At 35.8% G+C, this 144,179-nt stretch overlaps 3 protein-coding genes across 3 annotated transcripts; 1 reads left to right on the forward strand and 2 right to left on the reverse strand.

Annotated features, from left to right (window-relative positions):
* Positions 1 to 18,895: 18,895 nt before the first annotated feature.
* On the reverse strand, positions 18,896 to 20,019 carry LOC130679535 (uncharacterized). Its single transcript, XM_057488539.1, has 2 exons — positions 19,642 to 20,019; positions 18,896 to 19,525 (listed from the first exon to the last, which is right to left on the reverse strand). The coding sequence occupies exons 1-2, from the start codon at positions 20,017 to 20,019 to the stop codon at positions 19,226 to 19,228; spliced, it is 678 nt and encodes a 225-aa protein (XP_057344522.1). The 3' UTR covers positions 18,896 to 19,225.
* CHMP2B (charged multivesicular body protein 2B) lies at positions 19,781 to 76,373 on the forward strand. Its single transcript, XM_036898875.2, has 6 exons — positions 19,781 to 20,051; positions 47,626 to 47,717; positions 58,560 to 58,754; positions 62,200 to 62,302; positions 74,376 to 74,482; positions 74,674 to 76,373. The coding sequence occupies exons 1-6, from the start codon at positions 20,018 to 20,020 to the stop codon at positions 74,782 to 74,784; spliced, it is 642 nt and encodes a 213-aa protein (XP_036754770.1). The 5' UTR covers positions 19,781 to 20,017; the 3' UTR covers positions 74,785 to 76,373.
* Positions 76,374 to 76,763: 390 nt separating this feature from the next.
* On the reverse strand, positions 76,764 to 94,378 carry POU1F1 (POU class 1 homeobox 1). Its single transcript, XM_036898695.2, is given in 7 exon segments — positions 76,764 to 80,390; positions 81,259 to 81,319; positions 82,062 to 82,226; positions 84,223 to 84,447; positions 91,121 to 91,229; positions 91,232 to 91,272; positions 94,044 to 94,378. Coding segments are annotated over 7 exon segments (954 nt in total). The 5' UTR covers positions 94,186 to 94,378; the 3' UTR covers positions 76,764 to 80,179.
* Between the last annotated feature and the right edge of the window lie 49,801 nt (positions 94,379 to 144,179).

A 144,179-nucleotide genomic window follows, 5' to 3' on the forward strand; every position in this document is an offset into this window, starting at 1 on the left:
CATTTTAGGGGTTAATGCCCTATCCCCAATGGGATTTGGGCTTTCTTTACTTTAATTGCCTTACCCCCATAGCCATCTATCACAGCAGGGATCCCAGGAAAATGCTCAGGGTTGCCATAAATCAGAGAACATTCATCCCCTGTGTCTACCAGCACCAATGAACACATTGTTCATTCACAGGGGACCAATGAATTGCTAATTCTACAGGTGGCCTCCAGTTCCCACCATGTCCCCGAAGGTGGGGGACCTTGATCACCCCCCGTCAGTCAGATTGTGATGCTCAATCATCATTCCTGTGGGGTGAGGGCCCAGGTAGAGCCTGAGTACTGTCCCCAAGAAGTCTTGCAGGGACACAGGCCAGACATGAGGCTTTGCCTCTGGCTTCTGTGTCCTGGAACTCAGTGACTGGAACTGCTGCTCTGGCTTTAATTGGTGTCATAGTTCTAACATGATCCTATTGAGCTGCCCATCAAGTTTTCCTTTCACTATCCCAGCCTTTATCAAATCAACCCACATCTGGGTTCTCGAGACCTTCATGGGGCCTTTTGCACCTCTCCTTTCTATCATAGCCTGTACATCCTTCCATGCTATTATTTCAACCTCCCCCAGATCTGGTAAGGGATGAGTAGCCTCACTTACGGGTTGCCCTATAAGGACAGCAAGAATAGTCACTAGGGACCCAAAGAGAGATGGGGGAGCTGTATGCATAAGAATACGATTTCTTATTCCTGTGCTGAACAACTCCTTGTTGGGGCATTAAGGGTCCATATTATAGATGATATTTTTCATGCCTAATTTCCATAACACCTTTTGGAGCTCTGTATATGTTTTCCAGCTAGTGGGTAAGTATGGTAAATCACCCTGATTAGACCAAACTTCCCTGATGGCTGCTGTCAGCCAATCCAGAAGTGCCTGATTCCCTGAGGTGTGACAGGCACTTTGCAACTGCTGCCGGAGGAAATGATGAGTTTTGAGGGAAGCGTTTACCCATTTCAGAACCTGACATAACAGTGTTTTCCATCCCCATATCCCACAGATGCAAAAGCCATGTAGCCAGAGGTTCTGATGGCTCCTGCCAATATTGGACTCTCTGTCTACCAGCTCTTCCTGGGTATAGGAGCAGAGCATGGAGTGCTGCACAACGTGGGGTGGAGGTGGCTTCTACCCCTGAGGAGCCCACAGCTTTATGTTTTTATTTTCTTAATTACAACTGGACAGGCCTTTAATACAGGAGAAGCTCAGTAACAGATCTGCAATCAGTCCCACCTCCTCATCTTCTCCCAACATCTCCTCTACCACCTCCAGGACTGAAGGCACAGCTCTTTCTCTCCCCCAAGTTCGTCCCACCACCTCCTTCAGTGTGGCTTCTCCTGCTGCCTTCTCCCTCGCTGCTGCTAAGGAATCTTCCAGGAGCACTACCCGTCTTCTCAATAATTGTCTTTTTTCCTTAAGGTCATCCCCTAAGTTATCACCCAGCTCCTCCAAGCAATGCTAAAGTGTGTCTCTCTCCTGCCAAAGTCTCTCTTTGTCCTCAAAAACCCTTTCTCTCTCCTCAATAACACTTTCCACTATCTTGAAGAAAAGAGACCCCACAATCCAAGCTGTTATATGGCCACTCAGGGCCTGTAAGCAATCTTTTATATCATGAAGTGCTAATTCTGCAATTTCCGGTGTTTCCACCCTTCCCCAATTCTGGGAAAGGCCCCATCACTTTAGGAGGTGCTTTACCCTAAACCAATTCCTCACTAGGGGCTCCCCAGTTGGAAGCCTCACAGATAGGGGGCTCCTGGGTGAAAATGCACCCTCTACCACTGCAGCCACTGGGGTCTCCCCATTACCCACAGGGGTGATTCTGGGCATCTCCCCACCATCTCTAGGGGCAGTCCACCCAAGAGTCACACCCATGTAGACAGATTTTGGGTTCAGAGGTCCTGCTGACTACCACCAGATGTAGCTCTGGGATAAAATCCCAGGGTGAAATCCCGTTTGAAACCAAAATCAGTCAAAGAGAGAAATTAAGTGGGAGAAACTCATTTATTTCTTACAAGCAGTTGTCCTGCATCTCTAGTGACCCAGCTGCAGAAGAAGGGCTCCCACCCAACCTCTCCAATCCAGATAAGTCCTCATTCACCCTTGTAATTACCTACTGATATGGAGATGGACTACTTCTCTCCACCCCTTGGAAACAGTATGGAGATGCATTAAAGCCAGGCAAGAGATTCTGGAAATATTGCAATTTTACCCACATGGCTTCAAAGGTAATTTGCCCTGGACTTGGAACTTATTTCCTACCCCGCCCCCTGGAGTTACACTAGCTTATCCCTTTTCTTCCATATGTGGTCTCTATTAAAAGAATACTTAAACTTACTTTAGTATATGTGCTAAGTTTCCATTTACTCTTTGTCAACAATATATAGTGTAATGTAAAACTGCCTTTATCATTTATAAAAGGCTACAGAACCCTTTATGTTCTTGGGTATACTATATAAATTTTCTAAGTTATATAAAATTTTGATATCTATGCAAAAAGCTGGTAAGGGACTTAAGTGGCATAATATTCCATAAGAGTTGCACAATGCCTGGCGCTATGTAAATGCTCCATGAATATTGTCTATCATTATTCCTATTCTTTCATATTTTCCTTATAATTTCTACTGTTGTTCTTCACCCACTATAATCCACTTCTCCCCATAAGTTTATTCCCAACAATCCTATGGAATTGTCTTTGCTAGAGTCACCAATGACCTAACTGTCATAGCCAATTAACTATTTTAATAGCTTTAGCCTATTTAAATATTAATATTTGATGCTGATAGATGCTCTGACCATGACAGATACTTTTCTTACTTGACGTTTATGATGCCTGTCCCTCTTAGTTCTCTCTGCTATTCCATCAGTTATTGACTCCTTGTTCTTAGTGAGCAATTCAATGCTGTCTCATCAAAGTCCCATTTTATTTTTTTTACTACAATGCAGGTTTCTTAAGAGAATTCACTTCAACATGGCTAATGACTTTATCTCCACATCTTCCCCATGCTCTGAAATGTATTTCCAATTGTGTACTGGAGGGTTTCCCACAGATGTGTCGTATTCATATCAAACATGACATATGTACAATATAATTCAATTGTGTTCACTTCAAATAATCCTCCTCCTTCAAATTTTGTCTCTATCTGCTAGTCCCTAATTCTAATTTTGGTCCTTTCATATCTCCATTGAAATGTTCAATTCATCTTTTGTCTAGTGGTTTTGGGTTCCAGTTTATCTGCCATAGAATTATCTTCTCAAAAATCAAATATCAGCACAATATGTGAATGTTTTTAGTATTACTGAACTGTACATTTAAAAATGGTTATATGGTTAATTTTATGTCATGTGTATTTTAACACAATTTTTTATTTGTAAATATAAAAATCAAATGCATCAAAGGCTAGAAAAAACTCTTTAGTGGGTCTCATTACTACAATCTCCTCACTGTTAACAAGATACTTCAAAATCTGGTTCCAATTTACCCCTCTAATTTCCTCTGCTACCAGTGTTTCTGTCACACTATTTGTTGAATATTATAGAACACTTCACTACCACTGGGCCTTTCCATACATATACCATTCCCTCTTCTCAAAACATGGTCTTTCTTTGTCTAATGAACTCTAAGTCAGGATTCAATCCTTAATCTCTCTTCTGTTAAATTTTCTCAAAATTTCCCAGGCACAGCATGGGACTTCCTCTTAAAGCCCTCAGATAAGAGCATTTTTGTGTATAGCTTCACTACACTGCTTATCACCTTGCATTATAATTACTCATTTCTAGTTTTCTCCCCAACTAGACTGTGAACACATTAATCACAAAACTATAGTTTTTAGTGGAACTCATACAATAAAGTTGCTAGTCATTAAGGGTTGTACAAACTGATGAATGAGAAAGTACATAGAAGAAAAGTTGCATAAAACATTGTAAAATCTCCAGTCACAGTACTTTATTTAACCTAAATTGCCATCAATTTTCAGAAGTACTGTTTTTTCTTGTGCAACTGAGAAGGGAAAAATTGTGTCAATTAAACTGAAAATATCCTTGTGCCAGTGACACAAGGTTTTACTAAAACTTAGATTTTTAAGAAGTTAACTTACTGTAAGAGGTATTTTAGACCTACATAGATCTGCAAAAATTTTAAACTATAATATTATGCATACATTTAAAGAAAAATAGAAGCAAACTCTATCACTTTGGGTAGATTACATAACTTTCATTAAATCTCAATTTCCATTGGTCATGAGATTCCTAAAATATATTCACTTTCAGTGTCCACTCTTTTAAATCTCTTTTTGACTCATTCATCAATGACCATATTTTCACTCCTGTTATTATCCTCTGTGCTGTTAAGAATGTTATTGATGCACAGGTGCTTCTTACATCTTCAGTATTTTCTTCAGAATTTTCATCTGGATGCTTGGCTCTCATTTGGCAATTTTGATACCTGACACTATTAATCTTACTAGCTAGAGTCAATAGTTTTGTTTCAACAAGGACCCATGCCCTTCTTCAAAAGTGCTTAAAAGGTTGGTTGGTTGGAAATTATAAAGTTGCAATGTCTACTCACATTGGCAGCAATAACTAAATCATTATAGTTTTTGAAAAGCTTATTTTTAAACTAGTTCAATGCATGTCTGCTGACTGACTAAAATCAAGAAGTAAACTATTGACACCTATGAAGAATGCTTCCTAGGTATCTCAGAAATGATTTTTCCAGTTTTTCAGCTCAGCTCTTCTCCAGCCAACTTCATGTGTGTGTGTGCATACAGTGTGTATCTATGCATGTGCATGCAAATACAGAGTAACATTTTTGAGGGGATATTTTTCAGAAATATTCTGAAGTTAAAATTCAACATGGAAGAAACATATGGCCATGGGCAGTTATGCATAGCTACATGGTGATACATTAACTTTCTCCATGCCCACTCATGATCTTCATTTATTTAGTGCTTTGGTATTGATGCAATATCTTTGTGGCATGTCAAAGAGCTCCAGGATTTATTAGCTTATCTTATTTTATTAAAACTATACTTATTCACTTTTCTTCAGCTAAATCACATGTTTCTGGAAGTGAAAGTGCTACTATTCAGTTAGCTGGAAGTTTCTGACCAATGGATGTCAAACACCTTAACGATAATCCTTTGCTACAATGAATTGGTCATACCAACTCCTCATTGATTTGAAAATTCATTAATCTATTCTGAGGTATATGAACACTTTCCTTTCTTTCATTTGCATTGTTTCAGTGTGTGGTAGCCTATCTTTTTTCAAACAACTCAGTCATAAATATTTGTGTATCTTATATTCTTGGATCTTATTAAATCTGCTGGTTGTTCTTTACAAGAAATTGTACAACTGTGTTTATTCCCCCTGTAATGAATATTTGCTTCATTAATATCAAATTCATGCCCTGCTGCTCTGTTTCCATGCTTTTCTGAGTACAAAATAACTTATTTTTTCAATGCTGAATCACATAGTAATCTTTCTGATGACATTTTCAGCAATGCACATAATACAATTTAAGTGACAATATGAATAGCTATGATCGAGTTCTTTTATGTGTTGGAAATAGAAGTTACATAAAAACTGAGGCAGCAATGATTTTAAGCTGCCATCAGCTATTAAAATGTTAGAAAAAATACTGCCTTATAAACAACAAAATATTGTTGATTTCTAGGTAATTCAGCACAGTGGCCTTTTTTTCCTCTTCCACTTCTTTTCCTCTTCCACTCATTCCACCCATTTACATCTTTCTTAATAGATAACTTCACTCCCTGTATTATTTAGAGAATTGAGGTGTTACAGGTAATCTATTTATGTGCTCACTCTTCCACTTTTCCATAAAGCTCATCTAGCCCCTTTTCCTTTGCTTAAATCTCAGAGATAGTGTTCCTTTCCCTTTCTGAAGATAAACTCTTGTTTGCTCTTTGCCTAACAAATTTGTGATGTGCATAAGCACCCTAGGTGATTGTGATGTTGGTAGCCTTCAGATCAATTTCATAAACAAAGGTCACACGATCTTTCATCTCTATAACTCCATCAGGAGCTCTCATGTTGTTATAAATGCACATGTGGAGGAATGCTTTTCCCCTTTCCTTTTGTGCATATCCCTAAAGGTAGTTAATACTCACAGAGAAACATTTGACTTTTAGATGTTACACTCAGAAGAATCCAGATGCTCTAAATTATTCCAAACTGAGGACATATTGAAACCCCAAAACAACAGTATTAGTTGCTTTGACTGCAAAATACACTATTGGCTTTGGTCCTTTGAAGGTAAGGAAAATGAGAAGGATTGAAAAGAGAAAAATGATGAATGATTAAAAAAAAAAAGGAAAAGTACCTGTGGACATCCATTCAAGGATGACAGGGCATGGACTACAAGAAGCTCTTTACAAAACATGAAGACATTTCCACTTTTTTCTGCAAGCATGTTTGGGTCCACTAATTAGATGGATTTTCCTGGAGCTACAAATACATCACTGGATGCTGTGAGGTTAATTACAAGTGTCTTGCAAACAATCTACTTCCTTTTATTTAACTCTCAAAGTGTTGAAGTGTATTCTGTACTTGCCAACTCCACTTCCTTTCTCACCATCGCTTGCTCTTTCCCTCAGAGTATTTTGACCTTCCGCCCCTACAATAATGAAACTGCATTTATGAAGATCATCAATGATCCTTACAAAATAAAATGGCCTTTTACTCTGCCCCATAATTTTCATCCACTATGCATGATTTTAACAATTTTGACTAACCACCCTTGAAATTCTCTTTCCTTCTGACTTTCCTAACACTAAACCAGTACTCTTCAACTTACCATTTGTCTTGTTTATCTTATTGTTCTTGTAAAAAGCTCAAATTTCAGAAAAGGAAAAAGGAGGTTGGTTAAAAAAAAAAGTAGTAAGTTGAGAGTAAAATCCTCCCAGAAAGTCATATAAAGAAAGGAATTTTGGAAACACACAACTTCGAAATCTGGATTTCAAAACTGATTTTCTTCCATGGAGGATAAAGGGGTTAAGACAAAAAAGTGTTTATTGGGCAGTAGATAGTAGGAAATGTTCTCTCAAGTATAAAGAGAAGTGAGAATGTTATCTTTCTCCCTTATATCAAGATTACTAACATGTAGAACATGTTTTTGAAAGTCATTACCTGGGGTAATTTTTTGGTTCACAACAATTTTTCCTGTATCTGGGGATAGCATTAATAAACAAAAGTGGGAACTTAGTGACCATATGTATACTCTGACCTTTCTACTCTGCATGTACCTGAATACCCAGGGGAAGACATATGACCAAATTGGGTATATAGATTTGGCATCCTCGTATTTCAAAATTTAGAAGGGAGAGACACAAGGGCTTGCTGGGCATTTTACTATGTCATGTTGGTAAGTTTCAAAGCCTGGAGCAAAAAGGTATTCCTCCAACTCCTAACAGTTGCCATAATCCCTGCTCTTCAGATAAAGTATACTGTCCAATCCTTCAATGAACTTTGTAATTTAATATTAAAGACTGCATAGACTTACAGCATGAATCTACCATGAGCTGATCCCTCAAGCAAGAGATACAAAAACACTGTAGGGTCAGGATGTGTTTTCTCTTTTGTTGTCCTTCATAGACTTTGTCCCAAAGTCCACATCATGCATATTTTGTGGATAAAATTAAGTCATATGCATATTTTAGTAGATAAACATTGTTAGAAAATGTTTTGTTTTTAAACCAGGTTAAATATGATTCTCAGAGTTTTGTTAAAAAGTTCAGCCCATTGTTTTGAACCTCTTAATCATTTGTTTTCCTTATTGTCTGGATTCGGAGAATGGTTGTATGTTCAGTTACTTTTCATTGTCTGTTCTTTACAATTCACCTGTGATTTAGCGAAATATGATTATTCATACTGTACAGATGGTGGGACTAAGGTATAATGCCATCTAAAAGCTGAATAGCAGAGTTGGAACCAGAATTTATGATTCCCCAAACCTCACACAGAGCAGTATTTCCTGTGCTATACCTGCCCTCTCTTTAATGTTCATGAACAAAAGGCTGCATTAAATCGCAATCTCCACTCAAAACTCCAGCTACTTTTTCAGAATGGGTTTGGCTCTTTCATTTTAACAGGAATACAAAGTGTAGTAAAATATAGGTAATGGCTGTTAGTTGTACTCAAAGATCTTATCTGGCAGAGATGTTTCCATTTTCCAAGTTTGGTAACAAGCAGTGAACTCATCTTAATATCACCTTTTATTTTTTATTTGCCTTCTCTAAAGAGTGTGTCAAAAATAAGTTTTAGCTGACTTTGGAAAGCATTAACTTCTGTGTTATGCATTAGTTGAATTCCTTCCTCATATGATTTCTTGGATAGGGTATGTTTATGAAAACAGTGATCTCTGGTGGAAAAAAATGTGTTGCTGAAAATAGCATGGAGCTAACTAAGCATTTAAGCCTGTGTGCCATGTTTGGATACCTGCCACCTTAGTCACCCAGGGCAGTATGTGTGTGTGTGGGGGTGTGTGTGTGTCACATTTTGTGCCAAGAAATATAAAAATTCAGATTAAACTTATTTTACTACTGGTAAAGAAAGGAAGAATAGAGAGAGAAAAATAATTTGGACTGATACACTTTTGTTCTTATCTATAAGGCAGCTAGCTATACATCAATATTAATGAAAAGGATTTTTCCTCTCTAAAAACTAAGCACAAGAAGAAAAAATATCACCCTAACCTAGTATGTATTTCCCCCGTTCTTTTCTTCTGGGTCTAATTTTGGACTAACTAGATTAATTGAACATGTAGGAGAAATCACAACTGATTTTCCATAATGCAGAAATAAAAAGAAAATCTTTGCTATATTCATCATACACTTAATATCCAAATTAAGATTTCTTAAAGCATTTTCAAAGTTTAGTTTACCACCTATGTCATTCAGACTCCTTTTTTCAGTTAATGAAGCACAGGGGCTAACCTACTTCGTATGATTCCCATCTGTCATAGCAGCAGCAGTGGCGAGGCCCCAAATGAAATTCCATTCTTCATTTAATTCCTGTATCTTGATATTAGTCAGGTAATCAAGCACAGCTCCTGGGCTCTTGTGTTTTCAGATGAGAAAACCAAGATCAAGTGACTTGCCCTGGGTCACACAGCAAGACATCGTAAGACCCAGGAGTCTTGGACTTTCCCAGAAGTGCCCGAGACTACTGAGCCATACTACCTTCTCAGGTAATTGCCTTCTCTCATAGCAAGTGAGGCACATTTTATTACCTCTTTTTTTTTTCTTTTTAAATAGAATCCTGTTTTTTTTCCTTATTTTTCTTCTTACTTTAAACAGGCATTTAGAAATGCTGTTCTCTGTAGTGTTTCTGGTAATTATCTTCAAGGAAACCAGAATACAAATTTAAAGTACTCATTAACATGCTGATTAGAAATTTCTCTCAAAGACTCAAAAGGCTGGAAGAGACCCCCCAGAGATCATCTGATCCAGCCTCTGACTTCAGGCATGTTTCACCTAAGCAGTTTCCAGCAGATGGAAAACTATATTTATGACCCCAAAGGAGAGAGTCCCCAACCTCCCTTGGTAACACAACCTTGTACTTAGATCAGCTTTACTATGTAATGGGTTATGGGCAAAATGTAGAAATGAAACTGCCCTCCTTTGTAATGTCAGATATTATTAAAGTGACTAGGATTAATCATAATTTATATTTGTATTCATATGATTTATATGACCAACATTTCTGATTTTATTTTGGAAAAGCCTTCTTTGTCATTAGGCATTCTTTTGAGATAAAACCTGTTGTAACTTATTTTTCAGTTTAAAAACATATCCTAGAAGATACTGGATCTTTGCAATTTTAATTGAATTAAAATACTTGTCCTTTTTATTTTTATGCTTTTAGCTTTTGCAATGGAGGATGTGATCCACAGAAATATTAGTATTTTCTTTCAATTCCTACTCCACTCCTCCAATCAGAAACTTAGGCTGGGTTTGAGGGAGCTGTGAGAATTAAGAACTGCTGCTTCTGATGGTTCAGAGTCTGAATAATGATCTAGGCACATGTGTACTTCTTGACTTGTTCGTGGGAATTGACTTCACCATTTTTAATTTCTTTAGCAGATTATAGACAGGGCTTGGAAAAAAAATCCCATCTCCATAATCCCAGACCCATTTCTGCATCATTCTTTTCAGGGACTGATCTAACCTCTTCCTCTTTATGTTCTGACCTAAATAATTTTCTGTCTTTATTAAAATCAGAATATCTTTATAAAGATATTAATAAGTATGCTACTGAATGTCCATATTGGATGGCATAAGTAATTTGCTGAAAGAAAATATTTCCTAGCTCAAATGTACCTAAGAGAATGAGAAGCTTACCTCAGAGGGCTGGCCTCTCATATTTATACAACCAGCTTCAGTGAACTACATGAATTATATCCTGGGCACTGAGGTAGTGGGAATCTCCTGTTATTTATTCATAAGCCAAAATCCTTAAATACATTAACAATGACTTCAGATTTCTCAAACACTGCCTTCCAGATCTTCTCTCTCCTTCCTTATTCTCTGCTCTTTATTAAGACAGATGTTTAGGACAGGTCAAGCATGAGAATTGACCCGTCTGGATTCCCAGTTGTAGACCTTCTGCTGACCAATAATGAGGTTTAGCAGTTCTTTAGTATGGGTCTTGATATACCTGTTTTAAAAATGAAGAGTGTAATAGATGACCTTTAAATTCTCTTTTACCTCTAAAATTCTAGCATAAGAGAATGAACAGGTGAAGAAATGAATGACTGAATAAAATTATTAAGCATTTGATCTAGTTCTACCTAATGTGTCTTTCTTAAAATAAGATTGAGTAGTAGTGTTCACATATTCATTTTTGAAATACATTTAAATTATAAGCTATGTTTGAATATTGTGGACTTAAGATAACAAATAGTTGTTGGACCCTTATGTACCAGCTGTATGTGGAGGATAAAAGAAAGAAGGAGACAGTTATTTAAACATTCAAATATGTTGGTGGTCAGTACTATGAATGCTGTTTGACTCCAAAATTAAATAAAATTTTGATTAAGTACTAATGCAGTATATCCATAGGGCAGAATTTGGAACAAAGTATTAAAGCAAGTTTGGTTCAATGAAAAATTTCATGTCAGGATTTGTCCAAATATCTTTTACTGTCTTTCCTAGAAATCTGCTAGGGCTGATATGAGAAAGCATCAAGGATACTCCTGCCAAATGAAAGCTAGATAGGTTAACATTCTGAATATATCCATCCATGATGCACAGAAGTAGCAAAGCATAGCATATTCACTTCACTAAGGTCAACAGTACTCTTTTTAACTAGGTAACATTGGGAAACAATCTCCAATCAGATTAGTCTGAAGAACAAGTGTGTAGAGCCAATTATTTATGCCTTATTTAAAAAATCTCACCTGTGGTTGGCAGAATGCCAGCCCTCAAAGATGTCCATATCCTAATGCCTGCGACCTGTGAACATGTTATGTTACATGGCAAAGGGGAATAAAGGTTGCAGATGGAATTAAGGTTGCTAACTAGGTGACTTTAAAATAAAGAGAAATATCTGGGTGGGCCTTATGTAATAACAAGGGACCTTAAATGTAGAAGAAAGGCAAAAAGGTCAGAATCAGAGGTGGATTTGCAGATGCTACACTGTTGGCTTGGAAGATAGAGGAAGAGGCAAGGAGCCAGAGAATTCCGGCAACCTCTAAAAAATGGAGAGACAGGCAGCAGATTTACCCCTCTAGCTTCCAGAAAGAATGCAGCCTTTATGAAATCTTGATTTTAGCCCAGTGAGATCTGTTTCAGACTTCTGGCCTCCATAACTGTCAGAGAATTCATTTGAGTTATTTTAGACCACTTAGTTTGTGGTAATTTGTCACATTAACAATAGGAAATGCATACAACATCCCTCTGATGGTAAAACCAATGGTAGACATCCAAGAGAGACAGGGAGAAAATGACTTCTAAACAGGCTCCTTGATAAAACAATATTCTGTGCCAACTAATCTCAAAATTATATTTGAGATTGTGTACCTCCAAAGGCAGCAGCTATTGTTATAAAAACTGTTTTAACCTATAGAGTCTGTTCCGACATGACAAATCCACTTGCAGTTATGAACTATAAATTTAACTCTCATAATGCAAGTTACTTTGCTTGTGGGTTGTCATCATCCAAATAGATTCTTCTTAATCAGGCAGATATCCTATCTTAATACTTTTTTATATTTCCTTACACTATACATAGAATGGGCCACACTAAATATAATATTGATTGTGTCATCATGAAAACCTTGTAAAAGGTGGTCTCTGGTAGAGTGTAGTCCCCAAATGGGTCTAAATACATATTAACAAGACTCTGAGAAACTGAATGCCCAAGTCTTTGTTTATGAATGATTGCCTTAAAATTTTACCATATGAAAGAAAAATTTTTTTAATTTTAGGCTTTGAAATATGATTTGTAGCCTAAGTTGTAATTCTCACAAATAAAGTAGAAATAGAGGGAGTGAAGATAAACAGTTCTCATACTGAGCTGTGAAAATACAAAACAGTAATCTCCCAGAGTCTGAATATTATGTACATTCAGATATTATCTATCTTTACTGTTATGGTTATCAGTAAGTTCAGGCTTGTGTACTTTAGATATTCCTATATTTCATTGCATCAAAAATATGTAAAATTGTTCTCAAAATTGTTTTAATTTTTCATCTGCTCTTAGGCATCTTTGAATTTCTGAGTCACTTCCTTGCATGTAAAAGAAAGAGAAGACACTTTTAAAATGGGGATATATTTTTAAATACATGACATTAATTATAGTCTAACTAACTGAAAGATTTCCAACCATCAAATTTACAGTCATAAATTCAATTAATTATATAATTTTGTTAGTGGCCCCAAGTTTTACAGTCATATATTGGGGCTTGTCATTTAACTTCTGATGTACCTCTAATATTTTTACTGGACTTTTAACTTCTTTGGAACAAAATCCATGTCTGGTTCATTTTTAGATCCCTCAGTTACTAATATTACATATTTCATATAGTAGGTTCTGTATAAGTATTTGTTACATGACTGAAAATAATAATGGAGAGAAGCTCACTTTAAAGTAGCTTAAAATGTAAAAGGCCACCCTCTTTGTTTAGGAAATGCAATGCCATTGTTTTAGTAAATTATTCATACTAATTTACCAAGATCTAACATCCATAGCCTCTTCTAATTTCTATTCATTTGAAATAGAAAGGGAGAGAGCTATTACTGTTTATTTTATTGAAGAACCAGATCTATTACCCCCATATTGAAGTTCATTTCTATTTTGTATGGTAGTAGTTTTGCACTCTAGAGTCCTTACCGGATTGAAGAGCAAATATATATACATATGCTCTGTTGTGCCAGGGGGCACAAATTCTGTCTTGATCTACTCATGTGCAACTACTATTAAGTCTGTGAGGAATTCAGGGCAAAGTTTAGTTTATTTTTCAAGAAGGATCATGTTGTTACATATTCCAAATAACACATGAACTCTTTTAGACTATAAAACCAATGATGTGCAGCCGCACACATTTAGGATACTCATTTAGCTTTTTCATTGACTAAATGTCTGACTAGTCTGATTCAATCTTTATGGAATATATTTTTAAAAGCAAGATTTGGCAAAGAGAGAAATGAGGTGAATTTCTGGAGCTTTAAAGCATGGATACAGAAATCACAGGGAAAATTCCAGATTTTAACACTAAAACATGGTGAACATGCCAAAACAGAGGAAAACGTTGCATACATTATTTGGCTTGAAATGTACAAAAATTAACTGTGTGTTTGAAATAACCTCATTTGATACTTGCCCTTTCATCTCATAGAATGAGCACTGCTTTTCTCCTCTGAATTTGGAGATGCTGAGAGAGGGGGGATCCACGTGCAAATGCTGAGCACTGAGATGATACGGGAGCCACGAAGGGAAGATACACCAGGATATCCTTCTCTAGTTCTCTCTCCCCTGAAATCGTACCTTGTATTCATTCATTCCTCTTCAAGCGAATGTTGAAGGTAGAAACCCAAGCAGCCCACATTTTCTGCTGGTTGACAACCTACATGGGGGGTTGGCTCTGGTGTATAAACACATTAAAGGAATCTGTCTTCACATATTCTGGCTCCACACTTTCCTAACCATAGGACTTTGAGAAGCTGTTTCATTTCTCTGTGGTTTGCCTCTCATAAGAAATGATATTTTTAGACTTTGTCAATGACTCTTTCTGTCCTAAGCTTATGCCTTTAATTTTTAAATGCTATATGTCAATGTGTATTAGTTATAATTCTGTTTATAAAGTCATATTTTGTACTGTAGCATTACTGAATATAAAGCAGAATATAATGCAAAGATAGTAAAATAGCAAAACATCTTGCAGTGTATTCAAATTTAAGCCTAACAGACAACAAAAAAGGGAGTATCCATATTAATCCTTAACTAGCACTAAGATAGAATTATTCATTGACTTTGAGCCAGGATCTCAAAGATGGATAATGTTGGGCATCCTTCAGATATATGGAGACCTGAAACTGAGTCTGTCAAGTCAATACAAATGTTTTACATATATGCTGTCTTGGTATTAAAAATATTGAAAAATAGGTAATACAGAGAAGCTATTTCATTGTTAATTTATCATTCAGTAGGGAAATAATTGAAGAGTATGACAGGACATTCTCTCCCAAACCAAGGAGTTCAGGATCTGATCCTGGGATGAAAAACCCAACACAAAATACCTGTAATGAATCCTCCTAACATAATAAATACCAATGCTGGACATATATTCCTATAGCAAGTCAACTCCTATAAAAATAATAGAATCAAGGAGTATGAAAACGGAGTTTTTTTAATTAAGGAGAAAGAAATGGACTAATGCGGAGGGTTGGCTGATAGAGTGAAGGTAACAGATTGAGTGAATTTCAAAGTGAAGAAACTACTCAAGAAAACATAAAAAGGTAAGCAAGTTGGGAACAATAATAAAGATAGGTAATACCTTGTTAGTGCATATATGTCAGGCACTACTCTGGGTGTTTACATACATCAGCTTAGTTAATTCTTTCAACAGCCATAGGTAGTACTAATATTGCCCCTATTACATATCTGGTGAAATGGACATGGAGAGGTTCAGTGACCTGCCCCACGTGTAACAGCTAGAAAGTGGCAGAGTTGTTTACAGACCGGGGCAGTCTGCATCCAGAATCGGTACTCACAACCATGATGTGGAAGACCTTCAATAGTCAATAGAGTAGAAAAGAGGATCCATTCAAATTATAACCTAAGATACAAAAGAGTGAATAATGGCAAGTATTCTGATTTTCAAAGGGGATACAAAAGAGTGAAGAATGGCAAGTATTCTGATTGTCAAAGGGGACAAAACTGTTTTAAGAAACACTCTAGAAGACAACCTTAGATTATTAAATTATGTTTTACTTACACTTGGAAAAGAAATCATTTATCATGTGGAGTGAATATTGTTTCTGCAGGAATGAATTATGCAATACTCAACTCATTTCTTTTAGATTTATGGTTGCTATAACTTATAAAGTATGAATATAATAGAGGCATAACATACCTTGATTTCAGCAGAGAAGTCTCTTATTAAAGACTACAAAAATCTTAAAAATTGTCTTTAAAATGAGTTAAATATCTTGATGATTTAGTAGAATGGATTCATAAATAGCTATGATGCCTTCAAAGTGTTTTCAAAGTGTTTCCAAGTGCTTAAGAATGAATGTTTTTAGTGATGCGCAAGAACATCCATATTGGGTTAAAATCATCTTTCAATCAAGTATAGGATGGGGAATACTGAGTAGGAGTTTTTAATAAACATTGTAAAAGATTTACTTGGCTAAAATTTGATGAGATTCAAAGAATATGGTAGTTAAAAAAGCTTAAGCTATCAAAGAGTGTGATCACAAATAGAGTGCACAGAAGAAGGGAAAGGGGGATAATAGATGGCACAATTCTGAAATCACATCTAAAAATTATGTTCCACCTGAGTGACACATAGCAAAGGAAAATAATCAAAGGACAACCTGGATGGTAAAAATTTAGACATTTAATGAATGAACAGCAGAATTTTTATCTGTAGGACAGGTGTGTGTGTGAGAGTTGTATGTGCATACACATATGTGTGTGTGATTCAGACATAAATATTGAAAATACATTTATTTTTAACAAAAGAATAGTATGATCTTACTCACATTCACAAGGCCATTCTGTTTGCCATATTGAGACAAGAGTGAGGTTAAGGATGGAAGCAGGGAAATAAGATAGATGGAAAAGAGCCAGAGGAGAGATGAACGTTACCTGCCCTGGGATGATTCACAAAAAGTGCTGTATCATTTTGGCTTTACCATATCTTTAAAGGGGAAGCCAACAAGACTTGGTAGTATTTTCTGTAGAGTGTGGAACACTATACACCAAGGTGTTTGGTCTGAGCTATATTTTATTTATAACAAAATTCCAGATTTTAAAGGAACCTTGGAAACCTTCTAATCAAAACTTTTATTCTTTAAAGGAATGCTGGCTGCAACAACCTGCTGTTACTTGAATATTTCCTTCACAAGGAACTCCTATCTCACACAGTACCCATCCCATTTTGGAATAGCTCTGGTCTTAAGAGCTCTTTTTCTTATACCACAGCAAAGCCTGTTTCTCTGAGGTGACAAGTGTGACATTGTGGACAATAAGAAGAAATATATATTTGGTCTTCGTCTTGTTTCTGGCACAGAGCTGAAAGCGTTGGAGTTTCTTAAGTGATAAGAGCTACAAAAGGTTGAATATTCATAACAAACCCCTCTCAACCACATCAGATTTTATGTTAATAGCTGACTTGGGAACCACTTAATGATGCAGGCTGATCACCAGGGAAACCAATCTAACCAATGTGATTAGAGGATTGGAACTTTCAGTCCTATCACCTCAACCTCCGGGAAGGGGAGATGGGCAGGAGACTGAGTTCAGTCAACACTGGCCAATGATTTAATCAATCATGCCAATATAATGTAGCCTCCATGAAAACCCAAAAAGGTTGGGATCTGGGAGCTTCCAGGCTGGGGAACTAGATCGCACCCACATGCCACTGTGTGTGAGCCCAAAGCCACAAGGGTCAGAAGCTCCTGCATTCAGGACCTTGTGCTATGTATCTCTTCTTCTGGCTGTTGATTCTATCCTTTAATAAATTTTGCAAAATAAGCAATCTAGTGAGTAAACAGGTTTTCTGAGTTCTGTGAGCTGATCTAACTAATCAATCAACCTTTGAGGAACTCCTGGTCAGTCAGAAGCACAGGTAACAATCTGGATCTGGGATTGGCATCTGAAGTGGGGGAAATCTTGTGAGACTGAATCTTTAACCTGTGGAATCTGATGCTATTTTCAGGTAAATAGCATTGGGTTTGAATTAAATTATAGAGCATCCCACTGGGGTCTGACAATTGTTTGGTGTGAGGAATAAAACCCACCCATTGGAATGGGTGTCAGAATTGTAACAAGTGAATGAGAGAGGATGAAAAATCGGGTAGGAAGATGGGTGAAAGAAAATGGTAGAACCGTATGTATTTCTACACTGGTATGTTCATAGCACATAGCATGGTATGTGTCATAAGGTATGTAATATCTTTCACTGAGCAATTTGGAAGAAGAGTATCGGGTCATAATGATATTCCCATAGGATATTAGTTCATTATTTCTTTATTTTAAAAAGAATAAAATTAAAATATTCTCTACTATGCTTACACATGTGTCTGTCGATTCAGTGAGTTTGTATGTGTGATGGTGGTCGTAAACAGATGAAAGATACCACTGTATTCTAGTTTATGGTTTCTTGATGTCCTAAAGCTCAGCTATATTTGTGTACATGCCCTTGGAACAAGAAATGATATAAAAAATATGTAGTGGCATAGTTTGGTCACCAACTAATCAGAAAGGATACCAGTCAGTCTGGTGCATGTATCAGCTAAATTACCAGTCTGCTTCAAACTATACTATATATTTCTATTTGGGCTTTATTGTAATGAACAAGTCCTGTCTTTAGTTCCCGCTGTGCACTTTTGGAGGGTCTTCCATATGGTTGCTGCTAAGTATTTTGGCATTTTCCCAACTGTTCCAATTGGGTCAGTGGGGGGGATTGTGTAGGAGTAATAAAACCAGGGTGACTGCAGCAGGGAGGAGTGAGATTGCTACACACATAACAGCTTATTATCGTCTCTCATGCATTTACAGCTCAATGCTATTCATTACAACAGGCAGCCAGGGCAAACCGCCTTTTGCCATAAAGTTTACTCTAGGAAAGGCCAGGCTTTGAATGCAGTCTCTAAGTCTTCTCGTTTATATTTTTTTCCTGTTTCCCTACCTCCTCATCTTCTCATATTATCTAGAATAACTTGGGAAGACATTTATACCTTGCATATTACTGTGTCATTCTGAGAAAGTTTTCATGAGCATACTCTTAGCTCAATTTTAGCAGCAACGAAAGGTTATCGGTGGCCCTGAGGGCTTTGAAATCTTACAAGGGGGAAAAAAATGGAGAAGGAAAGTCTGACTATCACAAATACTCAAAAATCCTTGAGACATGATTCATACAGCCAGGGGTGACTAATAATACTGACGTTATTATTGGAGTGTCTTCCCTAGCAGAAATCACATCTCTGAAAAAAAGGCTACTATTATTTTTATCCTGTGGAAGGCAGTATTGCTTAAAGCACTAATAGATAGGGAGGAAAAAGTTCAAAGAAAAATTAAGATTCTAAATAGAGAAGTAATATATTAAACTGAGATGTGTCACACGCCCCTGCACGCGGGTGCAACTAAATGAAACAAACTTACAGTCTTGATCCAAAGATTGTTATTTTACATATTTATGCTTACATACACACAAGGATTCTTTAAATAATTCATATGCTTTTCTTTTAACATGGAGGCTTTTCTTTCACACTAAATATCAATATACAGCTATGTAGCATTCTAATAAGTTCATAGTAAAGCCGTGAGCTTTTTTTAAAAACAGTTGTAAGAAAGCGAGATTTTTAAAAAGGTAGTTTGGAGACATAAACCAGCAAACAAATATATGTGGATTTTTTTTTCATGTTTCATTAAAACATGTGCATTTTCATTAAAAGTGTTGCATTAATAAAGTTGCTCCCCATTCCCTTCCTCCCCCGCCATTCCCAGCCTAGAAACCGGATCCCAGGCGACGCCACACCGCGTTGCTGGAGCCGCGGCGGAGGGCGGCAGGTGAACGCCGGGCGTTCCGCAGGGGCTGCGCGGATGGGCGCCGGGAGATCGCGAGCGAGACAGGGAGGGAGAGCGAGAACTCCAGAGACAAACACCGCCGAGGCACGCAGCTCAGCATTACAGCCACCCCTGCACTTTTGAAAGTATTGGTACTGACAGCCACGGTCGGTCTCAAATTGGTTCCGGGACGTCCCACACTTGTCCTAGGATGCCGGGGCACCCCTACTTCCAGCTTCCCCTAGGGCAAAGAGGAAAGGGCTAAGCAAGGCTCGTCTGTCAGCACTCCGCACGGAATCCGCACGCAGAAGCGCCCCCGCCCACCCCAACCGCCTGCCGTCTCCCACGCTCTGCTACCACCGCCGCCGGTGTGAGAGCCGCAGCCCGGCAGCCCCGCAGGAAGAGGAATCGGGCAGCAGTTGATGTGAGGGCAGCGGCAGCGGCTTCAGGCGCCGCACTGCGCAAACGCAAGCGCAAAACGCGCAGGCGCCGCCTAGAAGTGACTTCTCCAAAAAGTGTCTTTAGTTCATGGTCACCTGAGCTCCTGGCGGCTCGGCAGCGGTAGGCTTCACGGATACCCGCCCTCAGCGGATCCTGCCTGGAGACACAGCCTTCTCCTGCCCATCCGCTCCGCAACCCCGTACCGTCCAAGGCCCTGTCCTCTTCCTCTTGCCCTTTACTAGTCGCGGGTCGGACCGGGCCGAGCCGGGCAGCCCGGGCGCGGTCCCTGACCATGGCGTCCCTCTTCAAGAAGAAAACCGTGGACGGTGAGTTCCAGGCCGGGCCGAGAGGGCCCCGCTCTGCGGTTTCCCGGCATATTTTGGGGGCTTCCGACCGCGATTCTCGCTGCTGCCCCTGAGGACGGGGCTAGATCCAGTGGCCCCACAGGTGACCGCCCTCGGCGCGTCACTACTCTGCTTCCCCAGCGTTCCTGACTCGCCTCACCTCAGCCTCTCTGGGGCGGTCTGGCTTCTTCCTTCGGGTAACAGCAGCTGCCCTCTCCCCTCTCCCACCCCCACCCTGGTTTTCCCTTCAGCCGCATCCTGAGCATTTCCAGGGGCAGGATGCGGCTGGCCCTGGAGTGTCGTTAGACTTCGCGATTTGATGAAAATTTCTTGTTGGTTACGTGTGCTGGGTTCTTTGCGCCTTCAGTGTGGAGCTGCACTACTTCTGGGTATCCAAACCGGAAACCTGTGTTCAGCTGGGGGTGGGGGTAACAAAATGAACCTGGGTCTGGGCCAGTCGTGCCCTAAGAACGCCCCATCAATAGAGATGTGAAACAGATGTTGCCTGACTGACTCCAGTAGAAAAATAAAGGAAAACCAAGGGACATTCCTGGATTTAGTTTTTATAGTGGATTTTCTCTCTAATGATTTATCTTTTGCTATCTAAAGTATGTATTATTTGCATAGAAATGTACATTTTAAGATACTTGGATTGTTTCAGACATTAGCTTAATGTCATCTAAAAGGAAAAAAGTGCATGTACAGGAATGTACAAATTGGTGTTTATAAGCAATGCCTGTAATGTTAGTCTTGTTATTTTCACTGACTCCTTCAAGGAATCAAATTTATGCAAGTTATTTAAAAATTGTTTTTCCCATTGCACGTTGAGTCTAGGTTGCTGCTGACTCAACCAAAGAATCACTTCTTTGTAAGGGTCTAACTGCCACAAAAGGAGCAATGGTAGCTAGACAGTGATTGGTACAAACAGGGTGCTCAGCCTAGACCTAGGGTAACTCCTTCATTCCTTTGTATTGACTATTCCAATGCCAGCAAAATTATTTTCGGGAGGATAACAAAAACAGCTTTTATCCCGCCACTCCACCCTTCACTTCACCATTTTACCCCTAATTTATTACAGTGTAACACATGTTTGTTTACCCTAAGTCAGTGAGAAAATTTTTTTCAATTTATTTTTATTAACTGAACACTACCATTTACAATACCTGGAATAACAACTCAGTTGGTATAGGATGTACTACAATTACATGAAATGGGTTTTATATGTGTTTTTCATGAGACTGCTGTTTGATCTTTCATGTGGCACTTTATTTTTTCATTGTTTCTCTACCAATATTGTGATTTGTTATTGTATAGTACTGGGGGCGGGGTACTGTTTCTGTTTCAGTTATATACAGTGAGAATGTACTAAGCAGAGGAAAAGGGTTGCATCTTTCTTACTGTGATGTTACAAATGAAATTTTAAAGAAAATTTAACACTGAAAGCAAAATATCCTAGTTTTCATTTCTAATATCGAAGATTTTCAGACATAAATATCAGTTCTGTATTCTCATTTTTGTGCTTCCTGGTGCTTTTGGCAATCTAGTGACTACTGTACTTGAAGTATAGAGCAGAATAAAAATTTTTTAAAGCACAGTGAAGATGTGAAGTGAGCATGCTTAACTGTATATTCATTTGCAGTTGGGTTAATTCATCCAAGAGAGAATGTTTTTGCTAAATAGACTTATTTGTGAGGGGGGAAAAAAAAGTCTTAAAGACTTTTGCTAGGAACTATGCTACTGACTTAAAGATACATGTATGAAATTTCTGAATGTAAATTTGGCCACCATGTGTGTTTACTGTAACTACCAAACTGCATATTTGATGTTTTCCTAAGTTGTTAGGTCAGTTTGAATCAATGACATCTTAATTATAATCCGTACTTTCATTATTTTGATATAGAGCTTTATTGATATTTACCCCTTGGTTTTTAAAGGGAAGGTGTTTTGATTAAAAGGTGACAGTGTTCTTCTTAGTAATAATGAGGCTACATTTATGAAATTTAATGTATTTATATGCATTTTTCCCAGATTCCTGGGCTCACTGATTATTGATCATAAGATCTTTTACTGTATACTGTCTTTTTAGCTGTTTCAACAGTAATGAAATTCTGATATATAAGGGAAATATGTAACTACTTACAGATCTGAGGAATAATTGAATCTTTTTGTCTGTTTGGATTGGCTGGTAGAGGTGCCTACTATATCATTAAAGATTACTGCACATGTACATTAAAAAGGGAGACAACATTACAGCACTTATTACTATTCAGAGTTATGTTTAATTCATTTTTGACACAAAGATGAACAAGTCTCTGCCGTATATATTTTGTTACAGAAATTAATGAGAATTGTACCTCAATGCCATACAAGAGAAAGATTCCTTTGAATTTGAAATTACAATCAAGTACTTGGTTTTCCTTTTACTGATTTATAAAATACATACATATGTAATGTGTGTACAGTGTTTTTTTCCCTCTAAGTGGACTAATGGTGACCTATTTATTGAAACTAATTATGAATCTGTAAGTCAGGTTGTCATGAGGACTTGTCATAAATTCACAACTAAATAGGCTTCTTAAAAAGTGAAATTCTTTAAGCTGTATATAATTTTTGTCTGTTATCCTCAATGAAGACAAATTTGAGGTCCTACACTAAGCTAACACTGTGTTAGCATTTTATATTCAGAATCTTAATTCTCACAAAAACCTATACAGTATGTACTACTTTTATTCCCACTTACAGAGGAGGAAATTGAGAGGGAAAGGACTAAGTAGCTTGTCCGAGATCACACAGCTTCTGATTGGCAGAGCCAGAATCTCATCCCTTTGAGTGTCACCACTGTTGTTTTTTTCTTCATTAGAGATCCTGTGGCACAGTTTAATTTTGCTGTTCTTGCTAGGTGTATGGAATTCTCAATTTTTGGTAGGTACCGTGTAATGTTAACCTTCTGTCTGGGAACCAGGCTCTTTTCCTCTTGGAATTAGTGGTAGAACTTGAATTTCTAAGGGTGATGGAACTGGGAACAACCCTTTTTCTGATTCTCCTTTGACCCAGTTTTTCTTAGGAAGTATTGTCCAATCTCTTTTTGCTCTTCGTCTAAACCCCCTGAAGGAGTAGTGATGTGATGTCTCCTACCTCCACCTCTTTATTTCTTGGATGTCCCTTCCCCAGCTGGTATGGCAGTTTACTTTATATCTCCTGTAATGAGATCTTGCTGAGATTATCGATGACTTCTAGATTGACTAATCAAATAGCCATTTTTTAGTGATCATCTCTTGGGTCGTGCATTTGATTCCGATAATTTCATCCCTTGAAATTCTCTTTCAGTTTCCATGGCATAACATACTCTTATTAGTTTTCCTCAAATTCCTCCAACTATTCTCTTTTCTTTCATTTCTCCTTTCCGGTTGTTTTTCTTCTTTGCTTCCTTCCTTCTTTCCTCCTTTCCTTTCTTCCTTGTTTTATTTTTAACCTACTCCTTAAATGTATTTTTCTTGGTTCCGTCTTGGGCTACCACAATTCTAATTGTGCATTCTCTTCCTTCATGATCTTATCCAAACTTACTATTTTAGTTGTTACTTAAGTGCTGATAGATCCCAAATTTGTATGTCTATATAAATTTTTCTGAGTCTCAAGACCAGTGTATCCAGCAGTTGGCTGAATATCTCTATTTAGATGTCCCAAAGTACCTCAAAGAGATCCCAAACAGAATTCATCAACAACTCTTTTAAGTCCGTGTCTTTCCTGAGTTCTCTTTAGGGTTCGTAGTTCCTGGTTTTGCCCTCTACCTTCAGTTAATTACTAAGTTGTGCTCCTTTTGCTTCTTGAGTATTTGTCACATATGAGTTTTCCACTGTGTGCCTGCAATTCTTGCTCTAATTCATATCCATTTATCTTGTACTTTTCTGCATTACCTTTTTGCTTTTCTTCCCTGTAGCTTCATAGCTCTTAAATCGTTCATCTTCAAAGTCACCTTGTGATTGCTCTACCTGAAACCCAAATTGGACTGTGCTACTCCTCAGCGTAAATCCTCTTACTTAATCTCTGATACCAGCAAGATCAGCTGGGAGCTCTTAAAAAAGGCATGTAAGAACCTCCTTAATCTGGTCTTGTCTTTTTTTCTGGTCATGTCTCTGAGCATTTTACTGCAGCAATACTGTACTTATATCACTATATACCACACTCTTTCTCAGTCTGATGTTATTTTGCTTATGATGCCCTTATGCATTGAGTTCTGTTTTTCTTTTTCTTTAGCTAACCTGCATTATCTCAGGTGTTTTACTTCTCCAGGAATTCTTACTCCGATGACACCTCAGTCTGTGTTAAATATCTCACTCCCTGTGTTTTTTTTTTTTTTTTTTTAGCATCTCCTTCCTGATTTGCATTCACTGGAACCAAAGTAAACCCTGTGCACTTCCGAAGTCAGTTATGGTTATTCTAAGTTTTTCCTGTGTTCTGTATAAGCAAGGTTGTTAGAGATCTTAGCATACATGAAAATATCTTTGCAACAGCTTATAATTTAGAGATGAAATTTCATAATACTAGTAAAAAGTAGTGTTTCCAGTACCCAGAGTTTACTGTGGTTTATATCATATTATTGTCACTCCCCCTGGAAGCTTCATCCAAGTTTATAGGTAAACAACAATACCAACAGAAGAGGAACAAAGCTTTGTGGTATTTGCCTCATTAAGGTGGTATCCATGAGTTCAGAATCTATAAGTTTTGAGTAACCTGGGATAAATTTCTGGTCAAGTGGTAGGTTGTGGTGCTACATTACTGTGTTACTGATATCTTGAGAGGGAATAAAAGCCATCATTTACATAAACTGAATCCCCACCAGAAACATTTTTGTTTTCTTCCAAATAAACCACTTAGTGGTGCTACCTACAGTACCCAGATCTTCCCTAGGTTGCTGAATATCCCCTTAGTGCTTCTATTCTGAATATTTAAAACTCATTTTTTTACTTTCTGTTTGGCTTCTACATTCTTGGCACACCAAAAAAAAAAAAAAAACAATTGAATGTGGGATTCAGAGCCCAGAATGCTGTATTGAGCATTTTTCTGAGCAAAAGTCCATACTTTTAGGCAGGTATCTGTAGGAAAATGTCTTCCCCCTGTTTCTCTCTTGCTTGCATGACACGACACACTGGTTTTTCTTTCCGTGCCACTACTGCCTACCTTCACATCCACAGGTCTCTGAGGCTTTGCTTTCAGAGGAGCTTCCCCTCTCATGCCCTTATTACCTACCTAGGGCTGAGACACGATGCAGCCCCAAAGACTGTCTCTGAGGACCAAGTGGGACCCAAAGCCCCACTGACATGTGGTCCTCCTTTAGCTCTTGAAATCACTGATGTTTTAATAATACTAAACATTCATTTCAATGATTTTTTAGATTTTACTGGTAAGAATAAAAAGACATTCCTTTTTACTTCCTCTTATGCTAGATACTTCTGTTTTCTCTTTTGTATTCTACCTCTTCCTTCCAAGCAAGTTGTGCTGTTTTTCCAACTTCAGCTTCGTTTTAAAGTGGATCCTTGGCTTCCTGGACTATACATAGAATAAAGCTGTTGGTAGCATCTGCCAGTATTTTCTGTTTCCCATAATTGTTTTTTGTTTGTTTTTGTTATTTTTTTCTTCACCAAGCATCAAAACTGGTAAAACTGATACCATCTCTCCATGATTTTCTGATACACCCTTTACAAAGCCTGAGGATCAGATTTGTTTTGCATATCAAATTCTGATTCTTCCCCATTTTCTCATTGTCATTTTCCTTCTGCCTCTGAGTAATTTGGTTCTCAGAGCCAGTATTTTCTAGGTATGGACCTTTAATGATCTCTCTTACCCTTTAACTTTTGTGTTCGTGGCATTTTTCCTGTTTTTTCCTTCTCTTCAACCCATGAAGATGGTGCAACCCCACATAGCCAGGATGGCTTTCAACTTGCTTGCATGTTGGGGAGCTCCACCACATCTAATTTAGCTGAACTCAGTCACAGCTCTGCTGTCCATACTGATGATCAGGGTTTATCTGATACCTTATCCCACTCTCCCAGGGCCTCAGTGTCTGCTGTGCCCACCTGAACAGCTGCAGCAGAGTTTGCAGGTGAAGTCCAAGGGGGGAGCTCCTTCTCTTCTTGGGATCTGGATGCCCAGAAACAAGTTAATGTAGATGGTAGAGCCTCTTATGGGAGCATTAGGTGCTTTGGTCTCAGTTCCTGTGATTGCTACTGTAGGACAACTGATAGGCAAAAAAATCACATAGATCAAAAGATTTTTTTTTCTCTAAAGAAATACATTTAAAAGTAGAAAATATGGTACATTAGATTAAAAAGTCTGCCATGACCTTATAGTAAAGCTCAAAACCCAGTGCATGGCAGGGTAGGTGCTGTTTGCTAGACCAGCTTGACTTTCCCTGAGTGGTACATCTGGGGCAGAAATCCCAAACTGCCCTTCAAGCTTGAGCCAGGCCCCTCCTTTCCCCAAAAGATAGGCACTTTAAACAATATTACTCACAAATTATGCCCTTATTTACAGTTGCTAATTACTTTTGTTTCAATCCTTAAATGTGCAAATTGCTTGTAAATGAGCAGGTTCTAGAAGGACAGCCATAATTCAAGTTGGACCTTAGCCTCAAACCCCAGGAGAGAATTCTAATGAGCAAGGCTGGACCACACAGGAATCCTCTTTTGTTTCTTTTTTTTTTTTTTGTCTTTTCTGTAAGCACATACATTTTACGTACTCAGAAAAACCAAACAGAATGACCTTTTCTGCCTGTATCTTCCTTTTTTTTCTTTTAATTTTTTATTAAGGTGTTATTGATATACACTCTTATGAAGGTTTCAGATGAAAAAACAATGTGGTTACTACATTCACCCATATTATCAAGTCCCCACCCACACCCCAATGCAGTTACTCTTCCATCACTGTAGTAAGATGCCACAGATTCACTGTTTGCCTTCTCTGTGCTACAGTGTTTTCCTCGTGACCCTCCACATCATGTGTACTAAACATAATACCTCTCAATCCCCATCTCCCTCCCTCCCGACCCGCCCTCCCATACCCTTCCCCTTTGGTAACCACTAGTCACTTCTAGGAGTCAATGAGTCTGCTACTATTTTTGTTCCTTTGATTTTGCTTCATTGTTATACTCCACAAATGAGGTAAGTCATTTGGCACTTGTCTTTCTCTGCCTGGCTTATTTCACTGAGCATAATATCCTCCAGCTCCATCCATGTTCTTGTAAATGGTAGGTTTTTTCTTTCTTATGGCTGAATAGGATTCCATTGTGTATATGTACCACTTCTTCTTTATCCATTCATCTACTGATGGACACTTAGGTTGCTTCCATATCTTGGCTATTGTAAATAGTGCTGCAGTAAACATAGGGGTGCATATGTCTTTTTGAGTCTGAGAAGTTGTATTCTTTGGGTAAATTCCTAGGAGTGGAATTCCCAGGTCAAATGGTATTTCTATTTTTAGTTTTTTGAGGAACCTCCAAATTGCTTTCCACAATGGTTGAACTAGCTTACATTCCCACCAGCACTGTAGGAGGGTTCCCCTTTCTCTGCATCCTCACCAGCATTTGTTGTTCTTAGTCTTTTCATTGCTGGCCATCCTTACTGGTGTGAGGTGATATCTCATTGTGGTTTTAATTTGCGTTTCCCTGATGATTAGTAATGTTGAGCATCTTTTCATGTGTCTATTGGCCATTTGAATTTCTTATTTGGAGAATTGTCTCATCATATTCTCTGCCCATTTTTTAATAGGGTTATTTGCTTTTTGGGTGTTGAGGTATGTGAGTTCCTTATATATTTTGGATGTTAACCCCTTGTCAGATATGTCCTTTACAAATATATTCTCCCATACCATAGGATGCCTTTTTGTTCTGTTCATGGTGTCCTTTGCCATACAGAAAATTTTTAGTTTGATGTAGTCCCATGTGTTCATTTTTGCTTTTGTTTCCCTTGCTTGAGGAGATGCATTCAGGAAGAAATTGCTCGTGCTTATATGCTGGAGATTTTTCCCTATGTTGTCTTCTAAGAGTTTTAGGGTTTCATGACTCACATTCAGGTCTTTGATCAATTTTGAGTTTACTTTTGTGTATGGGATTAAACAATAATCCAGTTTCATTTTTCATCCTCTTGCTGTCCAGTTTTGCCAACACCAGTTGTTGAAGAGGCTGTCACTTCCACATTGTGTGTCCATGGCTCCTTTGTCATATATTAATTGACCATATGTGGTTGGATTTATATCAGTGCTCTCTAGTCTGTTCCATTGGTCTATGGTTCTGTTCTTCTGCCAGTACCAAATTGTCTTGATTACTGTGGCTTTGTAGTAGAGCTTGAAGTTGGGGAGCATACTCCCCCAACTTTATTTTTCTTTCTCAGGGTTGCATTGGCTATTCGGTGTATTTTGTGGTTCCATATGAATTTTAGAACAATTTGCTCTAGATCATTGAAGAATGCTGTTGGTATTATGATAGGAATTGCATTGAATCTGTAGATTGCTTTAGGCAGGATGGCAATTTTGACAATATTAATTCTTCCTAGCCATGAGTATGGGATGTGTTTCCATTTATTGGTATCTTCTTTAATTTCTCTCATGAGTGTCTTGTAGTTTTCAGAGTATAGGTCTTTCACTTCCTTGGTTAAGTTTATTCCTAGGTATTTTATTCTTTTTGATGCAATTGTGAATGGAATTGTTTTCCTGATTTCTCTCTCTGCTAGTTCATTGTTAGTGTATAGGAATGCCACAGATTTCTGTGTATTAATTTTGTATCCTACAACTTTGCTGAATTCAGATATTGGATCTAGTAGTTTTGGAGTGGATTCTTTAGGGTTTTTTATGTACAGTATCATGTCATCTGCAAACAGGGACAGTTTGACTTCTTCTTTGCCAATCTGGATGCCATTTATTTCTTTGTGTTGTCTGATTGCCATGGCTATGACCTCCAGTACTATGAATAGAAGTGGCTAGAGTGGGCATCCTTGTCTTTTTCCTGATCTTAAAGGAAAAGCTTTCACCTTCTTGCTGTTAAGTATAATGTTGGCTGTGGGTTTGTCATATATGGCCTTTATTATGTTGAGGTACTTGCCTTCCATACCCATTTTGTTGAGAGTTTCATGAATGGATGTTGAATTTTGTCAAATGCTTTTTCAGCATCTATGGAGATGATCATGTGGTTTTTGTCCTTTTTGTTGATGTGGTGAATGATGCTGATGGATATTTGAATGTTGTGCTGTCCTTGCATCCCTGGAATAAATCCTACTTGGTCATGATGGATGATCTTTTTGATGTATTTTTGAATTTGGTTTGCTAATAATTTGTTGAGTATTTTTTGCATCTATGTTCATCAGGGATATTGGTCTGTAATTTTCTTTTTTGGTGGGGTCTTTGACTGGTTTTGGTATTAGAGTGATGCTGGCCTCATAGAATAAGTTTGAAAGTATTTCCTCTTCTTCTACTTTTTGGAAAAGTTTAGGGAGGATGGGTATTAGTTCTTCACTAAGTGTTTGATAAAATTCAGCGGTGAAGCCATCTGTTGCAGGCATTTTGTTCTTGGGTAGTTTTTTGATTACCAATTCAATTTTGTTGCTGGTAATTGGTCTGTTCAGATTTTCTGTTTCTTCCTTGGTTGGTTGTATTTTTCTAGAAAGTTGTCCATTTCCTCTAGGTTATCCAGTTTGTTGACATGTAGAATTTTTCATAGTATTCTCTAATAATTCTTTGTATTTCTGTGGTGTCCATAGTGATTTTTCCTTTCTCTTTTCTGATTCTTTTTATGTGTGTTGACTCTCTTTTTTTCTTGATAAGTCTGGCGAGGGGTTTATCTATTTTGTTTATTTTCTCAAAGAACCAGCTCTTGCTTTCATTGATTATTTCTGTTGTTTTATTCTTCCCGATTTTATTTATTTTTGCTGTAATGTTTATTATGTCCCTCCTACTGACTTTGGGCCTCATTTGTTCTTCTTTTCATAGTTTCATTAATTGTGAGTTTAGAGTGTTCATATGGGATTGTTCTTCTTTCCTGAGGTAGGCCTGTATTGCAATATACTTTCCTCTTAGCACAGCCATCACTGCATCCCACAGATTTTATGGTGTTGAATTATTGTTGTCATTTGTCTCCATATATTGCTTGATCTCTGTTTTTATTTGGTCACTGATCCATTGGTTATTTAGGGTCATGTCGTGAAACCTCCATGTGTTTGTGGGATTCTTCATTTCTTTGCATAATTTACTTCTAGTTTCATATCTTCATGGTCTGAGAAACTGGTTGGTATAATTTCAATCTCTTTGAATTTACCAAGGCCCTTTTTGTGGCCTAGTATGTGATCTATTCTTGAAAATGTTCCATGTGCACTTGAGAAGAATGTGTATTCTGCTTCTTTTGGGTGTAGAGTTCTATAGATGTCTTTTAGGTCCATCTGTTCTAATCTGTTGTTCAGTGCCTCTGTCTCCTTACTTACTTTCTGTCTGTCAATCTGTGTTTTGGAGTGAGTGACATGTCTAAGTCTCCTAAAATGAATGCATTACATTCTATTTTCCCTTTTAATTCTGTCAGTATTTGTTTCATATATGTAGATGCTCCTGTGTTGGGCGCATAGATATTTATACTGGTTATATCTTCTTGTTGGATTGACCCCTTTATCATTATGTAATGTCCTTCTTTGTCTCTTGTGACTTTATTTGTTTTGAAGTCTATTGTGTGATTACAAGTACTGCAACTCCTGCTTTTTTCTCCCTATTATTTGCATGAAATATCTTTTTCCATCCCTTCACTTTTTAGTCTGTGTATGTCTTTGGGTTTAAAGTGAGTCTCTTGTAGGCAGCATATAGTTGGGTCTTTTTTTTTATCCATTCAGTGACTTTATGTCTTTTGGTTGGTGCATTCAGACCATTTACATTTAGGGTGATTACCATAGGTACGTACTTATTGCCATTGCAGGCTTTAGATTCATGGTTACCAAAGGTTCAAGGGTAACTTCCTTAGTATCTAACAGTCTAACTTAACTCAGTATGGTATTATAAATGCAATCTAAAGGTTCTTTTTATTTTTTCTATCCTTTTCTTCCTCCTTCATTCTTTATATATTAGGTATCATATTCTGTACTCTTTTTCTATCCCTTGATTGACTTTGGGGATTGTCGATTTAATTTTGCATTTGCTTAGTAATTAGCTGTTCTACTTTCTTTTTTTTTTTTTTTTTTTAATAATTATTTTTTATTGAAGGGTAGTTGACACACAGTATTACATTACATGAGTTTCAAGTGTACAACACAGTGGTAGAACATTTATATACATAATTCTAGGTTCCAGCTATCACCCTACCAGGCTGTTATAATATCTTGACTATATTCCTTATGCTATACCTTACATCCCGGTTACTAATTTATTTTACCATTGGAAGTCTGTCCTTTTTTTTTTTTTTTTTTTTTTTTTTTTGTGAGGGCATCTCTCATATTTACTGATCAAATGGTTGTTAACGACAATAAAATTCTGTATAGGGGAGTCAATGCTCAATGCACAATCATTATTCCACCCCAAGCCTAATTTTTGTCAGTCTCCAATCTTCTGAGGCATAACAAACAAGTTTTTACATGTAGAACAAATTCTTACATAATGAATAAGTTACATAGTGAACAGTACAAGGGCAGTCATCACAGAAACTTTCGGTTTTGCTCATGCATTATGAACTATAAACAGTCAGTTCAAATATGAATACTCATTTGGTTTTTATACTTGATTTATATGTGGATACCACATTTCTCTCTTTATTATTATTATTTTTAATAAAATGCTGAAGTGGTAGGTAGATACAAGATAAAGGTAGAAAACATAGTTTAGTGTTGTAAGAGAGCACATGTAGATGATCAGGTGTGTGCCTGTAGACTATGTGTTAATCCAAGCTAGACCAGGGCAATAGAACATCCACGTATGCAGAACATTTCTCTCAGAACGGGGGGGTGAGGTTCTAAGCCTCACCTCTGTTGATCCCCAATTTCTCACCTGATGGCCCCCCTGCGACTGTGCCTGTCTTAGGTTGTTCCTCCCTTGAGGAATCTTACCCGTCTCTGGCTAACCAGTCATCTTCCGGGGCCATACAGGGAAATGTGAAGTTGGTAAGTGAGAGAGAAGCCTTATTGTTTGAAAAAGTTAGCTTTTTACTTCTTTGCATATTTATGCCCTGTGGCTTCTATGCCCAGCATTTGTCTTGAGGTATCTTTACCACTTGGAAGAATTATGATACTCGGTAAATTTGATATGAGGCACGAATTCTATTTAAGGGTTGTAATTAGGAAGGAAGAAGAAAAGCTATAGAAGTAGCAGGCGGAAGAAAACATGGGAAGATTGATTATTTCTTTGATATATCTTCTTGTAGAGTAACTTCAGCATGTATAGGTTTTAAGCTACTACTTAAATTGCACACACACATTAACATAATAGGAGTATAGTTACATAACCAAAGCATATCTGTAATTACCAGCCATCTGCAGTGAAACCAAGAAAACCAGTTAGGCACCTTAGGCATTTGTGAAAACTTATCTATGATATGGTGGATATTGTCCAAATGAACTTGAACAGTCTGAGAGAAATCAGACAAATTAAAACAACCCATTCCTGGGGACTGTTCACATGCCATATGTTCTTTTAACAATAAATAGTTTGTAGTTGTAAGACTTTGGAGCGCTACAATTTGCACTTCTCCAAATTCTTGGTTGAGTTCCAACAGTATAGATCCAGTCCAATTTTGTTGTTTTACTGTATGCACAGGCCAGCTTAGATATCTCCTTCCTCATTCCCATGGCAGGTCCAGGAACTGGTGGGATGAGTGCATCTACAGCTGTAGCAGTGCGTGGATCTTTGTTGGGGTTTTTTGATGATCATCTTCTGGCATGAGTCTTCCAGAGGGTGCAGATGTTGGAAGTTCTTTTTCATATCGTATCTTAGTTCATTTTCGGGGTAGCCCAATTAGGCTTTGATCCTCTGTATAAACACAAACAGACCCTTTGCCTACACTTTTATATGCCCTTTATACCCTTGTGTAGAACTCGTTGGAGGTTACCACACAGGAACTGCCCTTTTTTTTTTTTTTTTTTTTTTTTTTGCTATCACTAATCTACACTTACATGACGAATATTATGTTTACTAGGCTCTCCCCTATACCAGGTCTCCCCTATAAACCCCTTTACAGTCACTGTCCATCAGCATAGCAAAATGTTGTAGAATCACTACTTGCCTTCTCTGTGTTGTACAGCCCTCCCTTTTCTCCTACCCCCCCATGCATGTTAATCTTAATACCCCCCTACTTCTCCCCCCCTTATCCCTCCCTACCCACCCATCCTCCCCAGTCCCTTTCCCTTTGGTACCTGTTAGTCCATTCTTGAGTTCTGTGATTCTGCTGCTGTTTTGTTCCTTCAGTTTTTCCTTTGTTCTTATATTCCACAGATAAGTGAAATCATTTGGTATTTCTCTTTCTCCGCTTGGCTTGTTTCACTGAGCATAATACCCTCCAGCTCCATCCATGTTGCTGCAAATGATTGGATTTGCCCTTTTCTTATAGCTGAGTAGTATTCCATTGTGTATATGTACCACATCTTCTTTATCCATTCATCTATTGATGGACATTTAGGTTGCTTCCAATTCTTGGCTATTGTAAATAGTGCTGCAATAAACATAGGGGTGCATCTGTCTTTCTCAAACTTGATTGCTGCATTCTTAGGGTAAATTCCTAGGAGTGGAATTCCTGGGTCAAATGGTAAGTCTGTTTTGAGCATTTTGATGTACCTCCATACTGCTTTCCACAATGGTTGAACTAACTTACATTCCCACCAGCAGTGTAGGAGGGTTCCCCTTTCTCCACAGCCTCGCCAACATTTGTTGTTGTTTGTCTTTTGGATGGCAGCCATCCTTACTGGTGTGAGGTGATACCTCATTGTAGTTTTAATTTGCATTTCTCTGATAATTAGCGATGTGGAGCATCTTTTCATGTGTCTGTTGGCCATCTGTATTTCTTTTTTGGAGAACTGTCTGTTCAGTTCCTCTGCCCATTTTTTAATTGGGTTATTTGTTTTTTGTTTGTTGAGGCGTGAGAGCTCCTTATATATTCTGGACGTCAAGCCTTTATCGGATGTGTCATTTTCAAATATATTCTCCCATACTGTAGGGATCCTTCTTGTTCTATCGATGGTGTCTTTTGCTGTACAGAAGCTTTTCAGCTTAATATAGTCCCACTTACTCATTTTTGCTGTTGTTTTCCTTGCCCGGGGAGATATGTTCAAGAAGAGGTCACTCATGTTTATGTCTAAGAGGTTTTCGCCTATGTTTTCTTCCAAGAGTTTAATGGTTTCATGGCTTACATTCAGGTCTTTGATCCATTTTGAGTTTACTTTTGTATATGGGGTTAGACAATGGTCCAGTTTCATTCTCCTACATGTAGCTGTCCAGTTTTGCCAGCACCACCTGTTGAAGAGACTGTCATTTCGCCATTGTATGTCCATGGCTCCTTTATCAAATATTAATTGACCATATATGTCTGGGTTAATGTCTGGATTCTCTAGTCTGTTCCATTGGTCTGTGGCTCTGCTCTTGTGCCAGTACCAAATTGTCTTGATTACTATGGCTTTATAGTAGAGCTTGAAGTTGGGGAGTGAGATCCCCCCTACTTTATTCTTCTTTCTCAGGATTGCTTTGGCTATTCGGGGTCTTTGGTGTTTCCATATGAATTTTTGAATTATTTGTTCCAGTTCATTGAAGAATGTTGCTGGTAGTTTCATAGGGATTGCATCAAATCTGTATATTGCTTTGGGCAGGATGGCCATTTTAACGATATTAATTCTTCCTAGCCACGAGCATGGGATGAGTTTCCATCTGTTAGTGTCCCCTTTAATTTCTCTTAAGAGTGACTTGTAGTTTTCAGAGTATAAGTCTTTCACTTCTTTGGTTAGGTTTATTCCTAGGTATTTTATTTTTTTTGATGCAATTGTGAATGGAGTTGTTTTCCTGATTTCTCTCTCTGTTGGTTCATTGTTAGTATATAGGAAAGCCACAGATTTCTGTGTGTTGATTTTGTATCCTGCAACTTTGCTGTATTCCGATATCAGTTCTAGTAGTTTTGGGGTGGAGTCTTTAGGGTTTTTTATGTACAGTATCATGTCATCTGCAAATAGTGACAGTTTAACTTCTTCTTTACCAATCTGGATTCCTTGTATTTCTTTATTTTGTCTGATTGCCGTGGCTAGGACCTCCAGTACTATGTTAAATAACAGTGGAGAGAGTGGGCATCCCTGTCTAGTTCCCGATCTCAGAGGAAATGCTTTCAGCTTCTCGCTGTTCAATATAATGTTGGCTGTGGGTTTATCATAGATGGCCTTTATTATGTTGAGGTACTTGCCCTCTATTCCCATTTTGCTGAGAGTTTTTAACATGAATGGATGTTGAACTTTGTCAAATGCTTTTTCAGCATCTATGGAGATGATCATGTGGTTTTTGTCTTTCTTTTTGTTGATGTGGTGGATGATGTTGATGGACTTTCGAATGTTGTACCATCCTTGCATCCCTGGAATGAATCCCACTTGGTCATGGTGTATGATCCTTTTGATGTATTTTTGAATTCGGTTTGCTAATATTTTGTTGAGTATTTTTGCATCTACGTTCATCAGGGATATTGGTCTGTAGTTTTCTTTTTTGGTGGGGTCTTTGCCTGGTTTTGGTATTAGGGTGATGTTAGCTTCATAGAATGAGTTTGGGAGTATCCCCTCCTCCTCTATTTTTTGGAAAACTTTAAGGAGAATGGGTATTATGTCTTCCCTGTATGTCTGATAAAATTCCGAGGTAAATCCATCTGGCCCGGGGGTTTTGTTCTTTGGTAGTTTTTTGATTACCTCTTCAATTTCGTTGCTGGTAATTGGTCTGTTTAGATTTTCTGTTTCTTCCTGGGTCAAACTTGGAAGGTTATATTTTTCTAGGAAGTTGTCCATTTCTCCTAGGTTTCCCAGCTTGTTAGCATATAGGTTTTCATAGTATTCTCCAATAATTCTTTGCATTTCCGTGGGGTCCGTCGTGATTTTTCCTTTCTCGTTTCTGATACTGTTGATTTGTGTTGACTCTCTTTTCTTCTTAATAAGTCTGGCTAGAGGCTTATCTATTTTGTTTATTTTCTCGAAGAACCAGCTCTTGGTTTCATTGATTTTTGCTATTGTTTTATTCTTCTCAATTTTATTTATTTCTTCTCTGATCTTTATTATGTCCCTCCTTCTGCTGACCTTAGGCCTCATCTGTTCTTCTTTTTCCAATTTCGATAATTGTGACATTAGACCATTCATTTGGGATTGCTCTTCCTTTTTTAAATATGCTTGGATTGCTATATACTTTCCTCTTAAGACTGCTTTTGCTGTGTCCCACAGAAGTTGGGGCTTAGTGTTGTTGTTGTCATTTGTTTCCATATATTGCTGGATCTCCATTTTGATTTGGTCATTGATCCATTGATTATTTAGGAGCGTGTTGTTAAGCCTCCATGTGTTCGTGAGCCTCTTTGCTTTCTTTGTACAGTTTATTTCTAGTTTTATGCCTTTGTGGTCTGAAAAGTTGGTTGGTAGGATTTCAATCTTTTGGAATTTTCTGAGGCTCTTTTTGTGGCCTAGTATGTGGTCTATTCTGGAGAATGTTCCATGTGCACTTGAGAAGAATGTATATCCCGCTGCTTTTGGATGTAGAGTTCTATAGATGTCTATTAGGTCCATCTGCTCTACTGTGTTGTTCAGTGCTTCCGTGTCCTTACTTATTTTCTGCCCAGTGGATCTATCCTTTGGGGTGAGTGGTGTGTTGAAGTCTCCTAGAATGAATGCATTGCAGTCTATATCCCCCTTTAGTTCTGTTAGTATTTGTTTCACATATGCTGGTGCTCCTGTGTTGGGTGCATATATATTTAGAATGGTTATATCCTCTTGTTTGACTGAGCCCTTTATCATTATGTAGTGTCCTTCTTTATCTCTTGTTACTTTCTTTGTTTTGAAGTCTATTTTGTCTGATATTAGTACTGCAACCCCTGCTTTCTTCTCGCTGTTGTTTGCCTGAAATATGTTTTTCCATCCCTTGACTTTTAGTCTGTACATGTGTTTGGGTTTGAGGTGAGTTTCTTGTAAGCAGCATATAGATGGGTCTTGCTTTTTTATCCATTCTATTACTCTGTGTCTTTTGATTGGTGCATTCAACCCATTAACATTTAGGGTGACTATTGAAAGATATGTACTTATTGCCATTGCAGGCTTTAAATTCGTGGTTACCAAAGGTTCAAGGTTAGCCTCTTTAGTATCTTACTGCCTAACTTAGCTCGCTTATTGAGCTGTTATATACACTGTCTGGAGATTCTTTTCTTCTCTCCCTTCTTGTTCCTCCTCCTCGATTCTTCATATGTTGGGTGTTTTGTGCTGTGCTCTTTCTAGGAGTGCTCCCATCTAGAGCAGTCCCTGTAAGATGTTCTGTAGAGGTGGTTTGTGGAAAGCAAATTCCCTCAGCTTTTGTTTGTCTGGGAATTGTTTAATCCCACCGTCATATTTGAATGATAGTCGTGCTCGATACAGTATCCTTGGTTCAAGGCCCTTCTGTTTCATTGTATTAAATATATCATGCCATTCTCTTCTGGCCTGTAGGGTTTCTGTTGAGAAATCTGACGTTAGCCTGATGGGTTTCCCTTTATAGGTGACCTTTTTCTCTCTAGCTGCCTTTAACACTCTTTCCTTGTCCTTGATCTTTGCCATTTTAATTATTATGTGTCTTGGTGTTGCCCTTCTTGGATCCTTTCTGTTGGGGGTTCTGTGTATTTCCGTGGTCTGTTTGATTACTTCCTCCCCCAGTGTGGGGAAGTTTTCAGCAATTATTTCTTCTAAGATACTTTCCATCTCTTTGCCTCTCTCTTCTTCTTCTGGGACCCCTATAATACGGATATTGCTCCTTTTAGATTGGTCACACAGTTCTCTTAATATTGTTTCATTCCTGGAGATCCTTTTGTCTCTCTCTATGTCAGCTTCTATGCGTTCCTGTTCTCTGATTTCAATTCCATCAATGGCCTCTTGCATTCTATCCATTCTGCTTATAAACCCTTCCAGAGTTTGTTTCATTTCTGCGATCTCCTTTCTGGCATCTGTGATCTCTTTCCGGACTTCATCCCATTTTTCTTGCGTATTTCTCTGCATCTCTGTCAGCATGTTTATGATTCTTATTTTGAATTCTTTGTCAGGAAGACTGGTTAGGTCTGCCTCCTTCTCTGGTGTTGTCTCTGTGATCTTTGTCTGCCTGTAGCTTTGCCTTTTCATGGTGATAGGAATAGTCTGCAGAACTGGGACGAGTGACGGCTGGAAGGACTTCCTTTCTTGTTGGTTTGTGGCCCTCCTCTCCTGGGAGAACAGCGGCCTCTAGTGGCTTGTGCTGCGCAGCTGCGCGCAGACAGGGTTTCTGCTTCCTGCCCGGCTGCTATGGAGTTAATCTCCGCTGTTGCTGTGGGCGTGGCCTGGCTCGGGCAGCTGCTCCAAAGTGGTGGAGTCGCGTTGTAGCAGGAGCTGCTGGGAGGGTATTTATCTCCGTAAGGGGCCTCCCTGCTCCCTGCAGCCCAGGGGTTAGGGTGCCCAGAGATCCCGGATTCCCTACCTCTGGATTAAGTGGCCCGCCCTGCCCCTTTAAGACTTCCAAAAAGCACCCGCCAAAACAAAACAACGACCACAAAAAAAACAAGAAAAAAAAATTTTTAATTAAAAAAAAAAAAAAATTTTTTAATTAAAAAAAAAAGGTGGTCGTTCGTTTTTCTTTATTCTCCGGTGCCAGCCTCAGGCCTCTGCTCACCGGTCTTTCTGCCCTGTTTCCCTAATATTGGGGTCCCTGTCCCTTTAAGACTTCCAAAAAGCGCTCGCCAAAACAAAGCAGCAAAAAAGCAAAAAAAAAAAAAAAAAAATGGTCGCGCGCTTTTCTTATGTCCTCTGTCGCCCAGCCTCCAGTGCCTGCTCACTGTTCTTGCTGCCCTGTTTTCCCAGTATCGAGGGCCCTGCACTCTGGCCCGGATGGCTGGGGCTGGGTGTTCGGCAGCCCTGGGCTCCGTCTCCCTCCCGCTCTGCCTGCTCTTCTCCCGCCGGGAGCTGGGGGGAGGGGCGCTCAGCTCCCGCGGGGCCGGGGCTTGTATCTTACCCCCTTCGCGAGGCGCTGGGTTCTCTCAGGTGTGGATGTGGTCTGGATATTGTCCTGTGTCCTCTGGTCATTATTCTAGGAAGGGTTGTCTTTGTTATATTTTCATAGATATATGCTGTTTTGGGAGGAGATTTCCGCTGCTCTACTCACGCCGCCATCTTCCGCCCCCCCCTCTGTTCTACTTTCTTTACTGTGGTTTTATTACCTCTGGTGGCAGCTATTAAACCTTAGGAACACTTCCATATATAGCAGTCCTCCAAAATAGACTGTAGAGATGGTTTGAGGGAGGTAAATTCTCTTAGCTTTTGCTTCTCTGGAAATTGTTTAATCCCTCCTTCAAATTTAACTGATAATCTTCCCGGATAAAATATTCTTGGTTTGAGGCCCTTCTGCTTCATTGCATTAAATACATCATGCCACTCCCTTCTGGCCTGTAAGGTTTCTGCTGAGAAGTCTGATGATAGCCTGATCGACTTTCCTTTGTAAGTGATCTTATTTCTCTCTCTCTGGCTGCTTTTAGTAGTCTGTCCTTATCCTTGATCTTTGCCGTTTTAATTACTGTATGTCTTGGTGTTATCTTCCTTGGGTCCCTTGTGTTGGGAGATCAGTGGATCTCCATGGCCTGAGAGACTATCTCCTTCCCCAGATTGGGGAAGTTTTCACCAATTGCCTCCTCAAAGACACTTTCTATCCCTTTTTCTCTCTATTCTTCTTCTGTTACCCCTATAATGCTAATATTGTTCCGTTTGGATTGGCCACATAGTTCTCTCAATGTTCTTTCATCCTTAGGAATCCTTTTTTCTCTTTGTGCCTCAGCTTCTTTGTATTCCTCTTCTCTAGTTTCTACTTCATTATCGTCTCCTCCACCATATCTAATCTGCTTTTAATACCCTCCACTGTGCTCTTCAATGATTGGATCTCCGACCAGAATTCATTCCTGAGTTCTTGGATATTTTTCTGCACATCCATGAGCATGTTAATGATTTTTATTTTGAAATTCCTTTAAGGAAGATTCATGAGGTCGATTTCATTTGAATGTTTCTCAGGTGTTGTATTCATAGTTTTACTTTGAACCAGGTTTCTTTGGCATGTTATATTTGTATATGGCCCCCTCTAGTTCCCAGAAGCTCTATTCTCTGGAGCTGCTCAGCCCCTTAAGCAATGCTGGGAGTTGCAGGGGAGTGGTATTGGTGCTTGGCGGGAGGAAAGAGCTGTTTCCTGCTTCCTGGATGCTGTGCCTCCCTCCACTGCCAGAACCAGTGGGCTGAGAACACAGGTATAATCCTCTATGCTTTGCATTTGTAGTTGCTTAGATGGGGCTTCCCTCTGGCTGGCCTAACACCAGGGTAGGGTTTGCCATTTTGTGGGCCAAGTGGGGCTGGCCGGGAGAAAGGTGCAGTAGGCTACCTATCACGGAGAGGATCCTTCGAGCTGTGTAGCTAGCCAGGGAACTGGAGTTCCTGAAGACTGAGAAAGTTCCCAACCTACTGGGCAGAGTGCACCCAGACAGTTTTGTCTACCTGTCCTTTCTCCTGAGCAGTAAGCTCTGTGTAATCCTTGCCATTTTAGCAGCCCTCTCACTGTTAGAAAGTCTCTCAGACTGCCCACCTTTCTTCTGTCCCAGAGCAGTCGGATATGGATCCTGCTTTCCACAAGCAGCTGGAATCTCAGTCTCTCCAGGTATTCTGCCTGTTTTAGCTTTCCAGCCCGCATGAAAGCACCATAAAATGTAGGTTTGTGCTCCCAGAGCTGATCTCTGGAGTTAGGTATTTAGCAATCCCAGGCCTCCACTTCCTCCCCGTTCTGTTTCTCTTCCTCCTGCCCATGAGCTTGAATGAGGGAAGGGCTTGGGTCCTGTCGGGCCATGGCTTTGGTATGTTACCCTTCCATGAGGTTTATTCTTTTCTCCAGGTGTATGCAGTTTGGGGCAGCACTCTTTCCTGTTGCTCTTTCAGGATTAGTCGTATTAATTATATTTTCGTAATTTATATGCGGTTTTAGGAGGAAGCCTCTATCTCACCTCTCATGCCACCATCATTAATCCTCCAGTCTGCCTCTGTCTTCTTAAGCCCAAAATTTAAGTCTGTGATCTTACCACTGTAGTGCACACATGTGTATTTCATTGAGAAAGAAGAGCCTGGAAGGCTTGAGATGCCAGAGTCTAAGTGTTGTGCTGGATGTGGGTAAGGAGAGGATATTGGATGGGGCAGCACCCCCAGACTCTTCCCACCTCACTGAGTGGCAACAGAGAGGGTATACCATGCCATAGGCATGTGCCATTGCCATGTTGTTTGAAAGTGTTCTATTGCCACCTATTCTGAAGTGCTTCATAATAGCCCTACAAGGTAGGTTATGTTTTGGAGTATAACAGTTAAGGGCATACTCTTGCCTAGAGAAGGAAGCAGAGGGTGGACAGGATCCAAGCCCTCTGTCTCTCCTAGATGTCAGCAATACTCAGACTGTGTTTCTGTCATTGACTGGATGCAGAATTTAAAAAGTGTAAAGTCGAAAATTATAAGGGAAATATCTGATTATTTAAATGCTCTATTTTTTCCACTATAGAAAGATACCTATCATAGTTCAGATTTTACTGTTGTTAAATTACCAATCATCTTTCTTGATACTGGTAGACTTCATTATGCATTTTAAGGAAAGTGTCAACCACGCCTTTCAGGCAAATCCTTTCAGTATGTATGTTTGTGCTCACTTAGATCACTTTTAAGTATGCTATATTAGCATAGTGGTTGACATGATTGTGGAAATACAGACAGACAAATAAGTAAGATTTTTGGACTTTTTTTTCCTGCAAGTAGATAGACCTTATGAACTCAGAACCAAAGATAACAGAATGACTTTTTCTATCTCTAGATAGATAGATAGATCTTTTTTTCCTGTAAGTAGATAGACCTTATGAACTCAGAACCAAAGATAACAGAATGACTTTTTCTATCTCTAGATAGATAGATAGATAGATAGATAGATAGATAGATAGATAGATAGATAGATAGATAGGTAGATAGATAGATACATACATACATACATGTGTGTCTTGCTTTTAAAGAACTTGTAATCTTGGGAAGAAATCAGACCTATTAAGAAGTAAATAAAATGGAAGGTAAGCTTGGCCTTAAAAACATTAAAAGTATCTCAGAACCATTCTCATGTTACTCCTGAATTACCTACCATTAAATGTGAGTTTAGCATAGGGAATTTTTAAAAATTAAAGAGTAATTTGTTTTATAGGGTATACCTATGATCTCATGAAATAATGTTTTACTGTCTTTTCTTACTTACCATAATATGTTTTTAAGTGTTATGACTGTGTTTTAGTATGTAACATTAGATACTCTCAGTTTATAGCTTAGAACTGTTTAAATATTAATAGGTCTATTAGCAACTTTGAGGCTGTGTAATATGCAGTAGTTAGTTTTCTTTATTTTTCCTTCCCTAATATACAGTGACAGGGTACACATAGTCTCCCATAAAATAATGAAAAGTGAAGTAAAACTATTTTGATTAAATTATGTTTTGTTAAAATTTCCTGTCATAATACTTGTTTTTCAACAAAGATGGCTATATCTATTTTCTACTCTCTGATTCTTTAACACCAAGTAGGTGTCTCCAACAATTCAATTTTAATACTGACTATCTGGAGTAAGCACAGACCCCACAGGTTAAGGGCTCAGTGCCACAAGACTGTGCTCACTTCAAATGTCAGTTGCAACTCCCAGGTTACCACCATTACTTCTTACACATCAGCTGTAAATTTGGGGGTCCCCATAACTCCCTCCTCAGGTTTCATAAGTTGCTAGAAGAACTCTTAACAACTCAGGAAAGTGTTTTACTTACTATTACCCATTTATTGTAAGGATACATCTCAGGAACAGCCAAATGGAAGCAGGGTATTTGGGGGTTGAGGGGAGTGGCACAGAGCTTCCGTGCCCTCTCTGGGCATCCTGACCTCCCAGCACATCAGTATGGTCACCAACCAGAAAGCTCTCCTAATCTCTGTTGGAGTTTTATAACCCAGTCTGCAGCCCCACTCTCCTTTCCCAAGATCAGAGGGTAGGGCTGAAGGTTCCCACCCTCTAATTAAGTATTTGGTCTTTCAGATAACCAGCCCCATCCATAATATATCTAGGAGTTCTTCTTGAGTCAAAAGATACTCCTGTCACTCAGGAAATTCCACGAATTTAAGGAGCTCTATGCCAGGAATGCAGGACAAAGATCAAATACATATTTTTATTATACCACCCTGGTAATGAAAAAGTATACATAGATGGGATTTCGGATCTTAGCAATCAATGCTTTCAGCAGTTGCTTTGAACCTGTGTCAGTTGCCTGTCAACATATCAATATGGTGGCTTCTCCTTCAGCCCAGTACTCTTGTAGCTGTTGAAGGCCCATTTCACTATTTCAGTATTACCACCTCATACTCTACTGTTTGAGTTTAGGGAGTTTTTAGTACACAAAGGGGTTATACTCCAAAAGTTCATTTGTAATTTCATAACTTTAAATTTAGAACAAACTTTCTGTTGAAACAGTAGGGGAAGTGGTGAATCTTATCCATTGCCTTTGATAAGATTGGCAGTGTTTGAATATTGAAAACAAAAAGGCTGATGATTGCTTTGTAAGATAGGGAAACAAGAACCTTGCTGTTTTGTTTAGTGTCAGTCTCTAAATGCCAAAGGAAACATTGTGCGTGTGGACTGAATGGTGCCGCACCCCCACCTCCTTCATACCTTTAAGCCCTAACCTCTAATGTGCCAGTGTTTGGAGATAAGGTTTTTAAAGAGATAACAAGTCAAATGAGGTCATGAGGGTATGGCCCTAAGAAGAGGAAGAGACACCAGAGGTGGTATGAACAGAGAAAAGGCCATGTGAGGACACAGCAAGAAGATGGCTACCTGCAAGCTAAAGAGAGGGATCTCAGGAGAAATCAAACCTGACAAGACCTTAATCTTGGACTTCCAACCTCCAGAACTCTGTGAAAACAAATTTTTATTGATAAGCCACCAGTCTGTGGTATTTGTTATGGCAGCCCTAGCAATCTAATAAATTGTATTATTTTAAAGTTGGATCCCAACCAATACACATATCTAGGAAATGTTAATAGAGACTTCTTAAAAGGGATCTTTACCTTAATAAATTTGGGAAATAATCTATAGTGTATTCTCCCCTTAAGAATTGACAGTGCATGATCATATATTAAATATTCTTAGATGTTTTGATGCAAAGAAATCTGATTTTTCTTTCAACTTCCACCTTTCACAAATATATTCATCGATAAAACATTTCCTTCCTCTTTTATAAGTAAAATGTGCATTACCACCCAGACAAAAATAGGTCAGGGAGAGACAGCCTCTCCCATGGCACTTAATCATATTTTGCAGTGCAGTATAGTCATTTATATGGATGTCTCTTTATTAGAATGGAAGCTTCTTGACATCAGGGATGGTATCTTATTTTTATATCTCACACCACAGTTAACCCTCTGCCTTGCAACAACAAAGATGTTTCAAATAAATATTTAATGAATAATCTTAAATAATATTTTTCCTTACCATTTTAAAGGGATTTCACATTCATTTATTTTTTAATTCATTTCTGCAAGAAGCAACTTTGTAGAGGAAAATACTGTATAGATTTTTAGATGTAAGCATGGCCCTAAAATTTGATATTCATAAAAAAAACTAGTGCTGCCTCTGTTACGGCTCCAACTACTACTGTTTCTAATTGCAGCTCTTTGAGCAAGCACTGTATTTTATCACTTATTGTGTCACTTAGTTTTCTTCCAAGCCTTATGTGTTGGGTATTATTTTTCCATCTTAACATTTAGAAAATAGAGGGTCAGGAATATGCCTCAATTCTCATAGTTAAATATTCAAAACCAGATCTGTCTTGCCGGTAACTTTTTCTTCTATCCTACATGGCCTTTTCTAGTTCACCATGTGAGCTCAAATTGTATTTTCAATACATTACATCTTTATAATGTGATAAAATGATCAACAAATACTCATCCAAAATGAAAATAAGGGTGTTAAAGACAAGATAAATCTTGCTTTTCTGAAACATAAAATCTCACACTGAAAGTGAATGAAATACAAATTTATTTAGAAACAATATTTTAGACACTCAGTACTAATTTCCTCTTTGGTTTGACATTTAAATACTCAGAGTAAAAGTTGATCTTTGGAGTAAATTATTATCAGTTTAAAGGTGAACAAGTATTTCCACAATGCCTAGAGTAGGCCCAGAACCGCAGCCTCTGAGGGACATCAAAAAGGCCCTCTGTAAACTTTTTGGAAATTTAGGATTGTGCCATGGAGACAGGATTCAGACCTGAGGAATGTGAGACAAAGAATGCAATAGTACTTGATTAAGGGCCCCAATATCCAGTATTCCCAGAGCAGTCATATCTACATCCCTGACAGGTAGAAATAGTGTGGTCTGGGTTGTCTGCAAAGGGGATCTAAAGAAAATACGGGATTCTACTAGTTACTATGAGTACTATTCCAGTTTCTTTTATTAACCATTTACTGTTTTTATTTTATATGTTACATGTTTATATATTATAGTACCTCATCATTTCAAAGCGTCAGAATGAGAGGATAGACACTCTAGGTGGTTAATTCGCATCCTGCAGTTCTCAGATCAAATGTTAATTCTTCATGGAAGTTCTCCTTGTCCCATCTCTACCAGAACTAGGCCAGGTGTCTTATATTCTTTCAGGATCTGGTTTTTTCCTTCCTACCATTTAAGCATGATTTGTACTGATACGTGAGGAAGTAAGCTAGAATATAAGTATATGAATCCTTATTCTATGTCTACCTCAGGCAGACTGTCTCACCAAATATCAATTCCCTCCTCTGAAAAAATCTCAATTAAAAAATACCTACTTTTGGGTTTGTTGTGGATCACTTAGTATAGAGCCTATTACTCAGTATAACTATTAATTTTAATTCTGCGTAAAGTTACATTATATACAGGAATGTATAGAACGTAAGTTAGGATGCCCTGTAACTGAAAAGGATAATGGGAGCTGTCTTTGCTGTTGTTTTGAGGTGGAATTCACATCACATTAACCATTTTAAAGCCAACAGTTCAGTGGCATTTAGTATATTCCCAGTTGTTTGTAGTTTACTCCTGTGTATTCTTCTAAGAGTTTTATGACTTTAGTTCTTATATTTGGGTCATTAAGCTTTTCTGAATTAATTTTTACATATGGCGTGAGGGTAGGGGTCCAATTTAATCTTTTTTCTACGTGGGTATTCAGTTATTCAGTTATCCTAGCATCATTTGATGAAGAGATTATTCTTTTTTTTTGTTACTGTTTTTTAAAATCTACCTCTTTATTAAAAAGGTACACTAGTGAAGTGATAAACATCACTGAGTCAGGGGACACAATGTTTGGCATTACTGCTTATTGCCGTGTGACCTTGGGCAAGTCACTTAAACTTCCTAATGCTCAATTTTCTTATATATAAACTAATACAGAAATCAACTACATAGCATTATTATATGAACATTTATTATATGTATAATTTATGTAAAGCACTTAGAAACTGATTCCTGACAGTGAGAGATCAGTTTTGGTAAGAATTACTATCCATTTCTTTTGAGGAATCACTATTTAGTAACAACTTAACCAAATTATAGTCCATCAGGCCTAGACTAATACTGCAATCCTTCCAAGGTAGGACTGGTGGATACAAATGAATTGAGGTAAATTAGAAAACATTAGGATTGAGTGGACATTTAACAGTACATCAGGGCATTGTGTATGCTATTTACTCCTTAAGATCAACCCCTATTTTATGGATAAGAAACCATAAGAGGTTTAGAATGTTAAGTAACTTTTCCAAGATATCATTAATTCATGATTAAGTGGCAGAGGTGGGATTCAATTTCAGATCTGCCTTATTGGACAATCTGCTGCTTCACTTTGTTATGATGACTTTATGTTAACAAAAATACTTAATAAACATATAATTTGTCATCCTTCCTGGAATTTCATATAATTCTGTGGTAAGGAGAGATGAAAACGGCATGTGTATGTGTGTGTGTGTGTGACATTTATATGAGCTGTATAAAACATTATGTACTATCAGTTCTCTAAGGGAATGTTTTATGGTGATTTATATGCACTTTTGGTTAAACCTCAGACTATAGCATATTTGCAGTCATCTGTATTGCCTCATATAATCAATATTTATGATCCAAGTTTTAATATTTGACTCATTTTTTTAGTATATTGAATTGAAAGAAAGCATTTTAACAGCTAGTAAATTAAGATTTCTTTTTTATTCTTATTCCAGTATTTTTAATGGTATTGAGGAAAATTTTTGCAACCCATACATTTAGGTTTCTTTTGTGGTTCTCTTAGATGTAATAAAAGAACAGAATCGAGAGTTACGAGGTACACAGAGGGCTATAATCAGAGATCGAGCAGCTTTAGAGAAACAAGAAAAACAGCTGGTAAGTAGAACATTAAATTTCAGTTTAACTTTTCAAACAAATTTGGAAATTAATGTTAGAATAATTAGCTAACTAGGAAAAAGACACTTGGCAGGTGGTAAGTGATTTACTTTACTAAGAAATTGGATTTAATGCCTTCCTGCATTCTCTGCTTACCTTTGTTTATTGTGTCATTCTGCTGACTTTTACCAGGATTCTGTGTATTCTGATTATAAAATCAAATTATTCTTCAGTTTGTGAAAGTCATGAATGCCTGAGAAGAAATACTGCTCAAAATAGAGCCACCTTCTCAGTTAACAACAAAGATAAAACAATCCTGGAAAACAAAAGAGGGTTATAAGAAAATAATTGTTAACTCATAGGTGTCTACTTAATATTTTAACAACCATTGTGTCTGTGATAATGTACTTTTTTTAATAAACTGTCTTGCTTTCTTTAAATATTTTGTTGTTTTTAAATGTATGTTGCTTAAAATCTTTTTAAAAACATCATGATTGAGGTATAATTGGCATGCAATAAACTACATACTTACAGCATACAATTTCACATATTTTGACATGTGTATAAATTCATGAAACCACTACTAGAGTCAAGATACAGAACATATCCATCATTCTGAAAAGTTTCCTCCCTCTTTTTGTTATCTCTTCTATCTATTCTTCCCTGTCTCCATTGTCCCCAGTTAGGTAAACACTGATCTGTCACTGAAGTTTAGTTTACATTATCTAGAATTTATATGAATAGAATCATAAACTAAGAAGTCTTTTCTTATATGGTTTCTTTGACTTGTAATTATTTTGAGATTTGTCAATGTTACTTGTGTCAGTATTAATTCCTGTTTATTGATGAATGTTTATTCCATCGTATGGATGTTCCACAATTTGCTTATCTGTTCACCAGACAATGGACATTGGGTTATTTCAAAGTTTTGGCTATTTTGAATCAGGTTGCTATAAACATCCATTTGAAGTCTTTGTGTGTGCATATGTTTTCATTTCTCTTCGGTATATTCCCAGGAGTGGGATTGCTGGACTATAGAATAAATGTACATTTAGCTGTGTAAAAAAGCTGCTAAATAGTTTTGCAAAATGTCTGTAATGTTTCCTGATCCCACCAATGAGAGTAAAGTTGTTACAAACCCTGGCCAATAGTAGGAGTTAACAGTCTTTCTACTTGTAGTCGGTCTAGTGGTGTGTCGTAGATTGTCATTTTAAATTGCGTTTCTCTAATTGCCAATGATTTCAGCATCTTTTCATGTGCCTGTTTGATGTTTACATATGTTTTTGCCAAAATGTCTTCTGAAATATTTTACCGATTTTTAAAAATTGTTATTTTCTTATTTATTTGTGAGTTCTTTCTGTATTCTGTATACAAGAACTTTATTAAATGTATGTTTTGCAGATATTTTCTCTAGTTCTTGCCCTTGTCTTTTATTTTCCTAGTAGTGTCTTAGATGGAACAGAAGATTTTTATGTTGATCAAGTGCAACTTATTATTTTCTTCTATGATTAGTACTTTTAGTGTCCTAAGGAATCTTTCCCTAACCCAGAGTAACTAATGTTTTCTCTTACGTTTTCTTCCAGAAGCACTGTACCTTTAGTTCCTTAATTTAGGACTGTGAACTGTCTTGAAATAAGCTTCACTATGTTCTCAGGTAAAGGTAAAGGTTCCCTCCATGCATATGAAAGTTAACTTGTTCCAACATCATATGATGATATCTTTCCCTATTTAAATACCTGTCATCTTTGTGGAAAATGAGTCATCCAAATACATTTGAGCCTCAGTCTGGGCTCTGTGCTTTGTCACTGACCTATAACTATTCTCAAGCTAATAGCACATTGTTTTTATTACTATAGGTTTATAGTAAGCCTTAAAGTTATATAGTGTTAACCTTTGAACTTTGTACTTCTTTTTTCAAATTGTTTTGGCTATTATAGGTGCTTTGCATTCCCATATGAACTTTGAATAAACTTGTCAATTTCTACAAACAAAGATCAGATTTTCCTTGGGATTACACTGAATTTGTAGACCAGTTTGGGAAGAACTGATAACAAAGTTGTCTCAAAATCCATGAACATGCTGTATCTCCATTTATTCAAACCTTTAATTTTTCTCAGCAGTATTTGTACTTGTAATTATACAGATGTTGCATTTCTTTCATCAGATTTATCCCTAACTATTTCATATTTCTGATGATAGATTTTTTTTTTTTGCTGGTTAGTTTCTTTCTTTTTTTATTAAGGTATCATTGATATGCAATCTTATGTTCAGGTTTCACATGAGCAACATTGTGCTTACTACATTCCCCCCTATTATCAAGTCCCCACCACATACCCCATTGCAGTCACTGTCCATCAGCATAGTAAGATGCTGTAGAGTCACTACTTGTCTTCTCTGTGCTATACTTCCTTCCCTGTGCTCCACCCTATATTATGTGCACTAATAGTAAAACCTCTTAATCCCCTTATCCCTCCCTTCCTACCCACCCATCCCAGTCCCTTTCCCTTTGCTAATCCTTAGTCTTGGATTCTGTTAGTCTGCTGCCATTTTGTTCCTTCAGTTTTTGCTTTATTGTTATACTCCACAGATGAGTGAAATCATTTTGTACTTGGCTTTCTCTGCCTGGCTTATTTCACCAAGCATAATACCCTCTAGCTCCATCCATGTTGTTGCAAATGGTAGGATTTATTTTCTTCTTATGCTGAATAATATTCCATTGTGTGTATATAACACATCTTCTTTATCCATTCATCTACTGATGGACAATTAGGTTACTTCAATTTCTTAGCTATTGTAAACACTGCTGACATAAACATAGAGGTGCATATGTCTTTTTGAATTGGTGATCCTGTTTTCTTAGAATAAATAACTAGGAGTGGAATTCCTGGGTCAAATGGTATTTTTATTTTTAGTTTTTTGAGGAACCTCCATACTGCTTTTCACAATGGTTGAACTAATTTACATTACCACCAGCGGTGTAGGAGCATTCCCCTTTCTCCACATCCTTGCCAGCATTTGTTGTTGTTCATCTTTTGGATGTTGGCCATCCTAACTGGTGTGAGGTAATATCTCATTGTGGTTTTAATTTGCATTTCTCTGATGATTAGCGATGTGGAACATCTTTTCATGTGCCTCTTGGCCATCTGAATTTCTTCTTTGGAGAAGTGTCTGTTCAGATTCTCTGCCCATTTTTTAATTGAGTTATTTGCTTTTTGGGTGATGAGGCACATGAGCTCCTTTATATATTTTGGATGTCAACCCCTTATTGGATATGTCATTTATGAATATATTCTCCCCTACTGTAGGATGCCATTTTTTTCTACTGATGGTGTCCTTTGCTGTACAGAAGCTTTTTAGTTTGATGTAGTCCCACTTGTTCATTTTTGCTTCTGTTTCCCTTGCCCGGGGAGATATGTTCATGAAAAAGTTGCTTGTGTTTAAATTCAAGAGAGTTTTGCCTATGTTTTCTTCTGAGAGTTTTATGGTTTCATGACTTACATTCAGGTCTTTGATCCATTTCGAGTTTACTTTTGTGTATGGAGTTAGACAGTAATCCAATTTCATTCTCTTACATGTAGCTGTCCAGTTTTGCCGACACCAGCTGTTGAAGAGGCTGTCATTTCCCCATTGTATATCCGTGGCTCCTTTATCATATATTATTTGGCAATATACATGTGGGTTTATATCTGTACTCTCTATTCTATTCCATTGATCTATGGCTCTGTTCTTGTGCCAGTACCAAATTGTCTTGATTACTGTGGCTTTGTAGTAGAGCTTGAAGTTGGGGAGTATAATCACCCAGCTTTGTTCTTCCTTCTCATGATTGCTTTGGGGTCTTTTGTGGTTCCATATGAATTTTAGAATATTTATTCTAGTTCATTGGAGAATGCTGTCCATATTTTTTGATAGGGATTGTGTTGAATCTGTATATTGCTTTAGGCAGGATGGCCATTTTGATAATATTAATTCTTCTTACCCAAGAGCATAGATATATTTCCATTTATTAGTGTCCTCTTCAATTTCTCTCAAGAGTGTCTTTTAGTTTTCAGGGTATATGTCTTTCACTTCCTTGGTTAGATTTATTCCTAGGTATTTTATTCTTTTTGATGTACTTGTGAACGGAATTGTTTTCCTGATTTCTCTTTCTGCTAGTTCATCGTTAATGTTTAGGAATGCAACAGATTTCTGTGCATTAATTTTGCATTGCGCAACTTTGCTGAATTCAGATATTAGTTCTAGTAGTTTTGGAGTGGATTCTTTAGGGTTTTTTATTTACAATGTCATGTCATCTGCAAACAGTGACAGTTTAACTTCTTCCTTACCAATCTGGATGCCGTTTATTTCTTGTGTTGTCTGATTGTGGTGGCTAGGACCTCCAGTACTATGTTGAATAAAAGTGGAGAGAGTGGACATCCTTGTCTTTTTCTTGATCTTAGGGAAAAAGCTTTCAGCTTTTCATTTTTAAATAGGCTGTTGACTGTGGGTTTGTCATATATGGCCTTTATTATGTTGAGGTACTTGCCCTCTGTACACCTTTGTTGGGAGTTTTTATTAAGAATGGGTGTGGAATTTTGTCAAATGCTTTTTCAGCTTCTATGGAGATGGTCATGTGATTTTTGTCTGTCTTTTTATTGATATAGTGGATGATGTTGATGGATTTTCGAATGTTGTACCATCCTTGCATCCCTGGGATGAATCCATTTTGATCATGATATATGATCCTCTTGATGTAATTTTGAATTCAGTTTACTAATATTTTGTTGAGTATTTTTGCATCTGTGTTCATCAGGGATATTGGTCTGTAGCTTTATTTTTTTGTTGTGTCTTTGCCTGGTTTTGCTATTAGAGTGATGCTGGCCTCAAAGAATGAGTTTGGAAGTATTCCCTCCTTTTCTACTTTTTGGAAAACTTTAAGCAGGGTGGGTGTTGGATCTTCATTAAATGTTTGATAATATTCAGCAGTGAAGCCATCTGGTACGAGGATTTTGTTCTTGGTTAGTTTTTTGAATACCAATTCAATTTCATTGCTGGTAATTGGTCTGTTCAGATTTTTTGTTTCTTCCTGGGTTGTCAGTCTTGGAACGTTGTATTTTTCTAGAAAGTTGTCCATTTCTTCTAGGTTATCCAGTTTGTTGGCATATAATTTTTTCATAGTATTCTCTAATAATTCTTTGTATTTCTTTGGTGTCTGTAGTGATTTTTTCCTCTCTCATTTCTGATTCTGTTTATGTATATATAGTTTCCTTTTTCTTAATAAGTCTGGCTAGGGGTTTATCTATTTCATTTATTTTCTCAAAGAAACAGCTCTTGGTTTCATTAATTCTTTCTGTTGTTTTATTCTTCTCAATTTATTACTTCTGTGATCTTTATTATGTCCCTCCTTCTACTGACTTTGGGCCTCATTTGTACTTCTTTTTCCACTATCATTCATTGTGAATTTAGACTGTTCATATGAAATTGTTCTTCCTTCTTTAAATAGGCCTGAGTTGCTATATACTTTCCTCTTAGAACTGCCTTTGCTGCATCCTGCATAAATTGGGACAGTGAGCTGTTGTCTTCATATGTCTCCATGTATTGCTTTATCTCTTTTAATTTGGTCATTGATCCTTTGATTATTTTGGAGCATGTTGTTAAGCCTCCATGTGTTTATGAGCCTTTTTGTTTTCTTTGTACAATTTATTTCTAGTTTCATACCTTTGTGATCTGAGAAGTTGGTTGGTACAATTTCAGTCTTTTTTAATTTGCTGAGGTTCTTTTTGTGGCCTAGTATGTGATCTATTCTGGAAAATGTTCCATATGCACTTGAGAGAAATGTGTATCCTGTTGCTTTTGGGTGGAATGTTCTATAGATGTCTTTAGGTCCATCTGCTCTAATGTGTTGTTCAGTGCCTCTGTCTCCTCACTTATTTTCTGTCTGGTTGGTCTGTCTTTTGGAGTGAGTGGTGTGTTGAAGTCTCCTAAAATAAATGCATTGCATTCTATTTCCCCTTTAATTCTTTTAGTATTTGTTGTATATATTTGGGTGCTCCTATTTCATGTACATAGATATTTATAATGGTTATATTCTCTTGTTGGACTGACCCCTTTATTATTATCTAATTTCCTTCTTTGTCTCATGTTACTTTGTATTGAAATCTATTTTATCTGATACAAGTATTGCAACTCCTGCTTTTTTCTCCTTATTGTTTGCATGAAATATCTTTTTCCATCCCTTCACTTTTAGTCTGTGTATGTCTCTGGGTTTGAAGTGAGTCTCTTGTGGGCAGCATAAAGATGGGTCTTTCTATTTTATCCATTCTGTAACCCTGTGTCTTTTGATTGGTGCATTCAGTCCATTTACATTTAGGGTGATTATTGAAAGATAAGTACTTATTGCCATTGCAGGCTTTGGATTCATGGTTACCAAAGGTTCAAGGGAAGCTTCTTTACTGTCTAACAGTCTAACTTAACCCACTTATTCAACTATTATAAACGTAATCTGAAGATTCTTTTTTCCTCTCCTTTTTTATTCCTCCTTCACTCTTTATAAGTTGGCTGTCATATTCTGTACTGTTTGTGTAACCCTTTACTGACTTTGTGAGTAGCTTATTTAATTCTGCCTTTGGTTAGTATTTAATTGGTCTACTTCCTTTACTGTGGTTTTACTTTCTCTGGTGACAGCTATTTAGCCTTAGGAGCACTTCCATCTAGAGCAGTCTCTTTAAAATGCACTGTGGAGATGGTTTGTGGGAAGTAAATTCCCTCAACTTTTGCTTATCTGGGAATTGTTTATTCCCTCTTTCAAATTTCAATGATAATCTTGCTGGGTAGAGTATTCTTGGTTCTAGGCCCTTCTTTTTCATTGCACTGAATTTATTATGCTACTCCATTTCTGGCCTGTAAGGTTTCTGCTGAGAAGTCTGATGATAACCTGATGGGTTTTCCTTTTTAGGTGATCTTTTTTCTCTCTCTGGCTTCTTTTAATGCTCTGTCATTGTCCTTGATTTTTGCCATTTTGATTATTATATGTATTGCTCTTGTCTTCCTTCAGTCCCTTGTGTTGGGAGTTCTGTGCACTTCCTTGGCCTGAGAGACTGTTTCCTTCCCATGATTGGAGAAGTTTTCAGCAATTGCCTCCTTAAAGACATTTTCTATCCCTTTTTTTCTCTTCTGCTTATGGTACCCTTATAATGTGAATATTGTTCTGTTTGGGTTGGTCACATAGTTCTCTTAATATTCTTTCAATCCTAGAGATCCTTTTTTCTCTCTGTGCCTCAGTTTCTTTGTATTCCTCTTCTCTAATTTCTATTCCATTTACCTTCTCCTCTATCTTATCTAATTTGCTTTTAAATCCCTCCATTGTTTGTTTCATTTCAGCTACTGTGTTTTTTAATGTGTCTGTCTCCCTCCTGAATTCATCTCTTAGCTCTTGAATATTTTTCTGTAGCTCCATTAGCATGCTTATGACTTTTATTTTGAATTTTTTTTTTCAGGGAGATTGGTGATTTCAGTCTCACTGAGCCCTCTTTTTGGTGTTTGAGGCATTTGGGATTGAACAAGATTCTTTTGCCTTTTTCATAATCCTATTGGACAGTGAGAAATATTAGGTTTGTGTAGGCAGCACCCTCTAGTGCTCAGAAGCTCTGCTCTTCAGAGCTGCCCAATACCTGGAGTGATGGCAGTGGTCACAGGTGAGTGTCACTGGTGCCTGCTGGGAGGACAAAGCTGTTTTACACTTCCTGGCTGCTGTGTCTGCCTCTGCTGTCAGGGTCTGTTAGCTGCCCGCATGGAGAAAAGCCTCTGCATTGAGCTGTGTAGTTGCTGTAGGTGGGGTTGCCCTCTGACTGGTCTGGAGCAATGGTGGGTTTGTGTGCAGGTGCTGGCAGGGAGTAAGGAGTAGCAGGCTGCTTATCGCAGTGAGAGGCCTCAGGGATGCATGGCTAGCCAGGGGGATGGAGCGCCTGAAGCTCCTGAAAGTTCCCAGCCTGCTGGGATGAGTGTGCTGGGGCGATTTTGTCCACCTATTCCTTCTGCTAAATGCTTGCCCCTTTAGCAGCCTTCTCACTGTTGGGAAGTATTTCAAAGCACCTGCATTTCCTTGTCCCAGGGCAGTTGATTGTGGAGCCTCTTCACAGTCTCAGTCTCTGACTTTTGTTTTCACCCCCTCTAATCTCCAGAGCACCATGAAAGGTGGGTTTGTGCTCCTGCAGTAGATTTCTAGGGCTGGGTATTTAGCAGTCCTGTGCTTCTACTCCCTCCCCACTCTAATTCTCTTCCTCCCGCTGGTGAGCTGGGGTTGGGGGAGTGCTCAGGTCCCACTGGGTCGTGGCTTTTTTGCTTTACCCTTTACTGTGAGATGTTCTCTTCTCCTAGCTGTAGACTGGCTGGTGCAATCTTACGTCTCATCACTCTTTTAGGAATAGTTATATTTGCTGTATTTTCATAACGTATGTGGTTTTGGGAGATTTCTGCCTTACTTCTCACACCACCATCATTTCCCCTCATGGATGCTAAATATTTTTAAAACCAACTCAATTTCTGATTTTTTGTTGCTGGTGTAAGAAATACATTAATTTTTGTGTATTGATCTTGAATGTGAAACCTTCCTAAGTCACATAATTCTAGGTAGCCATTTTGTAGACTTTGTTAGATTTCTACATAGACAGTCAAGTCTTCTGTGAATAAATAAAATTTGTCATCTTCCTTTCCACTGGGATGCCCTTTTCCCCCTTTTTCTTATTTATTACACTGGCTAGAACTTCCAATGTTAAATAGAAGTGGTGATAGCAGACATCATCTTTTTACTGATTTTAGGGGAAAACATTTAGTTTTTCCCATTAAGTATATTAACTGTAGGCTTTTTTGTAGATGCCCTTTCTCAAGTCGAAGAAGTTCCTTCTTATTTGGTTTGCTGAGACTTTTTATCAGAATGGATTTTTTATTTTTTTTTCTACATCTATTGAGATGATGATCATGTAGTTTTTCTTTTTTAGTTTGTTAACGAAATGAATTATACTGATTGATTTTCCAAAGTTGAATCAAGTTTTGCTCCTGAGATAAACTCCATTTGTTTTGACATCCAATTAACGCTGACCTCCTTAAAGTATGAGTTGGCAAATGTCCCTTACTCTTTACTGGAAGGGCTTGTGTATGTCCTCCTTAAATGTTTGATTCATTAGTAAAGCCATTGAGAGTGAAGTTTTCTTTGTGGTTAGGTTTTTAAACTACAATTTCATTTTTCAAAAAATAGATACAGAATGGATCAGGTTATCTTTGTTTTTGAATGAGCTTTGGTAGTTAGCATCCATGAGATAATTTGTCCATTTCTACTAAATTTTAAAATGTAATCGCCATTGTTCATAATATTTTCTATTGTCCTTTAACATCTTTAGGATATGAAGTATTGCTCCCCTTTGCATTCCCAGGATTTGTAATTTGTGTGTTCTTTCTGTCTTGCTTTTTTCTCCTTATGTGGCTAGCCAATCATTCATCAATTTCATTAAAAAAGTTTGATTTCATTAATTTTCTTAGTATTTTTCTTTTCTTGTTTATAGATTTATTGTATATTTTCTGCCTTTTGTTTACTTTGTTTTATTTGAACTTTTTTCTACTTTCTCATTTTGAAGCTTGAGATTTTTTTATAAGCATTAATGCTATAAATTTCCCTCTAAGAACTTTAACTGCAGCCCACACATTTAGATATGTTGCATTTTTCATTTTATTAAATTCAAAATATTATCTTATTTTCCTTTGATTTCTTTTCTTTAACCTATGACTTATTTAGAACCATATTGTTTAATTCTGCTTATTTGTGATTTTCCTTCCTTATCCTTACTGATATGTACTTTAATTTCATTATGATTAGAGAACATACTTCACATTATTCCAGTTCTCTTAAACTTACTGAGCTTTGTTTCCTGATATAGAATATATATTGGTGTTTTTTTTTTTAGTATACATTTATAAAGAATGAGTATTTCACTGTTGGTGATGGAGTTTTCTATAAATGTTAAGTCATAGTATTTTTTGTAAATCTCTATTATTATAGATTATCTGTCCACTTGTGTTAACAATTAATAGAAATGCACCTGAGAGGCATTGTTGATAACCCTCATGCTAATTGTGTATTTGTCTATTGTCTGTTTCTCCTTTTGAGTCCGTCAGTTGTGTTCAGTTGTGCTAAGTACTGTTATTAATACATACACATTTAGGTTTCTTATGACATCTTTATGTATTGATTTCCTTTATCATTATGAAAAGCCCTCTTTTTTTATGGTAATATTCCTTGTTCTTAGGTTTTTCTGACTTGATGTTAATGTAGCCACTCCAGATTTTAATATGTATTTATGTAGAAAATATTTTCTACTTTTTTATTTAGCTTTGTTTTTATAATTAAAGTTAATTTCTTGAGCTAGTGTATTGTTGGGTTACGTTCTTAATCTGATTTGAAAACCTGCCTTTTATTGAGGTGTTAAATGGAACTTTTTACATAATTGTCTTTATTCTTAGCTTTAAATCTACTACTGTACTCTTTTTTGCTATGTTCCACCAACTCTTTGTTTTTTCCTTCTATCTACTTTTGGGTTGAAGTTTTTTTCAATTCTCTTATGGGCTCTATGTGAATAGTGCTTTATAGCCTTGTATTTTGGATGAAGGTACTACTAGTTCTTTCTTTCTCATGTAAACATGTGGAATGAATTACCCTCTCAGATTACTCTTTCTTCTGTGACTTTGTGACAGCCTCTTGTCTTCAGGATCAGGAAGAAAAGGGTGTCTGAAATATATTTGGGCTATTCTTCTGAAATAAATCAGAGAGGATTACCTCTCAGTGATTTTCTTTCTTTCTTTTGTTTCCTTCCTTAGGAATTAGAAATTAAGAAAATGGCCAAGATTGGTAATAAAGAAGCTTGCAGAGTTTTAGCCAAACAGCTTGTACATCTAAGGAAACAGAAAACAAGAACTTTTGCTGTAAGTTCAAAGGTCACTTCTATGTCGACACAAACAAAAGTGATGAATTCCCAAATGAAGATGGCTGGAGCAATGTGTACTACAGCAAAAGTAAGTGGGAGCCTTTATATCCATAGGCTCATAGTTTTATCTAAGATATTTAAATGTCAATGTTCAAATCAGATTTAAAAGCACCTCCTGATAAGTGGTACAGAATTTGTACATAATATTTAGTAAAATGAGTTTTAATACTGGATAATCCAGATAACTGATTCTAAATTCTTTACTGATTTGTTTTAATGCAAAATTTCTTATTTTAAGAAATTTCAGTTGTCCCAAGATCACATGTAGCTTTTAATATTTTCAATTGATTTAAAACAGTGTTTGCTTTTTTTCCCCTTAAATTGTCAGAAGATTTTTTGGCTTCTTATTTCATTAAGCTAAAAGTTTTTATTACTTTTGAGTAATAGTTTCCTCTTGTTTCATTTTCATGTATGTATCAGAAGGACACAATCAGAAGGATTTGTCAGTTAATTTTATCATGAAATCATGTTTACCTTACAGTCTTCATATAAGAAGTAATGTTTTTATTATAGAGTTTAAATGACTGAACCTTTTAATCTTAATAAATACTGAACTCCTTGATATATATGAAGTACTCTGAGGAATAAGAAATTGAGGACAAAGGCTCTGTTCTCACAGGTCTTACACTTTAGTTGGGGTTGGGGAGTGGTTAAGATATGTCTGAAAAGGAAACTACCCACTATTCATCAGTCTGTGCAGCTCTTCAGTGAACTGCACAGATCTTTGAATAGAATTATCTGAAAGACTTAGAGAAGACCTAGGTATTAAAAATACCACTAGGTGTTAAATGCAGGGAAGGAGTATGAATATAAAGACCAAAAGGGAAAAAAGCCACAGAGGAGATAAAGTATGAGAGTCATATCAGGAAAAAGATATATACTGTGGATTCTCATTATTTTTAGTAGTTAAGGTCTAAAAAATTGGAAACAATGGATTAATTAATATCAAAACATTGCTCCTAGGGAAAATAACAGTTAGGTTCCTGTGAACCTTTGGTTATAACATTTTTTTCCACCAGTCTATACCTATTCTTGTTTTATATGTGTTTCCATATTTAAAAGATAACCATATTTAGTATATATTATTGATTCATTAGCATTGAGGTCATGGTTAATAGAACTGTAACTGATGCCTGAATAAAGCTTATCTAACAAATGTATTTTCTCTGCAAGCATACCACAGCTTTCTTGCACTTAGGAGCACTGAACGACACTTCACTACCATCCTTGGGGCCATTTTAAATGGCAAAATCATCCACAAAAGTGTGGCGCTAAGTAGAGTACAAAAAGGACACTTGTTTACAGTATGAGAGCTGAGACAAGAAGGTAGACTGTCACCTTGTTTTGATTTTAGCTAGAAAGTGCATGTTGGGGTGATTCAAATTTTTTGTTGTTCTGCACATGTCCATAAATGAGCACAAAAGCACTGCAAGTATTGAATTGAGGTTATAAGTGAACTTTAGGGAGTAGGCAAATTCACAGATAGGGAATACAAAAATTATGAGGATCTATGAGAATAGAATTTGTGCATTTTGGTTACAATAAGTAGTGACACATGTTCTTTAAAAATTAGAGAGTTTCAATATCAATTTTGTTCTGTCAGCTTGCTCTTGATGGATCCTAGTCCTTTCTTTTACAGTGGAAAATACACTGTATTTTTGTTTTCCTTTTTTTTAAATAAATGAAACACAATATCTTATTTGGAAAAAGATCATATGTGATGATCACATGCTTGGGCTGGATTACTTTTCAGTAATGTTGAGGGGGAGAACTATCCATTTTGCAATCCAATGGTAGACTAGAAAAGATAACTAACATGGTCCTACCACACAGAGATGTCTGTATTGGAATTTTCACTTAGATTTCTTAGAAATGTGTTGATTCAGCAAATATTTATTTAGATCCAATTTGTGGGAGCTACAAGTCATGGGGACGAAGTAAAAAGCAAAACCACTCAAGAACTTAACTGTGATAGATTATAGTCTATTTAAAAATAGACCATTTGAGAAGTAATTTAGTGCAGTTACTAGGACTGTAGGTTCTGGAGCCAGATTACTTAGAAATAGCTACTGAGCTACTTCTTAGTAGCTGTGTGACCTTTTGGCAATTATTTCACCTTTCTGTGCCTTCATTCTCCATTTGTAATATAGAGAAACTGGTAGGACCTTGCACATAAAGATTTTTCAGGTTTAAATATCATTTAGTTTTAAATATATAAAGTTTTTGGAACAATGTCTGATGCACATTAAATTATATAGGCATTAACTGTCCTATTATCATTACAATCATTGTTGATAGTAGTATTAGTTACAATAATATAAGTTGCAAGTAAAGTAATACAGTTTACAACAATAAATATAAAGTACTATCTATAGCGAGTAGGATTTATCAGGGGTACCTATTTTAATTTGGGATGTTAGGGATAAATTCCTTAGGAAAGTGGTATATTAACTGAAATTTGAAATGTTGATAGTGAAAGCAAATGGAGATCATTCTAGGTGAGGAACGGTATGCAAGGGTCCTGTGGCAGGAGAGAGCATTTAAAGAAATAATCAGTGTGGTTGGAGGCCAGTTATGCAAAATGAAACTGACTTTTAAGCAGAGTTCAATTGATGTTTGGTCTTATAGACCAGTTGTGGAATTTGGATTTTAATACTTAGAGCAAAGGAAAGCCATTGGAGAATTAGCAATGTGTGGGTTGGTGGGGATTAGAGGGGAATGTGGCGTCATACTTAAAGATTATTTGACTGCAGCATTGCAGAGAGAGAGAGAAAAGACTGTGTTTACTTTGTATCGTTGAAGCCAGTATGTTTTATATTGTATAGGGTTTTTTAATACTGAATCAACTATACATAAGTATATATATATATATATATATATATATATATATATATATATATATATATATATATATATATATTATATAATAAGTGTTTTGGCCATAGATAGCAGTAATCTGTATATAAAATGTAAGAGATTTTTTTCCACGGTTTTGTAAAACTCAATATTAATTTCTTTAAACCATAGTTTAAAATGTATTAATGGATTTAGTATGTATGCTAATGTATCTTTTTTAATTTGACATTTAAAGTTTAATGAAACATTTTGTAAAATTTAAACTAAATTTTTTTTTTTAAAATTTAGTTATTGCCTGCTTTGCCACATAATAGGCAAATGCAGTTTTCTCATTTGAATAGCAATGGATTTTATGTTGACAATGTTTTTTATTACATAATATTTTGCCTACTGTTCAGATGAAGTTTTTCATACTGGTCTTTATTATATAGATGTTAAGCAGATGGTTTCCAAATGAGTATTTTTCTCTAGAATACTTAACATTCTTATGTTTGATTATGGCAGGATCTGCATCCTTAGAAAGCCTGGCTTTAATTTGATGTGTTCCCTTTGGACTTATTCCATAGTAAAATGTTCATAATTATGTAGGTAACATGAATCTTTTCATATGTTTAAAGACAATGCAGGCAGTTAACAAGAAGATGGATCCACAAAAGACATTACAAACAATGCAGAATTTCCAGAAGGAAAACATGAAAATGGAAATGACTGAAGAAATGAGTAAGTTTAATAACTTGTAGTAAAATGTGTAGTTTTATCATATTTGAATTAGCCAAGCTTATTTACTAGCAGCCTATGGATAAATGTCTATATTATAACTCCAGTGTATTTTTTTTTTTTTTTTGAGAGGGCATATCTTATATTTATTGATCAAATGGTTGTTAACAACAAAAAAATTCTGTATTGGCGACTCAATGCACAATCATTAATCAACCCCAAACCTAATTCTCAACAGTCTCCAATCTTCTAAAGTATAATGAACAAGTTCTTACATGGTGAACAAATTCTTACATAGTGAATAAGTTCTTATATGGTGAACAGTGCAAGGGCAGTCATCTCAGAAACTTTCGGTTTTGATCATACATTATGAACCATAAACAATCAGGTCAAATATGAATATTGGTTTGATTTTTATACTTGATTTATATGTGGATCCCACATTTCTCCCTTTATTATTATTATTATTATTATTATTATTTTTAATAAAATGCTGAAGTAGTAGGTAGATGTAAGATAAAGGTAGAAAACTTAGTTTAGTGTTGTAAGAGAGCAAATGTAGATGATCAGGTGTGTGCCTGTAGACTATGTGTTAATCCAAGCTAGACAAGGGCAATAAAACATCCACGAATGCAGAAGATTTCTCTCAAAACAGCGGGGGAGAGGTTGTAAGCCTCACCTCTGTTGATCCCCAATTTCTCACCTGATGGTCCCCCTACGACTGTGCCTGTCTTAGGTTGTTCCTCCCTTGAGGAATCTTACCCGTCTCTGGCTAACCAGTCATCTTCCAGGGCCATACAGGGAAATGTAAAGTTGGTAAGTGAGAGAGAAGCCATATTGTTTGAAAAGGTTAGCTTTTTCCTTCTTTGCAGATTTATGCCCTGTGGCTTCTATGCCCAGCGTTTGTCTTGAGGTATCTTTAGCACTTGGAGGAATTATGATACTCGGTAAATTCGATATGAGGCACGAATTCTATTTAAGGGTTGTAATTAGGAAGGAAGAAGAAAAGCTATAGAGGTAGCAGACAGAAGAAAACATGGGAAGATTGATTATTTCTTTGACATATCTTCTTGTAGAGTAATTTAAGCATGTATAGGTTTTAAACTACTAATTAAATTGCACACACACATTAACATAATAGGAATACAGTTACATAACCAAAGCAGATCTATAATTACCAGCCATCTCCATGAGGCCAAGAAAACCAGTTAGGCACCCTAGGCATTTGTGAAAATTTGTCTATGATATGATGGATATTGTCCAACTGTACTTGAACAGTCTGAGAGAAATCAGACAAATTAAAACAGCCCATTCCTGGGAACTGTTCACATCCCATATGTTCTTTTAACAGTAGATAGTCTGTAGTTGTAAGATTTTGGAGCGCTACAACTTGCACTTCTCCTAATTCTTGGTTGAGTTCCAACAGTGTAGATCCAGTCAAATTTGTTGTTTTACTGTATGCACAGGCCAGCTTAGATATCTCCTTCTTCATTCCAATGGCAAGTCCAGGAACTGGTGGGATGAATGCAGCTACAACTGCTGCATCGCCTGGATCTCTGTTGAGGTTTTTTGATGATCATCTTCTGGTATGACTCTTCCAGAGAGTGCTGATGTTGGAAGTTCTTCTTCATATCGTATCTTAGTTCATTTTCTGGGTAGCCAAATTAGGCTTTGATCGTCTGTATAAACACAAACAGACCCTTTGCCCACACTTTGATCTGCCCTTTATACCATTGTGTAGAACTCATTGGAGGTCAACACACAGGAACTGCTATTTTTTTTCTTTTTTTTTTTAAGAGAAAGGAATATTATCAGAAAAGTATACCTCCATAGCTGATCATCTGACACCCTTTAAGTGATCAAAATTAAGGATATTTAAAGCATGCATTAATCTTTGGTTTACAGTTAGTTTTATCCTATCATGGAGTAATCCCCCTTTTCTTTCTTTCTTTTTTTTTTTTTCGTTATCTTTAATCTACACCTACATGAAGAATATGAAGAATATTATATTTACTAGGCTCTCCCCTATACCCGGTCCCTGCTATAAACCCCTTTACAGTCACTGTCCATCAGCATAGCTAAATGTTGTAGAATCACTACTTGTCTTCTCTGTGATGTACAGCTCTCCCCTTTCTCCCACTCCCCTATGCATGCTGATCTTAATAACCCCCTTCTTCCTTCCCCCCTCTTATCCCTCCCTACCCACCCATCTTCCCCAGTCCCTTTCCCTTTGGTACCTGTTAGTCCATTCTTGGCTTCTGTGATTCTGCTGCTGTTTTGTTCCTTCAGTTTTTCCTTTGTTCTTATACTCCACAGATGAGTGAGACCATTTGGTATTTCTCTTTCTCCGCTTGGCTTATTTAACTGAGCATAATACCCTCCAGCTCCATCCATGTTGCTGCAAATGGTAGGATTTGCCCTCTTCTTATGGCTGAGTAGTATTCCATTGTGTATATGTACCACATCTTCTTTATCCATTCATCTACAGATGGACATTTAGGTTGTTTCCAATTCTTGGCTATTGTAAATAGTGCTGCGATAAACATAGGGGTGCATTGGTCTTTCTCAAACTTGATTGCTGCATTCGTAGGGTAAATTCCTAGGAGTGGAATTCCTGGGTCAAATGGTAAGTCTGTATTGAGCATTTTGATGAACCTCCATACTGCTTTCCACAATGGTTGAACTAATTTACATTCCCACCAGCAGTGTAGGAGGGTTCCCCTTTCTCCACAGACTCGCCAACATTTGTTGTTGTTTGTCTTTTGGATGGCAGCCATCCTTACTGGTGTAAGGTGATACCTCATTGTAGTTTTAATTTGCATTTCTCTGATAATTAGTAATGTGGAGCATCTTTTCATGTGTCTGTTGGCCATCTGTATTTCTTTTTTTGGAGAACTGTCTGTTCAATTCCTCTGCCCATTTTTTAATTGGATTATTTGATTTTTGTTTGTTGAGGTGTGTGAGCTCTTTATATATTTTGGACGTCAAGCCTTTATCGGATCTGTCATTTACAAGTATATTCTCCCATACTGTAGGGTTCCTTTTTGTTCTATTGATGGTGTTTTTCGCTGTACAGAAGCTTTTCAGCTTAATATAGTCCCACTTGTTCATTTTTGCTATTGTTTTCCTTGCCCGGGGAGATATGTTCAAGAAGAGGTCACTCATGTTTATGTCTACGAGGTTTTTGCCTATGTTTTTCTCCACGAGTTTAATGGTTTCATAGCTTACATTCAGGTCTTTGATCCATTTTGAATTTACTTTTGTATATGGGGTTAGACAATGGTCCAGTTTCATTCTCCTACATGTAGCTGTCCAGTTTTGCCAGCACCATCTGTTGAAGAGACTGTCATTTTGCCATTGTATGTCCATGGCTTCTTTATCAAATATTAATTGACCATATATGTTTGGTTAATGTCTGTAGTCTCTAGTCTGTTCCACTGGTCTGTGGCTCTGTTCTTGTGCCAGGACCAAATTCTCTTGATTACTATGGCTATATAGTAGAGCTTGAAATTGGGGAGTGAGATCCCCCCTACTTTATTCTTCTTTCTCAGGATTGCTTTGGCTATTCGGGGTCTTTGGTGTTTCCATATAATTTTTGAATTATTTGTTCCAGTTCATTGAAGAATGTTGCTGGTAATTTGATAGGGATTGCATCAAATCTGTATATTGCTTTGGGCAGGATGGCCATTTTGACGATATTAATTCTTCCTAGCCAGGAGCATGGGATGAGTTTCCATCTGTTAGTGTCCCCTTTAATTTCTCTTAAGAGTGACTTGTAGTTTTCAGAGTATAGGTCATTCACTTCTTTGGTTAGTTTTATTCCTAGGTATTTTATTCTTTTTGATGCAATTGTGAATGGAATTGTTTTCCTGATTTTTCTTTCTATTGTTTCATTGTTAATGTATAGGAAAGTTACAGATTTCTGTGTGTTAATTTTGTATCCTGCACCTTTGCTGTATTCCGATATCAGTTCTAGTAGTTTTTGGGTGGAGTCTTTAGGGTTTTTTATGTACAATATCATGTCATCTGCAAATAGTGACAGTTTAACTACTTCTTTACCAATCTGGATTCCTTGTATTTCTTTGTTTTGTCTGATTGCCGTGGCTAGGACCTCCGGTACTATGTTAAATAGCAGTGGGGAGAGTGGGCATCCCTGTCTAGTTCCCGATCTCAGAGGAAAAGCTTTCAGCTTTTCGCTGTTCAGTATAATGTTGGCTGTGGGTTTATCATAGATGGCCTTTATTATGTTGAGGTACTTGCCCTCTATTCCCATTTTGCTGAGAGTTTTTATCATGTATGGATGTTGAATTTTGTCAAATGCTTTTTCAGCATCTATGGAGATGATCATGTGGTTTTTGTCTTTCTTTTTGTTGATGTGGTGGATGATGTTGATGGATTTTCGAATGTTGTACCATCCTTGCATCCCTGGGATGAATCCCACTTGGTCATGGTGTATGATCCTTTTAATATACTTTTGTATTCGGTTTGCTAATATTTTATTAAGTATTTTTGCATCTACATTCATCAGGGATATTGGTCTGTAATTTTCTTTTTTGGCGGGGTCTTTGCCTGGTTTTGGTATTAGGGTGATGTTGGCTTCATAGAATGAGTTTGGGAGTATTCCCTCCTCTTCTATTTTTTGGAAAACTTTAAGGAGAATGGGTATTATGTCTTCTCTGTGTGTCTGATAAAATTCCGAGGTAAATCCGTCCGGCCCGGGGGTTTGGTTCTTGGGTAGTTTTTTGATTACCTCTTCAATTTCTTTGCTCGTAATTGGTTTGTTTAACTTTTGTGTTTCTTCCTTGGTCAGTCTTGGAAGGTTGTATTTTTCTAGGACGTTGTCCATTTCTTCTAGGTTTTCCAGCTTGTTGGCATATAGGTTTTCATAGTAGTCTTTAATAATTCTTTGTATTTCTGTGGTGTCTGTTGTGATTTTTCCGTTCTCATTTGTGATTCTGTTGATTTGTGTTGATTCTCTTTTTCTCTTAATAAGTTTGGCTAGAGGCTTATCTATTTTGTTTATTTTCTCAAAGAACCAGCTCTTGGTTTTATTGATTTTTGCTATTGTTTTATTCTTCTCAATTTTGTTTATTTCTTCTCTGATCTTTATTATGTCCCTCCTTCTGCTGACTTTAGGCCTCATTTGTTCTTCTTTTTCCAATTTCGATAATTGTGATGTTAGACTATTCATTTGGGATTGTTCTTGCTTCTTCAAGTGTTCCTGGATCGCTATATACTTTCCTCTTAAGACTGCTTTCGCTGAGTCCCACAGAAGTTGGGGCTTTGTGTTATTGTTGTCATTTGTTTCTGTATATTCCTTGATCTCTATTTTAATTTGTTTGTTGATCCATTGATTATTTAGGAGCATGTTGTTAAGCCTCCATGTTTTTGTGATCCTTTTTGTTTTCTTTGTAGAATTGATTTCTACTTTTATACCTTTGTGGTCTGAAAAGTTGGTTCGAAGAATTTCAATATTTTGGATTTTCCTGAGGCTCTTTTTGTGGGCTAGTATGTTTTCTATTCTGGAGAATGTTCCATGTGCACTTGAGAAGAATGTATATCCTGTTGCTTTTGGGTGTAGAGTTCTATAGATGTCTATTAGGCCCATCTGCTCTACTGTGTTGTTCAGTGCTTCCGTGTCCTTACTTATTTTCTGCCCGGTGGATCTATCCTTTGGGGTGAGTGGTGTGTTGAAATCTCCTAGAATGAATGCATTGCAGTCTATTTCCCCCTTTAGTTCTGTTAGTATTTGTTTCACATATGCTGGTGCTCCTGTGTTGGGTGCATATATATTTAGAATGGTTATATCCTCTTGTTGGGCTGAGCCCTTTATCATTATGTAGTGTCCTTCTTTATCTCTTGTTACTTTCTTTGTTTTGAAGTCTATTTTGTCTGATATTAGTACTGCAACCCCTGCTTTCTTCTCGCTGTTGTTTGCCTGAAATATGTTTTTCCATCCCTTGACTTTTAGTCTGTACATGTGTTTGGGTTTGAGGTGAGTTTCTTGTAAGCAGCATATAGATGGGTCTTGCTTTTTTATCCATTCTATTACTCTGTGTCTTTTGATTGGTGCATTCAGTCCATTTACATTTAGGGTGACTATTGAAAGATATGTACTTATTGCCATTGCAGGCTTTAAATTCGTGGTTACCAAAGGTTCAAGCTTAGCCTCTTTAGTATCTTACTGCCTAACTTAGCTCGCTTTTTGAGCTGTTATATACACTGTCTGGAGATTCTTTTCTTCTCTCCCTTCTTACTCCTCCTCCTCGATTCTTCATATGTTGGGTGTTTTGTTCTGTGTTCTTTCTAGGAGTGCTCCCATCTAGAGCAGTCCCTGTAAGATGCCCTGTAGAGGTGGTTTGTGGGAAGCAAATTCCCTCAGCTTTTGCTTGTCTGGGAATTGTTTAATCCTGCCATCGTATTTAAATGATAGTCGTGCTGGATACGGTATCCTTGGTTCAAGGCCCTTCTGTTTCATTGCATTAAATATATCATGCCATTCTCTTCTGGCCTGTAGGGTTTCTGTCGAGAAGTCTGATTTTAGCCAGATGGGTTTTCCTTTATAGGTGACCTTTTTCTCTCTAGCTGCCTTTAAAACTCTTTCCTTGTCCTTGATCTTTGCCATTTTAATTATTATGTGTCTTGGTGTTGTCCTCCTTGGATCCTTTCTGTTGGGGGTTCTGTGTATTTCTGTGGTCTGTTCGATTATTTCCTCCCCCAGTTTGGGGAAGTTTTCAGCAATTATTTCTTCCAATATACTTTCCATCCCTTTTCCTCTCTCTTGTTCTTCTGGTACCCCTATAATATGGACATCGTTCCTTTTTGATTGGTCACACAGTTCTCTTAATATTGTTTCATTCCTGGAGATCCTTTTATCTCTCTCTATGTCAGCTTCTATGCGTTCCTGTTCTCTGGTTTCAGTTCCATCAGTGCCCTCTTGCTTCCTATCCATTCTGCTTATAAACTCTTCCAGAGTTTCTTTCATTTCTGTAATCTCCTTTCTGGCATCTGTGATCTCCCTCCGGACTTCATCCCATATCTCTTGCATATTTCTCTGCATCTCTGTCAGCATGTTTATGATTTTTATTTTGAATTCTTTGTCAGGAAAACTGGTTAGGTCTGTCTTCTTCTCTGGTATTGTCTCTGTGATCTTTGTCTGCCTGTAGTTTTGCCTTTTCATGGTGATAGGAATAGTTTGCAGAGCTGGAATGAGTGACGTCTGGAAGAACTTCCCTTCTTGTTGGTTTGTGGCCCTCCTCTCCTGGGAGAACAGCGACCTCTAGTGGCTGGTGCTGGGTAGCTGTGCGCAGACAGGGTTTCTGCTTCCTGCCCGGCTGCTATGGAGTTTATCTCCGCTGTTGCTGTGGGCGTGGCCTGGCACGGGCGGCTGCTCCAAAGTGGTGGAGTTGCGTTGGAGCAGGAGTGGCTGGGAGGCTATTTATCTCCATAAGGGGCCTCCCTGCTCCCTGTAGCCCAGGGGATTGGGGTGCCCAGAGATCCCCGGATTCCCTACCTCTGGATTAAGTGTCCCGCCCTGCCCCTTTAAGACTTACACCAAGCACCCGCCAAAACAAAACAACCACAAAAAAAAAAAAAAAAGTTTTTTTAAATTCAAAAAATATATAAATAAGTAAAAAATCGCCGCTCGTTTTTCTTTATTCTCCGGTGCCAGCCTCAGGCATCTGCTCACTGGTCTTGCTGCCCTGTTTCCCTAGTATTGGGGTCCCTATCCCTTTAAGACTTCCAAAAAGCGCTCGCCAAAACAAAACCGAAAAAAAAAAAATGGCCACTCACTTTTCTTATGTCCTCCGGCGCCAGGCCTCTGGTACCCGCTCACCATTCTTGCTGCCCTATTTCCCTAGAATCCAGGGCCCCGCGCACGCACTGTGTATGCGCTCTGGTCCAGATGGCTGGGGCTGGGTGTTCGGCAGTCCTGGGCTCCGTCTCCCTCCCGCTCTGCCTATTCTTCTCCTGATGGGAGCTGGGGGGAGGGGCGCTCGGCTCCCGCGGGGCCGGGGCTTGTATCTTACCCCCTTTACAAGGCACTGGGTTCTCGCAGGTGTGGATGTGGTCTGGATGTTGTCCTGTGTCCTCTGGTCTTTATTCTGGGAAGAGTTGTCTTTGTTATATTTTCATAGATACATGTGGTTTTGGGAGGAGATTTCCGCTGCTCTACTCACGCCGCCATCTTGGCTCCACCTCCCAGTGTATTTTTAAATTGTCAATGTACATGGCTCAAAATTCTTTTGACATTTAATGGAAGGAAAAATATAAAATCTGTTAGGTCATATTGGCCCTTGGAGTTTTCTTTTATTAATTAGTAGACCAAAACCAATTTGAATAAAATAACTCTTACTGGTTTAAATTAGGTAGTGTAGTTGTGTTGATTTCTTCGCACTATAGATGACCTTTTTATATTAGAGTAGAAATAATGGAGGTCTTTTGTTTTTTATTTTTTTGCCCTCCAAAAGTTATTTAATATTTTTTCTTCTTTATGAAGAATTTGTACATTATAAATTCTTAAGGAAATTGATAAACATAATTATATATATGTTTCTTTATAAATTTTAATAAAATTTTTCTTTAAGATATTATAGATATATACTCTTATGAAGGTTTCACATGAAAAAACAATGTGGTTACTATATTTACCCATATTATCAAGTCCGCACCCACACCCTATTGTAGTCACTGTCCACCAGTGTAGTAAGATGCCAGAGTCACTGTTTGCCTTCTCTGTGATACACTGTTTTCCTTGTGACCCCCCACACCATGTGTACTAAATATAATACCCCTCTATCCCCATCTCCCTCCCTCCCAACCCACCCTCCCATGTCTCTCCCCTTTGGTAACCACTAGTCCCTTCTTGGAGTCTCTGAGTTCTGCTGCTATTTTGTTCCTTCAGTTTTGCTTCGTTGTTGTACTCTACAAATGAGGGAAATCATTTAGCACTTGTCTTTCTCCGCCTGGCTTATTTCACTGAGCATAATATCCTTCAGCTTGTTTCTTTATAAATTTACAAATTAATTGCATGTTGTTGTGGATATCTGGAAAATAGAGGAACAAAGCATATAAAAAATATCTATCGTTACACTCCCTAGATGTAGTTACTGTTTATGTCTGATTCTTTTCTATGTCTTCCTGTATCTTTTGTTAGATCATGTTACACATGCAATTTTGAACCTTATTCTGCTTTTAAAAAACATAGTATTATAAAATAAGTTTGTATTTATTAACTTGAATCTTTTCTGAAGTTTTTTTTTTTTTCATGGCTTTAAGATTGCATACATTAAGAAAGGCAATACCAATCTTTATTTCACCGGAATAAATAAGTTAGCCTTTGCAGTGCCTTGGTCAACAATGAGTGATTACTTCCATGATAATGCCAAAACTAGCATCATTGTTTTGCAAAGATGTTTTCTAATTGTTTTATAGCTATGTAGGGATTTGCCAGTTCACCTCTGCATATCTGCTAGCATTTTAATTTGATAGCATTTAGTGTGTAAAATAGTATCAAATTAAATTACCAGGATTCCTGAACTTTCCATTGTTCTAGTATTCTGTTTCAGAATACCTGTTTTCCTTTTAGGATTTAATGATACTGTATGTGACTCTTTGCTAGTTCAAAAAATTCCTTAATTTGTGTCTTTTGAAAATATGATTTTTTTTTTTGGAAACGTCATTGGTGAATTTTTAATGACTTAGAGAATTGTCATTTATATAATGATCATAGTATCTGACAATCTTATGTGGTTTCCAACATTGACACAGCATGAGCAGATGTTATTAGAGGAATTAAGTTTTCCATTAAGCTATCATGAAGACAGTCAATGAGCTTGTAGTTAAAACTCCTATCAGTTACTCTCATTTGTATTTTAGTTATTTGCAAGTGAGTCTGAAAAATAGCAGTTAATGACAGTTATACCTTTTTTCTATATTCTAGGTTAATTTGTTAACATTATTAGTATTTTCACCTAAAGATAAATTCACATCTTAAATGGATATATCGTTCTCTGATTAGAATTTACTGTACATTTTGTAGTGTTGCTCCAAAATTTGTTCACCAAGATTTTTGGATGGAAACAAGATTTTTGAGAAATCTTTATTATATCTGATTAGTTTTGTTACATTCTTTCCGAAAGCATTCTTCTCTGTTAATCCCTGATTACACCTTTCTGATCTTTTTCATCTATCCCCTTCTTTTATTTTATTTCTGGAGCTACTTCTTCATTGAGCCCCTTATAAGCCCTGACCTGGACTCCCCATCTCCCTTATTACTTCACTATTATATGAGTGGGACAACTGCTAAATTATTTCTCCAGAAGCTTGCCTCTGAGCATGCTGATCAGATTCCTTTAGTGGCTTCTTGCTAACTACAAAATAAAAGTCTCCAGATCATAAATCAAAAATGATTTTCAGGTCGAGCCCCTTTATTTTTACAGTGAGCATATGAAGGCCCAGAGAGGTAACATGACTTCCCCCAAAAGTTACACAGGTACCAAATGGAAGAATTGAGACTAATTGAAGTCTTAGCATTTGCTGTATTTCTTCAGAAATGATATTCCATTTTATTTTGGACTTAAGCTTTTACATCCTTTCCCAAATGTACTTTATATTATTAAGCTGACAAAAAAAAAAGTCAAATCATACTCAAATAAATCAAAGATCTTAATCAATATCAAGCATTATTAGTGATGTCAAGGATACAAGCAATTAAGATGCACATGCAAAACAGGTCGAGGGCCAGGACATCCCAATCACTTTTCTTCCCATAACACATGTTTCTTCCCAGACACAAGTGCTTTGACCCAGAATATTGGATAATGTGTCTAATGAGGATTGCTTATCTTATCATGTTAAAAGGAGCATTTAGATTATGAAATATATTAAATTTCTACCTTGGATGGTCACCTACCCTTCTGTGACATTTTCTAGGATATCGTGATTCATAAACCCATAGACTGTAGATATGTTTACTATAACAGGCGTAAACGAAAGACATCCTGCCAAAGGCATTCTATAAACAAGGCTTCTCTTGCCAGCAAATATTGATCTGTTTACCAGGAGCAGCATGGCTCCATGAAGTCAGACTAGGTTACTTATCTTTCCTCTGGGAGCATCCCCCAGTAGTCAGGAGAGTGGTCACAGGCCAGCTGCTTTATTTCCTTTCCTCCCAATCATTCTTCATTCGTGCACCTTAAATAATAACCAAACAGAAAAACTTAACTCTTCCTTGTATGTATCCCTGTTGCCTTCTGTATCTTTGCTCATTCTGTTCTTTTTTGTTTTCTAATCACTTATCTTCACATTTACCACAATCTGTTTACTTTTTTCTGCTTAAGCGTAAACTGTTGTCTTCTTAGGTTGTATTTGTACTGTATGCCAGGCACTTAATTTCAAAGATAAATAAGATGTAATCCTGATATGATGCCTTCTATACAGATGGCTTTCCATAAACATTTTGATAAGGGGAGGGAGAAAAGAGGGCCTTAGCAGTAACTATTGCAAAGTTAAATTAATTGTACATCATTCTTTGGACAAGTTTAATAAAATATTGAACCCTAAGCTTTGTTAGAATACTACCTACATCTTGAATGTGAATTTAAGAAAGCCGAAAATATAATTATAATTATAGGTATAAAAAGAGTAAATTGTCCCCTAAGTATTTATGGAATATTTGATCCTTGCATATTCTTCCACAGTCAGGTTTAACAGCTACCAGCTCAATAGATACAATTTGTGGAGTCATATTTAAAAATTTAAGCCTGTAGCTCTGAATATCATATAGTTCTTATTTGAAAGTACTTTCATAAAAAATGGGAGTAGACTTGGTTTATTATGGGATGATTTGTGTTGAAGTGAACATTATTCCATATTCAGTGCCTCAAAAATGTATTTATTGATGAACTTCATTGACATTTAACAGCTGACTTTTGTAGTTTGTTGGCTCACTCAAGTCTGCCCTTCTGTAATACTCAAATATATGTGCACATAGCTAGGCCTCCTCCTACAAATGTAAATTCAACTTGAAATCTGTTTAAAAATAACTGCTTTGTCTCTCTGCTTCCCCTGCAAGTCAATGACACACTTGATGACATCTTTGATGGCTCTGATGATGAGGAAGAAAGTCAAGATATTGTGAATCAAGTTCTTGATGAAATTGGAATTGAAATCTCTGGAAAGGTATGAATGTCTTCCTTTCTCAGTTGGAAATAGTTTCTATCACTTTTGACACTTTAAGTTGTCCTTTACCGTTATGTGATTTTTTTCATATTTGTTTGAAAGGTAAATTAAACCTCTTTGTACCATGTCCTTTATGTCTTTGCCCAAATGTTTGATAATGTACATTTCTCTTCTTTTCCTCTTTAATACAGATGGCCAAAGCTCCATCAGCTGCCCGCAGTTTGCCATCTGCCTCTACTTCAACGGCTACAATCTCTGATGAAGAGATAGAACGGCAACTCAAAGCTTTAGGAGTAGATTAGTCAAAAAACCATAAGATTTTGCTTACTTACAGTTACTGGTATAAACCAAGCACAGTGCAGATTTCTTTTACAGAACAAATCTATTTTGCAAAAATGAAGACCATGAGTAGATAGTTGTTTGCTAACCCATGGCTATTTTGAATCTTTTACCAAAGAATGACAATGATGCAAAAATGGGAGCAGTTTAGATTTTAATTAGAACTATTTAGGACTGATGCTGTGTAAAAGTTGACCTCTTTCCTGCATGCCATAGAGAAATTATATTCATTACTTATTGTTATGTTCTAAATCTTTTTACACTGAATACAAAAATTTTGCTAATGCCACTAGGCACAAACTTAAAGAGACTTGTAAAAACATTAAAAATGTATCATTAATTCTGTATCTGTTGCTTGTTCTTTGTAAGTGATACATCTTATGACCATAGGGGCGGTTCAGCTGCCAAATTATTTTTAAATGATCTAAAAGAAGAGTGCTATTTAAACATCTGTCTTAAACAAAAATTGTCATGAGCTTTTCTTTTCTTTTTTTTCCTTTAGGAGAACATTCTAGTTGGTAAGTTTATTACCTTTCAAAATGTACTTGGCACCTGCCTTAAGAAGCAAACATATTGTGTACATCTTAAAATTTTTTTAATTGATGGAAAAAAATTACATTTTCAAGTAAAATTAAAGCTTCTTATGAAAATTATCCAGGCTCTCTTTTGTAAAGCTTTTAAGAGTGCATTCGAATATAATTAGCAAAAATAGACACTGAGTTAATAACATTTTAAAGTAATAAAACAATATATTTTGTTTTCACCCAAGAATTTCTTCCCAGAACAGAGGAGATTTTCTCCATATGAGTTGTAATTTAGTCTCTGTTTTTTGAACTGTATTAATGTATATTGAAGCCCCTAAGTTAAAGCCATCATTGTCAATTAAGTAACACTACTAAAAGACCTAAATTTTCAAAAAAAATTAGCATTTTTTCTTGATAAATAAACTACATTTTCAGAAATTACTGCTTAAATATGCATTAATGTATTAGCAGTATTTTTTAAGGTGAAATTGCCATGGCATTTAATGTATGTATAGAAAGTGAATACGGAAGTGGCAGATTAGTAAGATACAGAATTTAGAATTAGGTTAATTTTAGAAAATTATGTTGTAATATATGGGTTCTAGTATATCGCACCATAAAAATTCTATAGAGGAGATCAGACAGGTATAACCTGGTTAACTTGGGATCATGGACATTTTCAACTAATATTGACAATGTAAATATATTTTAGGACTAGTATACATGTGGCTTATGAATTGGTAGAAAGAATAAAAAGCTAAACTGTATAGTTTATAATCCATAAACCATTTTATAATACTGAAAGATAAGGTTTCATTATTGGTAGTATTAAATACAGTTTTCCTGAACATTAATGGGTCAAAACAATTTTACTGGACTGTGGAACATTAACCCAGAACTTGTTTTGATTCTTGGATGTACATAATAATGCTAACTAACTTTATTTACTTTCTTGTTTACATGTGGGGTCTTTTGTTTTTAAAATTATTTTGTTAAAAAAAATCCCAATAAAGATTTATTGCTGTTAATGCTTTTTGTTTTCCCTTCTCTTTCACTCAGTTTTTGTTTTCTGCTGAAGTTAATATTTTTATGCATATCTGGTAATTTTTCAAAAGAGTGATTTTTTATTATTTTTCTAGATAGAAAATAAGATAACTCTGCTACTTATATTTTAACAAAAATTACCTTTTTAAAAGAATTAGCAGTTGGTGCAGGACTGATGTTTGTGAATGGAGTAAGCCTAAGAATTGGGAGTTTCATGTGAAATTGATCTGATAATTCCTTTCCTACAATTTCTTCCAGGAGTTAAACATTTTTAAGTATTACTTTTACTCAGGTAAGTCTTAGTGATTTCTTTCATTTCAGTCAAATGTGCATGCCATAGAAGATGTTGGAGAGTAGAGTAGAGTCATTCTGACTTGACTACATTTATAAAACGCTCTATTGGCAGTTTTCACAATCACTATAAATTTGTAATGTTACGCCATCATTTGCTAAAAATAAAACTTCCTTTTAGATCCTTAAGGTTAGGAAACAAAGATTCTTACACACTAAATTTAATGAAAATACTGTTTTTAAAAAACTTGCTTCCCTAACTCCTCTTTTTTGGCAAAAGGATTTTCTTAACAACTATTCAAACGAGGTTTCAAATAGAAAGAGCAGGAGAGTATAGCAATATCTCTGTTACTGAGAAGGATGCAGCCCAGTGTCACATTCTGTTACCAGTTGTGTAATTCATGGATGGAAGAGATTGCACAGTATCATAGAAATATGAAAATGTAATATTATAGAAGTATGAAAATGTCAATACTGATGATAATAACAGTCTTAGAAAACAAAAGGACACATGATGTGATTGTGTTCTGCACTGTATTCTATGCTCTGAGAGGAGTACCTGGTTAGGGCAGGGGCTAGTGGACAGGGGCTTAAGATGGTGACCCTGTAAATCAGAAAGAATCTGGCAGCCTGTGGGCTTTATTTGACCTGCACAGTGCTGTGTATTTTATTATTTGCATCTGAGTGTCTTTAGGGGAAGCCTGCACTTTCTCCTTGGCCACTTGTATTTCTTACTAGCCAGGGAGCCACACTTCTAGCCTGATCCCTTTGGGCCTAATTTAACTGTTCTCCTGTGTTAGACATTCTCACATTAAAACAGGGTGTGTCCAACTTTTATGTGTCCATAAAAGAGACCTATGACTTTCTCCTTTAATGCCTTTACTCTGCAAGAATAGGTCATTGCAGATACAGAAAAACAGATGAACTTTACAATTTCCTCTGTGGTAACTGAGTCCCATAAAGGGACTTAAGACCATTCATCTAATCTTAGTTCTTTCAAGAGTCATTAGAATCAAATTCCTCTATTCGCCTTAGAGGAAGCCTGAGGATTGAAGTCCAATTTCAGGTACCCTGCATTGGAGCACCATACACACTCCTTCTCCCACCCCTGTCCTCCCAAGAACTTGAAAACATACACATACACACATACCATCAATCCCAAAACCCTAGAAATATTTTTTAACTACACGAATCTTTCCGCCATTAGAGATGAAAAGGTAAATGTATGAATGTCAATCATCCCTACCAGGTAAAATTGAATGTAACAATCCATATAAATGACACAGGTCTTTCCATTTGAACAGACTACTCTACTGAATTCTGAAGATTTAACCATTGGAGAGTTCACAAGAACATAAGATGGAAAGACTGACTAAAGTTAGCCTTGGACGTTTATTTCCAAAAGTAAAAACACATAGATACTGCACAGTAAGTCACATTTGTCATTTAATTGCAGTTAAGAATTCTAAATAACAATCATTTTCTTTTTTTTTTAGAAAGATCAATATTGAAATAGTATCTCATTATTAGAAGATAATAGTTTCAGAACTCAATACAAATGAGTTAGCAGTAGATATCAGTGTATTTACAACTAACTTGTGAATATATAAATAAAAGAATTGCTGTTTTATTATTAAGTATTGACTCAGAATAAGTACTTTTAGGGAGAGAAATCAATTCCCAATGCTAGTTGTATCTGAACTTGAATTACTATGATGAATGTCTGATGATATGATCATGTATGTGATGACCTAGGTATATATATATGCATGCTTAGTTCTGTAATTTAAAGTGAGTCAGATTAAACATTCCCAGCACATTCTTATTTAAAGTGCAAAAAAAATCCCTATTCTAGATTTATACTGCATTACATTTTGCCTCCTTTTTGCAGTTTCAAAGGTGTCCATATATGTATTTGTGTGTGTGTGTGTGTGTGTGTGTGTGTATGTATGTATGTACATTCTATCCCTGCCTTTGTCAAACTAAAGAATCCCTTCCAAATTAGTGTATGTTATAAGCAGGTGAGTTATCCAAGGAAGGAACTTACACATGTATGTGGCTGAATAATTTGGAATTTACTCTTGAATAAGAAAAGCCTTCATATACTGTATTTAATACCTTGTGGGTGTTAGATATGTGCTTAAACATGGATGATTAGGCCACTGAAAACAACCTTTTTTTTTTTGCTAATAAACTGATGTTTCTAACCATCCAATTGATGGTGGTGCTTTGTGCATAAACATACAATCTACATACATTATGACTTGTATAATGCTTGGTCTTAATATCACAAAAAGCAAGAGACTGGACAGTAAAATTTATTTAGTAAACATTCCAAGTCAGTACTAAAATTTAGTATAACTTTCTCCACTTTTGTTACATAAATTAGATAAACATTGTCAGATTTACATTCAAAATGCAAAAAAAATAGATTATTATGTTACAGTTTGCTTCTTGCAAATTTCAAAAAAGTGCACTCTTACAAATTAAGTATAAGCCTTGAGAAGCAATTCCCTGAATTTGAAAAGCTCAGTATATCAAACTTTTTTTTAATAATAAATCATATTCTAACCAAAGTGACAGTCTTTTTGACAGGGCCTCAGATTATTTTCTAGTGAGAGTTCAAAAATAAACAACATTATTAAATTGGGCAACCTTCACGTTTGTACCATTGTTAACAGCACATCTGTTCATTTAACAAAAGTTGCAGGCTTGCTCTGAGCAAACACTCTCCCAGGCACTGGAGAAAACCAGTAAATAAGACAAACGTGGTTCCTGTACTGTTGTAGCTTACAGAAGAGAGCAGCATGCAGTTCAAGAATCCATAAAGCATATTTTCTGTAACTAAATACAAAAAAGCCAATGTCTTGGAACAATAAAAGGTATGTTAATGATTCTATAAATTTCTTTTGAAACACTTCTTTGGACACTATGCCCTAAATATTAGCCAAAAGATGACACTTCTGATTAAGATTTATTCTTAAATGCAATGATGAAATTCCAAGGTACCTGTTGCTCCTAAGTATAAAACTTTTAGTTCAAATAAACTCTAAGAGCTAGTGGTAAGCAGGACATGATAAATGAATTTTCTAATTGGATCTTCTAGGGTAGTATTCTTTAACTGTTTAACATTACTAATTGAAATATAAAAAGCTAATAAACAGTCTTTGGAAGAGGAATCTTTAAACTAAAAGATTCATGTACACTGTGTGTGTGTAGATAGAGCTAAAAGGAAAGAGGGATTGAAGAATAATTGATTCCTATTAGTATCTTTGGCTTAAAAATATACAATTTAACTTCTGAGAATAACTATTTTAAAGAAAATAATTCATCAATAGAATTTAAATTGTCTTCTTTTTCAATATAGAAAAGAAAGTTTCTTCAAAAGTCTTTGATATAAAATGATTTTTGAACCCAACCAAATGACTAATTTATATTTTTGTTGGAAAGGAGAAAGGAATGAAAAATAGGAAAATCAGCTATTACACAATAGGTAATCTTATCTGCATTCAAGGTGCTCCTTAGAAATAGTAAATAAACTCTGATTCAGACTTGTTTTCACCCGTTTTTCTCTCTGCCTTCGGTTGCAAAACCAAACTCTTACTACTTCTTTCTCAAGACTCAGTTCCTCAGCCATCCGCATGATCTCTTGAGAGGAAGGTTTATTCTGTTCTCCAAAGTGTCTCTCCAGAGCATCTTTAGCAGCAATACTGGTTGCAGGGGGTGGGAGGGGGTGGGAGGTAGAGAAGGGGTGATAGCATGTTTTTAGTGATGTTTTTGGCAGATCAAGATTATATTGAATTTCCTAAATATTAACATGAAAAGTTAAAGACTCTGCAAACACTTTCAAAGCTCCTCAACAAAGATACATGTACAATTCTCCAGCATTTAGGTACTTGTCTTATGCAGGGTTCCTTAAGCACAGTCACAGAACTAAGTAGGGGAACCTAAGCTTTCTACATTTATCCCACTTTGTGGCACTAGAGGGCACTGATTTCCTGAAAAGGAAATAATCATTTCTGTAGACATTTCTAAATGTTCCCTAGAAATCATTTAGGCTTTCACAGTAGACGAAATGTTTAGTGAACAACTCACCAACCAAAACAAAACCTATTTTTTCGCATTTCTTCTGTGAGCCTCATGGAAATTACAGAAAGATCAACAATCTTTCTGATTTGAAATGCAAGGAGTCCGTTTGACTTAAGAGCCTGAAATACTGATTACTACTTTTGTTACATTTTATGAGAGAGACCATATTGTGACAGCAAGACATATCTAAAAGGACAGCAGAAATGGCAACTCTTTCAGAAATAATTGTTTTTTTCAGTTTCTGTTTTATCCAAAACATGGAGCAAGTGTTCTTGAATCAAACAATACATATTTTTCCATCAAATGTTAAAAATTACTAACTCTTCATTTCTCACAATGAAATTATTCCTGTTTTACATGTTTTTTCAGTTGATTGTATTCACCTTGCGTTTATATGTTATGCTGCACCTATATTGTGCCCAAATGCCCATTCCGTTTGTAAAACACCTTTTTCTTCCTCTAATAACTTTTAGTATTTCAAAGGAATACCTTATAGTTGTTCTTCGTTTCCTTTTCCTTTCATTTGCTCCCACTTTTTCATTGTATAAACCTGTAATGGGGAAAAGAGGGATACTTACAAAACAAACTAGGTTTAAAATAACTATCAGATTTGAGTCTCAAGTTTTCTTTATAAAACAATGCAAAATAAAACCACCCTACATTTTTGTTTTCAATTTTTGCATTCCAGATTATTTTATTTTACAAGCTGTAGATAAAAATGCGAATGCAGAAGTAAATATTAACTTTGTAAAGACAATTGTCTATAAATAATATGCCTACCTTACTTTTGTTGGGACACTAGTTCTAAATGCTCTCAAATATCACTCTTTAACCTTTACATTGGTGTGAGTAGATAATTTAATCACAGTAAATTGCTCATCTAGCAATTGCTTATGTATTCACTTGGAAGACGGGTGTGTGCAAATGCTCTAGTTACACTAATACTAGGTCATAAAAATGATTCATCTGTGATTACTACAGAATAGCACAGAGGCAAAAAAAATCAGGATATGGTAAAATCATTTCAACACTTCATGCCTATGCCACATTATCTAGAAAACTGCCCTTATACAATTTATTCTCTCACTGTTTACCCCTAGTAAATTTATTTCTACACTGGCATCAGCCTTCCTGTTTTTAAAGTGTGATGAAGCAAGATATTTGTTATCCCAAAGAGAAAAACAAAATCAAACTAAACCTCAAGCCTCTTGCCCTAGCACTAATTTTACCAATTGAAGCCATTGTTTATAATTTAAAACACCACAGAGCCTTCAGAGATATAGCTTTAGTACCTCCTACTTGCTCAGCTTCCTCCAGCCATTTGGATAATATTGCTTTCAGTTTGCATGCATTTTTAAAACTGAGCTGCAGGTTCTCAAATCGGCAGATAGTTGTCTGACTGAACTCAGAGCCATGCACGGCTGCGAGAGCTTCCCCAACATTTGTTTGGGTGTATCCTGTGGAAGCACAATAGACCCCGTTAGTGCCAGCTTTTCACGGTCAGGGTCAGTCATTTTGGTTCATTATCACACAAGTCTGCATCTTTGTCAACTCCTGAATGCTGCTTTTATGCATATATTCATTGGCAATTCAGAATGATTGACTAAGGTTCAGTGCAGGATTGTCCAGTACTTCAAAATATATTCCTTCTGGTTAAGAAATGACTTTTTTCTAGAAGTCAAGAGAATTCAGATAGGAACATCTGCATTTTGTATTTATTCACATTGGATAGATGTGTCATCAACCCTTTATAAGTCACTTAAATATTCTTGCTTTATCATTATTAAATATCTGATATATGCTCAAAAATCTATAGTTTATAAAATATAATGCATAAAATATATGATATAAATATTTTTATCTCAACTGTAAGTGAAAAATTCAGCTATATTATTGAAGGGTAGCAAATAAAACTAAGAATTATGTTTACTTTCCCTAAATATATACTGAGATTATGATCAGCCAACATTTTATGTATACTTCTGAGCACATTTATTATACCATTTGGTACTGCTTCTATCTCCAGGCAAAAGTTCCTCATTGATAGTCCCAAACCTTTTTGGAGTACCAGTTGGTAGAAACCATCAATATAGAATTTGAAACATTCACAGCAACATAAATAGCAAACTAAAAATCAATGTTGTAAAGATGCCTACTGTTATGTTTATTACATATAATAACTACATATTAATTCAGGGCCTAAGGCTACCTACCTGTATGCATGAAATGGTTACATATGATGCCCATCAATAAATATCATGACAAAATTACCTGTAGTTCATTCCACAAGTGTAGAACTTTGAACTATCATTTTCAATCCATTAAAATAAAGTCCTTCATGAATTTAAGTCAAGGTTAATTGTTATTTCATGTTAAAAACACTTGTCAGTTGTAAGTGAGCAAAGGCTGTGAACAGACAGTTCACAGACAATGAATTACAGATGACTGTCAAACACAGGAAAGAATACTTTTCAATTTTTACTCAAAAGAAATTTAAAATGAAACTGTCATATATGATCTGTAAAGATCCAAAAGATTAATAGCATATTTTTTCCTTCAACAACTAATATCTATTCTATGTTCCAGTCACTGTTCTAAGTGCTAAAGACATGCTGTTAAGGAGTAAAGAAAAAAAAAAAACTAAAACTAACAAAAAATCCTTTCTTCATGGAGATTATATTCTAAAGGGTGGCAAAAGACACACTCATGGTGGTAGTAACATTTGGTACCAATTCTATACAGATCAATTTGACCACATCTATCAAAATTACAAATACACATACTCTGATAAAGCAATTTTTCTTTTAATACTTTTCCTACATATACATTTATATGGGTGAGAAGTGACATTTATGAAGTTAATCAATGTAGAACTTTTTACCATGGTAAGACTAGAGACCACCTCAACTTACCATCAGTAGGGAACTGTTATAATAAATTGTAGTATATTCATAAAAAATTGGACAGAGCCATTAAAATAAAGTCTTCAAAAATGAATACAGAGAGCTCTTCAAAATAGTTAAATGAAAAAAATTTGTATGAAGAAATATATGTATTGGCTTGTATATGCATAAGAAATCTCTGGAAGGATACACATGTAACTAATATTGATAAACAGGAAAGACAAGCAGAAGGGATACATACCTTTTTATGCCTTCAAATCATATGAATGTATCACCTATTCAAAAGTTTAAATAAAGTGAATCTTGGGTAAGTTAAAAAAAAGTGCCAGTAATCTACAAATCTATATATTTAAGCTATTAAAAATTTATAAGGAAATGAAAATTTTTGTAGGATTTTCATAATTGGACTTACTGAAATCCAAAGCAGAGATGCAGAATGAGAACTGTGTTAGCCTTTTGAGCAGAGTGTAAGATTTCTTGAAAATACGGTAATACAGTTAAAATTTTGCAGACTGGGTTGTGTGCCCCATTGCTTTTAAAAAGTGCATACCTAACTTAATTCTTCTCACTTTAAATTCATTGGCAAACTTTTCAAGTTCTCGGATTTCCGGAGAATCCATGTCTATTGGCTCTTCAACCAGTTTACTTTTCCGCCTGAGTTCCTGCTTGAAATCAGCGACTGTGGGGTCCTCCGCCAGGAGGGGCTGGTGCATGGGAGGAAAGCCATGACTCAAGGTGTGGTCAGGAAACTTATAGAGACAAGGGGTTAAGCTACCTGTGAATACACAAAGAAAGAAAAGGAAAAGGCCATTTGTAATTAGCCCCCATTCCTGTTCAAGCAAGAGTTTTCTCGTTAGAATCCATCATTCTGCTACAGCTATGCTCAGTTCTAAAAGGTTAACTGACATTCGGTCTTCTGAAATAGAAGTCAGAGTAGCCTAGGATAAACTTCAATATTTATTTTCCACCTTTCCCAGAGTAGCAGAAACAAAGGAAAAAACACGGAATTGAAAATAATTGCAATAGAAATAAACAAACTCAGAAGTCATAAGTTTTCCATCATATTTTTTTCTCTTAAAAGACTCCTGTTCCCTGGGAATCTGAGAGGTTCAACTCTAACCAGAATGTATATTTTGATCTCTTTTTTCTTAATTCATTGACTCAATAATCTGTGATGATTTGTTATAATCAAGACATATGGTTAAATGCTATGCTGGGAATTTTTCTTGAGATCAGAAAATTGATTTTATGATATTAAGAAGCCCCACTGTTTATCAGTAAATGCTTAATTTTGGGGGGAAGTAATGTCTTTTTTAAAATTTAAGAAACACAGGTAAAAAGAATTATGAAAGTATGAAATACATAATATGGTTGAATCAATTCAGGGAGTAAATAGATACTTTTTAAAGTTCTATTAAAAAATCAAGATTTCTTGAAAAATACACAATATAGTGGAATCATTCCTTGATGATTAAGATGCAAAAATAAGGGAAAGGAAAGGTAGAATTCCATATATGATAGGTAATCACCTACAAATGATGAAGCATAGAATTGGTTGAATAGTTTAAGTCATAAATCACAAAAAATATAATCTAAAATTTTTAAAAATTGCTTCTAGATTTCATTCTGCTTTAGGAAGGGACTATCTCAGTTGGGGAACATGGATGAGAGGATGTTATTAGCCATTCCCACACATTTTATTTCTGTTTTTTTTCATCAATTCATTACATTTTTATTGGTAGATATCTTACTTCAACTTATATTAAATGACACATGTATAAAGAAGACATTTTGATATAAATAAAATATTTGGTAATCATTTTTCTTCTAAGCAAATATTTAAACTAAAAATAAATTACTATGGAATAAATGTAACAATTATTCTTGGAAACAGTGAAAAAATACACCAAGAGTTTATGCTACCTATAATTTCTCCATAAATACATTCACAAATCATGGACATGAGTAATAATATATTTTGCCAGAACATATAAATCTTGCATTAATATATCAATATGTAATGAGCAAAAGGATAGTGTAATTCAGCAAATCGTTGGCTTCTATTATTTATATGAGAATATGTAACTGTAAAGTGTATCCCATCCAATAGACTATGTTCTTTTTCTGAAGCAAAGTAAATGTGGAGTGAGAGATTAAACAAAACAGCATAAAATAAATTTAGCTGCTTCACAGATGTGAAAAATATTTGAAATAAACTCTCCCTGTCTAGAAAATTTCACACCACTTTTCAAACCAAAATTATCCAGTTTTACTTTTTAAAAATCAGTTAATCATCCATATTATGCTTTGTTGGATTACATACACTGATCCGGCCAGATAAAAATTTTAAAAGTAATTGTATCAATTTTAATTTATTACATAGCTCATAATTCAAAATGTTTATTATTTTAGGGGTTCATTTCTAGCTTTCTATTAGTTTGAGATTTCTGCTAGTTGAAGTTAAAAAAGACTAATAATATATAAAAAGAAAACTGATCACATTTTCAATATTTGCTTTACATGTATTTTCAGAGTTGGTTCTTATGTATATCAAAAATCCTTCACTTCTTTCAATATTCACAAATACCAAATGTCACTTAATACACTTAATGATAAAACACCCAGAAACGGTAAAAGCAGAGAGAAGAAATCAGGCTGTTACTTGATTTTGCATATTTCATGTATTTTAAGGCACTTTAGGTAACATTTAACTATGTCAAATTATTTTATTTTACATAACTAATTTGTCGCATATCTTTCATGAGCTATCATAATGTCTGAGTTTGTTAGCAATCAGCCATTGTTTTCAGTTTATCTTGCTGTTCATAATCACACATTGCTACAAATCTGTGTAATACTTGGTTCTGTGTTCATTTCACATTTTGCATCTTCTTATCCTTATATACATAATTGAGGTAGGAAGGATCTGTATTTTTTACCCATAATTGAATATTTAGGGAATTTCAGTTAAACGAAGTTAAATGACTTTCCTTGGGCACCACAATGAATTAACTATAACTTGAAACTAGAACTGAAGTCTAATAATCATTGCAATAAGCCACACCAAAATAACTGTCTAGTTCATTTTCCAGGCAGTTGGTAGTCAGGTAAATCACACTCCTTTGAAGACTTCTGCAGTTTAAATATGTTTAGCTACATTAAACAAATGCTTTCAGACAAAAATATTATCATTATTTATTAAAATACAAGCATGCCATCTCTATTTCTGGAAAATTTTAAAGATAGTTTATACATCATAAACACACTAGAGAAATGGGCATTTAGAAAATAAATTTGAACGTGCATTCATGAATAATGCATATGTCAAATATCATATTCAGAGTTTTGGCATCCAGAGCAAAAAATAAAGCTCAGTGTGTGATATGTTTTTATTTTTCATTAACTGTAAATATCCCCAATTATCAACAGGGACACAGTTTTCCTGGAACTAACCTTAAACAGAAATTCGTAATGACAATCCAATTGCAGTTTCTAGCATATGACCCTGTATTAAGGGAGAGAGTGGGAGTGATTGGCTGAGATATCTTAAAAGATATTCTTTAAATCTTTCTAAAACCTGGATTTTTGAAAAAGAAAAAGAGGAAGAAAATTAAAAATGCACTGAGTTGTGTGCAGCACAGACCTGATAAACAATTTCCCAAACAATGATAGAACAAAATTATCTGTAAACCTAGACCAGCGCATACCTAAATAGCTTGGCAGTGTCTACCTGTTCTCTAGAGCCCAAACTATATTTTCACAGGTGAATTCACCACAATCTTTATGAATTGCTCTGTGTTCCGGATAAACTGAATTTACAAAGCCAGGCAGAATACCCCTGTTGTACACGGGTAGGATTTACCAATGAACTGGTAAAATACATCATGTTACTGCAACTGAAAGGCCCTTCATAGTTCAGAGGCAAGAGATTTTCAGGATTGCTCCTTCCCTTAGAGTCATCAGAACCAGAACAAGTTAGGGAAAAATAAAATGAACAAAACAGAACAAAAGGAAAGGAAGAGAAAAGGACATAACTTAAGATGAAGAGATGGGCTCCAAAGTGGACTATTCCTCTATGTCAACTGTCAAATTAATTTCTGTTATCTTTTGCATTAGCCCAGGTGAAGAGGGCACTTTCAACCATAATAATCTTTTCTCTTATCAGCCACTTCTCATGAAAAAAGAACAGACATTCACCTTCTTGGTTAATTCCCAAACCTCAGCTATTTTGCTTTCCTCTTAAAACTGAATTTTAAACAAGGACTCTCACACTCTCTTGGTTTGGCCATTCTGCAGCATAACCTCCACATTCATTACCATGCAGCTGATCCGCTCAGCTTCCACGGGATGTGGGACAGGGCGGACAGCCCATTAAGCTTGTCTCCTAAATTTCACCCAGCTTTAGAAAGTGGAGAACAGAAATAATCTGATGTCCAAGAATCAGAGTTTTGAGGATTTTTTTCTTATTTTGTTTTGTGGTTACCTAAAAAGAATTTCAAATAGCATTCATAATTCCTGTTTATGTAATTTGTTTCCTGTTGGCTATGCTGTAGGCTGTTGAATTATCTAAATTCTTGGGAGCAAAGGGACAGAGGCAGGAATTTAGCTGCAAGTGTATTTAAAGAGAAGATCAAAGGAGAAATTCAGGTTGAGTTGGTACGAATTTTTGACTACTGAACTCTGGTAGACCTGCAGTACCTACCACAACTTGGCTAAAAAGACTGAAACTCAGAGAAACTGACTTACCAAGGTTCTTAATTAGTTCATGGTGTGACTAATTCATTGCTCCTGATTAGTCCTTCTCGTTGGTCTCCCTACACCTGAGCTATGAGGCATAATGGATTCATCTGATAATTCAAGTCCTCCCTATCAACCTTAACAAAGTATTAGCTATAGCTTTTCCCTTCCAGTGGGTTATTAATTTAATGTAATGCTCAAACTAAATGTAAGCATCCGAGTATGGGTAATAAGACAACCACATTAAAATAAAGCAATTTCACATCCTTTGAAATATAGCTCTTTCTGTAGCTTCACTCATATGGCGTCTGTGACAATAAGCCTGTCTTTGTTGTTGATGATAAGATACTTCAGTGGATTGTGGGGAAGAGGCTGATTTGATGAGTACCTTGAGACTTCTCAGAAAATTCTAATGACATAAGCAGGTTTCTCTTGCGTATTTTATACCTATGCTCTCTGATTTGTGAATTTCTGTGTTTTATAACTCAATTTGTGTAGCTTCTCTGGGGATGAAGACAGGAGAGTTCAGATTCTCAGAGACTGAATATGTTACAACGTAAATGCTTATACTGAATATATGTCAAAATAGTGAAAGTCTAACAAATTAAAGAATCTGTCATATTTTAATGATAGCCCTCTCAAAAAATATTCAGATATAATCTCTGCTTGCCTTTTGTGAGTTTTTCTTTCGATGACAAAGTGTATGTAATTTTTTGTTGTTGTAGGACTACAGTGACCCCTCCAAATCTTAGGGTGACCATTTTGCTCCTGATGTAGCTAACCCAGGCTTTGGAACATGTTAAAGGGTTTTTCCAGGAGCTTTTCCTTTTTAACTGCAAAGAGGAAGAGGGTTTGTTGAGTTCCTGCTGAGGGAATTTGTACCCTCGCACCCAGAAGCCTGTGGAACCTCAGTGTGGACCAGAACCTGTTCGTTCCAAACGTGAAAACTATAAGGAGGTTAGGATTCTCAGGCCAGCTGTGAAACAAGAGGCCAAGGAAGGAATCCGGTGGGGAGGGAGGTAGTAGCAAAAACCACATGAAATTATTTAGTCTGAGGCTGACTTTATCTTTGTGTTGACATCAATCCATTGCTGCCTTTTGAGGGGCTCAGAGGACACCAGGGATCCCGGGAATCATTGAGAGTGAGCAGCAAGGGCTCTCCTCCAGGAGAGGGCGCCACTGCGTGTGTGCTTGTCATTTCCTGTCTCCGTAATCAAAACAAGGTGGAGGCCCTGGGAAGCCGTCTGCTTGCATCTTTAGAGGCTAAATGCACACTATTTTACTACTTTATATTAATGTAATTTATCATCAATGAGGGCTTCTCTCATTAACTGTGAATACTGATTACTAAGTATATGAATCATAAATAATCAGTTTTCAAAGGGGAAGAAAAAAGTATGGCTTTCCTTATTTCTTATTTAAAAAAAAGAGACATTAGGATTTGTAGGTAATCATTAAAAACATAGTCTTCATTTACCATAAGGGATATTAGTTGATTCAGAATGCTTGATAGGATGTAAGTAAAGCTAATTTGTTCTAGAATATTTTATTCCAAAGTTTTAATGTTTTATGTAGTCAAACTGAGAAGTTTTGAGAAATTAAATGTTGGTGAACTAAATTCTTTGTTTGACTTTATTTCAAATGTATAGACATAAGTCCTTTTTTTAAAATCACTTATTCTGGAGGATAACAAAATACAACAGTTAGAAGAGATCCCCTAATACACAATTCCTTTATCTCAAGTTTCTTCCTCATCATCTCACGCCCCCCCCCACTCATTTTCTCACATAGAACCTTAGCAGTTTATTGTCATCCATCTTTCTCTCCCTGCTGCAATAATAAATAGAAAAGATAAAAGAATATCTAAAAAATATGTGTACAACAAAATTGTGTTCTCTATTAACTGCTAAAATCTTTTATCTGGCCATATCCTAAAATCAAGTCATACCTGTTGTGTGTGGTGGTGAATTTCTTGGGATGAGATTTTCTCTCCCTTAAGAAATGTGCTGTCAGTTCTTTCACACAAGCATCAGTAAAAAAATAGTTAGTCTTGATCTTGGTGCTTCACTTATCCAGAGGAGAAATGCACACAACTTCAGCTTCAACTATTTCATTTTCATTTAAGAAAGGGCTGCTGAAGCCTCAAACAACTATCGCTAAAGCTGCTGTGAATCACTCTTAGCTTTCAATGTCTTAACTATTCTTGTGGACCACCTGGCCAGAAGAAATGAGAAAGTGTTTTACAAATCTGGACTTTGGGAGCCACAGGAGGGTTTTGAGCACTGAAAATGTGGCTGGTACTGAGGAACTGAACTTTAAGTTTAAAGTTTAGTTATTTTCAATTTAAATTTGAATAGCCCCATGAGGCTAATAGCTACCATATTATTACTGGTGGCAAGCCAACGATAGCATCAACAAGTAACCGTTGGCAATTTGGCAGTAGTGAATTAGGATAAAAATCATACAAAACAAGCATTAGAATTAAGCACAGCAGTTCAGGGCTATGTAGAACAAAAGCAATCAGGTACAACCATTATGATCTCTGAATGCATCACAGATCAGGGAACATTTCAATAAGTGGTGTTTTACCACATATTTCCAAGGTTAACAGATCAGAATTTCATGGCACACTCCAGTCATGATTCCCTCGGACCCAAGAAATCCATCTAAATGTCCCCAAATGTCAATCTCATACATACAATTTTTCTTACCTGCCATCACTCCGTAGGTGGATGGCTGGTTTCCATAATGACAGGAAGGAACAGAATAATGAAGTCCTGTTGCTGTGTTTCCCAACGTTGTCACCAAGAAATATGTGTGCGCAAACATTTAGGAGTTTGGATCAAAGACAAAATAGACGGGACTGGTAAGAAAATGCATGAGGATTCAAGACACATTCATTTCATTTAAAAAATACACATTTATGTGATTCTGAAAGTTATTTGCTGATAATTTTCATTTGAGGGAAGTTCTCTGATGATTATATTAAAACTAGGAATCAAAGTTTGTATCAAGTAATAAGGTCACAAATCATCAATGTGAATGATAACCTTCATTAATTATCCTGTGCCTTGTGAAGGGGTGACTGCCCAGGTTAGACCTTAGCAACTTGGGATTACAGAATTTTTGTAGGCTCCATCCAATATAAACATTACACAAACTGACTAGAAGAATAGTCTCTTAAAATTCTTGTGTAACATGGTTTTACAAAGTGGTCTTTCTCTGGAAGAAAGAATACAGAAATAGACTCTTGAACAGCCTTCACTTTTGTTCATTCTCCTAACAAATTTCTCCCATCAAAGAGGAAAGGGCAGAGCAGCTAGCCTATTGGATATAATCATAAAAATCCTACTAAATACAGAGGTTTGTTAAAAAACCTGTGACCCTGTGGCAGTACATGATGTATTTATGTTGATATTAAAACAAAGAGCTTGTAGGTTTTCACATGTACACAATCAATTCACAATTTTAACAATAAAGCTGGTTAATAATTAAATTAATTGTTAAGTGACTTGAGTCTATAAAGGTTGAACATCATATATAAACATAACCTCATTTATAGTTATATGCCCTGTGCAATCTCTGCATACTTTGAAAGCAAATTTGAATTACTAAGCTTTTACCAAGCTTTAAACATGGGTCACCAAGAAGACTAAGAGAAGGGACTGTTGACAATAAAACCAGTAGGCAATGTTTCCTTGTATATTTTATTTTCTCATTTTTCTTTCATATCCTGAGTATAGTGGTGGATTTCCATAAATATATTGTTTTAAATAGATATCAGATAAAGTATAGAATTAGAATCATTTGAAACTATTGGGATATAAGCTAGTGATTCAAGACATAGTCACTTCCGAAAGTAAAATATTTTCTCTAATTATTGATAAATCTTTAATACTTTAAAATATCTGCATAAATTTTCATTTTACAACTGATATGTGGAAATAACTGAAGTCATTTTACATTATAATGATATTTTACATTATAATTACACATAAACTTCTCACTATGCATTCCAAAATTAAACAAATAACTTGAAACACATTTAGTGCCTAAGTTCTCTTCTCATTATAACTAATATTTCTAATTTCTTACTTAGACAATTAAGTGTATATTATTATAATTTGATGGAAAAATTATAAAATCAATATTATTATTTAAAACAGTTTAAAAAAGGTCATTTTTATTGATTATGGAATTTTTTTATTTTTAAGCTTAAATACTTTTTGTTTCTCTTATTTGGGGAAGCTGGATAAAAAACAGGCTAATTTACTAAAAACATCTTTATGTATTTTTAGGTTTTTGAGCCTAAACTTGCTAAATTATTACAATTCTAAATTTTATTTTCATTCCAGTCAAGTACTATTCACATATAGTAGATTAAACAATTCATTATTCTTATCCCCAATGTATAAAAATATCTATTATTTAAAATACACCACAAGTTATGTGATAATTGTTTAAATTTACTTACAGCACACATTTTTGGTTATAAGGTTTCACTACATTTCCAAACAAATGTTTGAGGATAATTCCATTACCTTTTTAATTAAATTATGAGAATCTTTGGTAGATGAAAAAAAAAAATGTACGTAATGATTTTACCACAATCTAGATATATAATCTCTAGGTTCTTTAAAATGCAGTATAAGATTAATGCCAAACTTACATACATGTTTGGAAACTGCTCAATTATAATAAGATAAAGCTTAAATCCTTTAAATCAAAATATAAATGAATCAACTGAAGTTTTGATTTCTATATGTATAAAATGTATTTCATATTTAGATTGCTTTTAAAACAAGTAGAAAGTAAATAATATCTTGCTACTTAATGGAAGAAATTTACTCAAGACTGTCCATTTATAAGTCTACTTTAAAACCGTTACTACATAGTTAAACAATAAGAGACTAGCAAAACACACTTATTTGATTGCTTGAAACAATGCATTTGAATTCTCAAGCTTAATTTTTATTTTAAAAAGCTATATAAGAAAATATTAAAACAGAGGTTGAAGACTCTTGAGAATTCAATCTTAAGAAAATGAAACTCAGTGTACAGACTCTAAATGTCATATATTGCTTCTAGCTTTGATTTTTGAGTTTTGAATTATACTAAAAAGCTTAGTTTATTAAAATTATCTAATTACTTAATTGTTCTTTGAAGTCCATTTCTTTTGGTATTGGGAATCATTCAGTTGTGTTTATTATGAGGTATATGGCTGTTTTTAGACATGGTAGTAAATGTAATCCAAAAGCCAAATACATCTTTAAGACAAAGAAATTACACCTTTTAAACACTTAATTTTTTTAGACTGTTTCTTTAGTTTTGCTCTTTATCCATAAACATTTACATAAATATGGTTTTTGGAAAACAGCCAGATTCACTGTTTACTTATATAGAAAACAGATCTTCATAATAAAACCAACAATCACTGAAATTACTACACTTACTTATATTTATTGAAAATTTCTCAGACACTTTGGCTGCTTTAATATCCTTAATAGTCAACTTAAAACAAAATAAAATGAAAGAGAAAATAAAAGAAGTAAAGAGATTCTAAACTAACAAGATTCAATGCGTTCCTTCTGACAACTTTAGGCTCAGCCACATGTAGACTATTGGACTCGGTACCTGTCGACATCACATTGGTGGTGTGGTTGGAGACTGGTAGGCCCTCGGCAGCACTGTGATGCATTATCAAAGGCAGAGTTGCAGAAGACTCTGAATTCAAAGGTATAAAGGTATCGGCCGAAGTAAAAGGTTGGCAACTCATTCCCACGAGAAGATAGAAAAATGGGAGAACTGCTGTTCCCCAAATCAGAGTTTGATTATATTACCGTCTCAAAGGGCCGTTTCAAACCTCCCTGTCTGCATATATACATCAGGAGGGCTCTAAAGCGCCAGGAGGGCGCGTGCTCCTATTTATACTGCAGGGAAAGCCCTTTATACATGTTAATCATCTTTTCCCAGGGGTATTGCTTTATCAATCTGAACCGTCTTCTTTTTTACCCAAGCATAATCCATGCCCAAGAGGGAAGCTGCTTTTGGGGTGTAGATTGAGGGAAAGGGAGAAATCTGAAACTTTGACAACTTTAGTAATTCAGACCTTTTAGAAAGGAATCAAGAACTTCAAAAGAAGTGTCCCTCTAAGAAATAATTCTACAATGAATTGAAAAATACTGGATATCTTTTTGCTATTAACACAATGACAAATTTATATGCATGAGATTTTTTTTCTTTTTTGGTATCTTCTCATTAAATCTGCAAAGTAACATAAAATGAGAGGAGCATACTACACAATTTTAAGGAGCTACGAATATATAAGTTTAAATTGAAAGAAGCCTAGAAGACTAAATAAGAGAATGACTGTGTTGCTAACTACTGATTCAGACTCAACAATGTAATTGTGAAAAAATAAAAACCAATTTAACTGTTACTATATTATGAATGGAAAATGAAAAAATATTGAATAGAACTGCAGTACTATAAAGAGATGAACTTGAGTGATAATATCCTTCTCCTGATTTTAATTTATTCATAAAGAACTTTTAGTAACATCTTACCAGATGTTAACACTATTCTAGGCACTTCCTACAGTTATGCCATGCAGCTCACACAACTATGTGCATTAGGTACCATACCATCCCCACTACACTGGACTGTGCCAGAGCCCCTCATCTTAGCTATTCTGCTCTACAGCCTGTGGTAGCCATGATAGCACTGAGTGCAAACTCTCCACACAGAGTACACTGACCTGAAGTGAGAAGAAAAAAACAGTACATTACAAACAGCTGGTGCAGAAGTAAATATATCAGCACTGAGACTTTACAATGATCATGATCTCTACATATAAATGAGCAAACACAATACTATTTGTAGAGTGTATATTAGGGGTCATATTGCAAACAGAAGAAACCTGACAGACAGATATTATTGACAGAAGCAAGGGCCATGCTTCATTAGATTTTTTGAAATTTTGTATGATGGCATGTTTCAAGATAACTTGGAATTGGTTGTGTTGTGTTAAACTTAATGTTAATGTTGACAAGAATACTTTTTCAAAAAACCTCAAACTTGCATGCTTAGTTTTATTTTGTAGATAAATACAGATTGCCCAAATTTTTAGATATTGCCTGAAAAATATTTATTCTAAAAGATGACATATTCTTCCACTGTAAATTCTGTATCCTTGAAGCGCTAATAGCCTCTTCTAATGAGAGAAGAAAGTTACAATTCACAAAAGTATTTATTTCACACTTGCAGAATATTCAGACTTCACATACACAAGAAAAGTAGTTTTTCAATGGATATATAAAGAGAATTTGCTAAGAAAATTATATAAAAGTAAGTTTATCAGGTATTCAATATTTTTAAAACTAAGTTAAATGATATTTGGAGAGAATGGCCCTTGAAAATCACCCCTAATCATGTTAGTGTTATTTAGCAGAATTGGAATATGTTGGTAAAGTATATTAACCAAATGATAGATAATGAGGAGTACCATAAAACCTCCCTGGGGAATAATAAGAAAACTTTCCCATGTTATCTAAAATTCTACAACTGCAATCTTAGACATAATTTCCTTTATAATGTTTTTAAATTTTTAACTATTTGTGCTCTGAAATTCAAACCAGAATGCTCCATTCAAATTGTAGGAAGCCAAGAAATAGATGTTTCAACCATAGTCTTCTCATTTAATACTATCAGCTATTAATTTATCAGTGTTTTAAATCAGCTTTTTGTAAACATTTTAATTTTGCATAATATAATATTGAATTGTATAAATCTATTATAGTTTAACCATTTCTTTTGTTATATGTATTGCTTTCTGCTTTTCACTTGTATACGTAACAACACAATTAACTTTTGTCCAAAAGAATTTTTTGCACAATGCAGTTTTATAGTATAAGCTTGATCTCCCATAAAATAGATTCTTAGAAGTGGAATTGTTGAGCTTGTCTTATAAGATTTTTGAAGTTTTTGAAAACACTCCCAAATTGCTTTAAAAAAATATATATTTTTTAAGAGCAGTTTAAGATTCATGGCAAAATTGAGCAGAAGGTACTGAGTTCCCATATACTCCCTGTCCCCCAACACGCAGTCCTCTCCACTATCAACATCCCCCACCAGAGTGGTACATTTGTTAAAACTGATGAATCTACATTGACACATCATTAGCACCCAAAGCCCACAATTTACATTTAGAGTTCACTTTTGTTATACATTCTATAGGTTTTGACAAATGTATCATGACTTGTACCCACCATTATGTGACATCATACAGAAGTTTCACAGCCCTAAAAATTCTCTGTGCTCTGCTTATTCATCTGTCCTTCCTAACCCCTGGCACCACTGATCTTTTCCTAATCTATAGTTTTGCCTTTTCCAGAATATGCTCTAGATGGAATTTCACAGGATGTAGCCTTTTCAAGTTGGTATCTTTTGCGTAGAAGGTGCACTGAAGGTACCTCCAGGTGTTTTCATGGCTTGATAGCTCATTTATTTTTAGTGCTGAATAATATTCCATGTGGGGATGTACCCCAGTTTATTTATCCATTCACATACCGAAGGACATCTTGTTGCTTCCCCATCTTGGCAATTATCAATAAAGTTGTTAAAAACACCTGTGTGCAGGTTTTTGTGTAGACATTAATTTTCAATTACTTTGGGTAAATACCAAGGGGCACAATTGCTGGGTCATTTGGTAAATGTTTATTTAGTTTGGTAAAAAGCTGGCAAACTGTCTTTCCAAAGTGTCTGTACCATTTTGTATTCACACCAGCCATGAAAGAGAGTTCCTGTTGCTCCACATCCTTGGCAGCATTTCGTGTTGTCAGTATTTGGGGTTTTAGCTGTTCAAGTAGGTGTGCAGTGGTATCTTGTTGTTTTAATTGTTCGCTCCCTGATGACGTATGGCATGGAGTATCTTTTCACATGCTTATTTGCTATCCATGTATCTTCCTTAGTGAATGGTTGTTCATTTTCAAATTAGGTTGTTAGTTTTCTTACTGTTGAGTTTAAAGGGTTTTTTGTATACTTTAGATAACAGTCCATTATCAGGTATGTCTGCTGCAAATATTTTCTCCAAGTCTGTGGCTTGTCTTCCAAATTGCTTTTACAAACAATTTGCTCAGGTTCAGTCTCAAATATTAGGAGCAAGTTGAGCAAAAAATAGTTCCCAATTGTTAGGAGAGTTGGGGGTTTCTTGAAACACAGAAAAGAAGAATGTCAGGCCATAGGCAGAGACTGAATAAGAAATGAAAAGTCATTGACCATATCTCTCTGACGCTTCTATTTCTTTTTCCCTGTGTTTCTCACTTCTCTTACTCTCAGCTAAACAGTCTGTTGGATTCTCCATCTATGGCCACTGCACAGATCTCCAGATCATGCCTTAGGCTTTTAACCAGGCAAAGAAATCACTTGCTGCTTGTGAGTCTACATTTATGAGAGAAACATTATGATTGGCCATGGCTCTTGATGTGTTCCAGATGTGCAACATGGTTCTCAGTGCCCACACTTGTGAATGGATTGGTTTTCACAGGAAGTATCCAGGTATTTGTAGACAAAGAGGGATAGACTTATCTGGGAAGACATCCTTAAAATGTGACTCATGCTGTTCTGCCAATTTACAATAGCACAAGAGAGTAAAACTGACATTTTCTTGCATTCCCAATGTCAGTAATAAAACCTGAGGCTATATTAGTCTGTTAAGACAATGGCATTTTATTAAATTAATTTGCATTTTTATTACTATGCTATCTTTTCATATCTACAATAGCTATTTGTATTTATTGTTCATTAATTAACAGTGTTTTTGCCCTTTAATATCCTTAAGTTTTATTATCTATATGTTTTAAAGATATGTTAAGAATATTAATTTTAATTGCTTTTAACATTTTATAATTAAAACTTTCCTAACTTCTTGCTTGTCCTTTGAATATATCAGACAGTGACATACATAATATTTTATGTTTGAGCTAAATATATTGACCTTTTCTTTTGTGCATTTGTTAATGGTTATAAGTTTTAAAATTCTGTCATATCCTTAGGTTTTGTTTTTGTTTCTAGTGAGTTTGGAGCCCCCACAAAACTCCTGTTAACATTTAAGCTGCCACATCCATATGCTTCTGGAGTTCATTTATAATTGCTTACATGCTAATGAAAATTGTAGCACAATTTGAAAACCATCAGATAAAAAAAGAAGAAAAACCTATTTCAGGTTAAGTTAATAAAATAAAATATAGCAGAAGTCTGAGGTATATTTGTTAGTCTGGTTCATTCAATTTCTTCAATTATGTAAAGGATTATTTTTTTAAAAAATACAATGTTTTGACAAAATGATCACATTTTAAGAAAAATATATAAAGATAGAAAAATGCTTCTAAGAAATAATATTCAAATCTATTTATCTCAAGATAGTAGAAATATTTTTTTCTTTTTCACATCTATATGTTTTCTAACTTTTCCACATTTTTACTTGAGTTTAAAAGTATAGCATAATTATTCAGTGTATAGAGAGATTCTGGAGCCAGACTGTTTGGGATTAAATTCAAGCTTTATACCTTAATAGCTATGCAGTGATCGGAAGTAACTTCACCTTTCAGTGTCTCAGTTTATCTCATCTATAAAATGGACATGATACTGATAATCATTTCATTTAGAACAATGCCTGGCATGTAATAAATTCTCAATATTATTAAAAAGTTCATTTTTATAATAATAAGTGATTTTGCTTCTTAAGTCTATGTGCTTTATGGGTATGATTTCATCTGATCCTCATATTAATCTCATGAGGTAGGCACACCATTTTACAGACTGGGAAACTGAGTCATAGGTTAAAGACTTACCAAAAGCCATACATTAAGTAGTGGAGCTGGTATGGAATCATTTAAAGCCTGAGCAAGCTATATAATATTGCCTTTTCTTGTATAAGGAAAAAGTATACTGATACTGAGATTTCTCTAATTCTAGTTCTGTATCTCTTCTTATGTATCTTTATGTAGACTTTTTGTTTGTCATGTGGCTTTAGAGAGAAAATATGGGAGAAAAGCAAATTCTCAAAAAGATGTTCTTATCTTTTCAACATTGGGATATCTGTATAAACCTGTATTACTACCCAGGTATATTATATGAATAATATCGGCGTTACATATCTTTCTTGTGGGGCGCTGGACCAGCACTGTTGAATAATATAACCCCATTCAATAATGTGTTCTACTGATGTTAATAATTCTTTCTTTACCAACTTCAATTCAAATTACTTTGAATTTTTGGGTACTATATATATGTATCACATATTATAAGTATATAAAATATATTATATATTATAAATTATATATTTTATATATATTTTATGTATGTCTATAGAGAGAGAGAGAAAGAGAGAGAAGGAATTAAGATGGGGGAATCCCACCAGGATATGAACATGAATCAAAATTAATTTATTCAGTTAGTCTAAGTGGCAATAAAATGTAGTATTCCCGCAACTCATAACTTTTGAAAAGATGATAAATTTTACTCAAAGCAGTTTTTAAGGAAAAGATCATACAGCCATATGGCTTAAAAAGGAACTCTGCCACACTGGAAGCAGACATTATTTAAAGCAGACATTTGTCATGCATGTCATGCCGGGCTCTATTGATTGTGAAAGTAGCAATGAATGTGCACATTATTCAGTTCATTCTTGCTTAAATTCTTTCGTATCCAGAAATCAAGGTTCTTTATTACCCAAGGAAGAGATAATGTCAATGGCTTGCAACCTTGCTGAAGATGAATGCTGTCTTAATGCTGTGTAAAGGGCAAACTTGTTACTTATGGAAAATAAATGTCAAGGTGAGACATTGACTTAGGAATGCTGCTTGCCCATAAGGGTCATATCACTGTGTACTATTGTTCATGGGTAGATTTATCATTTGTCTCTTAAATAGAGTAAATCTTGTCTAAACAATGGACTGCTGCTCCTGAAATTTCATTAGAAAACCTCTTTGCTCCGAGTTTCATTAGACAGCATTAATACATGATGCCTGGGAGTGCATTCTGGAGTGTATAAATCTTTCACAAAAGATGTTTGCTATTTGAACCTGAATTAGAAGTTATATTTCTACTCCTTAAACTCATGGTGGAAAAAAAAGTTTAACTCCTGAGTAGTCTTACTAGGTGACACAAGGATATCATATGGTGTAACAAGAAGTGAATACAGAACACAGCAAATTAATTGATATTGTGCCGAGTGAGTCTGACTTTTTTTTTCATTTAGGCATCTCTGAAGATGAAAGAAACAGCATGTTTTCCTTAGTTACTGCAGTGACATTATTTAATTATAATCATCTGGCTATGGCTTAGTTCATGACACAAGATAATCTAATGTAGGGGTTGTAGAAGGGAGACAGGGTAAACAGGGGTACAAAGTGGCAGAAAGAAAGGTGTTTCATTTCCTCTGATAGAGATCAAAGGCTATGTTTGATTATTTGGGATTGCCTCACTGTTTTGTACTGTTTCTGAGGGAGGCCAGAGTATGTTAATCCAACAAGTTAGTCTTTTCTTTGTAATTCACAATGTTTTGTAAAAAACATAAAAGGTACGCGAGACTTATTACACAGATCACAGTGAAGAATTAGAAGGTTTTCAGAAGATGGATTCATACTAGGCAGTGCTTTAAGACAACCTATTGTAAAAAGCTGTATTGTATCCCCTTCTGCTTATCACCTTTTTCTTTTACTACCATGTTATTTAAAAGTGTAATTTATAATTTTTACTACCATGTTTAAAAGTATAATTATGTTGTTTTCATATTTCCTACTTACCATGCAGAAATGTCGTGAACAAAGAAGTGTTTCAAAATTTCTGTGTGATCACTTGAGGAACAGAAGATCTAATTACCTAAACTTCCCTACATCTAGACTATTCCAAGTCAGATATGGCTAAATCTTAATTAATGATTAAAATGGGAAAAAAAATGAATGGCTTGATGGACATGGGAGAACTAAGTGGTGGCAGAGCTAAATGTATTGCAAATTTCCAGTCACTGGGGAATATTATTTAAGAAAGTGTTGAGGGCTGTTCTTAGAAGGTAGGCACACAATACTGTTTAGTGCCCAGTTATTCAAAAAGAACATTCTTTTGCTTTAATAATAATAGTTATTTCTAATTTAATTCAGATTTGATTATTGTTTATTGAACATCTACTCTGTGACCTGTTTGTGCTGCTTTGAAATTTGTTAGTCCATCAGTTTTTTTAAATGAATGTAATTTTAATGATCTCCAAGTGATTTTGTTAAATTCTGTCCTGTATTTTCCCAACATCATTAGATATATGAATTATTAAATAGAAATTTATTGCGTTTCTATAGTTGAAAATATTTTTTATATTTCTTATAGTGTTATTATTACAGAAATATCTAAATATTCTCACTTGCAACTTACTTTGAAAATCTTAAACTCTCCAAGTACTAGAATTCTTTCAGTGTAGTAACTGAACAAATCTGTGGAGGTAAACTGAAGTTTAATTCTGTATTAAGTGTCTTTATTAAGTAACTAGAACACATTTATCTCTGCAGAGGAAAATGGAGAGAACAGATTAAGACAATTTATAGGAGAGTACTTCCTCGTGTCCTGAACAATGGCAGTTAATCATATGTGGTGTGCGTGTGGGTTTCATATATGTAGAGATACAAAAATTATAAAATTAATCATTAAATGCATATTAATTATATATAATTAATTATGATGATTAATTAGCTCTCTAGATCTTAGTCCTCTGAACAAAACCAAAAGTAATTACATTACTCTTGATAGGAGCCTAGGAGTTAAGAAAAACTGAAGGGTTCAATAAAGGGTAAATAAAATTAGAATTTATTTCACTGAGACACCTGCCTTGTACTAGATTGATTCTGCAAATGAAAACCACTCTGTTGTACATTGTAGAAAGGAACTATCTCTGAGGATAAAGCTGTTCTTCCCACGGTTCTCAGAGAACATGTGGGGTGTAAACAAAGTGTTTTGTCAGAATTTTTTAAAACTAGATAAGCTAAATGCAGAATTAAAGGATTATAATCAATCTGAATAAAACAATGAACTGAAGTGACAATGTTTATGACAATAACATTGAACACATAAAATAAATAAAATCAATTTTTGTCATAAAACCAATGACATTGATATTTTTAGAATACTATGGATAAATGAAAATCTAAAAGTGAGTTTTAGTAGTCATCTGATGAAATATAAAATTGAATCTGACCAGAATCGCCTAACTACTTCACTCCATAATATCACTTTCTAAAACATTATATAGTATACTGAACATGATAATTATATTTCTAATGAAATATTGAGACAGTGATTCAGAAGTAATGAGTGATGAATGATTAAAATATTGATACTATTTATGAAATATAAAAAACACATGACAAATATTTTGCAAAATACATTCCTTTTAAACACATGCATTGACTAGTTGATATGTGCTGAAATAAACATGTTTCTTGTCTTACTTTAACTGTCTATGTTTTTCAAGAGATCAAAGTGGTTGAAAAGGGTGAAGGAAAAAGAGAAGGGGATAAATAAGAGGGAATCAGGAAGGAAGATGAAGGGACCAGAGAGGATTAGTCATACACCATGTGTGCAAAGACCCACTGGGAATCTCATGCAATGGTAGGTAGGAGCAGGCACGGGATATACAGAGCAGGGAATGTTGGTCATATTTCACATGTGATAATATAAAAGCAAAATATACCACATCATATGATACAGTTCATTATGACAAATAATAAACACAAATGTAAAATATTATAAATAATTTTGTCTTCTTACTCTTTTTAGTTTCTCCTCTCCTTTTACTTGATATCTATAATCTGGAGAGAAAATTTAGGAATATAAGAAGGATGAAAATAGGAATAGAGCAAGTTCCTAGAATTAGTCAGTTACGCAAGTTTGTAAGACTAACTACAGAATTCCAGTTAAAAATGATTAGTAATGAGAACAAAAGTTCTCTAGAGTTCATGGGGGCTTTGTAATATTTTAATTGCCTCTTTTATATGGAAGAAGAAAGTACAAATCGTAGCGGTACTGAGAAATGATGACCTAATGGAGATTAACATGTGAGCACCCAGAAAATCCATTTCATTTTTATTCATACCTGAACTTTGGACACATAGTTCTGTTTAATGAATATTGGTGTATTAGGCAGAAAAACATCATCTGTTCAAACACAGTTGGTAGTTTAAGGTTTCATTTTTCTATCAAACATCTTGCAAGCCAAGTGATTTCATCAGCATATTCAAACCAATGTCCAGCACCTGTAAAAGGTCACTTGTAACAATTTGAAACATAAGATAGAGAAGGCAAGATTTTGACCTAAAAACATTATAATGGAATTGTTTTCTAACTAAGTCATTTTTAACATTTCATACTTAGAATAATTTGTCAATTTTACTAATAATTACAAAATCATTTATATATATATATATATCAATGTGAGAATTTTATTTTTGATAAAGGTGTCTTTAAAGAATCAGTAGGAAAACAAAGCATTATTGAATAAATTCAAACTTATTTAATAAATGGTCCTATGACACTTGGTTTACTTTTGAAAAAGCATTGGAATAAAAGCTTCGCTTCCAAGCATATATTAAAGAAGTAAACATAGATTAAAGTGTCTTTTTTTTTTTTAAAGTGCAGTCATACAAATAGAATTTATAGGTGATTATCTTGTCTCGTGATGGAAACTGACTTTTAATGAAAAATAAAAGGATTATTTTAGGAAGAGATGTGCAGATTTGGCTATATATACACATAAAAAGGGTCTTTATATCAAAGTCACCATAAACACACTAATTTAGTAATTTTAGTCCTGGAAAAATGGCACACATATAACCTACAAAATTTTCCACCACAAATGGAAATACTGCATAAAGTTAAGTTTATATATATATATAAGCTTACAAAAAGGAAAGGAAGGAAGGAAGAAGGAAGACAAAAAATGAAAGAAAGACAAAGACATAAGCAGAAATCTCCAGATAATAGAAATAAACATGAGTAAATATATTAGTGAATCTACACCACACCTGTGTTGCTGGTATGGTAAGGGAAATATCTGACTAAGTAATAGGACATTGGGTTTAGTTGCCCCCCATTGTGTGTGTGTGTGTGTGTGTGTGTGTGTGTGTTTATGTGTGTATAAAAGTAAAACATACAATATATATGGAGAAATATATATGTATATACACACACACTCATGTATTATATAATAATATAATGAGTGTATATATATAGATATACATATATATTTTTTTCCAACAGAAGGTATAGCCACCCAAATAAATACTGAGGTTTAATTAAAGAAGAAGATAAAAGCATTGGGCAGGAAAAATCAAGAGTTATCCAATACAGATTACTCAGTAATGGAGTAAAAGGGAGATCAGATATTGGAGGCTGAAACTATTTTTAAAGATGTTTGAAGTAAAGGAAATAATAGAATGGTAGCTGGTATGGGTAGGGATGCTCAAAGGAAATAAACCTTTAGGGACAGCTCTGGTTTAGAACTGTTGACTGAAATCAACACAACTGTTATGTTTAAGAGACTTTAGTCTTACCAAGGATTATGACCTCTGAAAAACCTGGGGGGAGTTTTGGTAAACTGGCCCAGAGCTCCTTAGTTTGGAGACGTCTCAAATATTTTTTCTAGAGTAAGGGATACATGCAGAAAAGCAGTTATGCTCATCAATACATCAAGCAGCATGGCGTGGATACATCTAGTTAGTGTCCTAAAAGATCATGCTATCTATGTATGTGGGAGGAGGCAAGGATAAGGGTCTCATTAGGCAGCTTGTGCATCGTCCTGTGGGGATGTAGAGGGCACATGTGACAGATAATCTTATTGATTCTGACCAGAAAATTCCTGACTGTCTACATTTCTAGGGTAGGTTGAAATTGCAATTAGGTTAGGAATTATGCCCTGGTGTGGTGACTAGGCCTGGCAGAAGTGACACCACATTGGGCCTGTGTCTTGCTTTGTTTTTCTTTCTTTAATTGTTAAAATTTTCACTGAAGTATTGTGGATATACAATCTTATATTCAAATATACAACACAGTGGTTCAACAGTTACCCATATGGTTAAGTCCTCACCCCTCTAGTACAGTTACTCTCTGCCAACATAGAAATATGTTATAGAATCATTGACTATATTCTCCATACTGTAATACCTCCCCTTGACCAACTTGAATGATTGAGAATTTGTGCTCCTTTATCCTCCTTGCACCCCAGCCTCTACCCCACAGTCACCACTAATCACTTCTCAGGGTCTATAAGTCTACTGCTGTTTTGTTAATTGTGCTTTGTTTTTATATTCCACAAATAAGTGAAACCATGTAATTTGTTTTTCTCCACCTGGCTTATTTCGCTGAGCATAATACCCTCTAGATCCTTCCATGTTGTCCTAAATGGCAGGATTTCTCTTTTTTATGGCTGAATAATATTCCATTGTGCATATGTACCACATCTTCTTTATCCATTTATCTATTGATAGACACTTAGGTTGCTTCCCTGTCTTGACTATTGTAAATGATGTGGCAATAAACATAGGGGTGCACATATTTTTTCAAATCAGGTATTTTGTTTTCTTCAGGTAAATTTCTAGAAGTGGAGTTACTGGGTCATATGGTATTACTACTTTTATTTTTTTTTGAGGAAATTCCATACTGCTTTCCATAGCAGTTGTACCAATTTACATTCCTACCAACAGTGTAGGAGGGTTCCCATTTCTCCTCATCCTCTCCAACACTTGTTATTTCTTGTCTTTCAGATAGTGGTTATTCTGACTTGTGTGGGGTAGTATCTTTCTTTTTAATATCGTTCTATGGATATTTAGACTGCCTCTGTTCCATGTCTCCCTTCCTACTTTTCTACTCTCCCACAAGGACTCAGCTCCATCTTGTACCTTTTGCAGGCATCAGGATCTATGAGGCACTTCCTTGCTACATCTGGGAAAGACAACAGTACATATAACATTGGGAACAGCACATCTACAAGTCAAAGAAAGTTCTCTCAAAAAACATCAATCCCCTGTCAGAACATAACTTCAGTCAGCACTGATTCTAAAAGACCTCCCCTCATCCCCACGAATCAGAGGTGAGGTCAGGAAAAAATAATTAGGATTAAGGAGTCTGATAGCAACCCTATCCGAGCTGTAGAGAACAAGAGAGCAAATCTAATAGCCCCAGAGGGAAAGTGACTTCATGGAGCTCTCACAACGAGGGAGTGGAAGACCCGGCATTAACACTGAGGGGTGTGAACGCTAACTCTGGTGCACATTCTTCCTCAAGATGAGACTTAAGCACCAAGAGTTTATGGGAAACTGCTTCCCACCAGTTCTACTTTAAAAAGAAGGATCGTGATTGATCATAATTTATTCCTATGAGACTTAGGAAATAATTTCAAAGTATGTGTGAATTTCTAATCATAAATTCAGCTATAGAAGAAATACTGTATTTGTTAATTTCTGCATCATGTCCTTTTTAACTCAAAGACTCCATCTCAGAAAGCTCATGAGAAATTTAACACAAGACATTCTTGGAGATTCCCAACTCTGTCTTTTTTAGGGTCTTTAGTCCCCAAAGATACGATCATCCTGTTGCACTGGTTAATGTTTACACAACTTTTGTCCTGACCTGTAGGGCCCTTCAAACCTTCTTTGTTACAGTTCTGCCGTGTTTGAGACACAGAAATATTTGGTGCAGAGCTCTGGTATAGTAAACTTCCTCAAGCACTTCTGTCCATCTTTCCTGAGGTTCTTGGGTCCTACTCGGCAGTTTTTGTAAATTCTCTCTTCTCCAAATTCTAACACCACTTTAGACTCTCTTCATCCTGTAGAGTTTGAAGGCCCACATCTCCCTTTCCTTGATCTTTAGACTTTGGGAAACACAATCCAGAAAGACTTGCCATGAAAGTCATGGAAGCACTTGAGGAGATGGAAAGAAAAGGTGAAAATGTGAATGAACATCTCCAAAGAGTATTTCACCCTACGTTCTTAGACTGATTCAAAGGAGATTGCAAGAGGAAAATATTGCTCAAATTGAAGTCATTGTGAAAATTATTTATGAGGAGTTTGAGACTGGAATCCAACCTTGAATAATGAGTAGTGATTGAATTGGAAGAAAGGTATTTTAAGCTGTGCACCAATAAGAACAAATTAGAAAAGCTTCAGAGGGGGTTGAAGGAAAAGCAGTAAGCAATTAGGATGACTTTCCCACCTGTCTTCATGGCCACTAAGGCAATATCCTAATCGTACTACCATTTTCAAATGACTTTTTTAAAAATCCAAATCTGACGTCACCCAAATAAATAACTAAATAATCTGGGATGCAGAAGGGAACGAGAGTTTGTTGACCAATTAAAAAAAAACTGAAAAGAATATCACTATCATATAATCCCTTCAAAATCTCTTCATGTGTACTTTCTCCTGAATAATAGTTTTACTATATTTTCTTAATTACATCTTTGAGATGAGCAAGAATCATGTCTGTTTCTACCCATTCACTGGCCTCACCCACCACATCTGAAGGAGCTAAGTCCTGGAGTTAGTATATCTATTGGTTTTAAATTTTCATTTGCAGTGCTGTATTATCCCATTTACTGAAAGCATAGCTTGGAGAAAGAACATCTACATCTTCTTCAATTAATATTTAGTATTAAAATCTATATGATTGTATTTGAAAATGAAATGAATAATTTCATGAGAAGTTTAAAAAAAAACCCAAAACTTAACCCCTTTGGCTAGAAGGAAATTAGGCTTCTAATGAAGATACAGCATAAGTTATAATGCTATAAGAAAGTATAAATAAATGAGACATACTAATTAAAATATTGAACTAGCCTAAATAAATGTAACAAAAGAGGCAAATATTTGTAAAATAACGTTGCATGTTTTTGCTTTCAGTGAATTCAAGAGACACAATTTATTAAATGACACAATCCATTTTTAACAATTAGTATAAGAGATTTCAGTCTCAGTTTAAAAAGTTATTTTAACCAATGGAGAAAACAGAATGAGTAAATGATCATAAAACTCTGAGTAGTTATTTCTGACACTAATTTCATGTAGGACTAGTCCTACATGAAAGCTAATTAATGACTGTTCACATGGTATTATTGAACACACCCTTCCACTCAGATAAGTATCTCCATTGACAAGTCTTTGATGATTACCACTGATTATCCCTTTATTAAAGTAGTCCCCTTCTCTTAGGGTGACCATATAATTTGTTATCCACATATGGATAGCCTTTAGAAAGAAAGTCAGACTATTAAACATTATATTGAATGACAGGTGTGAACTGGGAAACTGGGCTGTAGGGCTGGGTCTAAATGATGTACATCTGGCATGGTTGAGGAAACATAATTATGACCTATCATAACCATAACTTATAAGGTTTATATGGTTTAGAACAGAACCCTAAGTGGATATATAACAGGTATGTATACTTTGATTAAGAGGTTAGAATTGGACAGAGGGAATACTTAATTTGGGTTTATGACTGAGAGGCTAAGAACATGCAAAGCACTATGGATGGCAAGGATATTCATCTTCTAAAGATCAATGGGAACAAAATAAAGATCAGCTACTCACTATCCAGATTTCCCTAGAGTACCTTAAAGACTGAGTAATTTTTAAAAATTAATTTTAAAAAATTGATCAAAAAAAGCACATATATTTCTTCCTTTTATAGCTAAATTGTGATAGTTATGCAAACTTTTATTGACTTTAATATCTGAGCTCTAATTTAAAACCTACAATTAAGTTTTAATTGAATGGACCTCAAGGATGTTATGCTATGTGAAATAAGCCAAAGACAAACACTGATGATCTCACATATACGTGGAATCTAAATCAAAACAAAGAAACACCAAGTTCATAGACACAGAGAGCAGATGGGTGGTCCTTGGGATGTAAAATATAAATGGTGACTAGAGTTAATAATATTGTATTACATATTTGTAAATTTCTGAGAGAGTAAATCTTAAAAGGCCTCATCACAAGAAAAAAGGTTTTGTAATTCGTGTGGGGACGACGTTAACTAGACTCACTGTAGTGGTCATTTCACAGTTTATACAACTATCATATCATTATGTTGTACCTGAAATTAATATAATATTATATGTCAATTATACCCTGATTTAAAAAATATTAGGAAATATGTGTTTAGCCCAATGAATATAATTTCTGTTAATTTATACTTACAACTCTTTATTTAATAGCATGGGCATTTCTCCAAGTCTTTAAAAGTCTAATGAATATATTTTAAGTGTCTATATTATTTCATCATGTATATTATTGTTTTTGTTCATATTAACTTAATATTTACTATTTAGGAAAATTGCAATATTTGACTAATTATACATAATGCTCTAATGAAATTTTTTATATATAAATATTGGCTAACATCTATGATTACTTCCTTAGACTAGACTACTAAAAATGAATTGCTATGAAAATAAAAATGAATTGTTCAAAAGATAAGAACATTTTAGGAGTTGAGATGCATATTGCCAAATTGTTCTATAAAGGATTTTAAAATTTCTACTCTTACTATTTAGGAATATGAAGTTCTCAATATACTCTTGAAGTATTAAAAAATATATAAATAGAAAGAATATGATATCTGATTATTGCTTTTTTAATTTGATTCTTTTTCATTACCAATGAGGATCTTATTTACATACTTGTCTATTGGTCATTCATTCTTTTTGGCCTTTCAATTATGTAATTATTTTCTTCAATCTGTCTTAGTTTTTGATCTAAGAGACTAACTGTCAATAATAGATGCAATTTCAGGAGTCCTCTTTCTCCACTGTTACAAATATAATTGACTAATTTTGAAGGCTGACATTCAGGAAGGAAGTATTAAAAATAACTGACAGTGAACAAGTGGGGCTAAAACAAGCTAAAAAGGTCTGGACACCAAAAGCAACTAAAAGCAAAGGAAACTAAAAGCAAAGAACACCATCAACAGAACAAAAAGGCAACCAACAGTATGGGAGACTTTATTTGTAAAGGATTTATCTGATAATGGGTTAATATCCAAAGTATATAAAGCTCTCATATGCCTCAATACCAAAAAAACAAATAACCCGATTAAAAAATGAGCAGAGGACCTGAACAGAAGAATCTCCAAGCAGAGGACCTCCAAAGAAGAAATACAGATAAGTACATGAAAAGATGCTCCACATTGTTAATCACCAAGGAAATGTAAATCAAAACAACAATGAGTTATTACCTCACACCAGTCAGAATGGCCACTATCCAATAGACAAGAAATAACAAGGGGATGTGGGGAAATGGGAATCCTCCTACACTATTGGTGGGAATTTAAATTGGGACAACTGCTGTGAAAAGCAGTATGGAAGTTCCTCAAAAAAAAAAAAAAAGAAAGAAATACCATACAACACAGTAATTCCACTAATAGGAATATACCCAAACAAAACAAAATTCCCAATTTGAAAAGATACATGCACCCCTATGTTTATTGCTACATTATTTACTACAGCCAAGATATGGAAGCAACCAGGAAGTCCGTCAATAGATGAATGGATAAAGAAGACGTGGTATGTATACACAATGTAATATTATTCAGCTATATAAAAAAAAGAAATCCTGCCATTTTCAACAACATGGATGAACCTAGAGGGTATTATGCTAATTGAAATACACCAGATGGAGAAAGACAAATACCATACGATTTCACTTATTTGTGGAATTTAAAAACAAAACAAAACAAAATGAATGAAACATCAGTAGACTCACAGACACTGAGAAGTGACTGGTGGTTACCATGGTGGAGGGGTTGGGGTAGGTGGGTGAATGGCGAGGATGAGGGGTGATAAAGGGGCACAAAGATTCTCAGTCATAATGTAAATTGGCCACAAGGATAGTAGTACAGAATGGAGAATACAGCCAATGATTCTGTAACATCTTCCTGTGTTGAGAGATAGTACTGCACTAGTTTGGGTAAAGATTTAATAATATGTGTAATCATTGAACCAGTGTGCTGTCTACTTGAATCCAGTGTAAGATTTTATGTCAACTATACTTCAGTAAAAATAAGTAATAAATAAAAGGATTTTTGTGGTAGGAAAATGATATTATATCACAAATGAATAAAAAAAGTTAGAATTAGGTTTTTTATTTTTATCTTGTACTTTTAAAATACCTTCATTTGTGTATTTTTAAGAGTATAGTAGACCATGTATATAATTTGTATATATACATGTAATATGTATGTACACATTAAATATACATAGTAAAGATAGAGATAGGTATGTTGGGGGGATCAAAACATCCATTAATGAATATATATCACATGCATACATATAAAATACATATTTCCGTATGTATATGTGTGGGTGTGTGTAATAACCATTTTATTTAGAAACTTCTGGTTTACCAATAAATTCTTAGTCATTACAAGACTCTGAAAGACTAGTTAGCTCCTGGGACATTTAGATTTTTTTCTTATTTACTTATGTACTTAGGTAGTTCCTTGCATTGTTTACTTAGTTTTCAGGTTATCATCTCCTCAAACTCCAGGAAAACACTGCCTTGATTTTATGAAACAATAAGAAACTTTCTTTTCACAAATTTGCTTGTCAAATCTTTTTCTACAGAAGTTTATATTTACAAATATTTGAATAGTAAACCAGACTATCTGTATTCTAAACTCTCAATGATTTTGTTTCTATCAATCCAGTCTCTTAAGTTTGAGATTTTAATTTTGAAGTTCAATGGCTATTTCTACCAGATGAATAACATTTAAGCCAAAACCACAATCTCAACTATATTCATTATTGTCTTAAATCACAGATATTACAGATACATAAATCATGAAGCCATGTGGTGATATCCCTATGTAATATTTCTCAACTGACTTAAATAGGTTGTGTTTATACATCTGATTAGAGAATCGAAAAAAATAAACCAGCATCTGATATCAATAAAGAGATGACACAATTAAGTTTTTATATATCATGATTTATTCAAATTTCATGTTTAGACAGGTATAAATAGGTCAAAGTTGAAAATAGCAGTTGTCAGAGTCTTTGGTATTTCTCAATGGTAAAATAATCAGTGTAACCACTTTTACTTTTGTTAATTCCTGCACAACTTAATTTTAAGCATTTTCAAAATTTGGACAGCAAATTGAAGTCCTTCTTTGTTAGTTGGGTTTTATGTTTTTGAGTATTGTACTTGTACACCTTTATAGTATACCATATTCTGTACCTATACCAGTTACTTTTATTTTTTACTAGACTTCTTTTTTAGAGAAGTTTAGGTTCACAACAGAATTGAGAAGCTTCAGCAATTTTGCCACTTACCCCTTATACCTCCATTTGCACAACCTCCCCTTTTATCAACATCCCCCATGAGAGTGGTGCATTTGTTACAATTGATGAGCCTATACTGACAAATAATAATCATCCAACATCTGTAGTTTTTGCCATGGCTCACTCTTGGTGTTGTATAGTCTGTGGGTTTACACAGATGTGTGATGACCTGTACCCACCCTTACAGTAATGTACAGAGTGGTCTCACCACCCTGAAAACCCTCTGTACTTCGCCTGTTCCGTCCTTTCTCCTCTCTAACGCCCAGCATCCACAGATCTTTCACTGCCTACAAAAGTTTGCCTCTCTCAGAATGTCCTATCAGTGGGATCATACAGTATCTAGGCTTTTCAGACTGGCTTCTTTCATTTAGTAATATGCATTTAAGTTTCCTCCATACCTTTTCATGGCTTGATGACTCATTTCTTTATAGCACGGAATGCTGTTCAATCTGGATATACCAGTTTGTGTATTTACCTACAGAGGAACATCTTGGTTGCTTCCAAGTTTTGTCAATTATGACTAAAGCTTCTGTAAACTTAAAAAAAAAACTGACAGTCACAAACATGCTAGAATTGCTGAAGAATATTAAAGCCTGAAGGGACTTTTGAAGTTATCTAGACCTTTGAGAATTCAGCAAATTACTGAGATGATAAACTTTTAGTCCTGGAAGATTTTTCAGAAGCAGTCTTCTAGCCTAGTCCCACTGTTCTTTTTATAAAAATGATCTATAGATGGGAATTGGCATGTCCATTAGTACCCAATTTTTGGTAATGACATGGGAGTTCTGAAGGGAAGAAGTGTAAGAAGAAAGACTGGGTGAGGTAGTGTTTCTGGCGCCAGTGGCCTGGCGAGAGAGTTGGTTCTATTCCTTGCTGTCCTGGTTGTGGGTAGTATCTGAAATATTCTCTTACAAGTTGTCTAAAAATAAACTGATCTATCATCTGGGGATCTGATAAAAACTCAATATTTGTGTGATATCCTACAGTCTGACCCTATAAATATGTTCTAGAATGAATCATTCCCCAGAGGTTGTACTTGACCTTTTTTCACAAGATATGATTCAAGTCATCTACATGTTTACTTGAAACATTTTTTGCAATTTCCTTTCAAATTTTATTAGTGTCAAAACATTGGCATATGTCAGGTGTAACATGGGCAAATGTTGATTTTGTGGATACAGAAGATATCATAAAAAATATATATATATATACCTATAGGATGGATAGCTAGCTATTATTTGAGGGAAGAATTGATTACACTGTCACATGTATGCATCTTGTAAAGTATTATATCAAGACATTTAAAAAAATAACTATTAATAAGAAAATTGCTTAAATACTCCCTGTCATGGTCAAAGTAAAAATTTTTTACTCTTCTTAACGTATGTATCTTTCTAGGTGAACTGGCAGTTGTAAGCAGCAAACACCTTGATTTAAACACTTGAGAAAACACTTAAATCACTTCAAAACCAAGGGTTGTTTAACATCATGTCATAAGCTGCTTTTAAATTCAGTTTATATTTATGTATAATCTCAATAGCAAATAACATAACTATGTATTAAAATTTTATATACCAAGTCCATATCCATAATACCAAATTACACCAGGCCTGATTCCAGTTTAGATAGGCAAATGGGCCATCACTTGAGCCCTTGTATTTTCTAGCACAGGATCTTCACAACTTGGTAAATACTTCTCGTGCTTTACCAGATCACAAATTTTGGCATTTGGCTATCAGAGCATTTACTGGACATTCACATTCACCACTGCTACTGGCATTCTTGCACTTCAGCAAATCACAGCCACATCTTTCAGTCTTTGCCTTAGTCTATAACCACTCTTCAGTCACAACAACCATTAATAACACACAAACGGAAAATTTGCCATCTTCTTATAGCAAATCATCTTCTATCACAAAAGCAAGCACTTTTCACTAAATTAGTACTCCTTTTAACTAAATCTCTCTCTGTTAGCCTTTGGTAATCCATGCATTCTTGTGGTTTATTCCCTAAGAGACTGTACACTGTGAGGAGTCACAAATGAGCTGGGCAGCCTCCAAGCACAAATTTAGAATTTTAAGTGTAATGGGATAAGTTGAAAGATTTTTTTTATTCATACTGAAACTATCTCTTAAGATATTTCTTTAGAGACAGAAAAGGTACTTCTAGCAAATGTACATAAAGACATAAGTTGTTTAAGGAAATAAGGTTCCTCAGTGATATGCCAATTCAAATCCTCAACAAATTAGCACCAAATAGATTTAGTTATTTTTCCTGTTGCTCATTCAAGCAGATGGTGGTACTGACTATCATTAAATGACAAAGCAACACAACACAGAGATATGAATTTTCTCAAAAGGAGACTAGTACTTGGAATCAATATATAGTACTCACAACGCAGGTCAAGTAATATGTCTCCACAGTAAGAGGTGACAATATGTGTCTTTGCTATATGTTGGTAGAATATATAAGCATCATAAAGAATTAAGCATTTTTCTTGCTATAGCAACTACATTGGAATTGTTTTACATTAGCAAGCCCACATAAATTTTAAAAATTATGTTTATTTCTCTGTTTTGTCAAAGAGGGCTATGATACTAATAGAAACTAAGAGACGTTTCCTGGAAACTTCACCTTCAAATTGTCCTAGGTCAGCTCTGATTTTGGGTAGAAAAAGCAATAAACAATTTGTGGACTTCCAGAGGCCCACAAGAGCTTGAATCTTCCCCATAACCTATCACTAATATATCAGGTAGATAAAATGCTCACATTCATATTATTCCTTTCTGTTTAAGAAAGTTTTGTAAAGGGTCAACCATGCAAAGCCTTAACCAAGAATTCACTATGTCACTGGTCTTACTGACCATCTTTCAGAAAAAGGCCTTCAAAGGAAAAAAGCCTTTAACAGGTATTTATTTATTTATTTATTTAATCTGTTTATACTTTATACCCAACTATTTTTAAAGGGATTTGTGGTTGCTTACTGCAAAAACACTTAAAATTAGACAATTAAAAATGGAGTAAAGACAAAATATCAAAACCTATAGAGCAGAAGGGAGGTAAAGGGTGGTATCATGGTCTTTGGTCCAGGAAAGAAATATTGATGACTGCATTATGGGAGACCATAAATAGTCCAATTATTCAATATTTTAATGGCCATCTCTGTGTAACTAGAGAGCTGCATGAAGACATAGGTACTAAATTGGGACAATTGCCAGCAGAGATTCTAGAAATGTTTAGAAAGTTGACATGAGGAAATTACTGCATTTGTATAAACTTTGTCTGCTATGCAATTTCATTGTCAGGGTGTGTCTGCCTTGCCATTTCTCCTCTACTTACTTTTCTGCCTGAGGAAAAACGCAGTTAACTGTTATCTGAAAGATGTTAGAGGAATGGAGTGAATGAAAGTTAAGAGTCATTTACGGAGCGTTAATAGATGGTGCTTAAAATTTTGGTTCATCCCTTTATTAAAACAGAAAAACTACTTTCCAAGGTAGAGATATGTTTCTCTCCTGTCCTTACACACACCAGCGATAAATTGCTTGCCTTCTTACAAGCTGACCCTAAAACTTCCACTGTTATTATTTTTAAAATATTTCTTTCAAAGCAGTTTCAAATTTTTGTTAATTATTTAGATGATTTCCATGAACACAAGAGATTAGAAAAAGAAAACTGAAGGGGAAGATAGAGAATATTACTATGAAATATTCAGAGTACGGCATGAAATAGTTCATAGATGAACTTGGGAAATAAGAATGGAAAGTTCATTGAAGGCTTGCTTGCTATCAGTGAGGATGCATTAGATAAATTATTTTCTTAGTATAATTGTTTGAGAAAGCTGAGAAGTATAAAGAAATTTTATAAAAATTTCAAACAAAAAAGTTGTATAAAGATAACTTCAGTCCCTAAAATTGTAAGCTCTTCATTAGGAAGTATTATTATTATTACAAAAAAAAAGTCTGCTAAAGGTCTGAGAAGCACAATTTTACCACATTTAAAAATTGAATCTTTAAAAACTAAAGTTCAAAGGAGGAGAAGGAACATTACGTACCTTGGCTAATGTTCAACATTATTTAATTTTCTAGCTCCTCACAACACACTTTCACACTATCCAAAATACAGGCTGCTTTTATTTGATACACTTGCTTCAAATTCACCAGCAGATGGCACTACCACACACCTAGAGGCTGGAAAACAAAAGGAATTGTTGCAATTTATCTGGTACTATTGCTTATTGTCAGGAAAATAAACAAGTATAATGTGATTTTAAAAATAATACCTGTAAATAAAAATTCAAAGCTTGACTTATGAGTAGTCCTATGAATTATACAGATGATGAAAGGTATATGTATATATATACATATATGTATATATGTATATATACATATATACATATATGTATATATGTATATATACATATATACACCTTAGGATACTTGGTATCCCTAAGTGCAAATGAAATAAGATGTATGCTTTTTAGTTTAATATATTCTGACCAACATTCTAGAACAATACACTAGAAAAACCTCATAATTTGGGGAGCCAAAGCTAGGCCATCACCTGTTTTGGTAAATGCATTTTAGTGGAACATAGCTATGCGTGTATTGTCTATAGCAGCTGAGCTGAACAGTTGCAACGGAGATAATGACCTGTAAAATCTAAAATATTTATTTTTTGGCCCTTTATAATAACAGTTTGCCAAACCAGCTCTAAAATACAAGTTTTATTTATCTTTTCCACCTCAAATTACATGAAAAAATTGTATGAACAAAGTACAAAGATGACTGTGTGTGTGTATACATATAAATAAATTTGTGATTTCTCCCTACCAATCAATCTTACAAATAATTTAATGAAATCTCAAAATTCCTTAATAGTACTGAATTCCTCTGACTTCCAATAATCACAATGGATTCCATGTGAGACCGGGGGGATACAGTTATAAGGCTTAGTTTCTAAGATCCAAGAGCTTATAGTCTTTTGGGTGGAACAATACACTTATAAAAGATAGTTAAGAATACAAACCAACTTAAGTAATTCCAAAACCAATAAGTGCTCTAGGAATTCAGGGAAAAGAGAGATGATTATTTAATATAACTAAGTTTGGAAGCTATATTATCAGTAACAACCTTAAAGGTAGAGAACTAGCTTGTTCATGCTTAGTAGGATTTACAATTTGACAAAATAAGGAAAGAACATGCCAGACCAAGGAATGTCTTCAATGACTTGGATATGTATATTTAGAGCTTTTTATATTTTATTCTATGAATATGGTAACACGTTCTTTAGCTTTGAGGCACTGGTTGGTATTTTAACTTACAGTGGAAATTTGTGTCCAATTTATAAAGGGTAATTTTCATAAGAAATATTATGTATTAAGAGAAGTAATGACTGCACGATGACCATAAAAACCTATAGTTTATTACCTAAATTCTCCTCTTTCCTCCTCCAAAAAAAAAGAGTCACTTTCAATTCCCTGAACTATTACTTAAATAACATTAGTAGAGCTTGTCATAAAATCAGCCATGGTTTTTAAATATCTGGGCATAGCCATATTTCATCTGGGCATATCAAGAGAGAAAGTTCAAGGAAATAGTTTAATAGTCAAGAAAAGAGAACATAGTATGGACTGTATTTTCAACTTAATATATGTGCTTTAATGTCAAGGGCCACAATTGTTATTATACATTTTACCAACCTCTTAAACATTTTTAAGTTATTATTGGAGTTAAACTTATGTCATTCCAATTACTTAAAACACTAAATTATATTACAAATTCAAAGGAACATAAACATATGTTAAAAAGCATATTAGATGCTACTTTCATATGATAAAACCATATTTTTTCTTGATTGGAACTGCTTGGCAGTTTTGATTGCTTGTGGTTTGCTTATTTTAGAATTTATTGTCTAGGATTTCCTTAGGTAAAATTGAAATAAAGAAGAGAAAATAAGTTTTTAAAGAGTTTATTTTTACTACAGTTTTAGAGCGTGAATCTAGAGAAAAACTTGAACAATATGAATTTAGAGTACCAGAACTATAGGCTTAAGCAGGATATTAAAAGATTAAAATTTAAAAAAAAGATTAAAATTCTAGTGAAGTATAACAGCTCAATTATGTGGCACAATAATAGGATGTATTCAACAAAAAAGAAATCGTTTTGTGAAATTAGAAACAATCCTTTTGGCCTTAAAACGTTTTAAAATGTTTTTATTTGTTAAATAACTAAGATTCTTGAACATTATGGAATGTTTTCTAAATAATTCAATATCATTGCTGTGAATATCAGTTAATCTTCACCTTATTAGGTATCAGTTTTTGTATTTGCCACTCCAATTTATCTACAGGATGAAACTAACTGAGTAGGTGGGAATATTATGGCTCATACTTTCCTTCCTTCCTCTGCCTCGTGGCCTTGCACAGTGCCCTTGAGTCTGTGAAATACATTGCCTTGCCTCTTCCATGTTATGTTTGGTTAAGAGACTTGTTTTAACAAATGCAGTATGTGTAGGTCTTAACAGGTCTTAACAAATACAATTGACCCTTGAAAAATATGGGGCTTAGTGAGCTGACCCACCGAGTAGTCAAAAATCCACATATAACTTTTGTCTTTCCACAAGCTTAACTTTTCATAGCCTACTGGTGACCAGAAGCCTTACCAGTAAAATAAACAATTATATTTTGCATTTGTATTATATATATTGTTATTTGTATTATATATTGTATTTTTACAATAAAGTAAGCCAGAGAAAAGAAAATGTTTTTACACAATGTCACAGATCTCCAAAAAAATTCCAATTTATTTATTCTTAAAAATCCACATATAATATCCTGCTTGTGTAGTTCAAACTCATGCTGTTCAAGAGTCAATCATATTGTACATTTCTATTTGCTTTCTGATGTTCCAGTTAGCTATTAAAAGAAGAATATGTGCTAGAAAGCTGCTGGTCCTAGGAAGAGACATAAACACTGGAACCTACCCCCCAGTCTGGAGCCCAGCCCGGGCTCCACACAACCTGGAATGGAGCTGCCCAGCTTCCCCATAGATCTGGGAGCAAGTAGAATACATTTATTATGTGTATTATAATATATATTCTTGTTACTGTTCCTGGAAACCATTTAATTTCAGCAATACTTCTCTAATACCCACAGATATTCTGTATAAACCAAAGACTTTATTTTCTATGACTTCAGCTTATATTGATCTATAAGTCTTGAAAAGGCATAAAGCTTGTTATTGAAAATTGATGGTGGTAAAACTTAAATTGTGTTTATGAATAATTCAGAATAGAGTTATTATTGGGGAAATTCCTGAATCTTTTTCACATGAAGGATCAAATTGTGTCAGTCTGCTCAGGTGGATAAAACAAAATATCATAGACTGGTTGGCTTAAACAACAGACGTTTCTTTCTCACCGTTCTGGAGTCAGGGAAGTCTAAGACCACAGTGCCAACAGATCTGGTTGCTGGTGAGAGCCCTCTTCCTGGCTGGAGGATGGCTGACTTTTCTCTGTGTCTTCAGATGGGAGGGAGACAGCAAACTCTGGTCTTTCTTCCCCTTCTTATAAAGACACTAATGCCATCACGGGGGCCCGACACTTGTGACCTCAAATAAGCCTAATTACTTCTCAAATGACTCACCTCCAAGTATCATCATATGTGGAATTAGGGCTTCAGTGTTTGAATTCTGGGAGAACACAAACAATTGTTCCATAACACCTCTACCTTGATTAGATGGTTCCAGAAAGCACCCCCTGTCATTGATAAAATTTGCTACTAATGTGATAAGGTTTGAAATTTCTTTAACAGAGTATGATAATGCCTTTTATTTTGCAATTAGAGATAAAGTTTAAATTGAATACACCTATAGAAAAAAAATCCTTTTTTGATAGATTATTTCCAAAAATGGGCAGCAGGAACTTTTCCCTGTGCATGTATGTAATGCTGTTCCTCTCATCAAGAGATGAAGAATTCAGGGACAAGGGACTTAAGAGACCTGAAATCTTCCACTTTTGTTGTGTTGAAAGCTGGGAACCATGTAAGAAATTGAATCTTGTTGGAAAGAGATGACCAGCCAGTCCCCAGAAGTTCTGACCGCCCAGCTGAGCACCAGACATGTAGCAGGCCACCCTGGATATCCAGCTACAGCTCAACTCTCAGATGAATACAGTTTCATGAATTACCTCAACTGACAACCAGGGAGATGAAGAACCATCCAGGTGAGCCTAGCCAACCCAAAAAAATCATGAAAACGAATAAGTCAGTTTTGTTCCATGACACTAAGTTTTGCGAAACAATTGAAACGTTATTCAAGAAACTGCAGCATCAAAGCTTTTGTGAGAATTTCAGTTGGAAAGTGCAGGGAAGAGTACAATGGAGCAAGAGCCCAGAATACAAAGCCTAGAGTATCTGAAGTGGATCTTTGCTTTCTTCATAGTTTTGGTTTTCTGAGGCAGTTTCCTGAGAACGGAGACTGACTTGATCCATGACAACATTTGAGTTTCCGAGATCCCAACTTTCTTTGACTTGGCCAGCATTCCACATGAAATGGATGTGGTTAACATTTTGATTGAATATCAGTAGAGAAACATTAGACTGAAGGGCCTCAGTTTTCTAAAGCTCTCATCTTTATGCATGCTTCTTACGCAGAATAACTTATTCTATATATGAGAAGATAAGTATATATGGATTTATAAGTGGATCTCAATATAGGATTTGGGATGCTTGTTACCTTATTTTCAATAAGATTCTGAGAATGTATGCCTCATCAGTTCTTTTTTGGCCACCAGCACTACAAGGTTGTGAATTAGGCATAGATACAAGCACTTAAGAAAGTAAAACAATACTTTAAAAGGACAAATCAGATATCTATAGTTGGCATTCTTAAATGTGTATCTGGCTTACTAACAACCAAGTCAAATAATTTACTTTAATAAATAAGGGTCCTTTGGAATTTGCATGGGTTTAAACATGTTCTAAATTTGTTGTCCATCCAACTCCTAGAGAAATTGAAATTTGAGATATAAAAAAGTATTTTTCTCTTTTTTGTTGCAAGCATTCATAGTACTATTCCTTGTAAAAACAGAAATTGGTGAAGGGAAAAATGTCTGTTCCTTAGTTGAGCATTTTAACAATGAACTTAAAGATCTGGTAGGAATCTAAGAAATAGCAATGATGCAGCAAGCACATATTTGGTTATTAAAGGGAATGTGTTATACATTAAGAACACTCAGCCATTGTTTATTTTACCACAATAATATCAGAAAAGGAGAAAGCTAATGCAGTGCTGTTAGCAGAGTGATTTAATCATGTTTCATACTATGAACAATGGAAGCCAGAGGGACTTCTAGAAGCTGACATTATTACACTTATGTTGTATATAGAGTGTAGAGAAGGGTCATAGACAAGTTCAAGCGGAAGAAGGCCTTCTGCGATGGTCCAAATGAAGGGAACTTTATCTCAAGAGGTAAGGATGGAGAGAAGTGGACAGCTTCTGTCTGGAGTCCTTCTTCCTGCACTTCCAGAAGATTCAGATCACTTGCTTCTTATATGTCTTGGTTCAAATGTCACCTTATCTGAAAGGTTCACACTGACTACCTTACAAAAGAGTTTCACTGTCACTCCCTTCCCCCCTTCATGCTATACCCTTTTACTTTACTTTTTCACAGTGCTTATTTTCTTCTGATATATTTCTTTTCCTTCTCCCTTCTCTACAATGTAAGCTGCTCGGGACCAGAATCTTCGGGTCACTGCAGCATCCCTGGCTCTCGTAGCACATGGCTAGTTAAAGTATGGTCTGAGGACCAGCAGCACTGGCTTCATCTGGGAGCTTACTAAAAATGCAGAATCCCAGAATGACTGAAGTAGTAGCCAAATAAGACCTCAGAGGTTTTGTATACACATTAAAGACTGTGGAGCCCTGGCCTACCACGCTTTTAGATCCCCAGTAAATATTGGATGGCAACATAATGTTAGAATAGGTAGAAGATGATAGTTGAACATACAGACTGAGGTATAGGGATAAACCAAGGGTGGGAATTGAGATTCTGGATTAGGTGACTACAAGAGTTGGTGGAGTCAGTGACAAAAAGAACATAGGCATGGACAAAAGTATGATTAGAAAGAGGAAAATTCAGTTTTACATGTTTTGAATTTGAGTCTTTTATGAACAGCCACTAGGTAATTTAATGGAAACCTAAAGTTCAGAAAGAAGATCTAGATATACAGATTTTTCTAAAGATATAGACTGAACAATTCGAAGACAGTTACACTTTGTAGTGTATTCCAGTTATACTTGACCAGGTGAAGATAAACTGGAGCACTCATAAAACATTGCTATTTAAATGTTGAACTGCCAGGGAAAGTGGTTTCAGATGTAATTCCCGTGGACTTATCTGTGCCCAATTCGGACGCACTTCATGATTTGGAAGGAGAAGAAACTTTCTGCTACTTATTACCTAACACGTTTAATCATTTTAATCTACTATTTATATTATTAGTCAATATTGGCTGATAATAATGAAATTCTAGTCACATTAACTTAACACTAAAATTTAGAGCAACCAATCTGTTTAGGATTGTCGTTCTGAAGCTTGCGCCTTAGCTATGTGTATGTTATACTCTTGGCAGGTAATCAGAATAAATATTTAGGGGACAATTCTTTCAGCTTCACTGAAGCATTTAACTGAATTGATTACATTTGGCTTTTACTGATAATGAGCACTCCCTGGTTGTAAACTGCTCATATGACTATTCTCAATGGATGATAATATAATTAAACAATAATTTTTGCTTCAAATGAGGACTGTACAAAAACAATGTGCTGCTTCCACTTGCTTGTTGATAAAATAATTTAGAAAAATTACAGTATATTATCAGAAGAAGCAGATGTAAGAGACAATGTTAGTGGTTGTGTGGTCAGTTTTTATTTTCACTATTAAACCAGGAGATTCTTAAAAAAAAAACAATGACAGCTATAATGAAGCAAACTGGTGTGTTCATTGGTTTCTGTATCTTAATGACTTGAATTTGCTAGTGTGTATTAAACACAGTGCACTATTTTTTGTAACTTTGCTTCAATATTCCACTTCTGAGAATCTCTCCTAAAGAAATGCTTTAAAATAGGGGAAAATATTCATTATTGGGTAACATGTTGACTAATTGATTAGTTAAGAATCCCCCTTTTGGTTATTTTGCCATTATGAATTAACAAACAAATATACATATATGTTTGTTTATTTTAACTATCTCTTGTCTCTCAGAAGAAGTATAACCAGATTTTTAAATATTTGTTCTGAGCTTCTTTGCCTAAGGGAGAGCAAGTTGAATAAAGAGAAATATCCAGGCTTTGGGACAAAATAAGCAACCTGCTGCTTTTGAAGGTGGAGATTCACCAATAAGTTCCAGGGAAATGAAGACATCAGACTTTCAAAAGATGAAGCAAGGGATAAGGATCAGTGAGGTGTGCACATGCTGTGGGGGACGCTAGCATGAGGTGAACATGAAATGCCTGGGAGCCACAGGAGCACCTCCCCTTCCCAGGATCCCTAGGCCTTGGGCTAAGCTGCTCCCAAGCTCTGAGGCCCAGAGCCCATCACTGGCTTCCTGGATTGCTTATTTCCCCCAAGTTTCTTAAAAATTCCCAAGGAATGCCAGAATATCCCCATGCCTCTTAAATAAATGATTTGAACTGTTCTAGTATCTTCAATATCTGAGGGGTCTTTTGCACAAAGAAGAACATCATTACGTGGCTTAATGTATAATATCTTGATCTTATAAATCTATTAAACAGATTTAATCGAATTCTAATTATTCTACTGAAACCACATGATTAATATATCAGGTTCTAAAGTATTTGAGACCTATTAAAGCACACAAATTCCACACAAGACCTATTATAAGACCTGTTCCTACACACACACACACACACACACACACACACATAGGTGTATAAACTGGCCACAAAATATAATCACATGCTTAGCTTGCACCCTCCAAAAGCAGAGCCTGAGACAAAGGCTTGCAGGCAGGCAGTTTATTTGAAAATGATACCAAGAAACAAGAGTGAGGGACAAGCTGAGTGGAATAAAGAAGGGAGGGAAGCCAATATTATGTGCCTTATAGAATGAGTCATTACTCTTGGCACTGATTTAGGGCAGGGACCTGGGACAAGCATCATAGTTAACTCTTCCTGCCTATGATGAAAAATGCTGAGATATAAACAGTATAGTAAGAACAGGAAGGATTCCATCTTAAAGCTAAGATTCCATCTTAAAAACCAGGAAGCTAGGAAGTAAGATTCCTAACATATTCTTTGGCAAACAGGCAAGAACTCAGTCCACTTTGGGGGCAACCAGGCAGTCTTGATTGGTATGTTTGCAGAGGGAAGCTGCTATCCTGGAGAGGAACTGACCAATATCTTGTGTTGTTAATTTTGCAGAATTATCTGGAGGACTGACTATAGAAGAGACTCACCAAAAGATAAGAATTTTGAGACCTCTTTACAAGTCTATATCCCCTGGCCCTTTGAAAAATCCTTAAAAAAGGGAACTCCCAGCCTTTTAGCATGCCTCCTCTCTGAGGACACCCACACTTTTTCTCTAAGTGAATACCTTTAAATAAAGCTTTCTCTCTATTCAACTTACTGCATTTTGTCTTTTTGCTATTTCATTCTATTCACAAGTCTCCATTTTACCCCTGATAAGTAGGGAGGGGCTGCTGAGGGCTCAGATTTGGGCCTGCAAGTTCCCACCACCTGGGTGACCTGGAGGGAACAGCAGCTGCAGGAGCCTTGACTGAAAACCTCCTTTCTTTGGGAAGTTACCAGAAAGTAATCTCCATCCCGTGTTCCATGCCTCCCCAAATCCTGGTATGGTAGGGGCTAGTCCCCACTCAGGGCAGATCCAAGTGGACATGGGATGCTAAGTGACCCTGGCTGTCAGAGATGACAAGGGAATCTGCCCCAAACCAAGAAAATATTTAGCAAATTTTCCCTCTGTACCTCTGCATATTCCTGTTCTCAGTTGCCTGCAAGGCCACTGCCATTCATTTCTACTCTCACTCTAATGAATCCCTTCCTTACCTACACTCTTCTGATGTGCACAAGCATTTTTTCTCATTCAAAGTCAAGAGAGGTTTCACCTGGTGTGCAGGGAGAAACTCCCAGATGCAGCTGCCCAGCAACAGCACCTCCTGCTGGGTTCCAGAGGATGTTGTTAATCGCCATATAAAGGCATGTCAGAATTATTTACCTGGCAAATTGGTCAAGAATGGCCACACCAGTGTTACCTCTTTCCCACTTCCAGGATGTGCCTTTGGTGGATACCAAAAGGATTCTCTTGAGGACAGGAAGTGAGAGTTATGAGACTCGGGCCCTAGTTTCAAATCCTGTGTGGAGCTAATTGTTATGGCAGTCTAGAGGAACAGCTGGAGTTGTAACATTCAAAAATCATCCCTAACATTGTTGATTCGTCTAAGTTTTGGCTGAATTAATACAGCACCACCAATTTGTTTTATTTAATTTTTCTCTGTTACCTAATTTTACTTCCCTTATTGTGTCCTTCACTCTTTATGATATCCCATGGAAATAGCACTTTTTCTGCAGGTTAGAAGTTCTCTTTTCCCTACCCAAGGTACCACTGGGCTAGAGTAGTGAAGATCTTCACCTTGTTCCTCATTCTAGCTTTAAGATTATTCACCACCCCTTCTTCCAAAAAACATCCTCAGGTTATAAATTTCCTATCATCTAACTACATCATCTACTCTCCTTCATTATTGCGGCCATCATTAGAATCTTGGATCTACTGCCACTCTTTACAACATTATTCCTGACATAATTCTTATTGATTTCAATATCCACTTGATGATAGATTCCAGGATACTGGCCACTCAGTTCCTTGACTTCTCCTCCACCCTGCCTCCACCACTGGTGGGCATCTATTAGATGACACTGTTACTAATAATGGTGACATCTCTATTTGTCTTTATGGAAATACCCAACTAGCCATACATCATCTACTACATTTCTGTAACTCAGCTTGAACATTGCTAAGCTTCATGAGACCTATGCCATCCAAATCTCTACTTTGTATTGTTCCTTGCTTTCTTGTTTCCTCATTTTCCTCTTACACAGATGAACTTCCCTCTTGAGTATTGTGATGCTCTCTGGAATGCTTCTTCTTCAGCTATCCAGACTTTCTATCTCAATCTGAGGAATCACACAGATAAAGCCATGTTGCCTGTTTTGTGCACCCTCTCACAGAGAGGAAGACAGAAAGACCAGGCTGAGAAACTCCACTTTCCACTCATGATCACCAGCCTCAAGTGAGCTCACAATGTTGCTCAAGGATCATATTTTTCCCCAGTCCATTTAGTCTCCCACTCTGCCACTGATTTCCTGCCATTTCCCTCAAACTTCTAACATGTCCTTTCTCTTCTTCAGTATCTGATAACCATCTTGCCTATTTCATTGAGAAATCATAAATAATCAGAAAACTTCTAGAAGCTCCACTACCTCTTTTACCCACTTCCCTGCATACATATCCATGAACTTTACCTTCTCTGCAGTTTCAGTGAATGAATCCCCCATCTAGTATTCTAAACTCTAATAATTTTAACCTCCCAAGGACATCTTGTCAGCATAGCACATCCAGATTTTGTGGTGCTTGAGCTTATAAATTGTGAGGTTCCTCTTTAGGAAAAGAGTGCAAATAATAAATACAAAATAAGGTAAAAATGTAAATAATTATTTAAAACAAAATGAAGCCACCCCAGATTTTAAATATAAGAAATTTGGAATGTATATAAGAATTCTTAAACTCAGAAAAATGATACTTTCTAAAATTAAGAACCTCGTGTGTTTTTATAATGCATTTTCCTCCATAATTTGTTTCATCTTCATTGATTGCCTCTTCGTATGATAAGATTTTTATAATTTTATTCTATAGAGTAGATTGTAATCCAATCATTCTTTTTAGCATTTTTTATCAAAATCTGTACTTTCTGTTGAAGGTTTAGACAAGTTTATTTGAAGTTGAATTTTGATAGTGACATGCAAATTTTAAGATTATTATGAAATAAAGGCTCTAAAGTTTTTTTCTACATATAAGCTATAAGATTCCACTTTTCTAACAAAGTTTAAATACTTTTTAACAGTGAATAACAGTAACCAGTTTGTTATTCATGTTGTTATATTATAAATTGTTTCCTATTCTTTTTCATTACTTTGCAGTATAACTTCAAGAAATATACTTTTCAATGTGTTCATATGATTCACTCCTTTTTATCAGTTAGACTATCAATAACCCAAGAATCAAGCCATAACTTCTATTAGAAAATGTATCTTTTTTTTTTTTACATTAATGTATCATTAATATATGATCTTATAAAGGTTTCACACAAGCAATATTGTGACTACTACATTCCTCCATATTATCAAGCCCCCCCGACATACCCCAGGGCAGTCACTGTCCATCAGCATAGTAAGATGCTATAGAGTCACTACTTGTCTTCTCTATGCTATACTGCCTCCCAGTGACCTACGTTATGTGTATTGATCATAATACCCTTGATCCCTTTCTCCCTTCCCATTCACCCTCCCCACCCCCTTTACCTTTGGTAACCGTTAGTCCCTTCTTGGACTCTGTGAGTCTGCCACTGTTTTGTTCCTTCAGTTTTGCTTTGCTGTTATACTCCACAAATGAGAGAAATCATTTGGTACTTGTCTTTCTCTGCCTGGCTTATTTCACTGGGCATAATACCCTCTAGCTCCATCCATGTTGTTGTAAATGGTAGGATTTGTTTCCTTTTTATGGCTGAATAATATTCCATTATGTATATGTACCACATCTTCTTTATCCATTCATCTACTGATAGACACTTAGGTTGTTTCCATATCTTGATTATTGTAAATAGTGCTGTGATAAACATAAGGGTGCATATGTCTTTTTTGAATCAGGGATCTTGTTTTCTTCAGACAAATTCCTAGGAGTGGAATTCCTGGGACAAAAGGTATTTCTATTTTTAGTTTTTTGAGGAACCTCCAGATCGCTTTCCACAATGGTTGAACTAATTTAGACTCCCACCAACAGTGTAGAAGGGTTCCCCTTTCTCTGCATCCTCACCAGCATTTGTTGTTCCTTGTCTTTTTAGATGTTGGCCATCCTAACTGATGTGAGGTGACATTGTGGTTTTAATTTGCATTTTCCTGATAATTAACGACGTGGAGCATCTTTTCATGTGCCTGTTGGTCATCTGAATTTCGTCTTTGGAGAAGTGTCTGTTCAGATCTTTCGCCCATTTTTTAATTGGATTATTTGCTTTTTGGTTGTTGGGGCATGTGAGTTCTTTATGTATTTTGGATGTTAACACCTTATCGGGTATGTCATTTATGAATATATTCTCCCATACTGTAGGATGGCTCTTTGTTCTACTGATGTTATCCTTTGCTGTATAGAAGATTTTTAGTTTGATACAGTCCTATTTGTTCATTTTTGCTTTCATTTGCCTTGCCCAAGGAGTTGTGTTCATGAAGAAGTTGCTCATGTTCATATTCAAGTGATTTTTGCCTGTGTTTTCTTCTAAGTTTTATGGTTTCATGACTTACATTCAGGTCATTGATCCATTTTGAGTTTACTTTTGTGTATGGAGTTAGACAGTAATACAGCTACATTCTCTAACACGTAGCTGTCCAGTTTTGACAACACCAGCTGTTGAAGAGGCTGTCATTTCCCCATTTTATATTCGTGGCTCCTTTATCATATGTTAATAGGCCATATACATGCGTGGGTTTATATCTGGGCTCTCTATTCTATTCCATTGATTGATGTGTCTTTTCTTGTTGTGCCAGTACCAAATTATTTTGATTACTGTGGCTTTTAGTAGAGCTTAAAGTCAGGGAGCATAATTCCCACAGCTTTGTTCTTCCTTCTCAGGATTGCTTTGGCTATTTGGGATATTTCGTGGTTCCATATGAATTTTAGAACTATTTTTTCTAGTTCATTAAAGAATGCTGTTGGTATTTTGATAGGGATTGCACTGAATCTGTAGATTGCTTTGGGCAGGATGGTCATTTTGACAATATTAATTCTTCCTATCCATCAACACAGGATGTATTTCCATTTTTTGGTGTCTTCTTTAATTTCTCTCATGAGTGTCTTATAGTTTTCAGGGTATAGGTCTTTCACATACTTGGTTAGGTTTATTCCTAGGTATTTTATTATTTTTAATGCAGATGTAAATGGAGTTGTTTTCCTGATTCCTCTTTCTGTTAGTTCATTATTAGTATATAGGAATGTCACAGATTTCTGTGTATTAATTTTGTATCCTGCAACTTTGTTGAATTCAGTTATTAGTTCTAGTAGTTTTGAGGTGGATTCTTTAGGGCTTTTATGGACAATATCATATCATGTGCAAACAGGACAGTTTAACTACTTCTTCCTTACCACTCTGGATGCTTTTTATTTATTTGTGTTGTCTGATTGCCATGGCTAGGACTTCCAGTACTATGTTGAATACAAGTGGGGAAGTGGGCATCCTTGTCTTTTTCCCGATCTTAAAGGAAAAGCTTTCAGCTTCTCATGGTTAAGTATGATGTTGGCTGTGGGTTTGTTGTATATGACCTTTATTATATTGTGGTACTTGCCCTCTATACCCATTTTGTTGAGAGTTTTTATCATGAATGAATGTTGAATTTTGTCAAATGCTTTTTTCGCATCTATGGAGATGATAATGTGATTTTTGTCCTTCTTTTTGTTGACGTGGTGGATGATGGTGATGGATTTTCAAATGTTATACCATCCTTGCATCCCTGAGATGAATCCCACTTGATCATGGTATATGATCTTTTTGATGTATTTTTTAATTATGATCTTTTTGATGTATATTGTGTTGAGAATTTTTGCATCTATGTTCATCAGGGATTTGGGCCTGTAATTTTCTTTTTTGCTGGTGTCTTTGCCTGGTTTTGGTATTAGAGTGATGCTGGCCTTATAGAATGAGTTTGGAAGTATTCATTCCTCTCCTACTTTATGGAAAAATTTAAGGAGGATGGATATCATTATGTCTTCTCTAAGTTTTGATAAAATTAAACATTGAAGCCATCTGGTCCAGGGATTTTGTTCTTTGTTAGTTTTTTGATTACCAGTTCAATTTCATTGCTGTTAATTGGTCTGCTCATGTTTTCTGTTTCTTCCTGGGTCATCAGTCTTGGAAGGTTGTGTTTTTCTAGAAAGTTGTCCATTTCTTCTGGGTTATCCAGTCTGTTAGCATGTAACTTTTCATAGTATTCTCTAATAATTCTTTCTATATCCTTGGTGTCTGTAGCATGATTTTCCTTTTTCATTTCTGAGTCTGTTTATGTGAATACATTCCCTTTTTTTCTGGATAAGTCTAACAAGCAGTTTATCTATTTTGTTTATTTTCCTGAAGAAGCAGCTCTTGATTTCATTGATTCTTTCTATATTGTTTTAGCCTACTGAATTTTATTTACTTCTTTTCTGATCTTTATTATGTCCCTTCTTCTACTGCTCGTTGGCACAATTTCAATCTTTCTGAATTAACTGAGTCTCTTGTTTTGTCCTACTATGTGATCTATTCTGGAAAATATTCCATGTACACTTGAGAAGAATGTGTATCCTCCTGCTTTTGGGAGGAGTGTTCTGTAGATGCCTGTTAGGTCTATGTTTTCTAATGTGTTGTTCAGTGCCTCTGTGTCCTTACTTACAATCTGTCAGGTTGATCTGTCTTTTGGAGTGAGTGGCATGTTTAAGTCTCCTAAAATGAATGCATTGCATTCTATTTCCCCCTTTAATTCTGTTAGTATTTGTTTCACATATTTAGATGCTCTTTTATCGGGTGCATAGATATTTATAATGGTTATATCCTCTTGTTGGACTGACCCCTTTATCATAATGTAATGTCCTTCTTTGTCTCTTGTGACTTTCTTTGTTTTGAAGTCTATTTTGTCTGATACAAGTACTGCTACTCCTGCTTTTTTCTCCTTATTATTTGCATGAAATATCTTTTTCTATCCCTTCACTTTTAGTCTGTGTATGTCTTTGGGTTTGAAGTGAGTCTCTTGTAGGCAGCATATAGATGGGTCTTGTTTTTATCTGTTCTGTAACTATGTTTTCTGATTGGTGCCTTTAGTCCATTTACATTTAGGGAGATTATCAATAGATATGTACTTACTGCCATTGCAGGCTTTATATTCATGGTTACCAAAGTTTCAAGGGCAGCTTCTTTACTATAACTGTCTAACTTAACTCTTATTATGCTACTACAAACATAATCTAAATGTTCTTTTTTTACCTCCCTTCTTTTTCTTCCTCCTCCACTCTTTATATATTAGGTGTCATATTCTATACTCTTTGTATATCCCTTGACTGACATTTTGAGTAGCTGATTTATTTTGTATTTTCTTAGTAATTAATTGGTCCACTTCATTTACTGTGGTTTTATTTTCTCTGGTGAAAACTATTTAGCCTTAGGAGCACTTCTGTCTAGAGCAGTCCCTCCAAAATACACGGTAGAGACAGTTTGTAGGATGTAAATTCCCTCAACTTTTGCGTATCTGGAGATTGTTTAATCCCTGCTTCAAATGTAAATGATAATCTTGTAGCACAGAGTATTCTTGGTTGGAGGTCCTTCTAGTTTCATTCCTTTAAATATATCATGCCACTCCCCCTGGCCCTTAAGGTTTCTGCTGAGAAGTCTGCTATAGCCTAATGGGCTTTTTTTCATATGTGATCTTTTTTCTCCCTCTGGCTGCTTTTAATACTCTTTTCCTGTCCTTGATCTTTGCCATTTTTATTATTATATGTCTTGGTGTTTGTCTTCCTAGGGTCCCTGGTATTGGGAGATCTGTGCACTTCCATGGCCTGAGAGTCTATTTCCTTCCCAGATTGGAGAAGTTTTCAGCAATTATTTCCTCAAAGAGTTTTTCTATCCATTTTTCTCTCTGTTCTTCTTCTGGTACTTCTATAATGTGAATATTGTTTCATTTGGATTGCTTGCACAGGTCTCTTATTATTCTTTCATTTCCAGAGATCCTTTTTTCTCTTGGTGTCTCAACTTCTTTGTTTTCCTAATTCTCTAATTTCTGTTTCATTTACCATTGCCTCTACCTTATCTTATCTGCTTTTAAATCCCTCCATTTTATGTTTCTTTCAAGATGCTGTATTTTTCAAAATTTCTATCTCTTTCTTGAAGTCCTTACTGAGATCTTGAATATTTCTCTGTAGCTCCATAAGCATGTTTATGATTTTTAGTTTGAAGTCTTTATCAAGAAGATTGGTGATTTCAGTTTCACTGAGCCCTTTTTCTTATGTCTATTTGATTCTTGTTTGTACATGATTTTTTTGCTGTTTCATACTTCTAGTGATTCCTATGTAATACCTTTGTGTAGGTGGCACCCCTAGGGCCCAGAACCTCTATTCTCTGGAGCTTCCCAGCACCTGGAGTGATGGCAGGGGTCACAGGTGCATGGCACTGGCTCCTGCAGGGAAGAAAGAGCTCTTTCCTGTTTCCCAGCTGTATTGCCTGCCTCTACCGCCAGTTCCAAGGGGCTGAGTGCACTAGCTGCCATAGGCGGGGCCAACCTCCAGCTGGCCTTGGCTGATGGCAGGGGCAGCAGGTGAGTGGACTGGTACCTCCTTGGAGGAAGACATGGAAGACTACGTATTGCACTGGTTTTACCAGGCAGGAGGATGGAGTATCTGAAACTCCTGAAAGTCCCCAACCTGGTGGGCTGAGTTTGCCAGTATGATTTTGTCTACCTGTCCTTTCTCCTGAGCAGCAAACTCTGCATAATCTTTGCCCCTTTAGCACTTCTCTCACTCTTGAGAAGACTTTCAATGTGTCCACCTTTCTTTTGTCCCAGAGAGGTTCTGTTGTGGGTACCTGTTCTCTATAAGCAGCTAGAATCTCAGTCTCTCCAAGTATTCTGCCTCTCTGCTTTCCAACCCCACTAATCTCCAGAACACCATGTAATGTGGGTTCATACTCCTGGAAAAGATCTCCAGGGCTGGGTGTTTAGAAGTTCTGGGCTTCTACTCCCTTCCATTTTTGTTTCTCTTCCTCCCATCTGTGAGATGGGGTGAGGGGTGGGCTTGTGTTCTGCTGGATCACGGCTTTGCTACTTTACCCTTTTCAGTGATATCTTCTTTTTTGCCTGGATGTAGTCTGTTCTGCAGTCTTCAGGTCTCTCTTTCAGGATTAGCTGTTTTTGCTGTATTTTTATGTTTTATATGGTTTTGGGAGGAGGTTTCTGCCTCACTTCTCACACTGCCATCTTTTCCCCCTCCTTAAGTGCAACTCATAAAATGAAATAAAACTTTATACATCTAGCTTAAATGGAAACTTGGAAGGTGAAACTCCCTAATTATTTAGAGAATTCTGGTGATTACCTTAGGACAATCTGCATAGTAGAGTCACTTCAGGAACTTTAAAAAAACACTGATACCCAGGTCCTATTCCAAACCAATTAAGTCATAAAGTTTGGGGGACAGAATTCCCAGCAATTATCTCATGTGGTTCTGGTATATGGTCAGAGCTGAGTGTCTCTACCCTGGATCATTCACATGACTGAAATGGCAACACCTAGTATTTTTTTATCCCAAATACCTCCACACTGTTTTCAATCTCTAATTTTATGTTTATATTAAATATAATTTCACAGCATTTGATTTTCCACAAAGAATCCATTTGGGCAATTTAAAATTTCCACTCATTAGAAATTATTTTAGATTAACAAATGCATTATATTTTAACACAAATATCATCTATGAAGGTGTAAGTAATGGTGTGTGGACATGTGTTTAAAATCCGATTTTCTGGGGGAAAAAAGCCTAATTTGTAGATTTACCAATATCCATGGTGTAAGTATTCCTGCCATGATCCAATTCAAACTACCAACTTTTTTGTCACTAAAAATGGAATTAGGAAACAATGTGCTCCATCAGTTTTCCATTAGTCTGTGAACTGCTCCAGAATATCACTGAATGTAAAGCTATCAACCATTCTTTATAGAATAATAGTTCTACTACTTCATTTTACAAATGAAGGATCCCAAATGCAAAGGTTTTAAGTGACTCATTCGAAATCAAGCAATAGTTTAATAAAATAATATTATAATTAATATCAAAACATGTGAGATAAAACTCTAAAATATGTGTGTAAATACACACCACACATATTAATACATAAGAATTCCAATTAACCTAACACTATTAATTGAATGATTTTGTTTTCTGCTAAAATGTCTCCTTACTTTTATTTATTTATTTATTTATTTATTTATATTATTATATTTTTTTATTAAGTTATCATTGATATACAATCTTATGAAGGTTTCACATGAGCAATGTTGTGATTTCAACATTCACTCATATTCTCTTCACTACTCTTAATTAAGTGCTTATACATAATAAGGTGTTCCTTATTTATTTATTTTTCATTTTTGCTGTCTACTCTTCAATGACTAAAATTTGTTTTAATATTTGCTATGAAATTCTACACTCCTCTTTTAAAATATGACATGGTTATTTTAAATATATTTTCCCAGATTTCTTTAAAACATTTTTTTAAATTTCTCTAAAGAAATCATTGGTAATTTTGAGTGGTATTAGCCAATTAAATTTATAATTAAAGAAAAATTTTATTAATTTAAAATAAAAAATGTCCATTAGAATTTTAATAAATTTATTTTTTGCTATTATGAATGGGATTTCTTTCTTTATATGTAGGAAAACTGATGATTTTTAGACAAGTTATATTATTAATCCTTTTGCTTAGCCAATTATATCTTCTAGGTATAAACAGATATGAATGCAGTAAACTATGCCATAAATCTGTAAACACACACACACATTTGACCTTCATTATTCACAGATTCTGTATTTGTGAATTCCTACTTGCTAACATTTATTTGTAATCCTCAAACCAATACTCCCAGTGTATTCACTGTCATTCCAGACCATTTCTGAACATGCACAGAACATTGGGAATTTGGTTCACCCTATGGCACATATTACCAGCTGATGGCAAAGAAGGCAAATTGTGCCTTCTTGTTGCAGGTTTTTTATTAAAAAGTGAGTATATATAAAGAAATATGTATATATATTACACTTACATAAACAATTGGCCTTTCCCAGTCCTTTTAGTGCCATGTTTTGTATTTAGGTGCTTTTTGTTGATGATTTCTTGTTTAAAATGGGCCCCATGCCTTGAGCTGATGTGCTGCCTACTATTCTAAGAACAAGAAGACTGACATGTCATCCAGAGGAGAAAATATGTGGGTTGGACAAGTTTTGTTCAAGCATGAGTTACAGTGCTATTGGCCTAAAGTCCAATGTTGATAAATTGACAAAATGGTATATTCAGGGTAGAAGAAAAAATTCATTGGTTCATATGTGCTGCTGCTCCAGAAAGTGCTGAAGTAAAACCTATTGTACTTTATGAAGTTATGGGGAAGATATAAAATGGCTAAAGTTGTGTATTCATGGGATAACAACTGAAAAAAATAATGTTCTAGGCATCACTATGGTGAGGCTGAAAGCCAAAGAAGTTTATAATCTCAAACCCAGGATCAGGAAAATGTTACATCTTTCATGGCTAGTTTTTATTATAAAGAAATACTGCTTGCAATTATTTGTAAGAAATATATATTAAATAATATATCTTTAAAAAGAAACATATAATACAAAGTTATTTAATGGTTGATTGATGAAAATGTGACCAGAAGCTTGTAAGATCTATTCCTGTATTTTTCCCAAGAGTAATATCTCAGTATTCACTAATTCAGCATTCACAATGACTTTATAGAACTCCACTATTATTATGTGAGTGTGCACGGTGAAAGGAAGGAAATGGTACCTAGAATTTCACAGCCATCCTACAAACAGGAACAATCGTGTATTTATTTCAACATACATGTTACAGAATTTAGGTAGGTGCTATTTTATGTATGTATGCACATGCACATATAGATTACATACACTTGAATTTTTCATTCACAATTTTAAGCATTTCCCCATATTGAAATTTCTCACCATTACTTTTAATGGTTATTTGTTTATTTTATGCATGTAAGATTATTTCTTAATGATAAATTTTAAGAGCCCCTTTCCTCTGTCAAAATGTTTATTTCTTTTTGAAAAAGCTTTAAAAGTGTATGTTCCCATTTCACTTACAAATGTAAAAGTAGAAAAATCATTTTGAAACTCCTGTAGGAAAGATTAGAAATACAGAATTTTAGTTCCACCTTATCTAATAACAGTATTTCCGCTATCAATTTCCCTTTACGTAATTTCATTAATATAACTCAGCATTTAATCATTACCCAATTTTCTTTTTTACATTTTTTATTTAACTTTGCATATGGGTTTACAATGAATTAGTTTAGGTCTGTATATTTATCTGATGTAGTGCTCAAAGTCAAATCCTTTTCAGTGATAATAACCTGGATAGTGTGTTCCTAGATTTTACCCATTTCTCAGCTTTTCTAAGCAGGTTTTTTTGCAATTAGTCATTAATGTGGTTTCTGTCTTCACATATTCGACTGTTACAGCTAAGTAATGTGTAACTAAGAATTCATTTTTTGCTTCAAAATTCTATAGATATTGTTTTTTTTCTTCTACTGTTGACACTGCATAGATACATTTTGAGTGCAACCTGATTTTTGCTCACTTATACATACTCTGTTAATGTTTTTGTTATTGTTCAAATCATTGGATCAAATTACTGGTGTTGATGTTATGTCATTCCATACACTCATATGTTTTTTTCATTAAATTCTAAGACTTAACTATTTCACGTTTAAAAATCATACATATACTCATTAAAGAATAACCATATTATTATTCCAATGAAAAAAATTTAGTTGATGAAACATAACAGGACAATTATTTCTGCAGGAGTTTCCTGTCCATGGGAGATTCATTAAAACTTAGTTGTGCTTAGAAATGTAGACAGAACAAGATAATAAATTACTACAAGATATTTTAGACTATTACCAAAAACTACTTATGTAATTAGGATATTTTTATATTTTGTTAATGTTATTATTTCCACTATTTCTTTGTACAATGTCTCTTTATCCACCAAACTAAAATATCTTCATTGTAACTAAAATATGTTAAATATATCCTAATATAACATCTCATAGAATATTTTAGCTTCCTTTAAAAATGTTTTATTCAATTGCCTGATACTATTATTACATATTCTTTGGATTCTTTTGGATCCTTGTAAAGCATACATACTCAGTTTACTTCATCTACATTTGAAATCCAGCTTATTAATAACTAACATGTAATCTACAGTTGTGTTATCAACACAGACAGATTAACTGTTTTAGTGAAGTGCAATGCAGTTACAATGTGGGCAGACCAGAATAGCTAATCATAATATTAAATAACATTTAACTTGCTTCAATTTGTTTCTCTCTCCAAGGAGAAAATAACACTCAAAGCAACTTATGATTTTCTTACATAAACTCTATCAGCATCTGTTTGTCCACACAACATCTTTAAAACTATAGGCAGAAGATGCTCACCAAACGGGGGTGTGATCTTCCTAATGAGATACACGATGTCTTTGGAATGTAGCTCTTATGGAGATGTGCTCAAGACAGTTGGCATTTCCTTCTCATCAACTCCTCAGAGTTTGAGATTTGGCCCCCAGCCGCAGTCTCTTTCAGCTATCACTCGTGCATTATTATTTACTTCTGCCCAGGTTGTAGTACTTTGTATGATGCCCTTTATAATGTCAGACAATGGGTAGCAATCTCCAAGAAGCTATTGTTGCCATCTGTTTTCTCCAACAATTCCTGGAACATTTGCCTTCCCTGAACGTCCATAAAATTTGCATTTTAACACCCAGTGTGACAATTTTTCTAGGCATTTTTGATGTCCCTCTAGTGCTATCTGTTTTACCTCTTTTGCCAACCATATTGGTTTACGTACATTTCTCCAGAAAATAAAGGCAGAGACTAAATTGCAGTAAGGAAGCATATATAAAAAGCCACTAAACTGGGACAAATCTACAATGATGCTTCTTCTCTTGGCTGAGAACATAAGCCATTACTCAATCTTTTTTGTTAACAGGCAATGAGAAAAAATATTTATTGATTGTAATCTTCAATGCAATTAACATTTGGGAGAACAACTAAACTTTAATGAATTGGTGCTTTAATGAATTAGCAACAATAAACAAGTTTAACCAACATTTAAGCTTTCTACAATATGAATAAAACTTGTATTTGCAGATGTGTCCTTTTCTTTATATAGTAGGTAATGTATGGCCATCAGTAGCAGATGATAAACATTTAACAACTAGCTTTCTGGGAGAAAAAAAGACCTTTTTTTAGTGTTTGCCAATTTCTGTGGTGCAAATACTCCAACCATGGCTGTTCTTTTGAAAAGAGAGGTCCAAAATCAGTTCTCAAGATTTGGGGCAGATCAGCTCCAGAACACCTGCGGGTATACTGGAATCAGTTTGAAGTTTTGTTCTGTTTATAAATTATAGTACTGGGATCAAGCTGCTAAATCTTCCTGTTTCTTTATTTTTTACCTATAGAATAATTCTTGCCATTGCAGGGCTTTTGGAAATAGAGATGTTGTGTGTAAAGCAGTGTGCATATTAGCAACTAATAGACACTCACTGAGTATTATGTGTTATTATAGTCATCAGTTCCCTGTGTTAATCTGCTCAGGCTGCCACAAGAAAATACCATAGACTGAGTGGCTTAAACAACAGACAACTCATGTTCTGGAGGTTCGAAGTCCCTATCAAGGTGCCTCTGTAAGGGCTCTCTTCCTGGTTTGTAGATGACCGTCTTCCCGCTGTGTCCTCCTGGGGCCTTTCCTCCATGTGTGCAGAGAGTGAACTCTGGTGTCTCTTCTTATTATAAGGATACCAGTCCTTTCAGGCTAAGGTCCCACTCTTATGACTTCACTTAACTTTACCTCCTTGAATGCCTTATCTCCAAATAGCCACATTGGGGGTTAGGGCTACCATATATGAATCTTGTGGGAACACAATTCAGTCCATAATAATCTCTGCACATTCTCTAGATTTTTCTCTATGTACTTGCTATTTCCAAGTATGCCCATGCTTTCTTTGCTTTGTTCATGATGTTTCCTGTAACTGTATGTCACAGTAATGGGCAAGCTCAGATTGTCAAAGTCCATCTTCACTACCTCCTCCTCCAGAAATACCTTCCTGATCATTTCACCAAAAATTGTCTCTCCTACCTTGAGCACTCAAAAAGTTTTGATTATAGCACTCCTGTGATGCTTTTTAATCTCTGACAAATGTTATGCCATATTTCATTAAATCAAAGATGCGTATTTTCCTCCACTTTAAAATCTCTGAAAAATTTTTATTGTGATCTAAAAGAGGATGGCAACTCTCTTATCAACTAAAAACATTAACAATACTTCACATAATTGGCCCTTGTTATAATATGATATAAGAATACTCCTACAAATGCCCATTTTGCATTTTAGATATCCACCATTATATGCACTTATAAAAATTAAAAGTGAAATTATATTTATGAATATGAAATATCCTTCAAAAATGAAATATTTAATTTTGTATCTCTTTATTCTGTAAAAACTTGTTATCTAGCACATATTTTAGTTCATTAAACAACTTGCAAATCAGATCCAAGCTCATATGGACAAATCCAAACTTAGGAAAAATGAGTAAAATTCTGTGTTGTGTGATTTTTAATTGAAAGTTAAAGAAACCTAATTCAAGTGAATTGAAGAGAAAAGGGAACTCATATTAACTGTGTTATAATAAAGTATACCTTTCAAAATGGTAAAATCATAACTTATAAATATGAAATAAACACATCAAAATTGGTATGGTGAGTTCAAAAAGCATTTGAAAAGATATATGTTATATATGTATCTAAACATAAAATTTACAATATTACACCAGTACCCTGCCAGTTAGTTACTATTAGACTATGTGGCCAGCTTTTTACATTAAATATTCATCAAATAGACACATCCATATATAGTTTATAATAAGGGGAAAACCATTTAAACTATAAGAGATTTGCACTTGCTGCCATTAGAAGTTTTATAAAAGTACAAATTGCTTTCAATGACAGCATTAGCATTTACTAATCTTGAACCCTTTAGTTAATCCCCTTCAAGAGCACTAACATCTAACAGTTACTGCAAAAAAAGGTAAACCCTTTGGTACCTGGATTTCCACTTTTTGAACCTTGGTAATTAATGTCACTTCTTATCTGAGTCAAAACATCTGAAAGAAAAGGACTGAAATCTGTCCAAAGAGTGCTTGAAATACATTCATTGGTGAATAAATCAAGTAAAGATTCCAAAGAAGCTTCTGTTCTGTAGGGAATGGGGAAAGGTTATAAACATGTGTAAGTGATCAGGTGTGTTTGACAGTAATAACTGCCCAGGAAAGAAGAAAACAAACAGTATTTGGGGACTGAGTTTACAGGGGATTGGAAGTGTGGGGATGTGAGCTCGGTTGTGGGGAAGAGTGGCGAGCACATGTGATAGTGACAAGAGCGATCGAGGTCTGCACCCCAGGAGGATGCCGCTGGGGCGACACTTGGCTTAGGGGAGCAGGGTGTCACACAGGTAGAACCACTGAGGTAGATGCCTGAAGACTGGGTGGGGGGTGCCTATGTGATCAAGGAGCATCATGAGAGAGGGGATCCAGGGAGGCACTGAGTACATGTGCAGGGGACAATCTAACATCTTTAATGTCTCACCTCCCCTTTGCTCTGGCCTTTGCTGTGCCAGCAGTCAGGAGGGCCTGGGATTGATGCATGCCTAGGTGCCTGCGGGGTGCTGGGAGGATGGCTGTGGGACATGCCCTGCTCAGCTTGTTTCTGAGAAAACCTGGAAATGCCAAGACACAAATGACTGGAGCAGCCCATGAGCAGTGGGGATGACCGCTGGTGGATAAAGCTTCCCCATCATGTTTAGGCACAGAGACCCATGGCCTGAGAGTGGTTCTGAGGATTGAGCTAAAGTTGCCCACAGAGATAGACAGCTCAGTAATGGACTTTCTCTTCTCTGCTTCCTTGTCACTAGTTCCCTCACTCTGGTTCTCTGAATCACTACCCAAAATAAACTTTCTGCTTGTAAGCACTTGTCTCAAGCTCTCCTTTTGTGGGAAATGGAAGTGAAGACAGAATAGAGTGGCCACATCAAAGAGAATCATAGAGCTCATTTAAGACTTTGAAAGCCTTGTACTTTCTTTGAATATGGAGTTTTGGACCAAGAAATGAGACAATACGACTCAAACAAGTAGAAATTGAGGAAAAAGAGAAGACCCTATTAATTGAACAGAGTGACTCTAAGTAGACTGTAGGTGCTGCCATATGCAAAAGCACAAACTCAGTCTTTAGTCCTAGACAATCTCAGAAGAGCTAGAAACCAGATTCATAGCAGCTCCGCTTGCCGCCTTTTCTGTCCTGTGGAAAGTAAGAAGCAGCCTTTTCCCTCTGATTGATACAAGCTTGACGTTCCGAGCTACAACCCAAGTAGCTCTTGAGAGTTTGTGAAAGACTCTGTGAAGTAAGCTGATTGTGAGTGAGATCATTTCATTTTAATTCTCTCAACCCCAGGGGGTATTTGTTATTTGCAATACATAGACAATTCAAGTCATTCAACAAAATTTAGTTCATACCACAAAGTTAGCTATTTTATTTATATATTTATTTGTTTATTTATTATTTATTATTTTTGAATTTTGATATCATTAATCTACAATTACATGAGGAACATTATGTTTACTAGACCCCACCCATCACCAAGCACCCTCCACATACCCCACTACAGTCACTGTCCATCAGCATAGTAAGATGCTGTAGAATCACTACTTGTCTTCTCTGTGTTGTACAGTCCTTCCTGTGCCCTGCCCACATTATACATTCTAATCATAATGCCCCCTTTCTTTTTTCCCCGCCTTATTCCTCCCTTCACACCCATCCTCCCCAGTCACCTTCCCTTTGGTAAATGTTAGTCCATTCTTGGTTCTGTGATTCTGCTGCTGTTTTGTTCCTTCAGTTTTTTCTTTGTTCTTATGCTCCACAGATGAGTGAAATCATTTGGTACTTGTCTTTCTCCGCCAGGCTTATTTCACTGAGCATAATACCCTCTACCTCCATCTATGTTGTTGCATATGGTAGGATTTGTTTTCTTCTTATGGCTGAATAATATTCCATTGTGTATGTGTACCACATCTTCTTTATCCATTCATCTACTGATGGACATTTAGATTGCTTACATTTCTTGGCTATTGTAAATAGTGCTGCGATAAACATAGGGGTGCATCTGTCTTTTTCAAACTGGGCTGCTGCATTCTTAGGGTAAATTCCTAGAAGTGGAATTCCTGGGTCAAATGGTATTTCTATTTTGAGCTTTTTGAGGAACCTCCATGCTGCTTTCCACAATGGTTGAATTAATTTACATTCTCACCAGCAGTGTAGGAAGGTTCCCCTTTCTCCACACCCTTGCCAACATTTGTTGTTGTTTGTCATTTGGATGGTGGCCATCCTTACTGGTGTGAGGTGATATCTCATTATGGTTTTAATTTGCATTTCTCTGATGACTAGCGATATGGAGCATCTTTTCATGTGTCTGTTGGCCATCTGAATTTCTTCTTTGGAGAACTGTCTGTTCAGTTACTCTGACCATTTTTTTTATTGGAGTGTTTGCTTTTTGTTTGTTGAGGTGCATGAGCTCTTTATATATTTTGGATGTCAACCCTTTATCGGATCTGTCATTTATGAATATGTTCTCTCATACTGTAGGATGACTTTTTGTTCTATTGATGGTGTCTTTTGCTGTACAGAAGCTTTTCAGATTGATATAGTCCTACTTGTTCATTTTTGCTTTTGTTTTCCTTGCCTGGGGAGATATGTTCATGAAGTAGTTGCTCATGTTTATGTCCAAGAGATTTTTGCCTATGTTTTATTTTTAGGAGTTTTATGGTTTCATGACTTACATTCAGGTCTTTGATACATTTCAAATTTACTTTTGTGTATGGGGTTAGACAGTGATCCAGTTTCATTCTCTTACATGTAGCTGTCCAGTTTTGCCAACACCAGTTATTGAAGAGGCTGTCATTTCCCCACTGTATATCCATGGCTCCACTCCTTTATTGTATATTAATTGACCATATATGTTTGGTTAATATCTGGACTCTCTATTTAGTTCCACTGGTCTGTGGGTCTGTTCTTGTGCCATACCAAATTGTCTTAATTACTGTGGCTTTGTAGTAGAGCTTGAAGTTGGGAAGTGAGATCCCCCCCACTTTATTCTTCTTTCTCAGGATTGCTTTGGCTATTCAGGGTCTTTGGTGGTTCCATATGAATTTTTGAACTATTTGTTCC

This window comes from Manis pentadactyla, chromosome 1 (genome assembly GCF_030020395.1).
Source record: "Manis pentadactyla isolate mManPen7 chromosome 1, mManPen7.hap1, whole genome shotgun sequence".
NCBI lineage: Eukaryota > Metazoa > Chordata > Mammalia > Pholidota > Manidae > Manis > Manis pentadactyla.

Bases quoted from the DNA above. Each gene is read 5' to 3' on its own strand.
- CHMP2B (XM_036898875.2), top strand. From the start codon at position 20,018: ATGGCGTCCCTCTTCAAGAAGAAAACCGTGGACG. The intron at 58,755-62,199 runs GTAAGTGGGAGC...ATATGTTTAAAG, and splicing joins CAATGTGTACTACAGCAAAA to ACAATGCAGGCAGTTAACAA. The intron at 74,483-74,673 runs GTATGAATGTCT...TCTTTAATACAG, and splicing joins GAATTGAAATCTCTGGAAAG to ATGGCCAAAGCTCCATCAGC.
- LOC130679535 (XM_057488539.1), bottom strand. From the start codon at position 20,019: ATGGTCAGGGACCGCGCCCGGGCTGCCCGGCTCGGCCCGGTCCGACCC. The intron at 19,526-19,641 runs GTAGCAGAGCGT...TCTTTGCCCTAG, and splicing joins CTCTCACACCGGCGGCGGTG to GGGAAGCTGGAAGTAGGGGT.